The following is a 144,179-nucleotide window of genomic DNA, read 5'->3' on the forward strand; positions in this document are numbered from 1 at the left end:
CTACATAACCTGTGTGGTGCCTGAGTTCCCCTATTGTCTTACCACCTATTTGGTTAGTGCACTTTATATGGCACTCGCTATTAGAGGCTTCATTTTGATTGGTAGCAAGGTTGGTATTCTTGTCCACACACACATCTGTGCTACATGCACTGATAGCCCTATAGTTTTTAAATTGCCGGGGACAGGGTTGTTCCGTATCAATTAACTCCCTGTCCCCGCTGTTTAGTTTAAATTTCCCTCCAGAAAATCTGTGAATTTATAGCCGAGTAACTCAGTCCCTTTTTTTGATGGATGCAAACCATCTCTTTTGTACATCTTTTGATTGGACCAGCTACTGACATCGTGACTAATATATCCAAAGCCTTCCCCTTTACACCATTCCTTTAGCCACATATTGAATTGTGCTATGCGCTGGCCTTTTCCGTTTTGCTCCTTATACACTGGTAAAACCTCTGAGAAAGTAAGCCTACAGCCTATTCTGCTAAGTTCCTTCCCCAAGCTCTGGAAATCATTCTGCACAGAGAGTACATCTTTTTGGGACAGATCATTAGTGCCAAGGTGTACAATAGCCTCCACATCACAGTCCTTGCTGCCATTCTTGATTATTTTAGAAATACGCTTCTTGTCCCTACTGGCAGTAGCACCTGGAAGACACCTGACCTCTTTCAAAGCCTCTGTGTCCTTTCCTAAATTTACATCCCTTATAATTGAATCACCTACCAGAAGGTAGCTTCTCTTTTTGGGAGCCTTTCTATTCTTGCATGACTGATGTGCAATACCTGATTCACACTTCTCCCTATCAAAATCTAGTTCTTCATCTCGGACCACAATCCCCTGCTTATTTGAGTTATCTTCACAAATACCTTTACCAGTCTCCTTAATGTCCCTATTAAGGTCAGCAAGAGCACTGTAGCTGTTGTGCAGGGACACAGCGAAAGCTTTGTGTTTATGGTTCACAGCTCTCACCCTGCCAGATCGTTTGTCTGAAATAGTATAGGGTTTCCTGCCTCAGCAGGGGGTTGGAGTAGAAGACCTCCAAGGTCCCTTCCAACTCTGTTATTCTATTCTATTCTATTCTATTCTATTCTATTCTATTCTATTCTACACCACGAAAATCAGGGGGTCCAGATGGTTCAAATGGATGTAAAGATTTATTATACACTTAAGCTCTCTACAAGAATCTGAACTAGTAGCAGCCAAGGGAATTTAGCAGGAGATAAGAGTAGAAGGAATTCAAGGGGAGCTGAATTTAATCTCCTGTGGATGCAAAGGGATCATGACCCCTTTGACATTTGACCCCTCCCTCTGATTCAGCCTGGTCACCTCCTACAGATGGCTGCCTTCAATTAGTCTGTGTAGAAAGTGTGCCACATATCAGAATTAGATGTGTGTAATCTTGATAATAGGTATCAGTTGAGGAGAGGACCAAAAGGCTGAGCAGAAAAAACAGTTTCTCTGACCTACAGTCTGGCTTGGGAGTTGTATTTGCCATCATGCCCATCACCTTCAATCCTTTCCATGCAAAGGGCAATCACAATAGTCTCAAAATCTGCCTACTAACCCAAAAAAGTTCTTATCCACTTTGGTAAACAGACTATATCATTCTATGAAAAGAAATGGGAATTTCTTTGGAATTTGCTACATACCATACAAGATGTGGTGCTGGCTACCAGCTTGGCTGGCTTAAAAAAAAAGGGTAGGACAAATTCATGGAAATCGGTGGGAGGGGGGTCAATGCTATGAACCTTGATAGCAGAGTGATTGCCCCTGAAGGCCATCTCCTGGGCTTCCTTGGGCAGCTGGTTGGCCACTGAGAGATGGGCCATGGGTCCTATCTACCAGCGTCCTGCTTATGTTCTTATAATGTAGGTTGTTCTTTTCATCAAGAAAATTCATTTTCAATACTCATTGCTTTTCTCTAAAATATCATACAGAGAACAAGCATAACTGGTGACTTTTAAAAAAAAGGATGCTTACTGTTTAAAAAAACACCACTTGACAAAATAAGTTATATAAAAGAAAGAGGAACAAATATATCCAAATAACCTTCTTAACTTCCCCCACCCCACTCCCCCCCCCCAAAAAAAAGAAAATTCTCCACAGGAAGTTAGGTACAAAGTAGACTATATCAGAGCTGTTTAACTACAGGGTGACCACAAAAAAATCTTTTCTCTATTCAAGAGAGACTAACCACAGAGTCCAGTGACTCATTCTAGAAAGAGGTTTTTAATGTTCCAAGGACGGAAGGACACAAAGGGTTTTTCTGAAAAACTTCCTGCCAATTCTGATACCAAGCAGATGTAAATACATCTTGGATATAATTCTTCCGGAAAGAGGAATTTGCCCAACTGTATTTTCTTTCTTAAAAAACAAACCTGTTTGTTTGAGATTCTTTTTTTTTTATTCTAATTTCTGGATTACCTCCCATATTTTGATAGATGGCGGTGAAACTCCACTACTATTTAGTTAAGCTTTCTGTTGACATAATTGTGTAGGAGCAAAATAGATTGTGAATACGGGAATGATTAACTGACTGAGTAACAACAATCCCCCTACACACAAAGCTTATGTTCTGTATTCCAAAAAAGGACAGGTACGTGTACGAAAGAATCGGGTTCTCCACAGTTTACAGCGATGTTTTCACGAAATCAGTTCTTTTGCCAAAATGTCATTATGGAATGCTTTGCCAATTTAGGAAGTAATACAGAGAATAAAAGGGAGGGATCTAGTTTACCCAGTTTACCATTTCTTTTTAATCATGCAGGTTATGGGTTGCTATCTGTACAGAAAAAAATGGAGTTTTTTTTACCATGAGGAAATCATTACAGTTCTCTAACAATAACTGCCAAATTAAGAAAGAGACCACCTCTCTTTCTTATCCAAGCTACATGTACTTAATTGTTGATGTCAAAGAAAAATGGAAAAAGGAGTGCTATACCTCCTTGAATAACTACTACTGCTACTACTACTACTACTACTACTACTACTACTACTACTACTACTACTACGGTTTGATCTATCAGTTTCACAGTATAAATGGTTTTTAAGAGAGTTCATCTACAATATCTATCTTGCAGGGATTCTGAACAAAACATTTTCAACTTAGAACACGTTTTAAAGTTTTGAGGTTAGAAAAACTTCAGCCAGACAATCTCAACTATATCCTAGCAGAGATAACAATGAGTTCACATCCCCAAAAAATTAAAAGCTGAAAATAATGGGTGTTGCCTGGAGATTTATAGTTCAGAATCAATAAAAGGGTTATGTTTTTATCTTGTACACTGCATTATTATATTTACAGTCTGGATCAATTCCAAAATGATTCATGGCTTTTCCACCCCATTAGAGCAATAAACTTAAACAAGAGTCCGGATGTCCTGTAAAGCCCATGTGCTTTTTTCAAAACACTCAGCAAAAGACTGAGTACTTATTCTTTACAAAAGATTCTTATAACAATTATCTACAGTGACAACTATCCAAACACAAAAGCAAAATACTTTTTGCTGCTGCCACCACACCTGTTAATCCCTGTGTTTTCCAAAGTGAATTACAAAACCAAGACAGAAAAGATTTTGAAAGCATGGGTATTAGACGCCTAAGAGGATATGGGATTACTAGATAAGCTCAGTTCTCCCTCCATCATAATACAGGTAGTCCTTGACATACAACAGTTCATTTAGTGACCGTTCGAAGTTACAACGGCACTGAAAAAAGTGACTTATGACCATATTTCACACTTGTGACCATTGCAGCATCCCCATGGTCACATGATTTATCTTCAGATGCTTATCAACTGGTTCATATTTTGATGGTTTTTCAGGGTCCCGGGGTCATGTGATTATTTTCTGTGATCTTCTGATAAGCAATAGGGAAGCCAGATTCACTTAAACAATCCTGTCACTAATTTAACAACGCAGCGATTCACTTCACAAATGAGGCAAGAAAAGTCGTAAATGGGGCAAAACTCACTTGTGGACTCAATTGTGATCATAGTTTGAGGACTACCTATACCTGCAAAAATCAGGAGAGAAAGAGACCACGCAATGAAAAAACATTTTTTGCCACTTTATAAATTTGTCCAGAATGGTATAGGGCAGGGTTAGGCAACCTTGGCTCTTTATGACTCATAGACTTCAACTCCCAGAATTCCTCAGCCAGCTATGCTGGCTGAGGAATTCTGGGAGTTGAAGTCCATGAGTCATAGAAGAGCCAAGATTGCCTACCCCTGGTATAGGGTCTCCCGCTTGAGTGGGGGAGGGTTGGACTAGAAGACCTCCAAAGTCTCTTTCAACTCTGTTATGCTATATCCCTTCCTTATGTCTTGCCACTCCTTGGGCTGCTCAAGGAGGTAATCCTGCCTCCTCCACCATCACGCATAACATGGGTCAGACTAAGAGAAAGTGGCTAATCCAAAGTCACCCAGTGAGTTTCCATGCTCCCCTGCCCTAAGTCCCACACCTTAACCTCTCCACCACCTTTGAGACCCTGCTATTTTCCAGGTTCTGACTCAGAAATACAGAAGCCCCCCCCCTTCACATATGGGAGGGTGACCCTGCATCGTCATTGTTTAAGAGGTGAATCCCTGTTTTCTGCCATGTTCCTATGCCTTCATCCCCTTCCCAGACCATGAGGTAAGGAACCTTAAACCGTCAGTGTCAACACAGAGTTTTCTTCCCTAACTTTGACAGCACCACCGAGTGCCACAAAGTCTGTAAAATCCATTATGCCAGAGAAAAGATTAGAGTCCAGTAGAGAGTGGGATCAGAGCAGCGGATATACAGGTAAGCCTTCGATTTAAGCCTTCATTTAGTGACTATTCAAAGTGACAATTTAGCAATAGGGAAATTCTCTAAAGAGGTCTTAGTTGGCATTGGGCAGCAATGTATAAGCTTTGTTTGGTTTTGCTGTGTGTCAGATAGAGTCCAAAGTCCACTGTTGGACAGTATTTTTTTTTATTAAAAATAATTAATGGGAGGGGGTAGACTATAAAAATGAAGGCAGTTATTTTGGCCAGAATCTTTACTAGCCTGAATTTTAAGATGGAGGCTGTGGAGTGGATAAATTAGTTACTGCAAATATAAGATGAAACTTAAGACTTTCCTATCTGGAATAAAGGCCCAGTCTGTCTCTAGGCCTAGAGGAACTCACAACACAAATATAGTCTTCCTTCCTTCCTTCCTTCCTTCCTTCCTTCCTTCCTTCCTTCCTTCCTTCCTTCCTTCCTTCCTGTCAAGCCTAATTAAAAATCATTCCAGAGAATGTGAAAACAGTCCACACTCTGTGGAGACCTTTGAGAGAGTTTCTGCAAAATGAATCATATCATAAATATTTTGATTCCCTTTTTTCGTCATGGTTGGATGTAGTTTACTTTTTATTACTGTAACTGCTGTGCAATTTTTAATGTATTAACAGTTATAGTTGCATAAATGTGATGTTTGCTTACTTGGTCTTCCTTTAGTGATTCATTTGGAGTCATGTGACATTCCTTTCTTCGATAAAAAAGCTGATACTACAATTACATTACAATCTGAATTGTTTTGTTTAACTAGTTTCGGGGGCTTTCCCTGCTTCCACCTCAACAGGATAAGCATGCCAAGGTCACTTTTTTTTTCTGCTACGCCCTCATGACGTGGCCTTTATCTCATACCCATTCCCATGACTATGAGACACTGAGCTATAAATATAAAAAAGGTAAAGGTAAAAGTTTCCCCTGTGCAGTCATGTCTGACTCTAGGAGCCAGTGGTCATCTCTGTGTCTTGGCCAAGGGAGTCAGCATTACCTGAAGACATTTCCGTGGTCATATGGCCAGCATGACTATACACTGAGGCACATGGAAAGCAATTACTTTCCCACCAAAGTGGTACCTATTTATTTACTTACTTTTGCATACTTTCAAACTGCTAGATTGGCAGGAACTGGAGCAGGTAATGGGCGCTCACCTTGTTACATGGCGCTCGGATCTTGGACCCAGGCGATCAGCTTTCCAGCTGACAAACTTGGCATCTTTTAACCACTGAGCCATTGCATGCACACACATCCATGCCAATATAGAGCAATGTTTCCCCAGCCCAGCCCAATGAAAGCCTGAAGGGTTATGATGTCTTTAGGGGTTGTTACCCATCACCAACAGCTTGAAACAGACCATAGAAGAGGACAGATCAACCAGAGGGACAGCAAATACACTGTATGTGGATATATTTTTCTGCCAGTTCAAGGATAAGAGGCTAGCACTTCACTTCAGTAATGGGGAAAGGCCATTAGATGAGATGGGATAAATGAGCGTCAATGTGTGTGTACTGCGTGTATGTATATGTTTATTAACAACCGACAGCCCATTTGGTGCAGTGGTGAAGATGCTGGACTAGAAACTGTGAGACTGGATTGTAGCCATTTTAGGCCTCCCTTAGGCATAAAAACTATCTGAGTGACCTTGAGTCAGTCACTTTCTCTTAGCCCAGTTCACCTCACTGGGTTGTTGTTGTGAGGAAATTAGGAGGCAAAACCATTATATGCACCATCTTAGAACTAAAATTGGGATATAAATCTAAATCTACTGTAGGATTTTCAAATCTGTACATTTTTCCCCTGTTTATTTTTAGTAAAGTATATATATTTTCAAACAGTATTTATTGGCACTCTGGGTTTATTTTTCACCTATTCGGTTAAAAAGAGTTTTAGAGAAACAAAATAAGCCCGCATTTTAGGAATAACTAGGAAATCACAAGTTCAGCTGCCTGGGAAATGAGGAAACAGTACTTTCTTATAGCAAACTCCTTTAAACAATTTTAAATTCACCCCCACTACTGTTCTTAAACTTGACCTAAGTCTATTCAGTCTACATCCCTCTCTCTCTTTTGGATCTTCCGAAGCCTGAAATAGTTAAGACTGCTAAATGTCAGCTTTCATTAAAATATATATATATATTTTAGTTTTTTTAAAAACGGTAACTTTATCAAATAATGAGTAACATTTGTCTTTATGTCATGAGGTCTAATGGGTTTCCTTAGTTAGAGGAAGAGGATTAGACAATGAAAGTGCAATTTTTTTACCCAACTGATTATTGCACTTTATTTTATTTAATTAAAGCCACCCAGCTCCCAAATGATTCTGAAAGGCTTACAAAGAGAAAATGAAAAGAAAAGAGTATGCGTGCCCAGACCAAACACACACTGCATCACAAAAACATCCTTTAGGGCAGTGGTTCTCAACCTATGGGTCGCGACCCCATTTGGGGTCGATCGACCATTTCACGGGGGTCACCAAGCAAGGCTGTCTGCCATTTTTTTCTCCCTTTTCCAGCGGGTGCCTTACCTCCCTTGGGCTGGGCCACCTGGTGGCCCAGCCGGTGGTCGACCTGCTCCGTCTCTGCCGCTTGCCAGCTACGCCTCGGCCAGCGCAAGGGGCGGTACCATGCATGCATGGCGCTCCCAGGCAGGGAAAGTCCTTGACTTATGACCGGTTTAGTCCTTGACTTATGACCGGTTTAGTCCTCGACTTACGACTGGTTGGGGGTCGCGGCATTAAAAAGGTTGAGAACCACTGCTTTAGGGGCTCAACAACCTGACCCAACTCCATGCCTAGGAGCACAATCATGTTTTCCACAACTGGTAGAACTCTTGTAGGATGGGAGCTGGGCAAATATCCAGAGGACAGATGTCACAGCAGAAAATGTATGCTTCTGTGATGCACTAGAGAGGACCTTGCTTGATAGAAGGGACCTAGAGCCCCCCCCCCCAACTCTGCTTGGTTTTGTAGATGGGCAGAAACCACTGAAAACAGGCAGTCCCTCAACTATCCAGGTTTTGTGCCATGAATGGCTTTTTAGATGGCAACCAGCACTTTGAACTGAACCTGGAAGCAAAAGGGCAACCAAAGCAGCTCATGAAGCATTGATGACACATAGACATATTGAGATGCACCAAACCCTTCCCACAATACTACACTTTGGAGAAGCTGTAGCTCCTGGATGACCTTCAAGTGTGCCCCATGTAAAGGCCTACCCATGTTGCAGTAAGCAAGCCATGAGGTGATTAAGGCATGGGGGACTGTCAGGAATGATCATAATTGGTGCACAAGGTAGTCTTGTGCAAAATCTTTGTGGCCATAGCTGCCACCTGCTTTTTGAGTAGATGTTATGAGTTCAGGAATGCCCTCAAGTTGTACACTAATCTCAAATAGGAAACTGTTACCCCATCCAAGATCAAAGGTGGGGAAAAATCTACAAGAATAGCTGCTTAGTTCTGGCAGGATTGAATCTAAATCTGTTACTTCCCATCTAGAAATGACAGCATACAGAGACTTGGGTAGGATATTGATAGCAGCCTGGGTCTTAGAGTCAAGATATACAATTCAATAGCATCTCCACATTGAGGGTATCAGGCTAGGATCTATGGATGACCTCATCTAGCAATTTAAATGTTGAACAGGACAAGTGGTGATATTATACCCCAAGGCATCCACAAATAAAGGCAGGGGATGTGACTTCTCCCCCCTCTCCCCTAATCTAACTGGAACCAACTATAGAGGAAGGAGGGAAACAACTCCAACCACCTCCCACTCCCAGTCCCCACAGTTGACCAGAAGAATACCATGGCTGACAGTATGAAAAGCTGTCAAAATTCATTGACAAGTGCAACCAATGCTGTCTCCTGTGTCTTAATTTAAAACCTGATTTAAATATGGCCAGATCATTGGTTTCTGCTAAGAACCCCTGGTTTGACTACCTTCTCAACAACCTTGAAATTGTTAGAGATGATAGCTGGAAAAAAGTTGGATCCAGCTATGGCTCCTTGAGAAGACTTTTAAGCCTGGAGGGACCAGTCCTTCCCTTGATGGGACTGTTACCATCACATGGACCCAAGTACAGATAATCTCCCAAGCCATCTTCACAACCCAGTGGAGACCTGGAACTAATAAATAGGGTTCACAGTTTAGAAGACCTTTTCCTCTTTCTCAGGAATCAGAAATTCAGTTCAGATAATTGCACAAGAGTATCCTCCAAGCATCTCATTTGGAGCTGCCTAGTTGGAGTCTACATCCCAGCAGATCTGAGAAACTTTGTTAAGATATTTAAAATTTAATAGCTGGAGCAGTGAAGGGTTGGACAATGATAAGAACACACAGTTATAGCTAATTGGTTGAAGAGAGCTGACCACTGCATAAGGCAATCTAAGTTGTGATTGGTTGCTCTGAGTGAAAAAGGGAGAGTTTCCTTGTTTCCCGCCTTTTCCCTCTCTGTGTGTGTTTTACCTCATGATGTTCCTGCTGTGTTGATTTACCTGACCATGCTCCTGTTTGCCCATCTTATTTACTGTAAATATATTTATTTCTATAAAACTGCAAGTTCGTGTCAACATCTGTGAGCTGATAAGGAGAAGGTGGGAGGAGGAAAGAAGCTATGGCCCTGCTGATTGGATATTCCATTGCATTTAAACTGCATTTAAACTGCCCAGAGCTTGCTGGGAATTGCTACAAACTGTGAGTTGAAAAGGAGAAGGTGGGAGGAGGAAAGTATCTAAAGTCCTGCTGATTGGATACTCGAATCATACAACTAAAAATCAAAAACAGCAGTGGTACATTCAGGGCAAGTGCATCTGAGATTCCTTGTACCTAAGAATGTCTGGCTTAGTTCAGTGCAACACTTGTTTTGCAGCTGTCTTTCACAGTATCCTCTTCAAACTTGGAAACTGTCCTATCTGTAAACAAATCACTAGTCTACAAGGACAGATTATCTATCTAGGGTCTGTAATCTGTGCTTTTCAGACAGAAATTAGGTGTCTAGTTCAGCCCTTCTACTCTATTGAGCCTCCGTGCTATCAGCCCCCACTACCACAAAGATCCTGCAGGAGAAGGGCAGTGTGGACAACCGTGGGATCTGGCAGGGTGAGAGCTGTGAACCATAAACACAAAGCATTCGCTGTGTCCCTGCACAACAGATACAGTGGCCTTGCTGACCTCAATAGGGACATTAAGGAGATAGGTAAAGGTATTTGTGATGATAACTCAAATAAGCAGGGGATCATGGACCGAGATGAAGAACTTGTTTTCGACAGGGAGAAGTGCGAATCAGGTATTACACATCAGTCATGCAAGAATAGAAAGGCATCCAAAAAGAGAAGCCACCTTCTGGCTGGTGATTCAATTATAAGGGATATAAATTTAGGACAGGACACAGAGGTTTCAAAAGAGATCAGGTGTCTCCCAGGTGCTACTGCCAGTAGGGACAAGAAGTGTATTTCTAAAATAATCAAGAATGCCAGCAAGGACTATGATGTGGAGACTATTGTACATCTTGGCATTAACGATCTGTCCCAAAAAGATGTACTCTCTGTGCAGAATGATTTCCAGAGCTTGAGGCAGGAACTTAGTAGAATAGGCTGTAGGCTTACTTTTTCAGAGGTTTTACCAGTGTATAAGGAGCAAAATGGAAAAGGCCAGCATATAGCACAATTCAATATGTGGCTAAAGGAGTGGTGTAAAGGGGAAGGCTTTGGATATATTAGTCATGATGTCAGTAGGTGGTCCAATGAAAAAGTGTACAAAAGAGATGGTTTGCATCCATCAAAGAAAGGGACTGAGTTACTTGGCTATAAATTCTCAGATTTTCTGGAAGAATATTTAAACTAAACAGCGGGGACAGTGAGTTAACTGATACAGAACATTCCTGTCCCTGGCAATCTAAAAACTATAGAACTATCAGTGCATGTAACATAGATGTGTGTGTGGACAAGAATATCAACCTTGCTGTCAAGTAAAATCAAGCTTTTAATAGCAAGTGCCACACAAAGTGCATTAACCAAATAGGTGGTAAGACAATAGGGGAACTCAGGCACCACACAGGTTATGTAGAAAGTAAACACAGGGTCAGTCATAAAGGTCTCAAATGTCTATACACCAATGCACAGAGTATGAACAGAAAACAGGGTGAACTAGAAATTCAGGTCAATGAGGGCAGATGTGATATTGTTGCCATTATGGAAACATGGTTGGATGAAACCCACAAATGGAACACACAGCTAGAGGGATTTAAATTATTTAAAAGAAACAGACCAAATAAAAGAGGACGTGGAGTTGCTCTCTATACAGAAATAGAGCAGAACAATGATGAAAACTGTCTTGAATGCATTTGGGTCAATATAAAAGGGAGAAAAAATGACATTGCCATAGGTGTATACTATAGGCCATCCAACCAAAGAGAGGAAATAAATGAACTTTTTGCTAGTCAGCTAACTAAGGTATGTAGGGAGCACATCACAATAGTAATGGGGGACTTCAACTCCCTGACATCAACTGGGAGACAAACTGCACCAAGTGGAAGATCAAACAGATTCCTGACAAACCTAGCAGACAACTTTGTCTCCCAAAAAGTAGAGAAGGGAACTAGGGGATTAGCCATTCTGGATCTAATTCTCACTAACAGAGATGAAATGATAGAATGTGTTGAAGCCACAGGAACCTTGGGAGTGATCATGCAATATTGGAATTCAACATTATGGAAGCACAAGCAATAGAACACAGTCAAACTAGAGTTTTGGACTTCAAGAGAGCTAATTTCAATAAACTTAGAGAGGGCTTGGAAAGGATTCCATGATTGAGAATCCTCAAGGAGAAAACAACTCAAGAAGCTTGGGAAATTTTGAAAAGTGAGATAATAAAAGCCCAGTCTAGCACAATACCAACAAAGAGGAAAAATAACAGCTCTCAAAAGAAACCAGCATGGCTGCATAAAGAACTCTCTGACAAATTGAAAGATAAAAAGGACAAGTATAGAAATTGGAAAGAGGGGCACATAACTAAGTCAGAATATCAGCAAATAACCCGAGCCTGCAAAGATGAAGTGAGGTAAGCTAAGGCCCATAATGAACTAAGGCTTGTGACCAAAGTCAAAAATAAGAAAAATAGCTTCTTTCAATATGTAAAAAAACAAGAAAAAAGTGAAGGAAATGATGACAAGCAATAGGGAGAAAGCAGAACTATTTAACTCGTTTTTTGCATCTGTTTTTACACAAAGGGAAAAAACAGACCAACCTATCAGAAATAGTGCCATAAAAAACAGAATAGAAACACAAATTAAGATAGGCAAGAAAATGGTAAGTGAGCACCTGTCCAGCCTAGACGAGTTCAAATCACCAGGACCAGATGGATTACACCCCAAGATTCTCAAGGAACAGGCATATGTGATCTCAGAACCACTGAACTATATTTTTCAAAGATCCTGGAGCACTGAGGAACTACCAGAGGACTGGAAAAGAGCTGATGTAGTTCCCATCTTCAAAAAAGGAAAAAAAATGGATCCAGGAAATTACAGACCTATCAGCTTAACCTCAATACCTGGAAAGATTCTGGAAAAGATAATCAAACAACGAATCAGCGAACACCTAGAGGCAAACAAAGTCATTACTAAAAGCCAACATGCGTTTGTCAAAAGCAGATCATGCCAGACAAATCTTATTGCATTCTTTGACCAAGTGACAAAATTAGTGGATCAGAGGAATAATATGGATATAATCTACTTGGACTTCAATAAGGCATTTGATAAAGTAGATCACAACCTACTACTCGATAAGATAGTAAAATGTGGGTTAGACAGCATCACCACCAGATGGATTCGTACCTGGCTGACCAGCCGTACTCAGTGTGTGGTCCTCAATGGAACTTCATCTACATGGAGGGAAGTGTGTAGTGGGGTGCCTCAGGGCTCTGTTCTGGACCCAGTGCTCTTCAACATCTTCATCAATGATTTGGATAGAGGGATAGATGGGGAACTCATCAAATTTGCAGATGACACCAAGCTGGCAGGAATAGCCAACACTCCAGAAGACAGGCTTAAGATACAGGAGGATCTGGACAGACTTGAACACTGGCCGCTATCTAACAAAATGAAATTCAACAGTGAAAAAAGTAAAGTTCTACATTTAGGCAAGAAAAAAATATGTACAGATATAGTATAGGTGGTACCTTACTCAATAATAGTAACTGTGAGAGGGATCTTGGAGTCCTAGTGGACAATCACTTAAACATGAGCCAGCAATGTGCTGCAGCTGCCAAAAAGGCCAACACAGTGCTAGGCTGCATTAACAGAGGGATAGAATCAAGATCACACGAAGTGAAGTGTTAATATCACTTTACAATGCCTTGGTAAGGCCACACTTGGAATACTGCATCCAGTTTTGGTCACCACGACGTAAAAAAGATGTTGAGACTCTAAAAAGAGTACAGAGAAGAGCAACAAAGATGATCTGGGGACTGGAGGCTAAAACATATAAGGAACGGTTGCTGGAATTGGGTATGTTTAGTTTAACGAAGAGAAGGACGAGGGGGGACATGATAGCAGTGTTCCAATATCTCAGGGGCTGCCACAAAGAAGAGAGAGTCAAGCTATTCTCCAAAGCACCTGAAGGCAGGACGAGAAGCAACGAATGGAAACTAATCAAGGAGAGAAGCAACCTAGAACTAAGGAGAAACTTCCTGACAGTTAGAACAATTAACCAGTGGAACAACCTGCCTCCAGAAGTGGTGAATGCTCCAACACTGGAAGTTTTTAAGAAGAGACTGGACAGCCATTTATCTGAAATGGTATAGGGTTTCCTGCCTGAGCAGGGGGTTGGACTAGATGACCACCAAGGTCCATTTCAACATTATTATTATTATCGATCATCGCACAGTCAGCCAGATGTTCAGACGGGATTTGGCATTTTGTCTACCTATTATTATTATTATTATTATTATTATTATTATTATTATTATTATTATTATCATCATCATCATCATCATCATTGACTCCATTTGGACATTGGCTGCACAATACCCTGACAAACTTTATCAACAGCCCTGAAGATGTTGCTGGGACCTTCTCTCCTCATCAGGGAATGGTTACCCCGATCAGGGTTGCTAGCCAGCGCATGTGCAGGGAATCCACTATTGTTTACAGTCTGACATTAAAGCACAGCTGCACAATCTCATTCAGTAGCATCTCTAGGACTAAGAAATTATCCAGAAATCTTGTTTGCATCAGAGATAGGTTCCTCACAGCACAAGGTTGTGGAATTACGTACTTTTAATTGGCCTTGGGCTGCTTCTCATGGCTCTCCCAATTCAAGCTAATTCTGTCTTCGTCAGAAGAGAAGTCAGTTGGAAAGATATAACAACCTCTGGAGGGCCATGTATTGCTTACTCAGAATCTACAACATAACTGAAATCCATTTATGTCAAGCTATAACTGAGAACTATATGAGGCAATTAATTCCTTGGAACCTTATCAAAGATTTTTCAGTAAAGTCATGGGTCAAGATGGATGAGCATTCCCCAAAGGATACTTTTCACTTTTACTTCCATTCTTTATGATGTGAGAATGGAAATAAATATGAAACGGGAACATTTTTTTTTAACATTCTTAAGACACATATCAAATTTCTTTTGGGTTAACACACTGAACTCAGCCAATTTTAATTTATTCAACACTGGATTCTCAATATAGTGCTCAGGGCACATATGTATCCAATACTAGTCTCCCTTTCACAGCTGGCAGATGGAGAGAGAAAGGATGGATGGATGGATGGATGGATGGATGGATGGATGGATGGATGGATGGATGGATGGAATTAGCATATTGCAAAGCAAAGTTCCAGTCCCAGGCATAATTGTTATTCCAAACAGTGCCCACATAATTCCAGAGGTATTCTTAAGAAACAAAATAGTAGGTACTATACCTGCTGTCTTCCTGAAAGTGTGCTCATTTGCCCAGAAAGAGGACAAAGGTGATATGACCAGATGTAATTCATCCTGGGAGGCATGAAAAGATTAAGACAAACAATTTCAATGGATTTTTTTAACTGTCTACCCCTACATGACAGCCCATGACATTCTCAAAATTCCAAACACGACCACCAGCTCCCAAAAGTGGTGACCACAGGTATAAACCCTGGTTAAACAAGCCATGGCTTAGCATGACATGTGAACCCATGTGCATGATTGTGGAAAGTCTTGAATAAACTGTAATTCACCATCCTAAAACAAGGCTAAATACAGGTATATTTACAACAGTTCATTTAGTGACCGTTTGAAGTTACAATGGCACTAGAAAAAGGGACTTATCACTTTCACACTTACAACCTTTGCAGCATCCCCATGATCATGTGATCAAAATTTGGACAACTTGGCAATATTTAGGACAGTTGCAATGTCCCACGGTCTTGTGATCCTCTATTTGCGACCTTCCAGCAAGCAAAGTCAATGGGGAAGCCAGATTCACTTAACAACCATGTTACTAACTGAACAACTGCAGTGATTCACTTAACAGCCATGGCAAGAAAGGTCGTAAAATGAGACAACATCACTTAACAACTATCTAGAAACAAAAATTTTGAGCTCAGTTGTGGTCATAAGTTGAGGACTACCTGTAAACTTAATATGGCTTAACAAAATGCGTTAGCCCAGTATATGTGATGAAAAAACACACAGAAGAAAATGAAAACCAGAAAACTGGAGTGAAGAGATATATTTTAAATATGTTTGTTTTTTAAAAAATTATCTTAGCAATAAGGATTATGTGCACATTAAATCAACCCATTGCCACAGTCACCGAAAATCCCACTGCAACAGTCTTGTTGACTAAGATGAAGATTTAGAGGAGAATTCAGGATGCAAGATTCAGTGCAAATATAGTAATTCTAACCACAAGTAACTGTACATGGGTGATGCTTCCGCTTTATTTCATGAGGTTATGACTTTTAACTCCGGAAGGTTTCATTAAAAAAAAAAAAAACTAGGAAGAAAGAAATAGTTCAGCATTTCTTTAAAAAGAGAGGAAACAATTAATGAAGCACAAATGAGCCAAATAATGTAAATTAGAAGCAGGAGAACTATTGAAAAATAAAATATAAACAGGGGACATCTCATTTTTAAGAGAATGTAGACAATCAGTATGGTATTTTTCAGCATAACTGCTTGCTTGGGGATAAATATCTACAATAGGAAATACGTGCATTTGCCTTTGTTGTTTTTGAAAATCCTGCTTGTTAACTTGCACATTTCTACTGTGCATAGCAATTTCAGAAAATATTCATTTTCTCCAGACATCATTAACCTAGTTTTCTGGGGGGAAATGCTTTGCCAACTGATAATATGTCACTGTCTGCAAATATCCAATTGATCCTATCCAGTAGGGAAAATTTATCTCTTATTTACTCCAATTTCCAATAACATGTGAAAGTATAATAAAATGCTCCCCGCATATGACAGTAGGATACCAGCTTGCCAAGTGATCCTGCCCTTCATAATGAGCTATTAAATAAACGCCATTAGGACTCATACAACTGCCTGCCCTGAAGCACAGGGTAGTTTATCTAAGTAATATTCTTAATAACATAATCATTTGTGTGCCTAATCAGACAATAACCCTATACTTCACTGCAGAATTGTGCACAATTGGAGACCCTAAAGATGGTATCTATAAGGCCATCTTCCCCTCACAGTTTCTCCCATACGCCAGTGAATAAGTGACTTTGTCTGTTTTTTGGCAATTGATGGAAAACTCCACTCCTGTCAAAAAATGGCTAGAAGGATGTTTGGAGGAGGACAGTTCTACCATTTTCAAAATGTAACAAACAGTGGAATATATTAGAAATAAATTGGAACAATGTTTACCATTTCAATATATTTTTATGACTGGCTTAATTCTCCCCCCCAAAAAAACATCTGGAACAAGACAAAAATTCAAGGACATCCATTCTCACGGGAAGCTAAACCAACCAGATTCATTGGTTATATAGGACTTAGAATGCCAGGATACAGAAAAAGCCAAAACCTCCATTAGAATCGTATCTCCCTAATTCTCCAGGCAAAGCCCCATATTTCATAAAATGGAATGTCTGCTTCCATGAGCCAAATTAATCAGATTTACCAGTCACTTTTTTTTAATGTCTTCAAGTCAGCTTTTGACTCTTGGTGACTGGACTAGTCCCTTCAGTTTTTCAAGGTTTTTCAGAAGTGGTTTGCCCTTACCTCCTTCCTAGAGCTGAGGGAAAGAGAGAGAGAGAGACTGTAATCCTAATCATGTTTATAAATTTAGGGTTAAGACTATGTTTATTTATTTAAGATATTTAAATATTTAGCTATTCTTATCATATGTTGATTAACTACTGGCACAATTGTTTTAGTTGTTGGTCAATTACCAAAATGATGATGATGATGATGATGATGATTCCATCCCTAGGCTGCATTAACAGAGGGACAGAATCAAGATCACATAAAGAGTTAGTACTACTTTATAATGCCTTGGTAAAACCACACTTGGAATACTGCATCCAGTTTGGGTCACCATGATATAAAAAAGATGTTGAGACTCTACAAAGAGTGCAGAGAAGAGCAATAAAGATGATTAGGGCTAAAGGCTAAAACATATGAAGAATGGTTGCAGAAATTGAGTATGTCTGGTTTAATGAAAAGAAGGACTGGAGGAACATGATAGCAGTGTTCCAATGTCTCAGGGGCTGCCACAGGGGGTTAATCTGTTCTACAAAGCACTTGAAGGCAGGACAAGAAGCAACGGATGGAAACTAATCAAGGAGAATTCCGAAACCTTAGAAATAAGGAGAAATTTCCTGATAGTGAGAACAATTAATCAGGGGAATGGTTTGCCTCCAGGAGTTATGGGTGCTCCAACACTGGAGGTTTTAAAGAAGAGATTGGACAACAATTTGTCTGAAATGGTATAGGGTTTTCTACTTGAGCAAAGAGTTGAATTAGTGAACCTTCAAGGTCCCTTCCAACTGTTAGAAGTAAAGTCTTCATCCTGGTTCATCCAAGCCGGGAATAAATAAGCAAACATGGTGACTGCTTTGGGAAGAAGGTTACAGTTTATTGCAGAAAGATGGTTCTTCAGGAAAGTGCAGAGGAGAGAGAAGGAGAAGGCGAAGGAGAAGGAGAAGGGCTGAGCACATGGAGCAGTAGGCTTTTTATACCCCCTCTAGCCTTGTTTGGAATAGTTTCCTGTTCCTGTGGCATGAACCTTGAGGCTGTTTCTGAGTGTTTGTCTAGGCCTTGATATCTGTGGTTTAATTCTATTATCATATCCTGCTTCCCAGGTGATGGGGCTGACTCCTAGAGTTTGGGTGGGGTATGCAGATCTTCTCTTTTGTCTTCTTGATTGCTCTGGCTTCAACTTCCTGATGGTTTTACATCTGCATTTGTATAGGGTTAAAGTCTTGCTTGGGGCAGAGAGATAGATTTGGGGCCAGGTTTGGTTTTAAAAAGTCCTTTTGAGGAAAAATATATTTTTCTGCCCTTTTTAATATTTCTTCTCTGGGCTAACTTCCATCACAACTCTGTTATTCTGTCATTCTGTGATGATAATGATGATGGTGGTGGTGGTGGTGGTGGTGGTGGTGTGGTGGTGGTGGTGGTGATGGTGATGATGATGATTTCATATCTGTTTCCAGGAGAGGGGAGGCAATATAATGTGCAGGTCAAAGCACAGTCCTGACACTTAAGATCTAACCATCCCATAAGATTCAACTTTCCCATATGCCTAGAACACAAGATACAATTACTTGAATTATTCATTTCCTTATGTCTTCGTGGATTACTCCTCCAAACAATGTATTTATTCAGACACCCCACTTCCAAAACACATATACTGTACATGGTCCCCTTTTTTTCTGGTTCATTCATTGGTCACCCTATGAATCATCTCACCTCCCTCATTGCTTTCTAGGGGGTTTCCACCTACAGTTTCATACAGTTTCCTTCCTTCTTCCTCTCCAGCCCTGCCTAACAGTTTCATTCTCCCACTGTACAAATCATTGCAGTTTAGTCTCCCATTATAATCATCCAGCTGCGTCTCTAACATCCAAAATTTAGCATGTAAAACAATATTCCAAACATCATTTTTAAAAAAGCAAAGTAGGTTCTAAAAGTAACAGCAAAGATTTTGGGGTGACCTAGAGAAGTTTCTTTTGAACTGGAATCAGTTATCATGAAAAAATGTCTAATCATAACTTCAGGTTAAAGCAGCCGTGGTTTAGAATCTCAACCATAGCTTGCAATAATTGCTTCTAAACACTTCATTCCAAGGAGAGGCAAGTAACGTTATATAATGCCAATTTGGCTTCTAGAATAATTTGCTGTGACCTCTTTGGTTTTTATTTAAAAATGTTCCAAGCATTTAAAATATATTAAAAATTCATTCTTGAAAGGTACATCTCTCACTTCCATGCAGTATGTAAATTGTGAATGCATGTACATATACCCTAGCTTTCAAGCAAGAACTCAAAGCAGTATATAATAATAATAATAATAATAATAATAATAATAGTAGTAGTAGTAGTAGTAGTAGTAATAGTAGTAGTAGTAATAATAATAATAATAATAATATAAAAAAATAATTACTGACTACTGGAGAGACCAAACTGGCCTACAAGAAAGACCAAATGAAGAACAGAATAGAGGCATGGGAAGACAAAGCACTATATGGCCAGTACATTAAAAAAATAGCTGGGAAAGCAGATAATAACAAGACCTGGCAATGGCTAAGAGCAGGAAAATTGAAGAAAAAGACCGAGGGACTAATTCTGGCTACACAAGACCAAGCCTTAAGGACAAACGCATATAAAGTCAAAATTGAGAAGACAGCAACAGACAGTACCGTATATTCCGGCGTATAAGACGACTTTTGAGACGATGAAACAGCCTCCGAACTCGGGGGTCGTCTTATACGCCGAGTCATAACGTTTATTTATTTATTTATTATTTCCGGCGTATAAGATGACGTTCTAGGCATGCGACTCGGTGTCGATCATCTTATACGCCGGAAATGACGTCATTTCCGGCATATAAGATGATCGACACCAAGTCGCATGCCTAGAAAGTCATCTTATACGCCGGAAATAACGTTATAAACTACGTTTATTTCCGGCGTATAAGATGACTTTCTAGGCATGCGACTCGGTGTCGATCATCTTATACGCCGGAAATGACGTTATTTCCGGCGTATAAGATGATCGACACCGAGTCGCATGCCTAGAAAGTCATCTTATACGCCGGAAATGACATCATTTCCGGCGTATAAGATGATCGACGCCGAGTCGCATGCCTAGAAAGTCGTCTTATATGCGACTCGGCGTTGATCGTCTTGCGACCCGGCGTCGAACTCGGGGGTCGTCTTATACGCCGGGTCGCCTAATACGCCGGCATATATGGTAAGTGCCGCCTATGCAAAGAAGCTGAAGAAACAGTGGACCACCTGGTAAGCTGTTGCAAGAAGATTGCACAGACTGACTACAAGCAGCGGCATGACAAAGTAGCAACAATGGTGCATTGGAAGATCTGCAAAAAATATCATTTGCCTGTAAGCAAAAACTAGTGGGATCATAAAATAGAGAAAGTCATAGAAAATGATAAAATTAAACTGCTCTGGGACTTCAGAATTCAAACAGACAAGCACCTGCAACATAACACCCCAGACTTAACAATTGTCGATAAGAAAGACAAAAAAGTCTGGATAGTGGACGTGGCAGTGCCTGGAGACAGCAGAATAGAAGAGAAAGAACTGGAGAAGATAACAAAATACAAAGACCTACAAATAGAAATAGAAAGACTGTGGCAAAAGCAAGCAAGGGTAGTACCAATAGTCATAGGCTCCTTGGGTGCAATCCCAAAACAACTGGAGCACCACTTGAACACCATTGGCATTGACAAATTCGCTATTAGTCAATTGCAAAAGGCGGCCTTACTAGGAACTGCTTCCAACCTGCGACGATATCTGTAATACCATCAAACATCCACATCTGCCTATCCCAGGTCCTGGGTAAGGACTCGATAGGTAGACAAAATGCCAAATCCAGTCTGAACATCTGGCTGACTGTGCGATGATCCATAATAATAATAATAATAATAATAGTAGAGTTGGAAGGGACTTTGGAGGTCTTCTAGTCCAACCCCCTGCTCAGACAAATGGTTGTCCAGTCTCTTCTTAAAAACTTCCAGTATTGGAGCATTCACAACTTATAGAGGCAGGTTGTTCTACTGATTAATTTTCTAATTGTATATGTTACCCAGTTTCATCTTCTCAACATCTCTGAAAGGTAGATTGAACTGGGACTACTCCTAAACTCATTTTAGCATGCCTGCGTTGATTATGTTGCAGGACTCATGAGATACATTTTGAAGAACATTTTATCTTCAGAGTTTGACAAAAACATGGGCAGCCAGTAAAAAATGAGTAACTCTTGCACATTTGACTCATAACCACAACTCAAAGAAGCTCTTAATTCAAACAAACATAGCTGTCATTTTCCAAACACAAGATCTGAAATTTAACAAAGACCAATCCAGTTCAGCATTTTGTTATCACATTAATTAACCAGATGTCTCTGAAAAATTCACAAGAAAGATAAGAATACAATAGCACAATTATTTCCCAATCAGCCCTAAAATAAACTGGAAGTCTTATTTCTACCTACTATATTTCAGAATCCATTTAACCTTTCTGCACCAGGAAGGAGGGGAAAAGCTGAAAAGGAATTAAGGCAAAAGGTATCCCTTCAAACTGAATAAACTGAATAAATTAAAAGTGCTCTGCATATGCAAAATTAGCATCTCAGAAAGAAAAAATCAGCTTCTTTTTTAATGCTGTGTTCATTTTTGGACAGAAGTGTCAATATCCACAACCCTTCCAACATGCCCTAACTGCAGTCAAAAGTATAGTCCAAGATCAGGACAGACTTCGATGCAGTTGTAGAGCTAAAACCTGGTGACATCCTCAATTTATGACCACAACTAAAAACATCAGAATATACATTATCCTGGCATTTTGCTTTATTGCTCTGATGACCCAACTCTGAATACAGAATGCTTAATATACAAAATAAATATAAAAGGCAGGGTGATACCAGAGAAAGAATATATTAAGCTACAATCTCATATCTTAAGCTACATATTAAAGGTAGTCCTGGACTTATGACGATTTATTTAACTATCATTCAAAGTTAAGATAACACTGAAAAAAGTATCATAAAGCCAGTCTTCGCATTCCTGCAGTCACATGGTTGCCTTTTGCAACTGTCCCAGGCAGCTTCCAACAAGTAAATCAGAGAAACTGGCTTCAGTTAACAACCATACGATTGGCTTAACAAATATGGCAAAAAAAGATTATAAAATCAGGAATGATCACTCAATGACTCACTTAACAATTGCATCATTAGCAATGGAAGTTCCAGTCCCAACTGTGGTCATAAATTGAGGACTACCTATATTTTGGGAGACTAATGGAACACCATCCCCCTAACCACTATACCCTATTGAGATGGCAGGAATTACAGTTTCACTTTATCTGTTGGGCTAAAGGGACTATCTTTATTTAGATATAGATATTACAACAGTTCATTTAGTAACCATTCAAAGATACAACAGTACTGAGAAAAGTGACTCATGACTGTTTTCCACATTTATGACCATTGCAGCATCCCCATGGTCACGTGATCAAAATTCAGATGCTTGACAATTGGTTCACATTTATGACGGTTGCAGCATCCCGGGGTCATTTGATCCCCTTTTGCAGCCTTCCAACATACAAAATCAGTGGGGAAGCTGGATTCACTTACAACTGTGTTATTAACTGAACAACTGCAATGATTCACTGAACAACTGTGGCAAGAAAGATCGTAAAATTGGGACAAACCTCACTTAACGAATTCCTCACTTAGCAACATAAATTCTAAGCTCAACTGTGGTCATAACTTGAGGATAGATAGATAGATAGATAGATAGATAGATAGATAGATAGATAGATAGATAGATAGACAGACAGACAGACAGACAGACAGACAAGCAGACAGACAGACAGACAAGCAGACAGACAGACAGACAGACAAGCAGACAGACAGACAGACAGATATTCTCTTCATTCTGATCTGCCTTCATTTTAGGCATTATAAAAACTGTACAATTTTTTTAAAATAATAGGACTGGTGTTTGTTTTCATCCCTTTTTCCCACCCTGTCACTTTCACATTTGCATCCTGTCTTTTACAACAATTGTTCCATTTGTTATTGATTTTATATTAAGCATCTTTAGGAGCCCACGCTAATTTAATAGTTTAATAAGATAAACATGCTGCAACAAATATTATATCCCTTTAATTTATTGATGAGATCAATTCATTTCTGGGCTGGGCTAGATTAAATATTTTAATCTAAGCACAGTATGCTTAAACAGTGGCATAAAGAAATAAAGTAATTCTTCTGTGGATCATGTTTAAACTGGGGGTGCAAATCCATTTGGAACTGGACCAGTTCTAGAAGGTTTTCTCTATATTTGGCTTTCATACAGTGGATTAAATTCTCTGCAGGAAGTTAAACCACAAAAATGCAGTTCAGCTTGAGTACTACACCCTTAGCCCATTCACTGCACTGATAGATAAATGGCACCCCTTATTGTGTTTTGACATTAAGAAAACCAGGATCATGACATCTGGCCCTCTCAAATCCTGGCAAACAGATGGGGAAGAAATGGAGGTAGTAACAGAGTTTATCTTTCTGGGCTCCAAGATCAAAGCAGATGGGGACTTCAGCCAAGAAATTAGAAGACGCTTGCTCTTGGGGAGGAAAGCTATGGCAAATTTAGATAGCATACTAAAAAGCAGAGACATCACCCTGCCAACAAAAGTACGTATAGTCCAGGCCATGGTTTTCCCAGTTGCAATGTATGGCTGTGAAAGTTGGACCATAAGAAAAGCTGAGCACCAAAGAATTGAGGCCTTTGAACTATGGTACTGGAGAAGATTCCTGCGAGTCCCCTGGACTGCAAGACAATCAAACCATCAGTCCTAGAGGAGATCAACCCTGACTGCTCTTTAGAAGGCCAGATCCTGAAGTTGAAACTCAAATACTTTGGCCACCTAATGAGAAGGAAAGACTCACTAGAGAAGAGCCTAATACTTGGAAAGATTGAGGGCAATAGAAGAAGGGGACGACAGAGAATGAGGTGGCTGGATGGAGTCACTGAAGCAGTAGGCGTGAGCTTAAATGGACTCCAGAAGATGGTAGAGGACAGGAAGGCCTGGAAGAACGTTTTCCATGGAGTCGCAATGGGTCGGACACGACTTCGCAACTAACAACAAATGGGTAAATCCCCCTCTTCTCCCTACCTTTTAATTGAGGACAAAGTAGGTGGGCAATGACTTCTGTAACCACGGAAGATCAACTTTCAATATCAATTTCTTACCCCAGGCTGATATCACTATAAAATCATTTATATGAAACATCGATTGAAACATTTAGGATGGAATTAGGAATTTTTTAATGTCAGTTTAGAAATTGAATTTCTTTGCATTTGTGCATTGATATTTCTGATTCTAAGCATGTGGCTTTGTAACCATAAATGTTTATCTACCCTGACATACATGTCAGATCTTTCCATTTTTTTTTATGCCCTCGAATCAGTGTTGACTCCTGGCAACTGCCTGGACTACTCTCTACAATTTTCTTTGCCATTGCTTTTTTCCTAGGGCTGAGAGAGAGTGACTGGCTCAAGTCCACCCAGATGACTTTGTGCACTTACCTCAAGACAGAGAATGGCATATACTGCAGCTTTTAACATACTTGAATGTAGTCCATACAGCCTGCCCCTAAGTTGCACCTAATTTTTTCTAATGTATAACAGAAGAAGAAAATTATTAATGACATGGAAAACAACTATATTTAGTGGTTATTTTTGTCCAGGCCCAGGCACTATTTAAAGTGTATCTTTTGAATGCCACTAAATAGCCAGCTGCACCTCTTTGTTCCAAAATAGTGCTTAACAGTCTGAATTTATTTGAATCCCAATATGAACACCACATACTTACTTCAATTAGATCAGCTTTGGAGCAGGTAAGGAGCAATATCTAAGTTTTTGAGAGGCTCTAGGATACAGCCTGTATGTAACTCTATATGTAACTCTGTACAGTATTGTATGTAACTCTGTTTTTACTGAATAGTAACTCTGTATGTATTTTTGTATCCCCTGCAAGATACTGTGTGTACAGTAACTCTGTCTTAAAATAAGGTACCATCAATATAATAGTGGTTCCTTATTGAGGAGCAATTCATCACATGTCGGGGAATCAGCTTATTTGACAAGCCACCTTGGCAATTATATAAACTGTAGCTTCAAATTTAGCCTAGTTTTATTTTTACTTCCATAGGTCAAGAGGGATGTTATTTTTCTCTTCCTGGGGAAAGAAGAAAACACACAACAAAGACTAAACAATAATCTCTGTAATTCAGAATGTAATATACGATTGATGTACAAGGGCTAGTACATTCCATTCCGAAGAAATACATCTTTTTAAAAAAATCTGTAAACAGGGTGGATAGTTGTGCTGCATTCATCAGATTATTTCCAAGTGATAAGTGACATTCCATGGTCAGATATGCGTCAGAGGTGAAAACTAATTTTAAAAGTCTTCCAGATTTCAAGCAGGGAATTACAAAAGGATTGATGTAAAATATGTACAATAAAATAAAAATCCCTAGCTGGTTGAAACTCATATATAACAGAATATAACAAATATAACAGAATAATTTAGATTAATTATCCAAATTAAGTGTGTTTGGAAAAACAATTGTATTTAAATATGTTTCAATATATTACTGACTTCGAGGATTTACTTTGAGTCCTTGAAATTACAAAAATCTAAAATGTGCAAAGTAATTTGTAGACCCAATCAACGAAACTAGGTCTATATTTTTGGTTGCTGTTAGCCATTGTGTTATTCTTCAAATGAGGAAAATTATTATTAAAATATTGAATAATGAGGTAAATCCATAGTATGAATATAACTAAAATAACCCACAGTAGAGAAAACTGGTATCTCATTGCCATAGTTCAGATGAAGCTCTATTTTTAAAGACTTCAAAGAGTTTATTTTTTATTATATATTTTGGAAAATATAAACTATGAAAAATGAAAAGCATGTGAAAAGATTAGAAGAGTACAATTGGTTAGAAAAAGACAAGTAAATAAACATGGAATCTAAAATGTTTCCCAATATATCTTTATGACATCCCTTTTTAAAGGAGATTCTAAAATTTGCCATTTAACTTCAAACTAAAAATACCTGGTAAACTGAGTATACATTATCTAGTGGGATTCCATGTTTCAGAACCTCAATTTTGGTAGTAAATTGTCAACTTTCAGTGGTGTGTTGTCTTGCTATTTTTTTTTTTTCAAAAAGAGCAAAAGCAGATTTCTTAAGCATTCAATGCTTAATTTCCCTGTTTCACTCATTTTTCAGTCTTCTCAAAAAGGTATCCATCTTCAAGTGTGAAAAAAGAAACAACCAAGCACATTTCTTAGCATGCACCTTCCAGCTCTTCATTCTCATATTCAACATACATAAGATAGGGTACCGGATAACATAAAATGATTGTAGTTTAAACACTACAATTTTATTGCCATCAGTCAAAGTAAAGAACACTGAGGTGAAGAGACAAGGACAAATGTATCTTATGATACATTTACTCATATTTGACTAGATGTATTCAATTAACTCATTATCTGGGCTCATATGACATGTTGAATTAAACTCACCACTTGGGCAGAATTTGCACAAGACATTAAGCATAAATAAGATTGTCTCTTTCTGTTATTCTTCAGAGATTAGGATTAGGATTCACACCTCACACAGCAGGGGATTCCCTGTATAAACGGGACATAGTATCCTCCCCTCCGTGTGACTGGGGGGTCCCACATCAAGCTGTAGATCACATTGTGACCAGCTGTAAGCTGAAGGCCCATACCGATCCAGCATCGGATTTTTTTTAATATAAACGATGCTGCACTTCAATGATTAGATGGCCTAGACATTAATATTTCAACACAGATCTTTTTAACATTTATATTTTGTTGTGTTTCATTAAGCTAGATTAAATGTTAATATATATTGTTAGTCCGTGTATGATATGCCATAAGCTAAATAAATCTTCAGCATATCATGGGAATATTATCAAAACATTTTCTTACATAGACAGTGACTTCCATGGTCCTATGAGAAGCTATTCCGTGGACAATGGGTGAGTTATTTGTCAATATACCAGTACCTTGAGACAGCTACCTCAAGGAGATTTTGAGGATAGGAATGTGCATTGCTGTGATCAAAAGTTCTAGTCTAGAAACTTTATTTATTCCACAATATGAATTATTGATGCAACTTATTTTGGATCATTTTCATTTTCCCACTATGATGTTATTTTTGTAGACTGTGACAATTAAGCTACAATGGTCTTCGGGAAGGTGTCTCAGGAAGCACAGAGCTATTTGACTTTCCCCTTCTGAGGCTAGGATAAAAGCATCAACCTGTTCTGCCAATCTGTTAATCTCTTTCCTTCTAACTTTGGAAAATCGAACACTAGAAAGAAAGAAAAGACAGCACAGCAGAAGTTGGGAAAGGAGCATGTTTGATTAAAACCCTTCCCATCTTCCTTCTAAACTAGTCAGTATCAGTCCTGGAGCTATTAAAAAAAATATCTCCAACTTGCTTTCAATGGAAATACATTCCTTTTAATTAAAATGTGCACACACAATCAAGAAGAAACGGAAGAGAAGCATGCATTCAAAAGTCTGAAAGGGAGCAGGCGTGCTTAAAAGTTCTCAAAAATTGGAGCTTTCTAAGATTGAAAGTAGATTTTCTCTGATTGAGTGTCACTGGCATCTAGTTCAAAGACAAGTGACATGAGTCCTTGTCAGATATTAATAGAGTGCAGAGGTGGTGAATAACAGCACTTCAGATATTGCTGAAGCATAATTAACCGTAGGTCTCACTTCGGTCTTCTAAGACACTGAGTAATATGAAGAAGGCAAAGAGATTTTCCACGTTGCATAAGCTAAAAGTGAAGATTGAAAGACTTTGTTTCCAAATCATTGTTTGAAACCTGTCTTCTAAGTAAGCAGTCACTATGTGGCATCTCTGTGAACCTTATCTTCTGTCCATGTTTGTCTTCAAAATATTCTTGAATTCCAGTTCCTCCCTCATTTTAACATTGTGTTCCCTCGTGCATAGTCTTCCAATTATTGCAGCATACAGTTAAAATTGAAGCATAATTAATTAAGTTCTACTATTTTTCCAGTCTTCCAAAAGTCAGGTCATTTGAAAAGAAAAGAAAAGAAAAGAAACTGTTCCTCTCCTTTCTCCAAAACAAATATCCTTTTTTAAAAAAAATCATTGCTCAATTTCAATGAATAGAAACCAGTTTGATATATAGGTATTTGTTGCTCTTTATGACCTGGATTTTAAATTGAAATGAAACTGCATTCCTAGTCCCTCTTCCCTGGAAATAAGTCCTACTTTCTGGAAATGAATTCTGAAGACATACTACATGTAGGATTGTCTTTTAAGCAGTTTTTTAGATGGAGGAAGTTCAAATCCTCCCTAGAAGTGTAGAAACAGCACCGTAGAAAGCTCTTAGTATATTGCTATGGTTTTGACAATTGCACAAACCGACTTCCAGAATGCATGAAACAAACAAAACAGTTTGAGAGATGCAAAGCTATTTTTAGACATGCTTTTTAAGTGCAGGTGTGAACAATGTAGGCATGTAGATGTTATGTATTAGACTGCATGCTCTTTCAACACTGAGCATACCAACGAGGTCTGATCAGGAGGAAAGGTTTTATCACATTTGGAAGAACATACTTCAGGAACCAGTCTACACAACATGGAAGAAGGTTTGACTTGGATGCTACCATGTACCTGAGACCATCTGTATGCAAAATAAGTGATTTAACACTTAACACTACAGGTAGTCCTCGACTTAGAACAGTTCATTTAGTGGCCGTTCAAAGTTACAACAGCACTGAAAAAAGTGACACTTACAACCGCCGCAGCATCCCCATGGTCACACGATCAAAATTCAGATGCTTGGCAAGTGCTTCATATTTATGACGGTTACAGTGTCCCAGGGTCATGTGATCAGCTTTTGAGGCTTTCCGACAAGCAAAGTCAATGGGGAACCCAGATTCACTTAACAACCCTGTTATTAACTTAACAAATGCAATGATTCACTTAACAACTGTGGCAAGAAAAGTCGTAAAATGGGGCAAACCTACTTAACAAATGTTTCACTTAGCAACATAAATGTTGGGCTCAATTGTGGTCATAACTCAAGGACTATCTGTATTTCCACCTTACCGGATTTAGCTCTACCTTATTTGGTATTTCCACCTCTAACATATTCCTTATTTATTTATTATTTATATACCATCTTTATTCGCGAACTCAAGGGACTGAATACTTCTTTTTCCTCCTATTTTCCCCACAATAACAACCCTGTAAGATAAATTAGGTTGAGAGATTGTAACTGGCCCAAGGTCACCCAGCTGGTTTTCATGGTTAAGGCAGGACTAGAACTCACAATCTTCCAGATTCTAGCCAGGTGCTTTAGCCACTAATCAAACTGGCTCTATACAGGAAGTCCTTGACTTATGACCACAACTGAGTCCAAAATTTATGTTGCTAAGAGAGACATTTGTTAAGTGAGCTTTGCCCCTTTTTATGATCTTTCTTGACACAGCTGTTAAGTGAATTGTTGCAGTTGTAAAGTTTGTCACACGGCTGTTAAGTGAATCTGGTCTACCCATTGACTTTGCTCATCAGAAAGTTGCAAAAGGTGATCACATGGTCCCAGGACACTGCAATCATCATAAATGAAGTCAGTTGCCAACTGTTTGAATCTGTACCAGGTGACAATAAGGATGCTGCAACAGTGTGAAAAATGGTCCTAAGTCACTTGTTTCAGCCACTAGATGAACTGCCATAATTAGAGGACTACCTGTATACATGCTTAAACTCGCTTTTGCCTGATTATGTAGACAGTGAAAGATTGGTGCCACTCAACTATATTCGATCTAGTTGATCTGACAACTGATCTACTATCTACACACAATCCTTTTACTCAGATGAACATCCAATAGTAGACTTTTATATTATAGCAGATCAGTCAAACCTAAGAAAGTTTCAACTTCCGTTTCTAAATCCTTTAAGTATTTTTTTTTCAACTTCATGCAACTCGCTCTATTGTTTATTTGTTTTGGCTCAGCTCCTTCATACCTCTCTGTGGCCCTCAGCCCTTCCCTATTATTTAATGCCACCCAGAGTACATTGGAGCTACCAGAGTCCACTGAGGTTTAATAAAATATTAAATATTAACAGCAACATGGATTGAGACTGGAAGAGTGGGCAAATTTTGACAGATGGCTATATTCATGGGCTTAACCATCTGTCAAACCACGATCTTGCAAAGTCCTTACTCACTGGTAAAATGAAAAAGGCTGCCCGGCAAAGTAGGAGCCTGCTTAGTCAGCCCATATACATATATCAGATAAAGGAGGTATGCCTGGATGCTTCTACAATCCCACAGATCTGCAGTGTCTCTCTCATGGGCATAGGGCAGGGGAAGGCAACCTTGGCTCTTTTATGACTCGTGGACTTCAACGCCCAGAATTCCTGAGCCAGCACAGCTGGCTCAGGAATTCTGGGAGTTGAAGTCCACGAGTCATAAAAGAGCCAAGGTTGCCTACCCCTGGCATAGGAAGATGGAGGCAGACACCTGGTGGCTGAACTCTCCCTGCTGCCCCAGACATGGAGAAAATTCACAAACTTGAAGAGAAGGAGGAGCAAAAAGGCATCAATGCTTGAATAGCTGAAATCTAGAAAACTCTTATCATGGTCATCAAACGCCCAAAATTATGCATGCAGTCAAACTTGTGTTGGGAAAGATGGAAAAAAATGTTTTATCATTTAAAGACAAAGTTAGGCACCATAGCAATGAGATTGGGATAAGAAGAAAGCTGGGCTATTTCTTCTTTCATGTCTAGATCAAACTTTAAACTGCCAAAACAAAGCCACTTTCTTGGCTTTGTCTTTGGCCAAAAATAAGTCATTACTAGTATATGTTTCTGGTAGTAGCTGACATACAGCAGATAGGCCCAGACTCAACATCTCTCCATATTCACACAGCATGTTGTTATGCTCTAAGACGGGTGTCACGTGATGTGTCGCAATGTATCATGACAGAGGTGTCACATGATGTGTCGCAATGTATTGTGACTTTTTTTCCATGGCCAGCAATGGGGTGGGCGTGATTTTGCCATGACGCATCCGGCCCATGGGCCAGCAGTTTGACATCCCTACTTTAAGAGCTTCCACTTGAGCATATTGGTTTTACACTCAGGCAATCCAACTTTCAACCTGTTCAGGATCCTCCAAGTGGTATAAGGGAGGTCAGATCCTTCAGCCATATTCTCCATATCTTTTCACAGTTGTGCCATGAAAATAAAGTACATCCTTAAAGAATGTATAGTGAAGCATCTTTGAGCCACAATTAGTAGAATGAACCCTAATGTGCATTCAGTTGTGGGTCTCTGAAATTATCTGAATTGTCATAGTAAGCAAACATACAAGTCTTAAGTGGGTTCACGTTCTTTCTATCAGGATGAAACTTCAAGAGACGGACAGAGATTTTGTTCAAGGACCAACCTAAGTAATAAACCTGATTTGGGAGAGATGGCTAAGGCAATCGCAATAAAGGCAAATATTTCAGATCTTAAGACCATAGAACACAAGAGCTTATTCTAAACCATAATGTAAATGTCAATAATGTCTGGACTATGATTTAACCAAGAATTCTTGGAGCTATAATAGATATGCTGATGTCCACATGCCACAGATTCCCACTTCAAAAAAAAATCAGTAGCAACCATCTACTGTTACGTACATAATTGTAATTCATATGCTAACAATATCTGAACAGCTGCATTAGAAAAGGAAGCACTAGAGACAGACACAAGAATAACAGTAGATCATTTGGTTTAATCTGTGTCCTTCTGTTCTGTTTCTTTTCTTTTTTCTTTTTGCTTATCCTGGAATGTTCAGGAAGTAAAACATGCACTTCATTTTAGCTCATTTATTTGGTAGAGATTAAAGGAGAAATAATTTCTTCTTCCAGATAATATCTGTTTAGGCTTAAACCTGACTTTTTCTGAATGTCTGTGTCAGATACACTAGTTTCATATTTACCATAAAAGGTAAAAATGTTTGTTGGGTGTTAAGTCTTGCTTGGAATACTTTGTATTTTTAGAACAAAAACTAGACCATGCATAAATGCATTCACAGAGCAGCCTACATTTATTTTTTTGTAAATTGTTTTCCAATTCTGACTATACTCATTGAAAAATATTTGACACTGATATAATAGTGTAGCTGGTGTGTAACTGTGACTAAGTAAAGATGAGAGAAATAGAGATTTTAATGGCAATCTCATATTTTGTTTAATCACAAAAATGAATTTAGAAACATTTCTTTGTCTTTAAGATTTACCAAACTAAACTGAGATTTTAAAATCATCCACTAACCTGAGGTCTAATATTCTTTCTCTCTTAATGCAGATTGAAATGCCATACATACTTCCTGAAACACAGATGACACAGAATGTTCCCCAGCATTCCATTATCCAATTTAACTGTTACATCCAAATGCTAATAAACAGGATGGCATTTACAAGAAAGGACAGTATAACTTTCAATGGGAAAAAAAACCTGTTCAAGGAACTAGAAATGTGAGGATTGTTTTATATCAAGATCATATCAGTATTACAGATTTTCACTTATTTTTTTCATATATTTTTTTAAATAAAATCACTGGAAAATTCAGGTGTTTCTCTTGTTCGTAACTTTCCATCCTTTATGCAACATTAGGGTTTGAAAAAATATAGAAAGAGCAGTGATGCTTTTGAACTTTGATATTAGAGAAAATCATGAATTATCAAGCACGTGAATACAGAGTCAAAGGCAGAGTTCTCACTCAAAGTATAAAAGAACAGATTCAGATTACTTTGGACATATTATGTAAAGACCTGGCTCTCTAGAGAAGGCCTTATTGAAGGGATGGGTGGAAGGAAGGAGAACAGGATGGAGTCTAAGGTGGATGGAGTCAATTATAGCAATGCATGTAAAACCAGGTTGGAAATAGATCCTCCTCTATGTGGTTGTTCAGAGATGATGCCAACTTGATGACCCATAATCAATCAATCCTAGTCCTAATGTGTTTCCTTTCTTCAATTTAATACACCTTTTTTTTTTTTCCTTTTCAGTTTGTTTTCCTTTCTGAGCCTTGAACTATTTCCTCTCTTGGATTCAATAATGACAAAAAAAAAAATCAAATTATTTTCACACTGATGTAAGCTTCATAGAATAGTCTGTTTTGAACTTATCTTCTCCTCCAACTATTAGCCAGTATTATTTCTTTCTTTTCCTTTGTTTACATAGGGTTTATCTTTTTCTTATTAAAGTTTCCATTATTCTGTTTTCCTTCTCTTTCTCCCCCCCCCCCCCCCCCGTCTCTCATCATGCTTTTTGGTTACACATAATCACAGCATTACTATGAAAACATGGTTTTAGTTGACTCACTTTACTAAGCATTGCTCTGCTTAAGAAATTTTGGGGATACCTCTATCATAACCACAGCTCTATAATCACTATCTCTTACACTTCTGTCTCAGACAGCAATTAACTAGTGCCATTCCTCATGAATGCATCTTCCCTTTGCACAAATTTAGCATAAGTGTTCCTCATTATAACTACTACTGTCACTGAAAAAATTGTTTTCTAAAAAAATACATAAAAATAACAGCTTAGATCTCTCTTTTATGAGCTGCTATGAAATTCTCAACCTCACATAAAACTTAATTCCCTGCGAATTGTATTTAATTCTGCTAAAAAAACGAATAACAAAACGTATCAGCTGTACGACTCTCATATTAAACAATGGAACAAAGTAAGTTTTTTTACAATAAATCTCAGTCCAATTCAAGACAACTATGAAAGTTTCAGTCCACATTTTGGATCATTCTCAAAGTTCAGGATTCATATCTCATCCAATTCTTCTGGCCCATGCAACAAGCCCCTAATATCCATTTTAATTCATGCATTGTTCCCAATATGTATGTACGTTCTTCGGTGTATCTTTCCCAATTATATTCTTATTTCTATTAATTGCTAAGTGCTGAATAAGAGATAATAACAGACTTTGTGCCATGAAGAAATCTGTTTGAGTATATTGTATCAGGCAACTCCCACCAAAATCTGGGCGGATTTCTTATATCTGGAGAAGACAACAAATAGTCCAGTCCAGCAAATGATCATGAGAATATTTATTTAATACTCTTTGCATTGTCTGATGTCTATTTGGCTCCAGTAATTTAGGCAATGTTCACCACAAATTTATAATTATGATCACTCAGCAACTATATGCATGGGTAACACCCGGCAGAACAAACACACTACTCAAATAGTGATCTTATTCCAACATGGTATCCTGTCTGCTTCATAATGTCATTGTTCTCTGGAAGGGCGCCAACTCTGAGAATTTTAATAAAAGAGTTCTTTAATTCTATATAATACAATGTACTAGCTCCTGAAACATGAACATAATGAGCAAGCAGAAAGAAAAGGACTTCAACAGGAAGCCAAAAGTCATGCAAATATTTGCCTATGTGTTAAACAAATGTCTTCCATTAACTGTGTGCACTTTTTAGAAAGAAATGATCTTTTGGAAGGCGCATAAATTGAAAGGGAGGGATTTTGCAGGAACTGACATCTATGGGAGACAAGAACCAAATATACCTCATGACATACACTATAATTTACTGCTTGCATCAGATGTTGGGATGGAAATATATAAAGATGAGATCTCCACTGTGATGTCTCAAGAGGTGACACTTTGACATAATTTCAGTTTGCTAATGAAGCCAATGGGGAGTGAAAAAGGAAGTGATAGTAGATGGATGATGAAGAAGTCGTTGTGGGTGTCGGTGGAAGGGAATGATCTGATTAGTCTTTTCTTGCGATCACAGTCCAAATGTTAGCATGAAAAAAAATAGAAAAAAGGGTTTACCTGATTCATGATTATATCCACTATTTATGCATTTTAAATACAGGTAGTCCTTGACTTACAATAGTTCATTTAGTGACTATTTAAAAATACAACATCACTGAAATAAAATGACTTATGGCCACGTTTCACACTTACAACCATTGCAGGATCCCCATGGTCACGTGATCAAAATTTGGATGCTTGGTAACTGACTCATATTTATGACATTGCAGTACCTCAGGGTCATGTGATCATCTTTTGTGACCTTTGACAAGCAAAGTCAAGGAGGGAGCCATATTCATTTAACAACTATGTTACTAACTTAGCAACTATAGTGATTCACCTATAATAATAATAATAATAATAATAATAATAATAATAATAATATATCAGGAAGGCTTACTGACTACTGGAGAGACCAAACTGGCCTACAAGAAAGACCAAATGAAGAACAGAATAGAGGCATGGGAAGACAAAGCACTACATGGCCAATACATTAAAAAAATAGCTGGCAAAGCAGATAATAACAAGACCTGGCAATGGCTAAGAGCAGGAAAATTGAAGAAAGAGACCGAGGGACTAATTCTGGCTGCACAAGACCAGGCCTTAAGGACAAATGCATATTGAGAAGACAGCAACAGACAGTAAGTGCCGCCTATTCAAAGAAGCTGAAGAAACAGTGGACCACCTGGTAAGCTATTGCAAACCGCGTCTCCTTCCCACTGGGAAGGGCGTCCATTGGGGGGGCTCTTCTTGGGGACCCCCCAAGCGCTTCCCCCCTTCCCCTGCTCTCCCTCAGCTGGGCGGGCCGGCTCCTGTAGCCCGTTTTGAGGGAGGCAGAAATGCCACCGAATCCAGGCTGACATTTGGCAGCCTTGCGGCCTGCTCCACCGCCGCGGCTGCCCGGGAGTAAGGCCGCCTATTCGGCCACACTGGCTTGAATCCCGGGGGTTTGATTGAAAAGTGATTAACGAACATTAAGTAACCACATGAAGATGATAAGTCCACGATGCACAGAGGAAAAAAAGGATACGAAAAGTGCAAACATGCTTAATACTCCTTTCTCTTATTTTCCTCAAAACAATCCTCTGAGGTGGGTTGGGCTGTGAGAGAGCGAGCGACTGGCCAAAGTCACCCAGCTGGTTTTTCACACCTAGAACTCGCCATTTCCTGCTTTTTAGCCTGATGCCTTCACTACCAAACCAAAGTGGCTATTTTTCAATTCAATAATTGATTTTAATTCAATATGTTTTCAACATCAAGTGTAATTTGAAGGCTCCACTTTTAAATTGTTTCTGCCTTCTTTTCCTGTGTGGTTCTGGGCACTGCAGCACAGTTTACCAGAAATGCTTTATATTATGAACTATCACATAATACCTTCTTTATATAATTAGGATTGCATAACAATCACTCAGTGGTAGTGACTGGGGATTTTTTTTCCCCCTTTCCATAAATCATGGGCTGCCCATATGTGGTCAATTTAAGAGTGAGAAGTGAATGGTTCAGCTCCATTTCAGCGGCTTAAAACCATTGACAATGGATCGTGTAATTAGAAATAAATATTTCACAATATATAATTACATATTGTTTTTGTGATTAACCACTATGCTTTAATTATGGTCAATTTGTAACAATGAAAATATATCCTGCATATCAGATGTTTATATTACGATTCATAACAGTAGCAAAATTACAGTTATGAAGTAGCAACAAAAATAATTTTATGGTTGGGGGTCACCACAACATGAGGAACTGTATTAAAGGGTCATGGCATTAGGAAGGTTGAAAACCACTGCTCTATTTCCTTTTTTCAAATGTATGCCCTGGATGAAGCACTGTTCCATTCCCCATTTCTTTTTTAAGTTTCAAAAAGTTTAGAGCATGCCAAGCAGCAGTGATGAGTTCTTGCAAGCAATAAATAAATAAATAAATAAAGGCCTCCATTCCTCAGCAGATGCTTGCAATAATCATATGATGTGAATCACGTTTTCCAAAGCTAGTGGAAAAACAAACAAAAACTTCTCTACCTCAGCTGCTGCTGAGACAGTCGGGTTGGGATATTAGTGGCAAACGAAAGCTGCAAATGATTCTTCAGCCCCCACGAATGTAAGAAAGAAGTGTCCAGTCTGATCTGAGAATTTTTTTTTTCACCTTGCAAAAAACCCCACATTCCTGTTATCCACATAATTAAGCTTAAAAAACTGTGAACAGTAAAGCACCCAGACTTTACTGTCTTTATCCCTAATTAGGATTTGTCAGAGCAAAATTATTTCTACTGGTAGAAAATATTGGTCCACTATGCAGGTAGTCCTCGACTTACAACAGTTCATTTAATGACTGTTCAAAATTACACCACCACTGAAAAAAAGTGACTTATGATCATTTCTCACACTTGCAGCATCCCCATGGTCACATGATTTACCTTCAGATGCTTGACAACTGGTTCATATTTATGACAGTTGCAGTGTCCTGGGGTCTTGTGACCATCTTTTGTGAACTTCTGACAGGCAAACTCAGTGGGGAAGCCAGATTTATTTAATAACCATGTTACTAATTTAACAACTGCAGTGATTCACTTAACAAATGTGGCAAGAAAAGTCATAAAATGGGACAAAACTCAGTTAACAAATTTCTCACTTAGCAATATAAGCTCAATTGTGGTCACAAGTCGAGGACTACCTGTATTCAGCTTCATAATGATATACAATCAGCTTTATTTGAATGTGTTCACATATTTGATTAACTCATCCAACACTAAACATTGTATAAACATTATCTCCCCTTTTCTGTTTTGTGATAGTATATGCTTCTGCTCCTGACTAAGATCCTGCTTTTCAGTTCAAAAAGACATTTGCCTGTGACTTGAAACTGACTAAGGTTTTTTTCTTTCTCTTTTTCCTGATTACCTACCAGATAGAACATAGAAAACATAATCAGCATTTTGTGTGTTTATTTATAATGTTGTGGACACTCTCTCAAAATGTCTGCCATGGGTCTGTTGGTCAATTCACAAAATGGCTGCCATGGATGTGACTAAACATAAAACACTCATTTGCCATTGGTGATAGCTTTCCTTCAGCCCAACGTATTGTCTTAATGATCTTATGTTAGGTCCAAATATTGTAAGAATAAAGATGCTGGAAACTAGAAACTACCTTTCCAATATATCAAAACATTTAACAAATGAAATTGGGCAGCCCATGAGCTGTTAGGAAGTAAGAAAGCTGTCCTTGTGGAGATAATTGTCTAGGCAAAAGGGAATAAAGAATTGTGTACATCCACAATGTTGTGTCCTGAGCCTGCATGGAGGCATACTTTTGAACAGAGGGATCAACGAGCTGGTGAATCAGCTAAAGAATACATTGCAGCTTTGAGAAGAGCAGCTAAGCCTTGTGAGTTTAAAGACTTAGAAGAAAGGTTGAGAGACAGATTTGTATGTGGGCTTAGAAACAGAGACTTGCAGCAGAGACTTTTTGCTAAGGAAGACATATCGTTCCAAGATGCCTTGAGAGAGGTTACTGCAGAAGAGGCAGCAGGTGGGGCAATCAAGAATATGAGGCCTATCAGAAGCACTCCAGAAGCTGTTTCCGTGCACCATGCGGGAGTCCAGGAGAGCTTGGAAGAGGATCCTGAAGAAGAGGTGGATCATCTCTACCCAGCCAAAGAAAGGAAGCAGAAGGAAGGCAAAAAAAAGTCTACAGCTGTACCCAAGTGCTTCGGGTGTGGAGGTCGCTACAAGAGGACCGACTGCAGGTTCCGTTCTGCAACCTGTAGAGCATGTGGAAAGCAAGGCCACATAGCAGCTGTGTGTCTGGGCCGGCAGAAGGTACAACCCCGAGAAGAATTGCGCCTGAAAGGTACCAGGGTAAAACAGGGTGGGTTTCTGTGCTTCACGAAGAAGCATTTATAGGACAGGCACACACAAGCCACTCAAAAAGAAACTGTCACTTAAAATGAAGTTGCAAGGAGTTCCATTGGTTATGGAACTAGACACTGGGTCTGCACTTTCAATTATTTCCATTCACACATTCAGAAAGATTTGCTCTAGCAGTGGGTTCCAGGCCAAGCTTAGGCCATCCAATATAGTTCTAACAGACTTTCAAAACTCCAAATTGTGTGTTAAGGGGGAGGCCACCCTTAACATACAATATAAGGATTTTGAAGGTCCATTAGATGTATTGATAGTTGGGGGTGAGTGCACGAGTCTCATAGGACTCGATTGGTTTGAGGCCTTGGGAATACAAGTTACAGGGCTTAATAGCTTGCAAACAGTAGGTCTGCAAGAAGTCTGCAAAGAATTTGCAGATGTCTTCAGCCCACAGCTGGGTACATACAAAGGGCCCCCAGTTTCCTTAAAATTGGACCCCACTGTCACTCCTATCAGAGTAAAAACAAGGAGAGTACCTTTTGCTTTAAAAGGGAAAATTGATGCTGAATTGGACAAATTGATTCAGCAAGGAGTCTTAGAACCTGTTGACTCCAGTCCTTGGGAAACTCCCATAGTCACGCCTCTCAAGGCTAATGGGGACATTCGCATCTGTGCAGATTACAAATGCACTCTAAATAAGGCATTGCAACAACATGCCTATCCTGTACTTGTAGTCAGCCATATTCTGGCTTCCCTCAAGGGGGGGCGTGTTTTTGCAAAGCTAGATTTAGCACAGGCTTATCAACAGTTACCTGTTGATGAAGCTGCTGTTGTAGCACAAACCATTGTAACACACAGGGGGGCATTCAAAGTCAAAAGGCTACAATTTGGAGTAAATGTGGCTCCTGGAATTTTCCAAAGCGTAATGGAAAATACTTTGAGGGGTATACCAGGGGTTTGCCCCTATTTTGATGATGTCTTAATAGCTGGAGACTCCACTCAAAATTTAGCTGAGAGATTGAGGGCTGTCCTGCTGCGGTTCCGGAAAACAGGACTCAAGCTAAAAAAAGGCAAGTATAAAATTGGGGTGCCTTCTACAGATTTCCTGGGATTCAAAATAGATGCCAATGGGATTCATCCTGCTGAGTCCAAATTAAAAGCTATCCTGCAAGCTCCTAGGCCTAAGTCCAAAGCTGAACTACAAGCTTTCCTGGGCCTCTTGAATTTCTATAATGCATTCATTCCTAACAAAGCTAATGTAGCTGAACCACTTCATAGGCTTCTGGACAAACAGGCAGTGTGGCAGTGGTCACAAACACATGAAGCAAGCTTCAATGAGGTTAAGGCCTTACTCACATCCAATAATGTGCTTGCACATTTTAATGAAACTCTCCCTGTGTGCATCGCTTGTGATGCTTCCCCTTATGGGGTGGGAGTAGTACCTAGCCATCTACAACCTGATGGAACTCAGGTTCCTGTTGCATATTACTCCAGAACCTTGTCTTCTGCTGAACGAAACTACGCTCAGATAGACAGGGAAGCCTTGGCTGTTGTTGCGGGCATTAAAAAATTCCATGATTTTTTATATGGCAGACATTTCACGATCTACACTGACCACAAGCCTTTGTTGGGGTTGTTTACTACAAACAAACAAACCCCCCATATCATCTCCCCCAGGATGGTGAGAAGGTCCATCTTTCTGTCAGCCTATGATTTTTCTTTAGTTCACAAACCTGGCAAAGAAATGGGCCATGCTGATGGCCTCAGTAGATTACTCTTACAAGTAGTGGAGGCTGATCCTGCCCCTGCCATCAACATCTTTTCCATTCAGGCGCTGCCTGAGTCACCTTTAAATGCCAGGGATGTGGCTGCTGACTCAGCCACAGATCTCACACTCTCTCGTGTCTTATCCTGGGTTATGTCTGGATAGCCAGAGAGTTGTCCAGGTACTGAGTTTCAGAGTTTCTGGCTTAAGAAACATGAGTTATCCACTTTTCAGGGTTGCTTGCTGTGGGGCAGCAGAGTTGTTATTCCTACCTCGATGAGGTCTAGGGTCTTAGGTTCCCTTCATGAGGGCCATCCTGGCATTGTAAGAATGAAGGTGCTTGCACACAGCCAAGGAAATTGAGGCTAAGGTGCACGCATGCCACCTTTGTCAGCGCTCATGCCCAGAAATGCCCCAGGCTCTTGTGCATAGATGGGAGGAAACACAGTCACCTTGGTCTAGGGTGCACATCGATTACGCTGGGCCCTTTCAGGGTCAATTCTTCTTGGTCCTGGTTGATAGCTATTCAAAGTGGCTTGAGGTTGTACCTGTCTCTTCAACCACCACTGCCAAGACCATTCAAGTATTGAGGGGGATTTTTGCTGCACATGGGCTTCCGGACGTGTTGGTGTCTGACAATGGCTCTCAATTCACCTCTTCCGAATTCCAAGCTTTCTTACAGGCCAACATGATTCATCATGCCACCTCTGCACCATTCCACCCTTCCACCAACGGTATGGCTGAACGGATGGTCCGCATCACCAAGGATGCTTTAAAGAAACTGACCTATGGGGACTGGCACCACAGGTTGGCAGACTTTCTTCTTGCGTACCATACCACACCTTCAACTTCTACTGGGAAAAGCCCAGCTGAACTTCGCTAGGGGAGCAAGCTGATTACTAAACTTGACCGGTTGCACCCGGACAGACTGCCTCCTAAGGTTACACAACCCAGGGCACCGAGGTATTTGCAAGTGGGTGCCCCGGTATGGACCCATAACTACGGGCCAGGTCACTTTTGGGTTCCTGCTGTAGTATGCAAGGTTACAGGTCCCTTGTCGTACGAGGTCTCGTTGGATGACGGCCGTGTCCTTCGGCGGCATATCGACCAGCTGTGTACAAGACTGGACTTACCCTCAGAAACTCCTGGGCCTTTTCCAGGGGGGGAGGGGGACCCCCATGGGCAAAGGGATGGGTGTTGGCAGCAGCTGGGCCCCAACAGAGAGGCCACAGATGGCCTATTCCAAGATTCCGCAAGTGTTCCAAGCAGGAATCCATGGGAACTGGGAAGCACACATGCACCAGTGCCTACTCCAGCCAGGGAGTCACCCAGGGGGCATACTCATCATTCACTAATACCATTCAGCACTCCAGTCAGGGAGAATAACCGGGAGCATCCTAATAACTCAAACATTGCAAGAGAGCTGGCACACAACCAGTCTAGTTGGCCCAGTACTGCTACTGTTTCCAGAAGGAGGTATTCACACAGGGAGGTGGCCGGAGAGGCACATCCCAATTCTGACACCTCCGGCACAGATGGGGGGGCAACTGAGCTTTGGGGAAATACTGAAACCCCAGACAGTCCCATTACGGGACTGGGGAGCGAAGGAATGCAGCCCCTTGATAGGTCCAGTGTGGGCCTGGGAGGCACTACAGAGTTGCCTAACAGTGGCAGTTTTATAGAGGGGCCAGAGAGCCTGCAACTAGGTAGGTCAACCAGGTTATTGGGAGAACAAAGTCCTGGTCTGACGAGCCCGGTGGGCAAGCAAGCAGACCAGGCAATGGGGCACGGTGCATGGGGACCACCAGGGTCTGAAAGAGGGGGCAACTTCATGTCATCCTCTGGGCAAAATGGAATTGGGGAGTCTTGGGGTCTAAGGAGGTCACAGAGAATCAAGAGATCTCCTAAGCACCTTCAGGACTTTGTAACTCTGCTGGCAAAGCAGAAACAGTGAGAGGGTGTCTGCTGTTGGGAACAATGGAAATACGGGCATTGGGTATTAATGCCCAGAACAATAGCCCGGTACCATTTGGAGCATGGGTTGGCACACCACGCTCGTGTTGAGGTCGCGTGTAACTATTCATATAGTTTATTAGTCTTAGCCGGGGGGGAAGGGGTGTTGTGTCCTGAGCCTGCAAAGACAGGCTCGGGACGTTGCAACGGTCTCGGGCAGTTGCAACCTGCCTGGAACCAGACTGGCTGGCGCCAGCTTCGCACACATGAGCGAGGCGTGGAGCGCGCCAAATGTTGCCATTCAGCCCGGGGAAGCGTTCTTAAGAGAAGCAGAGAGGACTGCATGCTTCAGAGCTGTAACGGAGCAGAAGAGACAACAATAAAGGCTTCTTGACACTACGAGATGCTCTGTGCTTATTCACCATTAAGCCGAGGACTCAACACATAACATCCAGATAATGTTGCAAAATGACTCAGGCAGATTCTTTAAGTCACTGAACTACAAGAAAGAGGATGCACCCTGAAACCATGCTTGCAAGATACTATTATACCTAAGTCAATAAAAATAGTTTTAATCTTCCTGTGGAGTTGATATTTTGGTCTGGCCTATCTAATTGAGCTAACAGACCCCCTGTTACCCCCAGGGATATTTATTAGTTGTTCTCAATTTTAGCAGTGATTTAATTTCATCCTGATACAATTAGCATAAAAGTATAGATTATCTAAGGCAACTTCCTACTATCTCTTGCATCCTCACACCTTACAGAGGTAAAATAAAGGCTAATTGAATCAATGTTTGTATTATTATACTGTATTGTCTTACCTTCCAGGGTCATCACAATAACAGCTGTACTAGATAGTGTTAGAAACCCTTGGAAAGGGTTAGACAAATGTTAAATATTTTTATGCATGGCCAGGATTTGTTCTGATTATTTGAGTTGATGATGCTCAGGTGACTATTTAAAGTAGCTCAACTGAAAAGCACAATATTCCATATTTGCTGCCAATCAATTAATCTGAGCAGGTTTTATGCAGGATAGTATTTAGTTTTTTTGGGTTCCCATTGGCAATGGGCAATACAATATTAAGAATGGTGGCAATTTCACTGAACCCTGATGATGCATTTGTACACATGTGAACCACTGAGAGGTACTGTAATTAGCAAGTGATGAGTAATAGAGACTAAAGTGGCTTTCAGTCAGATAGTCTGATTGTATGGGTGTCAGCTTTTTTAATCATTCTAGATGACAACTGAAAATGATTTTATTTTGATTTGAGAAACCTAATCTCCCTATTTCTTTCACACAAAGAGATTACATGAAATGATCAAAGAAAACTATGGATTGGTGCATTGAAAATAAAAGGCACTATTATATTCATGAATAGCAACGATTGCAGAATCTTTCTTGAGCCTGCTATAGTCTTTGGTCCCACCTGACTTTTAACACCAACAAGCACCACCCCCATAACAGTATGATAGCCTCTGGAGTTCTCAATATACAAGAAAGCTTCTGAGTCCTGGAGGCATTCTTATAACTTGTTCAATTCATATATTCTATGGGTTAAAAGAGTGTGGTGTTTCTCAACCTTGGGAACTTTTAAGATGTGGATTTCAACTCTCAGAATTCTCAGTATTTGTGCTGGCTGTGGAATTCTGGGAGTTGAAGACCATACTTTCTAAGGTTCCCAAGGTTGAGAAACACTGATTTAGTGGATTCTTACTGAGCAGTGGGTTGGACAAAGTTATAGATAGATAGATAGATAGATAGATAGATAGATAGATAGATAGATAGATAGATAGATAGATAGATAGATAGATAGATAGATAGATAGATAGATAGATAGATAGATAGATAATGTTTGCCTTCCAGTCAGCACTGACTCCTGGAACTACCTGGACTAGTCCCTGCAGTTTTCTTGGAAAGATTTTCAGAAGTGGTTTTCCACTGAAAGAGAGTGACCCAACTGACCTTGAGCCTAAAATAGGATTAGGACTTATAGTTTCTAGTATGTTGCCTTAATTATGATGCCAAATTATTTTTCTTTGTAATTCATATGGTAGATCCATATGGCTTCCACCCTGATGATATTCAAAGAGTTATTGAAAACCAAATCTCTCTCCCACTCCTGGGGTAAAGTGGTATTTGAATCTCTGTGGATGTTTTACTTGTTATGCATGGTTTGTATTCTGGACGTATGATCTATATATTTGTTTTGTTTCCTGCTTTTTAAAATGTAACCTGCCCAGAGATGTTTAGAGGGGAGCAGCCTCTAAATCATGTAATAGATGTTATATATATTTACATACATAAATTCAACTGATTTTATGAAATGTAAAATGGTGGTTGGGTTTGGCCAAGTGTTTCCATTTGCCTGGATGTGGGCAAGGACCCAAAAATAAATGTTAATCAGATTGATAAAAATTTACCACACCTTCTTTTCTCTCTGTTTTGTGCCCAAGCAGGTTAACCATTTTTGAAACGCCCACCAGAATTGCTGGTTAGTAATTCTCAGAGAAGGAGTGTAACACAGGGCAATAGGCTAAGGAAAGTTGAATTGCAGGTGAGAGATTAAACGTAAGTACTTTGACATTTGCACCAGGAATGTTATAAACACAAACATTCAAAATTCTAGTAAGCAATAAAAGATAAGCACTTTAGTAAGCAATTAAAGATGTTTTTGCATGTTATGTAACATCATGTAATATCACGGAACTTTTTTTTAATTCCAGTATGTTTCCTGGTTTGGTTAAAAATATCTGTCAGGTGAGGGACACCTTGCTCAAGGTGGTGAGATCAAAAGTCCAAGTTCTTGTTGCTTTTCTAATTTTTTTCTCATAGGTACTTTCTGGCATGAAAAAGGAATATGGTACGATGTATGATTTTGTTATCTATCTTGGCATACAAACTTGGTGTAGCAGTTTGCATTATACCCAGTCCTATTTTTCCACAATTTGTTTTTTTTTTTTAAAGGGACATTTTCAGAGAAATTATGCTCTTTTGGCTGCTGTTTATACTGCCAATATCCTGCAATAGAGACTGAGAATATTGCACTCTGAGGATGCTATATCTGCCCTGAGACCAATTTATAATAGTAGCATTGCTTGGCCCAGTGACACAGGTGCTATGATATACAGCCAAATTCCACCAGCCACTTATTAAATGTAGGAATACTACAAGTCTAAACTGAAGGAAACACTGTTCTGCAAATCCTTCACATCTTATCTTCTATGTTCTGGGGTAATTTGTTTTCTTCCTGTGGAGGAAAAATGATTAAATTGCTGGGGAATGGATACCAACTCATGATTGAACTTGAATCAGTGCCCAGGGTGATCACTGAGTGGATGAGAACCAATAAGGTGCCCCAAAATCCAGTCCACAAAAAATGGGAATTCTATTAGTGGATACTGCATTTGCATGAAGACAGTACTGAAGAGAATAGCCTTCCCCTGAATGAGTAAGTTCAAATATTGGAGGTGGAGGGTGATTTCAGATCTGATATCATTGGAAAAATACACATTTCTGTATTCCATGTTCTAATGCTGTATTAAATTTGAGGGTACAGGCTGCCAGTAACATTCTAAATAGATTTCCCTTTCTTTCTCCTTAAATCCTTCTTTGGGGAAAAATAAAACAATTGAGAGCCATTTTGGTGTAGTGGTGAAAGTGCTGATGAATTCTAGTCCCAGCTTAGGTATGAAAGCCAGCTGAGTAACTCTGCATCAGTCACTCTTTCTCAGCCCAATCCACTTCATAGGGTAGCTGTTACGGGGCAGGTAGAAGGAGAAAGAAGTTTTTTCTTTTTTTTTTCAGTAGATAGAAAGCATAGCTGAGTCTCTCACAGCTGGTTTTTCAAGGTTGCATAAATCTTATCTTATTAAAAATAACCTGTAAAAGCTTCTAATTCAATTCATCATTATGGAAGAAAATCAAGAAGGAGAAAGAAGTACTGGTATGCTTCTTGCCGAGAGAGGGGAGGGGAAGAGAAATTAAAAAAAAAAACTTCAAACAAAATATCTACTTCCTTTCCATTCTTACCATTCTGCCTCTTAGTTTTGTATCTACATATAACTGGAATGCTGCTTAGAGCCAGTCTTTTTAAGGTTTATCTAGTAGGAGAGTAAAAACCATGGCCAATCATCCACATATATCTCTCGAACCAGGCCAGAATTGTGGCTCCACGTACTCCCAGTGTAGTCAGGACATTAGTAGCTCACATCCTCTGTAGCCTTTGGAACAGAGGTCTCCAACCTTTTTGATTTGGCGGCCTGGAAAGGGAGGCAGGCACTGCTACATGTATGGGTACAAATGGGCTGCGTGCATGCACATGCAAAAATAAGCCCCATGTGCCCAGACACACAAATGGCCATGCGTGAGCACATGAGCACATGCAAATGGCCACACGTGAGCAATTGAGCACATGCAAATGGGACTGCACAGGCACAAGTGCTGCAAATGGGGTGGCGCTGGTGGGACGCTATAGGCAGCACTAATGTCAGTGGGATACTCTGGGGCGGGGCGACGCTAGCACCGGCGGGATGCTTGGTGTGGCGCTAGTGCCGGTGGGACGCTTGGGGCGGGGTGGTGCTAGCGCAGGTGGGATGCTCAGAGCGGTGCTAGCGTGAGTGTGGGGAGTGAGTACATGCCCGTGTGCACGTGCACTGGCCATCCCTTTACATGGCCCAGGACCAAGTGGCCACGGCCACAGGTTGGGGTCCCCTGCTTTAGAAGACCAAAAACAAAAAACAAAAAGTAAGCTCCTGACACAAGAAAGTTGCTGATCGCAATCTCAAATGAATATTCATCGCAGGTGGGTATGCAACTTCCCTATTTTCTTTCTGCAAATTAGCACATTAATTTCCTCAAAGAGATCCATTTGATTGATTAGTGGATAGCACTGTTAGGATTTGTGGGGGGTCAGTACAGTTGTTCCACCCTGAAAATCAATTCGCAAAATACTAAATATATTGGAAAATATTACTATCAGGATTCTTATTAGCTGGTATCTTGCATAAATAAAATGGAAATATCAAGGCTGAGGTGGCGCAGCAGTTAGAGTGCAGTACTGCAGGCCACTTTAGCTGACTGTGTTCAGCAGGTCAGCGGTTCAAATCTCACTGGCTCAAGGTTGACTCAGCCTTCCATCCTTCCGGAGTAGGTAAAATGAGGACCCAGATTGTTGGGGGCAATGTAAATATATATATACATTGCTGACTGGTGTACACCGCTTAGAGAGTGCTTGCACTTAAAGCAGTATATAAGTCTCATAAATAAATAAATAAATAAATAAATAAGGCCACAGACCTCTTTACATAAATGTTATTCATGTTGGTTCTAGTGTTCTAATTTTTAAATATAATGTTGAGCCTAGAGAAGCCTAAATATTTTTTTTTCATACGACTCTCATATTCAACTGAGTGTGAATGAGCTATAAATATATAGTGCTTTGTAGTGAGCTGTAGTATATGTATGTAGAATGTGCCTCATGGTCTAACCTAGTATTTCAAAATATGCAACCTCTTTAGTGAAATTCCAGAATTAGCTAATATAGGTTTAAATTATGGGTTGACTTATAAAGCTATTTATCTTGTGTTATTAGACCTTCAGGAACTGAAAATGTCCTGAAAGGGCTTCCTTTGATTAAAAACAGGAGACTATTTTTTAATGGAAAAAATTAGGTTCTTAAGCAAATTAGCATTAATAATTGTGGGTGGATTGACTGGCAATCAGCAGTTATGGTGGGCTTGTTTTATAGGCAACAGTAACATAAGGGAGATTTTCAGAGTACAGAGAAATGAATGCCCCTTGTTCTGTGGGTTCCAGTAAAACAGGGTGTGGTCGTTTTGACATTCTTCCTGCAAGCTTACAGTTTCTTCACATTAAAATCCACTCACCATTAACCACCTTAAAATAGATAGCAAGCATTAGTTCCCTTGTGTTTTTTTATTTTTTTATTTTTTTTTTCTGTTCAGCAAGCAGATCGCAGCAGGAGACATGGTAAATTGACAAAGCAATGAAAAGGAGGGAATGGGAATCAAGAAAAGAAAAATAAAGAAAAATGAAAATGGTTAATGTTCTATACCTGAGGCAGTGGTGGGATTCAAATATGTGAACAACCGGTTCTCTGTGTGGGATGCTGCTTCCAGAAGTCCGTTCTGGGCCTGGGCAACAAAAAATTAGCTACTGGTTCTGTTGAATCCCACCACTGAATCCCACCACTGACCTGAGGTCTCCAAATATGGCAACTTTAAGGCTTCAGAATTCCTCAGCCAGCCAGCCATGCTGGCTGGGGAATTCTGGGAGTTGAAGTCCATAAGTTTTAAAGTTGCCAATTTGGAGACCCCTGTTCTATACACATGTATATTAATTCAACATTGTTTTTCAACTTTGCCTTTTTTTATTGCTCCTTTCTGGCTTTATTGTCACAATCTATTGTTAATTAGGGATTATATGAAAGTCCCCAAGATTAAATTTTCTACCAATTTTAAAGAGCGAACACTTTGAGAGAACCGTGAACCGTATTACTCGTTGTTCTTTCACACAAAGAAAACTTCAGCAAGTGAACTTCAGCAAGTTACAAAAAAAAAAAACTTTATTTATCACATTTCTGTTTTTAACACGCCTATCTACCTCAGAGAACAAATGGATCTGGAATGGTAACTACTGTAGCTGGGCTGACTGCTAAGATCATGCCTGATTGGAGGAAAAGGCTGGTCTGATCAGGCCTTGTCCAGTCGTATTTTCTGTGACTCAGCAGAGGGCAGTAGTTTTCTAGAAATCATGTCAAGCTGGAAAAATGCAAAGTGCCCATCTTTTACCCATTTGTTTTCTCCTTGGCTTTTCAAAAATTCTGGCTAAATCATTATCTTAAGAATTGTACGAGACTCAAACAACAGACAACACACACAACACATAATTGTTCCACCAAGTAAAGCTATAAAAGCATGAAAGTTACAAGTGTTTAAAGCACAATCCTGCTCATGACTATCTGACGAGATCAGCCCGGAAAAGAAAACAGGTTCATGTGGTTCATTCACCGTGACAGGTTTCTGAGTGCAAAGTTTTGGGTTTAAACCACGGGTCCCAATCCCTGGTCTGTGATGTGGCCCCAGTCTGCGGCATGCCAGAAACCGGACTGTGCAAACAATTAACCAGTGGAACAACCTGCCCCCAGAAACGGTGAATGCTCCAACGCTGGAAGTTTTTAAGAAGAGACTGGACAGCCATTTGTCTGAAATGGTATAGGGCAGGGGTAAGCAACGTTGGCTCTTTTATGACTCGTGGACTTCAACTCCCAGAATTCCTGAGCCAGCCAAGCTGGCTCAGGAATTCTGGGAGTTGAAGTCCACGAGTCATAAAAGAGCCAACATTGCCTACCCCTGGTATAGGGTTTCCTGCCTGAGCAGGAGGTTGGACTAGATGACCTCCAAGGTCCCTTCCAACATTATTATTAGTTTTAGTATTAGTATTGTTATTAAGTAAAGCCCCACCCATGGGAAACAGGCAGGCAGCATGTGAAACTATGCTCCCTCTGACTACGGAAAAACCCCTCTCCACAAAACTGGTCCCTGGTGCCCAAAAGATTGGGGGGGCCACTGGTTTAGACCACAGCCAGAATGTCTTTCTGAGGAACTTTGGGAGCTCAGCTGCCATTCCAGCAAACCCATTCTGTTACTTACCTTCCGTTTTTGCTGCCTGCCACCCACACAAGTACAGACCGCATGGTCTGGAAGTCTATTTTTGTGGTGGAAATCAAGCATACTTTCAGATTCCTCCGTGCAAAAGAGTGGAGGGTTAGACTCTGCTTCTGTTAGGATACTTTTTTTTTTTTTTTGTCTCAACCTGAGTTTCTTATTTTTCCAAGAAAGTTCTGGTTTACTATTTAGCCCTCCCTCCCCTAATGAACCCAGGGGTTAGGGTTTAGCTTTGTTGCTAGAACTGGGTCACTTATAGAAGGATGCAAAGATTTGAAGGAATACATGCATACTTTCCAAAAAATACATGTAAAGCAGCAAAACATAAAAATCTATGTGGGAACCAGATATTATGCTGTTGCAGTGCTAAATGGAAAAGTTGGGGAGGAAAATTGACAGAAAAATACAATGCTTAAAAGAAAAAAAATCCACATGATAGATTTTGTTAGTAATACTGGTCCAGTTCTTGGCTCCATTATTATATTTTTGCACCTTTTTATGCAAGGAGTAAATTAATTTCTATAAAAGATCTTGACAATGAGGGAGAATAAACTGCATTACCTCATATAAGGTATCAAGGGAGGGTCCTCTTCTTCTCTCAGCCAGGTTGTTGGAAGTGGATTAAGAAGTTGAGGCAGAGTGGAAATTAAAATCCAACCTCTCCAGATGTCCAGTAATTTAGTGCCGGTCCCCTCTTCTGACTCCTCACCATATTCCTGAATCTCGCAGGCAAGATTGCTGGTGACCTTGACCTAAGGTTAATGTCATACACACTTGCATTCATCTGTGACTTGGCCATGGGTGAGTCAAGCACATATCTCTGAAACCTGGTGAAGAAAGAATATGGCTATATGAGATTTGCACTCCTGGGTTTTGAGTTCTTCAGCAGCCAGGACTCCAAAATAGAATAGGAAAAGTGGCAATGATCTTCTAACACCTTAGATGTGACCAGGGATGCATTCTGGACTCAAACAAGACTGGTACCATTGCCTTTGCATCCTCTTGTTTTGTTTTCCTTAGAAATATTTCACACTTTTTCCCCAGTCAATGAGATTGACACCTACATTGGGGTAGGTGATGTTTGAATAAAAATCTATCTTACTATGCTTCATAAACTAAAGCAGAGACTTTGTCTGACCAAAAAAATTCAAGATAATCCAAGATAACCTCCAAGATAATTCAGCTACACCAAACAACTGAGCTAAATGTACAAGGGCAATTCGGAAATAAACCTCCGTTTGGTTATCAATGACAGACACTCACAGATACAGAATGTTTATTATACACATTAGAAAACTACAACATTACATTACTTTTCAATATAATTGCCATTCAAATTGAGGCAGTTGTCATAACGTCTTATAGAGTTTGAAATTCCTTAGTAGTAGTCACTTGGCACCAAATCTGGACTATGGGGGGGGGGTGATTAAAAATATCCCAACGGAACTGCTTCAAAAGTTCTTGGGTGCATCTAGCGGTGTGCAGTCGAGCATTCTCGTGAACCAACACCACACTGGAAGTCACCATGCCCAACGCTTGTTATGGCCTGAGTTTTCGTAACCTTTCACAGTAGACTTCTGAATTGATGGTCGAACCACGCTCCAGGAACTTCACTAGCAGTACTCCTTTGGCATCTTCACATTTGACAGGATTTTCTATGGCACCATCTCTGGTGTGGTGTCAGTTCACAATAATGTTCACCCGCACATCACTAGATGCACTCAAGAACTTTTAAAGCAGTTCCATTGAGATGTTTTTGATCACACACACACCCCATAGCCCAGATTTGGCGCCAAGCGACTACTACTAAGGAATTTCAAACCTTGTAAGACATTATGACGAATGCCTCAATTTGAATGATGATTATGTCAAAAAGTAATGTAATGTAGTAGTTTTCTAATGTGTATAATAAAGGTTCTGTATCTACAAGTGTCTGTTATTGATAACCAAATGGAGGTTTATTTCCGAATTGCCCTCGTATCTTGGCAAATTGTTTTCCATGCATTGTTTTGTAGCCAGTCTTATTCAAAAGAAAATATTTTTATGGCATTATTTCTTTAGGAATGCTTGACTGTGCCCATGGATATTACAACGTGAGATGAATTCTGTACAAAGGGTGTGTGAATGAGAAACAGGATTATATTTTGCAGTCTGAAGATTGTTAAGGCTTCCAAGAGCAGAATAATTTTGTCTGAACACTCTAGTGCATGGAATCTGCTTTTATAGAATGTGAGGAATTGCACTCTACACAATGAGAACAAACACGCAAACATGTTTGTATATCTATGAAAAAAAATATTCATGAGGAGGCCATAGGAATTTTGTAAATACTGGAGAAGTACTCATGTCCAAATTTAAACTACTGCAGTAGGAGATGTGTCTCATCACTGCCAATTCTTAAGAGAAAAGGTTACATTCCACTTTAGCCTGGTCAGCAGCTGCACCCCTGCCAGTCAAAGCAAGAGAACATATTATGCATGTTTGGCTATAGTTGTGTGTCAAAGGGAACATTAAAAAAACCCTTCAGTATTCCATTTGAGTATGCCAGGGATCCTAGCAAAGTACATTTGTTTGCTGGACATAGCAAACATGGCCTTTTTCGTGCCATGGGGCTGTCCAATGGTCATGCCAATGTTGTCATTCCCTTGCTAGCATTGTTGTTGTTCTGGCTGATATCCTCAGGATCTCTCCCCAAGCCTCACCCCCCCACACACACCCTTTGTGACCAGCTTTTCTAGTCACATCTGAGCAAAATTAATTTTGCATGTGAGAATTTATCTTTAGCATGGCCTCTGGGGGACCACCAAAAATACAGCATTTCTGAACCATTTTGAAATGCTGCCACGTGCTACTGAAGTTCATTATAAAAAGATGTTGAGATTCTGGAAAGAGTGCAGAGAAGAGTAAGAAAGATGATTAGGGGGCTGGAGGTTAAAACCTATGAAGAAAGGTTGCAGGAATTGGCTACGTCTAGTTTAAAGAAAAGAAGGACTCGGAGTGACATGATAGCAGTGTTCTAATATCTCAGGGGCTGCCACAACCTATTCTCCAAAAAACCTGAAGGCAGGACGAGAAGCAATGGTTGGAAACTAATCAAGGAGAGAAGCAACCTAGAACTAAGGAGAAATTTCCTGACAGTTAGAACAATTAATCAGTAGAACATCCTGCCTCCAGAAGTGGTGAGTGCTCCAACATTGGAAGTTTTTAAGAAGAGACTGGACAGCCATTTGTCTGAAATGGTATAGGGCAACCTTGACAACTTTAAGACTTGTGGACTTCAGCTTCCAGAATTCCTCAGCCAGCATAGAATTCTGGGAGCTGAAGTCCACAAGTCTTAAAGTTGTCAAGGTTGCAGGTCCCTGGTATAGGTGGGGTTGGACTAGAAGACCTCCAAGGTCCCTTCCAGCTCTGTTATTCTGTTCTGTTCTGACAATGGATCAAATTATAATTTCTTAAATGGTCTATTCTGTTCCAATTTTAGCCACTCTCTTTACTGTGGTCATAAATTGAAGTCTATCTCAACTTGCGATCAAAATTGGGGCCAGAATTTCCATTGCTAAGTAAGGCTATTAAATGTTATGCCTGATTTTATGATATATGTATATTTTGCCCTGGTTGTTAAGTGAATCATTGCAGTTAAGTGAATCATGCAGTCATTAAGCTGGTCCAGCTTCCCCCATTGACTTTGCTTGTTGGAAGCCAGCTGGGAAGTCACAAATGGTGATCACATGATCCTGGGACTAGGCAACTGTCATAAATACATGTTGGTTGCAAGCATCCAAATGTTGATCATCTGAATGTGGGAGTGCTGTCACAGTCATAAGTGCAAGGACTGGTTGTAAATCACTTTTTTTCAATCCCATTGTAACTCCAACAGTCACTAAACAAATGGTGGCGAGTCGAAGACCGTCTGTATCTATATTTTGCCAATAGCCCTAGGAAGTCCTGCTTACTCCTCAATGAACTGCACTGAGATACAGCTCCATCTTTGGTAGGGAGTGAAATATCCTGATTTTTTTAAAAAGAAAAAGAAAAAGCCAACCTCTGAAAATGTTTTTCTAATTGTTTTTCCCCAAAATAGCTAATACTTTCTTTGTGAGAGTGATGCCCATCCATCTATGTCAGGGATAGGCAACCTTGGCTCTTTTACGACTCGTGGACTTCAACTCCCAGAATTCCTGAGCCAGCCATGCTGAGGGGAAAGGGAGAGGTTTCCATGCTGAGCCACGCTGGCTCGGGAATTCTGGGAGTTGAAGTCCACGAGTCATAAAAGAGCCAAGGTTGCCTACCCCTGGTCCATGTAATTTAGATACAATACAGAAAATCCAACATTCCGAAATTGTTTTCTATCTACACATATATAAAACTTGTTAATGCTTTTCTACAGCTTCAGAGAAGGGGCAAGCCATTAAACATATCTACAGGTCCCTCCCCCAAAAGAAGTTACCACACAACTTCCATACTAATGTCACAGATTTTCCCACTTTGGTATAATTTTTAATAAACAAAAGACTCAGAACCTAGAAAAGTTGTAAATCAGTACTTTGATTCACCTGTTCTTTCTTTTGCCTTTCAGGCCCATTATTTTCTTCTATAGATCAAGCTCTTTACCAGCTATTTGGAGAATAGATAAAAACCCATATATGAACTTCTCTGCTTTAGATGATGTGATTTTATGTATGTCAGGATAACTGATTAACCCAACAGAGACGTCTGTATTATATCACATAGTTTGTATTTTGTCTGTAGGATTGACCTCTATTTCAACATCAGACAATTTTTTAAAAGGTAACTCAATTTATTTCAGTATATTTATTTTGTTTTATCGTAAAAGCTAAAATACAAAACAGAAAAGCAAACAACCATTAACAAGGACATATTATCGAGAGACTTGAAGAAGTGATTGCACAGTCCAGAAATACAAGGAAGTGAGAGAAAGAAGCTCAAAGTAACCCTGACTCAGTGAGGTTCAGTATCAGAAAGGAGAGGTTTATTTATTTATTTATAAATATGGTAAGAAAGGGAAGAGGGAAACTTGGACAGACCTTTATGATTTTGTTATTATATTTTACATATAATAAACAATAAAGTAGCATTCCTAGAATTTCTGCAGAGTCTGTTTTCGGGGCCTGCCGTAAAGGCTGAAAGAATGCTTCCTACTTCTTTCCTTATTCTAGCCCTTACTCCCACATTTTAATATATCTATATAAATAAAAATGTAAATGTTCGTTTGTTCAAAATCTTAAATCTCCGAAAGTTCTTCACCGATTGGTTTGAAATTTTGATACAACGTTGCATTCAGATACGCACGTGTTTGTATATACCTATATTATATAGATGTCACACCTGTGACAGGTAAAAACATGCTTTTTTGAAAAACAGTGCCATCTGTTGGACGTAAAAGCAACACACGCTATGATTTCAGACAATCTCTATATCTGTACAGACAATGGAACAACAAAAAATATTGTATACCCACAAGCATTGTGAAATTAAACATATTACAAACGTGCGGTTTCTCTTTTCTTTCTTTTCCATTTAACCAGACTGAGCTACAGCAACGCGTGGCTGGGTACAGCTAGTATTTAATATAACTAAAAGCATATTGCCATTTTCTTTGCCACAATTCTAAGTATGTTTTCTTCTTTGACTTGCACTGGGTTTTAAGTGTATCATTTTGAGAGGTTTCGGTACAAGAATGCCGTACAGAGTAGAGATAATTAGATAATAATTAAACTGAACTTACTAAAGGTACAAAAGGCAGGTACAGTAGCAAGATTCTCTAGTATTAAATGCATCACTACAATTATTTTGCTTTACCAAGAAACAACAGTATTAAAATGGCCAGCTTCCTTATGAAATTGTTTCAACAGCATTTGAAACATTATATTTTTTTTTAACTGATCTAGATTTCAAGGCACTCTTTTGCACAGCTTTGAATTTTCAGAAGTCATTGCCCTGCACAAAATCTTAAATATGAAATATATAAATGATGAGGCTAATCCCTAACTATCTTGAATATTTGCTGTTGTAAGCTTATCCCAACCCAAGGACACAATCCAAAACATAATTTATTATTATAATGAACTTTGTGATTAAACGAGCAAGTCTATAACATGAAGATCATATTTTTTTTTCAGCTTCTTTTTCCTTTGTATAAACAAAGTTCGTCAGAATTGTTCAACAAACTTGTTGTGGTTCCGGCTAATGAAACATTCCAAAGAACTTCCAGGCATTTATTTTCCTAAAAGTCTTTTATTGTTACAAAATGTTGGCACAGGCACGACGGAGGGATGCTAGGATCTAAGTTCTCTTCCTTTGAGCAGTTAAATTATCAGCATGTTCCCTCCCTAAATTAGCGGTCATATCTCACATTATCCAATTAGTATGAAGGTCAAATGTTTTCTTCCTCTTTTTTTCCTGGGCTTTACCCCCAACCCCCCTTCTGCTCTGTATTAACCCCATAATTACCAGACAATTCTACATATTGTCAAAAGCAAGAATATACAATATTTGCAGCGTTGACAAAACTTTGCGTTCTTTCCTGAAAGAATGTCTTTTTGTACTTGAGTCACCTTTGCACACAGTCTTCAAATATCTGGCCCTGAATTTTAACTCAAGGATAGTGTTTCTCAATCTTGGCAACTTTGAGGTGTGTGTACTTCAATTCCCAGAATTCCTCAGCTGGCCATACTGGATGGAGAATTCTGGAAGTTGAAGTCCACATGTTGTAAAGCTGCTAAGATTGGGAAACACTGCTCTATCCTACACTAAAATATATGAATTAGGTTAAAACAGCAGACTACTTTATGAATCAGTCCACATATTTATGAATAGTCATGGGGTTCAAGGGCTCAAAAAAGCTACATATAGACAAAAAACAGAAGCACATATTCTTGTTTCCAGCCATACCTGCTTTCCCTACAACTTCCTTGTATTAACATCAAGTCTGCAAACAAATCTGAACAGACGCCATATTTGTTTACTTTCAGACATTCACATCAATGCTGAGAAAATTATAGGAATCCCTCCCTCTATTTTTTTTCTTGAAAACCTGAGAACTTTTATCTCCTGCAAAACAAAAAATGAAATGTAATTCGCACATACAAATGAGAATTCATTGATTAAATGCCACCATAAGTACTTCTGTATCCATTTCATGCCTGCTTAAGCTTAATGTTTTGGAAACTGAATCAATTATTCAGAACGGTGTTTGTCATCAAGGGTTTGGCCTTCCTTTCCGATGAAAAGAAAACCACAGCTGAAGAACCCATCTGTGCATCAAAACTAAGTCCTATAGTTGTACATCACTGGTAATTCAGCAATTTTTCCAGCTGCTAGGTTTATCTTGGGTAAGGATGGAATATTCAAACATTTCCAGTTTATGAAATATGGCTATCCTTGAGTTTACAAATCAAATTGCTAAGCCAAAAGTTCATTTTTTTTAAAAAAAGTGCAGTCCCCTATTACTCTGTGCTCCAATTCCACCAGTTAATATAGGTCATAAGTGTCCAAATCTATGTCAAAGGGATATTGCTTTATTATGCTACTGTTACAGCAACCCACAGTAGCATCACATTGTTTCCCCCCAGAGCTGTGGATCCAGGACAAAAAGCAAGCTGATGAAGAAATATCAACTTTGTAAACTGTAATGTCAACTCTGCAATCCAGTAAGAGCTGAAACTTACACTGTTCAACCCAATCCTAACAAACCTCATGTCCCTATATTTGAAAAGTTTCAAAGATTTGGGTTTTACCGAATTACTCCTTTTAGCTGTTTCACAAAACAATTCAAGAAAACCTACATTCCAGCTGATTTGACTCTTCCACTATATTCAACTGTCACCTCCAATATTTTTCCCCTTATGTGGTATTTATATGATGCACAAGCCAGAAAAAGCACTGACCTCGTATGCAACAACCAACTTTTGGACATACATAACTGCAGAAATATCAATGTGTATTAAAGATCCTAAGTGAGTGAGAACAATCTGATCATTTCCTTCCACTTCCATGCTTCCACGAATGACAAAAGTCCATCTGCAGATCTACATCTCTTTTGAAATCTGGTGTGCAAGTACAGCTTTCCCTTTCTGTAGCACAGGGGTTCTCAACCTTGGCAACTTTAAGACTTGTGGACTTCAACTCCCAGAATTCCTCAGCTTTACTGGCTGAGGAATTCTGGGAGTTGAAGTCCACAAGTCTTAAAGTTGCCAAGGTTGAGAACCCCTGCTGTAGCACATCAAAGGATGAGGCTGATACAGAGTGGAAACTTCATCGGTAGTTCAGTAACTGGAAACTGATCTGCTGGCCAATTATTTCTTAGCTGTGGCTATAAGAGTCCACCCATTTGAGAAAATACTCTGTGTGCTCTTGCCCATCTAACAGTTCGAAAGCATGCAAATGGAGTAGATTAATAGGTATCACTTTGGTGGGAAGGTAATAATGTTCTGTGCACTTTTGACGTATAGCTATGCTGGCCACAAGACTATCAACAAGTCTTCAGACATAACTGGACAGGGAAACCTTTACCTTTACCTAATGCTATTTCCATAAGGGCATCTTTAAAATGACTTCTCTCCCTAGCACTGAAAAACACAACGGTGACACCAGCCAGTCAAGCTCAAATTGCTATCTTAGACTACCTTGTGAATCTGGACTTTTCAGCAGCAGCCATGGGGAGAGAGTCAGAAAAGAAAAGAAAGCAGTTATCGTGGTGTGATGGAAACCTCACTCCTTTCGTACATGTGGCAATGTTGCATGCAGATACAAAAGGATGAGGCTTTGAACACAATGCTGTGACCACTTTCTTGAGTTTTGGGAACCCCAGCCCAGCACTCTGTTTCTTCAATCTTGGGCCATTTGTTCAACCCAGCCTCCACTGGCAATGCTGAAAATTAAACAACCAAAATCTCACAACATGTAATGGGCTGTGAAAATAACATTGGAAGACAGCTAAAGCCTAAATAAAAGAAGTCTTGGCTCACAAAGGAAAAGGGGCATATGAAGCATGGCAGAAAGGATCCTCCTCAGTTTCCTGGAAAGTAAAAGTAAAGGAAGGGAGAATTGCTCCACTTGCAAGATTCTGTTACTGTAAATTTACAATAAGCTAGTGTTAGTACTCATAGTTTTGGCTTCTTGTCTGACTACCTCAAAGGACTGATACAACTCTATATGTCAAATTCATTCGTATTACACAGATCTACTTGCAGCATATATCTTGTTAGTGAACACATTACCTCTTCTTAGATTCTGTGACATCTACGCCAATCAACCTTCCTAACATAATTTCTCTTCAATGATTGTGGGAGGTTTTTTTGTCCCGATTGCTAATATAAGGCTTCCTTCAAGCAATTGTGGCCTCTGAACACTGCCAGATACAATGTGCAACTTTCTCGTGACATGTATGGATGCTGCATAGGAAAGGTGCACAATTCTTGTTCTATCTATGAGGGAGGTGAAACCCCTTGCTTCGTTCCATCAGATCTATCATGCTTACCTTTTGTTCATATTTTATGTGTTTTGTATTTTAATATAATTTCATTGATTGCTGTCAGCCAGTTGTGCAGAGCCGGAGGAGGAGGAGGAGGAGGAGGAGGAGGAGGAGGAGGAGGAGGAGGAGGAGGAGGAGGAGGAAGAGGAGAAATTTTGAACTAATAAAGCTTGCAAATCAGTCTTCCTCAGGCTAAAGAGGTTCAGATTGCAGTGGGTGGGCAAGCACTCATTCACTCAGACAGATCCTTCCCTGCTAGACAAACACATATTCCAGATGTTTGAGAAAACAGGTAGCAGAATTTAATACAGCTTCAAATACAAGCAGGTCTTCAGGTAGAAGAATTCACTGAGAACTTTAAAACCTGCAGAAGAAGGAAACCAAAAAAAAAAAAGGAAGAAAACAGGATTCTGGGTCAATTTAAAAGCCCAGATGGTGGAGGGAGAAGAAGAAGAAAGAAACAGCTTCTTCTGGTCCCACCCTTCAGAGAATTACAACCTTTGTGCTAAAGCAAAGAGAACAGAACAGCTGGGAAATTACCTGGAAAAGATCCAAGGAGAAACAACAGTTGGAAGGAGGAGAAAGCCAGACGACTGGAAAAAGCAAGATGGAGGCTGGCAACAAGAGAAGCAGAGTGCTAAACAAAGATCAAGTGAACAACCTGGCCCCCTGTGCCTTGTGGCAGCCCCTCAGATGCTGGAATGCTGCTATCATTGCCTTTTTTTTAGTTTTAATAAAATTCTTATTTAAATTGTAATTGTAATTATCCTTTGATTTTCAACTCCTCAAGAGGAAATGGGACTGCTGATCTCTATCCACATACTCCAAAGCTATAGTAGTCCTTGACTGACAACCACAATTCAGCCCAAAATTTCTGTTGCTAAGCAAGACAGTTGTTAAACAAGTTTTGCCCCATTTTGCTACCTTTCTTACCACAACTCTTAAGTGAATGGCTATTTAAATTAGTAGCATGGCTGTTAAGTGAATCTGATTCCCCATTGATTTTGCTTGACCAAAGGTCACAAAAAGTGATCACATGACCTCAGGACATTACAACGTGATTAATATGAGTCAGTTACCAAGCATCTGAATTTTGATCATGTGACTATGGAGATGCTGCAATGGTGGTAAGTGTGTAAAATGGTCATAATGGTCACTTTTTCAGTGGTTTTGTGTCTTTGAACAGTCACTAAAAAAACTGTTGTTAGGTTGAGGGCAACCTCTATGGGTTGGGTTTATGGCTCTTCTACTGCATGGGAAATTCTGGCATTTGTAGTTCAAATATGTCTTAAATGAGCAAGGTTGGGGAAAGAGTGGCCTAGATACTCAAACTTATGAAATTAAATGATTTCTTTTGTATTTAAGTAGCTAGCACATAAACAAAAGGAACAGTCAATTTCTAAGAATGAAAATGATTCATTCATTCTAAGAACTGTATTTCTCAGTATCGCAGTTATTTATTTTCTTCCTAGAAACCCACGTGATACCTACTTTAATGTAGCTTAATTAGGTTTTCTGGGAAATGTCATTTGCATTCACTTATATTTATAGTCACGATACTTAATTCACTGAAGTATAAAACACATCTGGTGTAAGGAAAAGAGCCTAGTTTTAAATACTAGAAAAAAACAAAGAGATCATTGTCGATTTTAGAAAAGGCAAGCACAACCACACTCTTCTGTGCATTAATGACTCACCTGTGGAGATGGTTACCAGCATCAAACTCCTGGGTGTGCAGTTAACAAGTAGGCTGGCTTGGTCGCTCAACAGGGAGACACTAGTGAAGTGGGCACAGCAGCATTTTCTGCATCGCATGAGAAAAGCACATCTTCTTTCCCCTGTCCTGACCACTTTCTACAGAGGGATGATTGAGAGCATCCTGTCATACAGCATCACAGTATGATTTGGAAGCATCATTGCTTCAGACAGGAAGGCGGTGCAGAGAGTGGTGAGGATGGCTGAAAAGATCACTGGCAGTTCCTTCCCTTCCATCCAGGACATAGCACAGAAGCGTTGCTTGAACAAGGTCCGTAAGATTGTTTGGGACACTACACATCCTCTTCACGATCTGTCTTCCTTATCACCTTCTGGAAGGAGGTTCCGTGATATCTGAAGCAGAACATCCAGATTCAGTCACAGTTTTGTTCCATACAGTATTAACCTTGTGAACTCTAAAACTTCCTCCTTCCGTTATGTATTCAAGATGGACAGTGATTAATATTTATATGTTACTTATATGTAAGGATGTAAGTCTATACATATGCTGTATTATGTATGTGTACACTTTGAGAGCAACTAAATTTCATTTTTAATGTGTGCCATTGTGCCGACAGTAAAAAATGACAATAAAGGTTATCTAATCTCTCTCTCTCTCTTTCTGTCTCTCTGTCTCTGTTCTCCCTCCCTCTCTCTCTCTCTCTCTCTCTCTCTCTCTCACACACACACACACAAACTGAATTCTGCTCTGCTACCTCATGCTGTGACACAAATTCAATAAAAATCATCACTCAGGATGTGTACCTGTGGGGGGAAGTCTTGACTTCAGTGTTTCTCAACTTTGGTAACTTTAAGATGCATGAACTTCAACTCCCAGAATTCCCCAACCAGGAAACATATGGCTCCAACTATTGCAAATGCTAGTCAAGCATTAATATTTTTGCCTTAGACAATAAGAGGCAGATTCAAAAATCAAAATAGTCAATTCTATACAAAGTGTTCTTTTGCCAACCCACCTTTCCTAAGATTGCAGGTATGAATATAGTCACAAGAACAGAGGGGTTATATAAGCAGGCAGTGGAACAAACATCTTGGTCTGTAGATATTTCTGGTGCACAATTCTTAGTTATGTTGGCTGGACTGCAAGAAATTATAGTTTCATCATTGGTCAATAGACGACAGCATTCAGCAAGCTCTTTTTCTCCCACATTGCTCACAAATACACACACTCACCCATCTGTGTCAATGTTCAGGGACTTCATCTTGCAGCTGCTACCTACTATTTGTTTTTCTGAATTATAGCTTTGAATCAGACCACAGATAAACAAAAGGGTGATATACAAGTTTGATTCTATCTCTCTGTTGATCTGATAGTCTGCAGGATTTTTCTCTTGCAGAATCCAAGTTGAGTCCTGTTTATACAAATCAGAAGGGAGAGACCTTCAGATGGGAATGCAGACCAGAATGCATCTGTCTGCCAGGTATACTCAGCACCTTTGCGTACCTCATGCCAGATAGTTAAACAAATGGTCATGGTTTTTTTGTAATAGTTCTGTTGCCAGAAAACATAATACCTACTTCCCAGATGACAAGAAGCCACCGCCTAAAAGATAAAGGGAACTGGTTGACAAATCTACCCAGGCAGGAGGTTGTTTTTTTTTTTCAATTTTTTTCTCAGGCCAGTTGCCATTCGAGAATTGTACTCCACAATGGGCTCAGTTTGCACATTTAACACAGTTAAATAAATCATTTCTTATATAAAAGCAAGCCAATATTCTAAATTTGAACCACAGAGTTCATAAACTAAGCATTAGAGCATGTTTTGCACCACACACCAGCAAGTTTTTGGAAAAGTGTGGCATGTAAGCATGAGTACTGGTGCCTTCAATCAGCATCTCCTATTCCATCCTAATAGGCTTAGCTGGTGACATGAAGGGAATTTGAAAAGGAACACAAGGAAACAGATCCTATAGGATGAATCCTAGAAGGGCAATCCTGTCAGGCACAGACAGGAAAGTCTTCTGGGTTGCCAAGTGAGGAAGTGGATTCAAAAGGCTTGCCGAACCATGGGAGAGGCAGGATTATTGGCCCATGAAGCATTTTACTACATTAGTACAGTAGTGGCCAAAATTGTGGAAACCTTTTGGGAATAGTGTATGGTAGAAATGCCACCTTTGGTTAAGTTTCCACCAATTTTTCTTCTAATTTTGTTTATAACTGTAGCCTTGTTCACTTAATAATACTATTTTACATCGCTTTCTGGGCGACCAGTCAACTCTTTGCACCATTACTTCAATTTTATTATGTTTTACAAGCTCACTAAATGAAAGAACACAAAAAAAACCCCAACCAACTTGATAGAGATCACATAACACATTGACAAATGTCCTCCTCTCAGCTTCAATACATGACATCAATAACTGAATCCTACTGTGATCTGATTGGCTCATTGCCAAAACAAGATGACACCTGATTGGCTCTCTAAACACTCATGCTCATTGGCTACAATCAGATGAAGGAAAACTACCTGATATCAACCTAAACAAGTTGTGCTTCCTTTTTCTGGTTATTTGGCTGTAACTTTTCATAGAATACACTACAGATAATTGAACAAACTTTGTTGCATTACATTCTTGATTAAATTATCTTTCCATTGATATATAATTTTATGGTACTCCTCCCAAAAAAAGTGGTGTTATTAGCCATCACACCTCAGAAATACACTTTTCCTAAAAGGTTTCCACAATTTTGGCCACTACTGTACATAATGTATAATCTCAGTTTTTCCCTATCCAGTCTGAACAGCAGAAATAGGCTCAGTGATCCTTGGGCTATTGGATAGAAGGAATGGCAGATTCCCTATCGTGCATATTATTATCCTCTGCTGCAGAGGCTGCGTGATTAAAAATCAATTATGCGATGACTTCGGGAAGAGTTATAACCCTAACTGCTCCATTTCTTCTGCATTTCACATTATTATAGATATCTGTGTTTGCAACTGCAGAGATGCAAAGATAAATAGGGCAACAGTTTCTAATTTTATAATTAGATTGTCTAATTGCAGCCTTTCAAATCTCTGATTCACAGAATGTACCAATTACTCCTTAAAAAAAACAGTGGGGTCACTATGTTTTACATGAGTATGGTATGGTGCAAAAGGTGGGGGGAGGGGTACCACTAATCATCACAGTGTTGTTAGCTGCAGGGCCATCTCTTCATCATGTAGGTCTTACTGCAGGCACCTTGTCTAATATGTGGTTTGTTGCCCAGAAGTAATTTACACCAAAGGCAGAACTGCAATCTTTATGGTGTTTCCATGGTTGCATTCTTTTCTTAATAGGACATAACAAGAATCAGTTTGGCGTAGTGATTAAGGCATCAGACTAGAAACTGGGAGATTGTGAGTTCTAGTCTTGTCTTAGGCATAAAGCGGGGGGGGGGGGTTGACTTTGGGCCAGTCACTTTCTCTCAGCCCTAGGAAGGAGACAATCGCAAACCTCTTCTGAAAAACCTTGCCAAGAAAACTGCAGGGACTTGTCCAAGCAGTCTCTGAGAATCAGACACGATTGAACAGAAGGAAAAGAAAGGGGATATGACAATGTTCTGACAACATGGCAGTGGTGTTTAAGAAGATTCAGAAAGTGGTGGAATATTCAAAGAATTTTTAGAAGAAGGATAAAATTTATTCCACAATTGTTTTTGTTAGGTATTGTTTCTGATTGTGATAGTAAAGAGACTATATTGATGTTAAATTTAATTACAGCGGCCAGGTTGTTAGTAGGGCAATGTTGGAAGAAGGAATCTTTGCCTACTTTGCAAGAGTGGTTTTTAAAAGTTTCTTATTTGGCGGAAATGGCAAAGATTTCGGCTTTCTTGAAAGATCAATCGCAAGAGAAATACCTCCTGGTATGGAAAAAATGGATAGATTTCATACAATATAAGTTGGATATAAAAAAATATTATTTAGTTTTTGAATAATTTATATTTAAACTTTAAGATATTTCATAGATATTTTTTTTAACTTTTTTTTATTTTTCTTTTTTTTATTTGAATTTTTCTGTTTCTTTTTTTCTTTCTTCTTGTATCCTTTTTATATATTGCTGTTAACTATTTTATAAGTTGTTTAATTAATGTACTTAGATTTGCTTATGGTTTACATGTGTTTTAAGATTTTTTTAAAAAAAATTTTTAATTAAGCCTGTATTCAGCTCTGGGAAGGTCGGGGGAGGGTAGGGGAGGGTTGGGAGGGTTTGGGGAAGGGAATTTCTTTTTGTAAAACTTAAAAATTTTCAATAAAAAAAAAAAGAAGATTCAGAAACAAGTGTCCAGCACATTTGGCCTGATTGCTGGCAGTAGCTGAAAAGCAGAAAAAATGGCTCCTAGCCTTGTTCCTGTTTTGAATACATTTAATTTCTTATGGCCTGAACTCATTCTATTACATTATGCTCTATCACTTCTTTCTCTCTCCCACTTCCCAGAAAGGGAAAATAGAAAAATATATGAATGTTTCTCATACATTTTGCTCCCTTGTTTGCCATGCCAGATTTTTCTCTTAGAAGAAACTTAGGCCTTGCCAGACAGAGAAAAGAAGGGGAAAAAAACAGTATTCTCAGTTTTTTCCCCATTAATTTTCCACTTCAGACTACCATAGTGCTGTGCCCTTGGGGCGGGGAGGGGGGGAGGTTTTCAAGCACATCAAAATGCTCTCCTCTCTATATTATTTAGAATTGTTAAAAACCCTCCCCTTACTTTTCTAATCACCTTTGATCTGAGGTACAATGATTTTTTTTCACCCTTGGCAGCTTGATGACCTGGTGATCTTTCATTATAGTAGCAGCCATATCTGACCTACTTAGCTTTTTTTTTTAGATCAACCCAATTTACTAAAGCACGTTCACTTAGAATTGTTGCACTGTCCTAGTTCCCATTTAGGCCTGCCTTAGATTGCAGCTGTAGAATAATGTAATGCTACATTTAACATTCACAACTTCTCTGTTTCAGATAAAACAGCAATCAGCTGAAATGTACAATTCTATAGAACACCTCCTCTCCCAAAAAAACCCTTCAACTTAATTTGTAAATTAAATTTCATCTTGTTTCACACTTCATTATATATTTATTATTCCGTTATTCCTCTGTCAAAGAAATGTATTTTATCTGCATAACCATCCTTAAAGGAAATACACCAAGAGACACTGCTTGGTTCAAGATTCCCAAGCAAGCTTTATAGCAGTGCAATTATTTGAAACTGAATCTCCAAAATCTTCATCCTGTAATCATTACATCAGAATGAGTAGTAGCTCTGAGGAGGAACATCTGATTCATATGCAGTTAGCTCCATTATTTCCAGAAAGGATCTGCCTAAAGCCATGAAAATAATTGATAGTCAGCATAGATAATATTGGGCTACACAGACAAGTAACCTGAACTCAACCAAATGTAGCATCTAATTGTCCAGGTATCACATTGGAATCTGCTCTGTTCTTTCAAATTGCCTGGGATCAGATATAATGCTATCTAACTGGCGCAGCAGTTAGAGTGCAGTACTGGAGGCCACTTTAGCTGACTGTGTTCAGCAGGTCAGCGGTTCAAATCTCACCGGCTCAAGGTTGACTCAGCCTTCCATCCTTCCGGGGTAGATAAAATGAGGACCCAGATTGTTGGGGGCAATGTAAATATATATATACATTGCTTACTGGTGTACACTGCTTAGAGAGTGCTTGCACTTAAAGCGGTATATAAGTCTCATAAATAAATAAATAAATATATTTAACTTAACAACGGTTTGTTAAATAATCTCCCATTGGCTAGGTGTTTTCAAAACATAATGCCATTCTTCCCTAATCTTGGCATCCTTCAGATGTATGGACCAACTCCAGAATCCTCAGCAATATCAAGGCTGGACTAGAAATTGTGGGAGTTGACATCCAGATCTCTGGAGAGCACCCAGGATTAAGAAAGCTGCACTGTCATAAACAAGGCTTACAAACTACAAGCACATTTTGGTTTAACGTGTGAATCAAGCTGCTGATGAATATTCTTCTCCTTCAAATGTATTTTTACAGCCTGTCCATAAAATATTACCTCATCCATTCCATAAACTATAGAGGAACAAGAGGCATTGCAACCATTCATTTGGTTGATTCCAGCTGAAAAATTCCTCTGATGCACTAAATTTTAAGACTGGAGCTGTCCTTGGTACTGCAAGTATTTTAAAAAAAACAACCACACGTACACTTTTCCTGCAATATGCAGACTTTTCTCAAAAGGAATATTGAGGTATGAAAGTTCTGCTAATCTGCAAAGAAGTCTGAATCAATTGCATTTAAAAGCCTCCTGTGAAGTCAGAGCAACTTGCTACTGCTTTCTACTGTGCCCCTGAGTCATCACCCATCACTGTTTCCTTCTATTCAGTTCTCACTGGCTGTGTAAAGAGCGGCCACATCTGGTTTTGATTAATTGCTGTTTTTTCTCCCCAAATACAAAGATTCTAAAAGATTCATCCACCACACCTGATGCCACTCTCTGCCTTCCTTCCAGTTAGGGAGGGAATGGAAATGTAAAAACAAAGGAACCAGCTCAAGCAAGTTCTTATCTCTAAACTTACAAAGAAAAAGAAAAGTTGGTGTCTCAAGGATCAGTCTGGAAGTTAAGTCATGCCAACTTGACTTATTTTCTTGTTGGTTCGTGATGTTTCGCTGCTCGTCCAAAAAGTCTCATCAGTCCAAGAAAATTAGTTAGGCAGAAAGTTCCTGGAATGTATCAACTCCTTCTGCACTGACCTCAGGAGTTTCCTTCCCAAAGCATGTGGCAATATGTCAATGAAGATTCTGATGACTCTTTGCCTAACTAACTTGCTCCAACTGATGAAGCTGCTTCAATGAACAGTGAAGTTTCAAGCCAATAAGAAAATAAGTCCAGTTGCTATAAGTCAAGTTTCAGATAACTTTATCTGGATGACTGGGAATGTCCATCGACTCAGTGATCAATGTTTTCCAGAGCATTCCCCAGTTCCCAACTTTACATTCCAACAGAATACGAATCTTCTTCAAATTTGCCACGAACTATGGTTAACCGGCAATCTATTCTCTCCTTGCACCAACATTTTTCTGACCTGCTATCAACACTAAGTTAAACAGATAGCATTTGGGGGGGGGGGAGTGGATGGCTCAAGGAGAAAGTGTGGAAATGTTGAGTCAAAGTTTCCAGAAAAGGATGTGTGGTGAAATCAGCTGCTGAGTTTACTCAGTGTTGATACAAAGCTATTCTGCATACTGTCAGACAGGGGTCTTCAAACTTGGCCCTTTTATGATTGTGGACTTCAACTCATGCTGGCTGAGGAATTCTGGTGGTTGAAATCCACAAGTCATAAAAGTTTGAAGACCCCTGCTCTCAGGGATGTTCTATTCTACTAAAAAGATTCAATAAAAAGCCTAAAGAAGCTTCATTTTTTGAAACAAATATCTGAATTTAGCACCAGAAAAGCTAGCGTTGCCATTGCATTTCTGATCTTTATTCAGCTTCTTCTTCTCTTATTTCCAGGATTACGTTTCCAATGTATTTTTTTTAACACTTCTTAGTCATAGTTGGCAAAATACATACAATTGTTTATAAAATTGCCTTAAAACCCATTACAACAGATGATATTAGATGCCTTAAAACCCATTCTACATATGATATTAGATCTTCATGTTTTCAACAAACCAGAAGTCTAAAATCTAACCCTGGGAAAACTACGCCACATCTCTGGTATGAGACAATGATTTATACTTTACATTTTATTTAACTGTTCCATAATGGTGTCCTCCCTTATTATATTCCTTTGCCCAGACATACTTTACATTGTTCTTATCTGCACAACTGATCCTGTGCCAAGAATCTTGTATGCCATTATTAAGAACCAGAAAAACAAGTTCTTTTATGTATCTTCCAGCCTACCTTATGCAAGAAAACAAATCTTTACAAAGTAAAACAAAAAAAACCCCATAAAATACTATAAGCTCCAATTCTGGAAGTTCTGAGTGGCTTATAATAAACCAATGCAGAGTAAAATAAAAATCTCCACTTGGAGATATGTGATAATCAGCTGGTCCCAAATAGGCACTTTTTCACAGCTTTTTGAAATCTTGTAAATACAAGGGGGTCCAAATATCCGGGAGTAAACTGTTCAAGCAACAGTTGTATGTCCAAGTGGACCCTGCAGGTTACAAGCCTTCAGGCAAATGCATCCTGGTGTCAGGCCAAGTCACGGGACAGAAAAGGCCTTAGTTACACCTAAGCATGATCTCTGGTGAGAGCAAGATGGGGGTATGTATCCATCCTTGCTCTCCATGACCTCTTGGCAGCTTTCAATCCCATTGACCATGATATTCTGTTGGGCCAGCTATGGAGTTTGGGGCTGGATAGCAAGTATTTCAGTGGTTTAGCTCCTTTCTCCAAGGCTGATCCCAACTGGTATTAATAGGGAGCAATAGGTCCAGCTCACAGCCACTCCTTGGTGGGATGCCACAGGGCTCAGTACTTCCTCCTCTCCTTTTTATCATCTACATGAAATCGCTGGGTGAGATCATCCATCACCAGAGGCCGAGATAACATCAGTATACTAATGATACACAGCTTGGTGTGTCCAAGCATTGCTGTGGCTGCCCTTTTTTCAGTGCCTGGAGGCTATATAGATCTGGATGGGTAACAGCAAACTTCAGATGAATTCAGACAAGATGGAATAGCTGTGAGTGTAAGAGGCCTTAGGATCCAGTTGTTTATCATCGTTAACTCGGGATGGGGTCGCATTATCCCAGACAGATCCAGTGTGCATCTTGGGGGTCCTCCTTGACTCACAATTCCTGCTCAAAGAGCAGGTGACAGTCATGGCTCTGAGGGCCTTTGCTCAGCTTTGTGTTATGCACCAGTTGTGTCTCTTGCCTGGATTGTGAGGCCCTGTTCATGGTCACTTATGCCCTAGAAAATTCTCAGTAGATAACTGCACTGCACTCTACATGGGGCTATTCTTTCTGCAAGTCCACCAGATATGAAAATAAGTAGCATCCAAATTACCACATCTCCAACATTTGGGCTATAAATTAGGATATACAAGACAACTTTTTAGGATCCAGATGCCATCTATAAAACATTTTATAAAAATTTTCTCTTAAATTTTGGGCCTGGGTAAATTTTACATTTCTAACCCAAATTACCTCCCACATATCCAATGGAATCGGTTCTTGAATATTTTGGGCCCATTTTACCATACAATCTTTAACTAAATCCATTTCTGAATCCAATTCTATTAAAGCATTATAAATTCTCTTTATATGTGCTTGGTTTTGATCTTTAATCTGTTTTACCAAATTCTCATCCATTGAAGTAATACCAACCTTTTGATCTAACTTCCACTAGCCAACAATTGATTATACTGAAACCAAGATTGTACAATATTTTCTTGCTTTAACTCAACTAACGGTTTTAATTGCCAATCATTCCCTACCAATCTAAGTAGTTCCTTATAAGAAATCCTATCCAAATTCACACCCATAGATACCCCCTCTATCGCGTGTCCAGGAATCCCCCAGATTGGTATTTTATAATTTAACTTATAATAATACTTTTTCCAGACACGCAATAAAGCACTTCTTAAAATATGAGATTTAAAAGCTTGGTCAACTTTTTTGTTATAAATTAAGTATGCATATAATAAATCCCATCCCTCAAGATAAAGTATACTTTTATTTGTTAAATTAAGCCAATCACTAACCAGTGTTAAAACCACCGCATCATAGTATAATTTCAAATTAGGCGCCTTAAGTCCTCCTCTTTCCCGTACGTCTTGTAAGATCTTAAGTTTAATTCTTGGTTTTTTCCCCGCCCAAATAAATTTATTAATACCCTTCTGCCATTCATCCAAATTGGCATCTTTTTTAAAATTGGCAGCTGATGCAGAATGTAGCAGTATGCACAGTCCCTAGAGCTGCATATATAACACCTCTATTGTGCAAGCTGCATTGGTTACCATTTGTTTCCAGATCCAATTCAAGGTGTTGGCTGTCATTTTTAAAGCCCTATATAGCATGGGTCCAGGGTTATCTGAGGAGCCATCTCTCTCCAATGGGACTATCCCATCCCACTCATGCTATCAAAGAGGCCTGCTATGGATCCCATTTACTAAGGAATTCCAGCAGATGGTTTCAAGGAGAAGAGGCTTTTCTGCTGTGGCTCCATCCTTGTGGAACACTGTATCACTGGAGGTGAGCACTGATCCCAGCTTTTTGGCCTTCCAGAAGGGAATCAAAATCTGGTTTTTCCAGTTGGCCTGGAGCCCCCGGGGGGGAGGGGGGGCTCACCAAAAGAGGTGGCTGACAAGATAAGGACACCTCATCCCCATTCCACGTCACTTAGTTTTGGTTTCATTATAGTTTTTAAAATCATAATCAATGTAGTTTTAATATTTTAATATTTTACTTAGTTTCCTACTTATTTTATAACCTGTAAACTGCCCACAGTCACCTTACAGGAGAGATGGGCAGCGTAAAAATGTAATAAATAAAATAAAAATAAACAAACCCCATCCAGAGCTAAAGATGGGATATATTCAAAATCAATTAGCTTTCAACTCCAAAACACATTCCATCTTACTGGGATTAAGCTTAAACCCAACAGCCTCCAAACATTAAGTTAGGACCTGCCCACCTCCTGCCCAGGTCAAGGACATAGAGAAGCAGGTATCCTTTGCATGCTGATGATACCTCAACCAGTGTCAGAGATTTCATAAAATGTGCATGTGTGTGTGTATGCGTGCGAGAGAGAGAGAGAGAGAGAGAGAGAGAGAGAGAGAGAGAGAGAGAGAGAGACCCCAACAGAAGGACTTGATCTTTCTTTCCCACTAACTGGCCATTTAGGATGAATCATTGCAAAGTAATATCTCACACCCACCCAATCCTCAGCCAGCCCACAATGATACGATGGGTGATGATGGTAGTAATCACAGTATCCTTATTTCAATCATCCACCAGCGTTAAATCATATTCAGTGATGAAATTAAAGCTCTCTCATTGTGATACTTAGTCTAGTCACCACACTGTGAGAAATGACTCAAGACTTAAGTTTCTAGTCAAGCTATAAAACTGTTAGACCAGTGGTTCTCAACCTTTCTAATGCCGCGACCCTTTAATACAGTTCCTCATGTTATGGTGACCCCCAACCATAACATTATTTTCGTTGCTACTTCATAACTGTAATGTTGCTACTCTTATGAATCATAATGTAAATATCTGATATGCAGGATGTATTTTTATTGTTACAAATTGAACATAATTAAAGCATAGTGATTAATCACAAAAATCACACACACACACACACAAACACAAACACACCGCTAAAACCCTTGGAACGTTATTCCCAGAAGAATGCAGTCAGTCTGGTGAGATTCTTGTAAATAGGCTAGTAACAAGAAAGAACACTGTGCTGTTCTGGTTCTTTGTGCCTGACATTGTATTTCCGTCCTAATAAGGAAATAATTCACGTCAAGAAGAATGCTATGGGGTGGGCTGAGTTGCTTCATTACATGTGAAAGCTGGACTTTAACCTACGTTTACGCCAAAAGTGTTTTACACTCCAATTGTGCACAGGCAAGCAAAACAGCACATAGAGGGAAACCAGATGAACAGAGCCCTCATGGCAGAGGCAGTATCACTTTCTGACACTGTCTAAAGAGGGGTCCATTTTGACGACAGATCTCCCAGACCAGTAGAGAAGCAGTAATAAAATATGAACTGAGTTCCCACTTTGTACTAAACCAGAATTTTGCTAACCCCATTTTTAAATAAATCCCAATTATGTGGACTTGCTCATCACTTTACAATGCAAACAAGCAAACTAAAGTAAGGCCCAGGGTGGAGCATGAAGAAAAATATGTAATGCAGTCATAAGATGCCCATTATCTTTCAGTTTCAGCTTGACTAGGTGCTTCCAGCTGTGCCTCGTATCTCTTCTTCCTTTACTTCCTTGAAAGATAAGAGCCAGGTGACATTCAGTGCAGCAACCAGAAAATTCACATGGAGAGGTCAGGACACTATCCACTCATGTACTATAAGAACCTTCAGATGCTATATATACAATCTTCACACATACACATAAACTGGACCTTTAAACAAATATCATGGCTGCTAGATCAGCTGCAGGGCTTTTTATGGCACAGAATTAAACACTGTTTCCTGCTAATTGCTCAGCATAATGTCAATCTGATTGTTCTAAAGTTCTAAAGTTCAAAGACTGAAACTTTCAGAGATTGAAACCACTATCAGGTGAATTTCCACATATAAAGGCATCAGATGACAGGAAAACAAGGATTTACGTAACTGAAAACACCAACCTGACAGCACTCGTTCCCCCCTCACCATAGAAGCTATCAAGCAGTTTTCCACACTATACACTGAATCAGATGTGACTGGTACATTTTCCCTGTCCCCACTCCAACAACCCAGGTAGAGGGAAGGCCCCACTACCTGCATATTTTCACTAGTCCTTCACCAAGGTGAGTCAGCTGCTCCTTGATAGAATTCTCATAGAACAGGGGTGTCAAACTTGCAACGTCACGTGACGTGTCGCGACGTATCAAGACTTTTCCCCCATTGCCAGCAATGGGGTAGATGCGGTTTCGGCATGACACATCTAGCCCGCGGGCTGGCAGTTTGACACCCCTGTCATAAAAGGTGTTGTCACAGTTCCTTTGATTCAGTATCTGTCTTATGCTGAATCAAAGGAAAGGGACTTGCAGACTGCCAATTATTCACCATCAGGAGGAGAACACTGAGTCAAAGGTACTGGGGTCAGTTTTTCAAGGGCAGGCAAAGCATTCACATAGAATATGATGTTAATTTGTACACTCAGCATATGCTGCTACATTGTTCCTGCTAGCTTTATATATATATATAATTGTTTGGTGTCACGTACATCACAAGAGCAGAGTATCTGAATAATGGCATTCTTCCAAATAAACCCACCTGGTCTTTAAGGTCTTTGGGAGATAATCTTAGCTCAATGTCACTATCAGAAGCACATTTAAAGGACAGTGGTGCTCGTTTCCACTTTTTTAACCAAGGGAGCCAGCGTTGTCCAAAGACATTTCTATGGTCATGTGGCCAGGATGACTATATGCCAAGGCACACAGAATGCTGTTACCTTCCCACCGAAATGGTACCTATTTATCTATTTGCAATTGCATGCTTTCGAACTGTTGGGTGGGCAGGACCTGGGCAAGTAATGGTAGCTTGCTCCATCATGAGCGTCCGGGTCTCAAACCTGGGCTGTCAGCTTTTCAGATGCCAAACTCGGCATCTTTAGCCACCGAGCCATCATGCCCCCTTAGAAGCACATTTAGTAGGAGCATAAACAAAGGCCTTCTTAGTATCTGCATCCCCATGACTTATATATTTACTAACTCATTTTTCTTAGTTCACAGCCAAAGTTCACACAACACACTAGGTTAAAATGTGGATTCAACATGTCATAAATACAGACAATGGTACTAGCATCTGCAACAGAATTCAGGCTAGATCCTCCTACTTAGCCTCTTATAAGCAAGCAACGACAATTGCTTTATTTATGCTCAATTGTGATTCTGTTTTTTAACCTTCACTCAAAACATAAACATGTTTTGTTTCACATCTGAAATCAAACAAGGTCTTAGGCGTTTAGCCAAACCATTCTGGACAGGTCATGCTTGGCCAAACCAAAACTGAGAACATTGTTCATGAAGACACATCTGGAGGAATCTCACCAAATAGGACTGGTGTCCCTTCTCCTTTCATGGCCTCTAGATCAGCTGGCTTGTTAATTTTCACAGGACCTCCTTTTCCCTAAGCTATCACAGCACCTTTGAATTCAAGTGTAACATACTAAGCCACCTCTTCTGTCATTCCCCAAAAAAGAAAAGATTGGGTGGGCTAGTTGGATACACTGTGACTGAATTCAAGAATGGCTATGGTTATGTAGAGGTAGGCAAAGGCAGCGCTGGAAAGACTGGAGGAGCTGGCCAGGTTAAATTTAAGGACAGTGGCCTACCTGCTCTAATGTGAGAAATTCCGGGGAAAGTAATAGGCAATTAATCATAGATAATCAAGAGATAGAAGGAATTCTACTGCAATTTCAGTAGCAAAATACCAAGAAATAAACATTAACATCACTCAAAATGTTTCTACTTTAATGAACTCACTATGAATGAGAGGTGAATATTACTCTGGCAGATTCCAGTTTTGCATTAACAGCAAGACTTATGGATACCTTACTGAAGTTTGTGTAAGCTTTGCTTCTTTGATCTTGATCTTGCTCAGCTGTGTGGCACCTTCTCCTCTATCTTCACAGCACCTTCTTTTCCTTAGTTCTCCTTTTCTGTTTTTGTTTTTCCTTTCTTCCTATTCTCCCCACCGAGAAACATTTTTGCTCAAACGTGTTTCAGTTTGGGCATGGACACCTGAAAGTGGCTATTCCGAGCACATAATAGTTCAGGTATGAAACCTTTTGCATATCCCCATTTATTTATTATTGCTAGCTAGCTTAATTGCCATGTTGGAGGAAAACACAGGGCATAAGTCTAATGAATGCTATTGTCATAGTATTTGCATGCCACCCTTGCTCAGCTCTTTCTAGATATTAGATAAGATACATTCACAACCTATCTTCTCAGTTGCAATTCTCAAGGAAATTATTGTGCCACTATCTTAGCTTCAAGAACTAGGCTATAAAAGAGTGAGCAATTTACCTGAGAGAAAAAGAGAAAGCAAAACTTGCAGACTTGCTTAGCAAATCCTACCACTCCTTTAAAAAGGACTAGAGGTGACATGATAGTAGTGTTCCAATATCTACGGGGCTGCCACAAAGAAGAGGGAGGTCAACCTATTCTCCAAAGGCAGAACAAGAAGCAACAGATGGAAACTAATCAAGTAGAGAAGCAACCTAGGACTAAGGAGAAATTTCCTAACAGTCAGAACAATTAAACGGTGGAACGGCTTGCCTCCAGACGTTGTGGATGCTCCAACATACAAAAAGTAACTTCCAATTTTCTTTATATCAGTTATTAGTACAATTATCAATTTAGCTCTTACTCTGCAGTTTCACAACTCTCTTCTTTCTATAATCTCTCCTGTCTAATCATCAAAACCTTCAGTGATAAGTTCATTTTTTTTCTATTTCACATAAAAAGTCTACAAAGAGTTTTCAGTCAGCAATAAATGCAATGGATGCCCTCTAGGTCCAGCCAGAGAATTCTCACCTCTGTGTTCATGACCAATCAACCGATGACCTCTGGAACCATTTCCAGATTGTTATATCCAACTGATCATCCTTAGAGATCCCTAAACCACACAGGATCAACTTCATCTATGACCAAAAGAAGAAGCTGAAACAGGAAGTTTGCAACTGAAAAGAAGAAGAGCAGGAAAGAGAGAAGAAACAAAGGAGAGAGGAAAGGAAGGAAGGCTTATGCGCAGCCCTGCAGGAGTCCTGGAAAAATTGACCCTTCAAATCCCAAGTCTAGTCATCTGCTATCTGGACATTTCAAGAAAGACTGCACAGAAAACCTCCACAACTAGTCTCAGCCCCAGCACCGCCAACCATAGTCTCCAGTCCACCCCAGATGTCACCCACCACATGTGATGAACTATCCTCCTTTCCAAGACCCAACTCAGTCCTCACAGACCCAATATGATGAAATATTCTACATTACGGAACCACAGTGACTAGCCACTAAAGGCACAAAGACCAGTCCACTGTTCACCAGACTTGCAATCGCTCTGAAGCAAGGTCCTGAAGGTGAACCCCTAATAACACTCACAAGAGGGGGAAATCTTATGACTATCTACAGTAGTGGCCAAAATTGTGGAAACCTTTTGGGAAAAGTGTATTTTTGCGGTTTGATGGCTAATCACACCACTTTTGTTTTGGAGGAGTACCATAAAATTATATATCAATGGAAAGATAATTTAATCAAGAATGTAATGCAACAAAGTTTGTTCAATTATTTGTACTGTGTTCTATGAAAAGTTATAGCCAAATAACCAGAAAAAGGAAGCACAACTTGCTTAAGTTGATATCAGGTAGCTTTCCTTCCTCTGATTGTAGCCAATGAGCATGAGTGTTTAGAGAGCCAGTCAGGTGTCATCTTGTCTTGGCAATGAGCCAATCAGATCACACTAGGATTCAGTTATTGATGTCATGTATTGAAGCTGAGAGGAGGACATTTGTCAGTGTATTATGTGATCGCTATCAAGTTGGTTGGGGGTTTTTTGTGTTCTTTCATTTAGTGAGCTTGTAAAACAGCGGTTCTCAACCTATGGGTCGCGACCCCATTTGGGGTCAATCGACCATTTCATGGGGGTCGCCAAGCAAGGCTGTCCACCATTTTTCCCCCTTTTCCGGAGGGTGCCTTACCTCCCTTGGGCTGGGCCAGCTGGTGGCCCAGCCGGTGGTCATCCTGCTCTGTCTCTGCCGCTTGCCAGCTACGCCTCGGCCGGCGCAGGGGGCGGCACCACACATGTGCGGCGCTCCCGGGAAAGTCCTCAACTTATGACCAGTTGGGTAGTCCTTGACTTACGACTGGTTTAGTCCTCGACTTACGACCGGTTGGGGGGTCGCGGCATTAAAAAGGTTGACAACCACTGTTGTAAAACATAATAAAATTAAAGTAATGGTGCAAAGAGTTGACTGGTTGCCCAGAAAGCGATGTAAAATAGTATTATTAAGTGAACAAGGCTACAGTTATAAAGAAATTAGAAGAAAAATTGGTGGAAACTTAACCAAAGGTGGCATTTCTACTGTACACTTTTCCCAAAAGGTTTCCACAATTTTGGCCACTACTGTAGTTGACATTAGCACTACTGTGTCCCTCATCACCTGTCGTCCGTTCAAGGGCTCTGTTGTGCCAGGCACAAGTGACATCATCGGGGTTGGGGAGGGGTGTAAACTAATACCAGTGGAATTTACAAATGAGATGAAGGGAGAACTAGGGACCCTTTCAACAGGCCATCCTTCACCATTTGCCTCCAGTCCCCCTTGACCCTTATGGGTAGGAATTTGCAAATTTGATGCCACGATAACTGTACTCCTATTAGCTTCATTTTAGATGGCCCCATCACCCCATGCACTGCTTAATCACACATTTTTCAGATGAATCTTGCTTAATCCCTCCTGACCTCCAAAGACCTTCCTGCCATTCTATGAAGTTGGAATTTCATGGAAGATGGGTTCCTAAAAAGTGCAATCCCTGTTGTAATACAAGTCAAATCCAGATTGCTGAGGCAGTGGAACCAATCCAAGGACTGACAAAAGCCTATCTGGTACAGGAAGTCCTGCACAGGTATACCTCCCTTTGCAACACCTGAATCTTCACTGTGAGAAAACCTAAGAAAGATGCTGTGAGGTAGCCAACTTATTACTTCATTCATGATCCTACATCATCCCACATGGTGCCAAACTCAGCCAGAATCATGCCTATGATTCCTGCTTCCACCACTTAATTCACTGTCATTGACTTCTGTGCCACTTTTTTCAGCATCCCCATAGGCCCAGCTTCATAATATCTTTTCACATTCACTCACAGGGGAAGGTCAGCAATATGCATGGACATATTGATTTGATTGGGGGTATATCAAATCACCCGCTCTCTTTTCACAAATCCTAAAAGCAGGCCTTGCCTCTTCTCTCCCTGCCTTGTGGCTCCATCCTTGTCTAGTACACAGATGACCTGTTGCTGGCTTCACCCTATCAAGATGACTGTCACACCGATGCCCACCATTTGCTGTCTAGTCTAGCTGACAGAGGGCAAAAAGTGACACTTACCAAGTTACAATATCTTACACAGGAGGTGACTTACTTGGGATACATACCAATAATTGGCCTGACTATGGAGATAAGAATGCTCAGACCAAACCCTGTCGTGGCTAGGGGAAGTTTTACATGCATCCAAAGCAGGGGTCTTTAAACTTGGCCTTTTTATGACTTGTGGACTTCAACTCCCAGAATTCCTCAGCCAGCGTGCCCAGCTGAGGAATTCTGGGAATTGAAGTCCACAAGTCATAAAAGAGCCAAGTTTGAAGATCCCTGATCCAAAGCATGGGACTGAGTGTGGGTCCAGTCAGAACTTCACCAGGAGTTCCCCATTGCAGCCCAGGTGAAGAGGACCCTACCAGGTCTTTCTGACAATCCAGACTACCATTAAAGTAACAAGGCAAGACACCTGAATTCACTGGTTACACGTGAAGCCTAAAGTAATGGACAACAGCAATGAGACCTATACAACTTGCTGAATATCTCCTAGCCAGCTCATCAGAGACTCAGAAACTGACCAGAGGATACTAGAAACTCTCTTCCAACCTTCGAACTGAACAAAGCCACCAGAAATAAAAGACTTGTGGGGATAATGGGACCCCCATTTAAAAGACACTTTCTGTGTCTTTTATTAGCATCAAGAGCAGGAAGATTAATAGGATTATTGGTCTTGCTGTCAAATAAATTCTATCTCCAGTTCAAGCAGACATCCTATGCTCATTTATCAGGTCCAGAACAGATCTTTTTTTTTTCCCCTAACACACATGTATCTTGATTATCTATAGAAAAGGTGAAAAAAAGTGAGCATGTGCTAATCAGGCTTAATTGAATGCCAAAAAGATAATGATGTGTAGTGGTGAAGGAAAAGTCTTCATCATGGTTCAGTCCAAGTCAGAAACAAACAACATGGCGACTGCTTTAGAAAGAAGGTTGCAGTTTATTGAAAAGGAGAGCCAAACAGAAAGATGGCTCTGGAAGAAAAGAAGAGTGAGCACATGTAGGGAGTGGGTTTTTACACCCTCTGGTGCCTTTTGTTTGGAGCTGTTCCTGTGGCATGAACTTTGACCTGAGACTGAGTGTGCCTTTCTGGTATTCTGATGGTGGTGGGTTAGTCCTATTATGTCCTAAAGTCATATCCTGCTTCCCTGGGACTGTGGCTGATGAGTGTTGGATTTTTTGGTCTGAGGGATTGTTGATTCTAGGGATCTTTCTTCCTAATCCCAGTTTCCTGACTCCAGTCTTTCTGACAAGATTATCACATCTGCAATTCTGCAGACTTGGTTTCTGTTTGGGACAAGGAGACTTGGGGGCGGGGTTGGTTTCTGCTTTTAAAATCCTTTAGGGAAATATATTCTGCCTTTTAAATATTTCCAAAAATATTTCTTTCTCTGGGGGGGGGTGACTTCCCACAGTAGGATATATCTAAAAGAGAGAGAGAGTGAAGGGGCCCTTAACTTTTATTTTAAAGGCTATTATTGTGTGGGGAGGTATTGATGACAGTTTTAATGAAACTGAGCAAAGCATTAATCTGAATGAGTCTTTCCCTCTGCACTCTGCTAAACAGAGGAAGAGAGGGAAAAATACCCCAGTTATTCCATTCCACTCCATTTGGGCTCTGGTTATACCCCTGCACAGTTTTGTCACATACACCTGTCCCAAAACATTATCTCTAAAAGAAGCATAGTCTTTGGCCAAAATGAAAATAAATAAAAATGTTCCCTAAAAAAACAGCTTAAACAGTCCCAATGAAAGGTTATGCTGTATATTTATAGTCATCTGACAGCTCCAGACAGATGGCTGACTATGAAGTTCATCAGCACAGCAAGCCTGGACTTGTCCTGAGATCCTTCTTATAGATATAACAGGAAGTCCAAATTTGGTCCCTTGAAAACAAACGTTCAGACTGGAGCCTGCAGAGATGATGAGGTCATTAGAAAAGCGAGTTTGTTTATATCCTTGTTTCCACAGTGGACCATCAAACTCTAAGGAATCCAAGAATGTCTCTCTAGAACTGGCTAGCTGTTGCAATGGTAATGTTAATGTTTTTCTTATTTGGATGGGCTTATAAATGACTGTTTGTGCAAACTATCTCTGTGCTCCAGAGGGTGGATTGAAGAGTGGGGAAGGGTGGGAACTGTGTGGGACTGCTCTATTTGATCTCTGAATCACATGCTTTGGGGTACTTCAGGTGTTCCTACTGGAATGCACCCGAAGACGGACCCGTTAAATTGGGATGTATTTCTGAGGGAGCTACCTATGTTCACAACAGACTCTTTCCCATACAAAACATAAATATGTCATGCTATTCCCAGGCACACAAAACAGAATTAACTTAAGTCAGGAGGGGTCTTCAAACTTGGCTCTTTTATGACTTGTGGACTTCAACTCCCAGAATTTCTCAGTCAGCATGCCTGGCTGAGGAATTCTGGGAGTTGAAGCCCACAAGTCATAAAAGAGCCAAGTTTGAAGACCCCTGACTTAAGTGCTCTGCCTGAAACCCCCCCCCCCAAATCCTTCCCCTCCCCATTTTGAACAGATTCACCCAATATATCAAGCCAAAGGTTGGGTTCTCCTATCACACGCGACACAGCCTATTCTAGCAGCCTGCGTGAACTCGGTCACAGCCCGCTACAAAAAAAAAAAAAAAAAAAAAAATGACGAACTCGCTATTGAACCTATGCGAAATAGCATCAAATCGTCTGTCTGCTGCTAGCTCGCCTGTCTCCCCCCCCCCCATGAAATGGGTCTTTGCCATTCCTTTTCAGCTTAAAGTCGGACTGAATGAATTTAACCCTCGACAGCCCGGCATCAAATTGCACTTAGCGTTTGGGAGACAAAGGAAGCAGGGCGTGCACATATATCCGCGGGCACACTCGTAAACATACGCAGGTAGCCAAAGCCTCCAAGACGGGTTGCTCATAGGCTTCAGGGTGGTGTTGTGGACTGTACCATTTCTAACCATAAGGGAGCGCACTGCTCTAACCCATTTTCTGCCCAATTAACTGGGCAACAACCGCACACAAGTCGGAAAAAGCATAGGCCGATTTAACTTCTGAGCAAAGGTGCCAAAGTGTCTTTATTTTGTTATTTAATAACAGAGACGGGTCTTCTACGTCTTACGTCACGCAAGGGGCCTTTTCCCAGCCGCGCTCAAAACCATCGCCCAATAGGAAGAAGCAGAATCCCCGAATCCAGAATTCTGCCCCACATTCCGCGCGCAACACAGAGCAGCTCTAAAGACGCACCGAAGGGCGGAGGTTCCATTCAGGACAGGGATTCCAGCATTCTCCGCGAAGTTCGACAGCAGCCGCCGGCATTTACCGAGCGCATGCGCCCCCGCAGCTCAGTCGCCGCCTGTTTCCCTAGCTACCGAGCGAGGGCGCTAGTGGAAGTCTTCAGACGGTCGTGCCCCGGAGAATTAAATTTCAGCCGATGAAATCCGGCAGCCTTTCTCGCTGTTGCGTTTAAGAAAGGAAAGGAAGATCGGTGGAAAAAAACAGGCGAAGACGACGGCGACCTCCTAGGGGAGGAAATTGTCCGAAGGGGACGACGAAGAGGAAGCCAAAGTCTGGCTCGTGAATCCTTGCAGGACTGGGAAAAAGACGGACCCGCCGGCTGGCAGATGCACCGACTTGGCGCTCGCCCTAGAGACACCGCTGAATCAAACATGGAAGCGCCAAATAGAGACAACTGTCAGGCGAATCAGCTGGCCAACGCTGCTGCCCGCGGAGATTTGGAGACAGTCGCGGGGCTGCTGGAGAGCGGGGCGGACCCCAATGCCATCAACGGCTTCGGCCGGACTCCGATTCAGGTGGGACCTTCTTGGACCTATAAAAGGAGGAGGGGGCTGCAGTTTCCACTGACTAGTCGCTCAGCATGCTGGGCTTCAAACATTTCTTGGCTTTGAGGGTCTACCGTGAAGTCATGGCGGGGGGGAGGACTTGCCTTCTGGTGTCTGTTTCCACCGCGGTTGCTCAAAAACTGCAGCCCTGTCACACTGATCGGGGTATATAGACGCCTCGAGCTTAACTCGAAAGCTGTTTTACTCAGGTTCCGGGCTCAGCGTAAAGAGCTTGCAGCCCAAGAGGGACCTTTAGGAACCCTGAGAAGTCTGTCGACCTCTCCATTCCTTTCCCCGTGTCTCCCTGCTACCCACTCTTCCACACGCGCAGTCCCTCGGTAGCGTTTGGCTGCCACTTAAAAGTCATCTGGATTGTATAATTAATTCAGGAACCACAGGAATGGCTACTGTGCCGAGTCAGCAGCCCTGAAAGCACACTATACGCTGCTCCTAAATAGATGAAGCAGAAGTTCTGTTTAGGACTGTATATAGGATATTTATTGTTTTTCTCTTTTTTTTTTTTTACCCCCTTCGGGGAAGACAGTAGGATACTGCTTCAAATTTGAGGAGAAACATTTGTCCAAGCCCTGACCAGGGAGGAGACTATATCCACAAACTTAAATCAACATTGTTCAGCATTATGTATATATTTCCTCTCTTGTGGATTCAAGTAAGAAAATAAAGGGCAGGAATAAAAAAAAGAGGAAATATTAAATATTTTTCTCCCCCCATCCGTTTTACCAAATAATTATTAAAACTATTTCACAAGAAGGATATACCAGTCACGAGCTAGTATAGTCTAATTCATTTTTGCCAGTTGATCAAATTAGATATTTTATATGAGGAACATAAGATATCTTGTAAAAGGGAAATAAAGTAGAAGGGCAATATGTACATTTCAAAAGCAAAAAGCATATACATATACATGTTTCTAGATATATAATAGATGTAATATATAGATTTATAGATATATAAAATATATCACCTTTTTAACTAATTTTAACGAGGTTTAATCATCCTTGCCTCTTTCTACATTTTTAATTTTTACAGGGTGTTTTTATATTTTGACATTTTATTGTATACCGCCCAGAGTTCCTCCCTGAGTGAAATGGGCAGTTCAAAAATGTGAAAAATAAAAATCGTCATAGGCCAGGGAAAAAAACATAATACATTTTTTTTTCAGAGGTTCACATCAGAGGATATATTCCCTTCTCAAGGCTGGGTGGTCTGATTTATTTGTTTGTTTTTTTAAAAAAGTGGTTGCGTTCGAGCCGAACAACGCAAGGCTATTTCTCGCTTTATTCTTTAACTGATTCGAATCCCTCCTCGATAATCAAGCATTATTATAAAACAATCCACATTACTAAAACCTGGAACTAGTTACAAATCCCATATTCATCTACTCCTGTACCGAACTGCAGCAAACAGATTTAACGTGGGGGGGGGGGCATGACGAGGTAAAGGGTGTCTCGGAGGGTGATTTTCCTTTATTTTTCCTTTACGATCCTGTTCGCACGGAGAACTTTGTGGATTTATAAACTCGGGTTTTAGGGCACTATTTCACTGCCTTGGAGATCCACGGCGGCCTTCTCCCCCCCTCCCCCCCCCCCATTAAATACTGAGATTTCTATTCCCAAGAATTGCGGAGATCGCGGGTCGTTAAATGTCCCTTTGAAGGCGAAGAAATAAAGAAATATAGTCATCCAGGTGCGGTACTGACTGGGTGGCACAAGCCAATTTTTCGTCTCTCGAGAAGTTTCCCTCCAAGCTGTGGCGCGATCCTGAGTCTACCTGCTAAGGCGATCCAGAAAAAAAAATAAGGACCCTTAAATGGGGTGATTATGTCTCTTTATTGATGCCTACTGGAAACCGAAAGTGCAGGAATGTTGTCTCATTTACGCGGTATGCCTGAACGTTAAATAAGCAAGGTAGGAACTCCTCAGGTGGAAATTACCTATGAAGCCTAGACGGAAATTATTTTCGAGAAATCGTGTGTCTGACAGGTCTCTGTGCTTCCAAAAGTTCACCACGTTTCTTGCCTCGACGATTCTACTCGGCGTCCGTTTCCCCGGTTGCGCCGCCCGCCTTAAGTTGGAAAGACCGAGACGCAAATATAGACAAGGACTTTGATATCGCTCTGCAACGGATACGGTCTACTCTACACCGTTACCCCTCCCGGGGGGGAAAAAAAGGAAAAAGTTTGCTTTTTTAAAGAATTTGAGCTAATTAGAGAAACGTTTCCCAAAACAAACGGGGGGGGGGAAATCCTATTAAGAGTTTTAGATAAAGTTATCCCCCCCCCCCGAGCAGCTTTCGCCAACTCAAAGCTTGAAATGTCTTCGAGAATTTGCAGACAAAGGCAAACTAGAGACGGCGATCTTGGTAGTAACTGCAAAGAGTTTGAGTCTGGAAGCGCTGCTGGTTCAGAGGGGTTTTTCCCCCTGATCTTCCGATCAGCGCTGTTGCTTCAAGAAACGTACAGTATTCCCGTTTTCCTGTTTCATGGCAATGGGAGTTAATGCTTCCCTTCCATTAGATTGTGTCTCGTTGTTTTATCTACTCGGCGATGTGAGTAGACCGTTACCAAACAAACAGCAGATACCGATACGATTATGGGGTTAGGGTTAGGGTACTGAGAGCAAAACAAAACATGGTTTTGGGAGGCCGTGTTTAAACCGACGGATATTATACGTGGGATGATACGGTATTGTGCTTGCGATAAGGCAGGGTGTCCATGAACTCGCTGCACGTGGGTATCTGCCTTTAAATATCGCCTTCTGATCTCATTGGACCGTAATGCCCATCGTCCTCAACCAATATGGGGGTCACCATCCCTGCTTAGTACTACTATTAAAGTTTACATTAGGACGAGCGAGGTACCGAAAGGGACTTCCTGAATCTTGTTACTTGCGCGTAAAGGAGCTTGCTTTCTCTCACTTAAACTTTGGATAAAACCGTTCTTGCAAACTGCAGCCGTATCTTTCACGTGGGGCTAAGTTCTCCCGACCTGCTTTCCTTTCAAGTCCCTGGAGCGGATTAAGCGCCATTTTAGCCTGTAGTCTCTTAAGTCCAATTATACACGCTAGGCTACGGCACCGGTCGCTGGAGCAAACGTTGTCTTCCCTTCGCGGTTTTCGCGCGTGGCTTTTGCTCCTTCAGAAGATGTAGCGCTCCCTTTTTCGGATACTCTACGGCAGGGGTAGGCAACCTTGGCTCTTTTATGACTCGCTGGACTTCAACTCCCAGAATTCCTGAGCCAGCCATGGCTAAGCATGGAAACCTCTCCCTTTCTCCTCAGCATGGCTGGCTCAGGAATTCTGGGAGTTGAAGTCCAACGAGTCATAAAAGAGCCAAGGTTGCCTACCCCTGCTCTACGGCTTTGCGATTGGTCCTGTCCGATTGCTTCCTTGGCGCGGTTTTGCTGAAATGCAAGACGACTCAGCACGCACGACGGGCCGGGCAAGCCATCGATCGGAGTACCAGCGCGGTCACACTTCAATAAAAACAACCGCCTGGTTCGAGTTAAGTGGTTACTTGGATGGGCTCCGTTTCCCAGCGGTCTTCGCAAATCGCTTTGACAAAAAAATGTATTGGCCCATCCGGCTTCCCTTTTGCATTTAGATTTTAGAGAGACGCGCGGCATCTTATTATTGAGACTTTCTGTAGACGCATCAGTCTTTTATAACATTAAATGTCAATATTTGATCTTGATAAAAGGATGGCTCTGTGCCCGGTCCCATTTCACTCTCGGCCTGTGGGCCAATTAGTCTGTTTTTTGTTGACTCATAATTCTCCTGCTGCCTTTTCATCTCTACTCTCTCCACACCTTTTCCCAAACCTCAAACTGCCGACTGCTTTTTCAACTATCTCCTGTCTGGTTCTCTTGAAAGGGCCTTCTCTGTGATGCCAATTCTGGAGGCCGCTTATTTTTTTTCCTATTTTCTTAGAGCAGGGACAATTGTTCCCTGAAATGAAGCAACACAGTTAGAGCATATCGGGCACCCACACAGAAGAATTCATAAGTCACCTTATTCCTGGCCTTAGATAAGCAATAAAAATGAACCCGCAGCAAGTGAAATAATTATAGCCACCTTTCCATATTTGCAACAATCCTAGAACAGTCCAGGACTTGGCAAGATGATGTTTTTTTGTGAATGTACGCCCTACATTTTTAATGCATAGGCATCGCTGAGGGTGGCCAGCCGCTATTTAAAGCAGGACAAGGTTCAGTTCGATCTTGAAATTAAATTCTGGATTAATGAGAAATAAAAAATGAGATTAACAATAGGCTTACCTAGTAAATATTGTAAAATAAGAGCAGGCCCCGTACAGGATAACGTCTTCAAGTAACATTTTGCATAAGCTGTGCTGTGGTCTGTGCTCTTCCCAAAGAGAAAACTTTTATCCAATCATTAAAATAGCAACCAGATTGGCCTTTTGTGGCAGGGAATTCCATAGGTGAGACAGGGACTCAGAAAAGCAATTTCTCTTGTCACACCAAGAATTCCTCTGCCACAGTTGTGATCTATTCTAGAGAAAGGGTTAGGGAAATGAATAACCTTGGAAGGAGGTAGCCTCTTATTTCATCTGGCATTATCTGTTTTCTATAGGACTCTGATGTGCGTCACTAACACTGAATTGTGCCTGGAGGCTGACTGATAGTTCGTCCAATCCTTTTAGGATCAGTAATTATTTGGGCCATGTGCCCATTAATAATTTCTGCATTCTGCATTTTGTACCAGTTGTGGCTTCTGAATACTATGATGAAGTAACCCCAGATATTGTGATACACATTGCAACAATCTGATAAGATTGAACTAAGGGCATTTCTCACTTGCAGCTGAGTACAAGCACAAACTTAGTACAACACCTTTCCCCCCCCCCATCTGTTGCCATGACATTGACTACATCCACACCCACCTGAAAAGGAGACATATTTAAGCATTCCTTGCTACATTGGTATTTTCCCCCTTAAGCCCACAAGTTTAAGGCTAGATATGAAATGTGTAAAATCTTTCACACATGCTTCTTTCCACCGACTACCAGGGAGACTGCAATGATAGGAAACAGAGAGGACAGTGTCTTCACACAGTAGTGGAGATAGACTCTAAGGCAAGCATTGGTGTATTTACTTTGGAGCCACTTTAACTCCAGGTGACAGATTTGACAAGACCCTACAGTCTTCTTGGCCACATTTTCAGGAGTTGTTTGCCACTACTCTTTTCCTAAGGCTGAAAGACAGTGAGTGGCCCCCAATTACCTAAAGCAGAACTAAAATTCCACAGTCTGCCTATTGCCTATTTTCTAATCTGGTGCCTTTAACCACAGCACAAACCTGGCTGTCTTTAAGGCATGCATTACCCAGAGCAAATCTGATCTCTCCAGGAATAGGAGAGATGCAGTTGGCACATCAGCTTAGATTGGATAAAGGAGCTCCTGGCTACAGCTGTCATTTAAGCCTCCAAATGCTAACTTGAATCTCCTAGAGACTGCAAGCCAGATTCTTTAGGAACAGGAGAGCAGGATCCATCCAAACAGGCGGGATCTGCTTTCTTAACGGGAATATCCTTCAAAGTGTCTTGATTGTCTTTATTAATTTCTGTGAAGCCATTATCAACATCAACCACTCCCCCAAGTTAAAGAAAAAGAAATATTGAAGAAAATTGATGACAATGTATCCTAATTGTGATACATTGTGACTGTGAACTTCTAGCCTAATGCCTTGCATTCTCAGCATCCTGTATGTGTGTGTGTGTGTGTGTGTGCTTATTCAATTTATATTGAAATTACAGTATAACATATGAACTCTGGATAGTACAGAAAACAACCCTTGTAAAGTATGCCCTGTAGGCAACATGAGGCCAAAATCATAAGGATGATAGGGACCTTGATAACCCCCCCTTTCCCTCCCTCCCTCTCTCTCTCCATCTCTCTCTCTCTCCTGTGTCTGTGTGTCTGTGTGTGTCTGTGTGTTCCTCCATTTTTAGAGCTTTTCCTGAAGGAGTGGTAGGATGGGTGTACAGAATCTGTTTAGGTTGAACATCAGAAAGAAATATGTAACTGCCAGATGTTCTCAGTGCTAACCAAAAATAAATTGTATTTATTTGAATTGTTTGGATCAGGCTAAGGGTGTACTTGACCCTGAGATTGCCCAGTGTCAGTATAATACTTTATTACTAACCCAGATTGGTTCTTTTCAAAGACGTTTTCCAACAAATAAGGCTGTCATGAACCAATCACATCCATCAGAAAAAGGAGTTATACACTTTATTTCAGATTCCTAGGTATTATATTTTAGTTTTGGTGAATAAAATATAACTGACAGCTCATCTTTTGATAATTTATCAATTGCTATTTGATACATTCAAGTCTGATTGAAAGAGGAAGCTCTTTGTTTCCAAAATACATAGGTTTTTTTTATAATAACATATGGTATGTCATTTATGCTATGCTGTGCTATTTGTGTTATAACTAAACTAAACTCTACTAGGAAGAGATCTAGAATTACAGATGAATTGAAATAATTTTAAATTATTTTAAATATATTTGAAACATAAATATATTTATCCCAAAAAAAGATGATCCTGAATTTAAAGTAATACCCACCATCGCTACCACAAAAGAAAGCCTAGACAGAAAATATCTCAGCTGTCCCAGTATCACACTTTCAATAAATGAAAAATAACTCTCTCATTTTACAGATAAATTACTTTGGAGGAAAAGAAAGAAAAAAGATGGATCCCCACTAAACGTAGTGACAAGGGAAGGGAAAGGGGGCCAGAGAAAAATGGGGCAAATCTATTTATTTCTGGGAGTTTTAACCATTGACAAAGGGGAGAAAAAAACACTGACCCTTGTGTAATGCAAGAAATAAATGGTTGCACATTCAGACAAGCCAGGATGGAACTGGAGAGACATCCCTTTCTCTTACAGGATATGATGTTAGTATCAAAACTAGACACCCTGGTTTTCTTCAGCAATAAGGAAAGAAGAAACATGGTTCCAAGTTCCTTATTGGCAGTTTCTCATATCAGTTTTCCACTAATGATATAAGGCATTAACGAATCCTTCTTGTGCCAACATCACTAATCTGTCTTACCTCTGATGTAATACCCATTGCCAGATTTGCAGGTCCTTAGAGGTGATAGGCATGCTGACTGGTTTTCTCTTCTGACTTAGTTGTTGTCCCATTAGCACATCATTAGCCAGTGGGGAAATGCATTCCATTCAGGATGCTGGAACACCTGTGATGTGGATATGAAGTCAAGGCTTCCTTCTGCAATTTGAAGACCTCCCATGAACTTAATCTAGGCAGAGGGTCAATTTCTGTTCTGACATTCCATTTGGACAAATTGCAGTGTGACTTTCTGAAATTCAGAAATAGGGAAAGATAAATCTATCACGAATGTGCAATTATGAATAAAACAGGCACCATTAAACATGCCCTAGGGGAATTATCAGGGCCTTAAAAAGCCCAACAAATCACTCTATGACTGTGCAGATGGCTAAGTTCTGTCAAAAAGGCATAACTGAAATTGGTTAACCACTAGGCAATCGTGTTTTCTATTTCATTGGAAAAGAGTTCTGGGGTGCAAAATGACCTAGGCTGGAAACGAGATCAAAAGGAAAGATGGAGGTTAACATAGCGTTATGCTATTGCTGTTAATAGACGCAGGACCTCAGCTTCCTGGAATTAATTTAATTTCAGTGGCTGCCTGCAAGTGTTCAGAATAGTCTTCCACCCCACCCTTGCCATTTGAGGTGCTTCTTTCAACCAAAAAGGACCACCACTTTCTCTCTTTCCAATCTTTTATCCCATTGCAGGTTTTAAGACCAAAGATATGACTCATGGTTCATTCTGTTTCAAAGACTAGGGTTGTGCTCTGGGGACTATATGCATGTGTGAAGGTGGAGGGAGACTAAAAAAAAGTCAAACCTTGAAATGAGAGTCATTCCAGTTAAGACTAGAGTGTTACGGTCTAGGTAAGGTGGCTGTTGCCAAAAGGGGAGCTGAAATGTATAGAGGACGAGCATGCCCAGTCAAAACTCAGCTTTTTACTTTTTCTCTCCTCCAGGTTATGATGATGGGAAGCGCCAGAATGGCAGAGCTGCTGCTGCAGAGAGGAGCAGATCCCAACCGGCCAGACCCCTCCACAGGTGCAACGCCAGCCCATGACCTGGCCCAGGAGGGATTCCTGGACACCTTAATGATCCTGCACCACTGGGGGGCTCGATTTGATCAGCTGGACAGATGGGGCCACAGCCCGCTAGACCTGGCAAGACAGAATGGGCAAAACCACGTGGTTGACTACTTACAAGAATTATCTGGTTGAAATGTTTCAGTGTGAGACATGAAGAAGCAGTAGAAAGACTAGAGCAGGAAATGTTCCTGAAAAGTAATGAAAATAACAGCAATAAAGACCATGGTGGCTTGGACAGGCCTGGGGTGTTCACACTAGATGCCGTTTTTTCCCTCAAGACTTATGGAAAGACTAGAAGGAACATGTTCTTTCCGACTGAAACTGGAAACTGAAAAACTGGAAAAAAAACTACTTTTTTTCAAGCTATTCTCATAAAAAAAAAAAAAACATTGCCTGCATCTAGGAAATGTATCAATTGGGACAATTGTGAGTTCTCTCTTCTAGCCTGCTAATCTGACTGTACGTGTGCTCTGATTTCCTCCCCATTTTCCTCCCCCCCCCGCAAACAGAATTGCGGCTCACCATAGAATTCTCCTCCATCCCCTGCATTGTAGAGCATGGTTCTGATGGTCTTATGTTAATTTGTCTTGCTTGTGCAAAATAATTTATTCCTATTTGGAGAAGAGAGGGGTTGAGGGACAGAAAGAGCTTCAGATGAAGCACCCTTTCTGATCTGCTTGGGAACACAATGCTCCCACCTACACACACATACACATCTGGCTGTGCTGCGTCATTTGGCTTCTCCTTGCAGACTTCTTCCAACAGACTCAACAGCTTGGCAGAGATTTCAGCCCCACGACGGTGAATGGCCAGAAAAACTCTTGTGTTCAGAGCAGTTCAGCTTCCCAAGCCAAGACCGGCCATCTTGTCACCAACAGAAGAGAGTGCTGTCAACCCCGTGGTACAAAACATTTTGTGGAGATGAATCCAAGTCATTTCTGACAGCTCTCCTTTCAGGAATGCTTGCAGAGGAGGTTCAAAAAAGACAAGATGGCAGGTGCAGCCATATGATCAAATGCCTTTTCTACATGTGTCGTTCATGTGCGCCCCCCCACACACACATACACACAAAAGAAGCAGGGCTTTGGCATGCAGTTATGGTTTCCCTCTTGCCTTTTTTGAATCTGCTCCTGAAATGTCCTCACTCCCTCCTTAATGATAATGACTTTAGATGGCCCACTACCAGGTCTGTGGCTTTGGGCAGCAGACGGATAAAAGCATCAAATTTAGGGCCCTTCCCATTCTCCGGCCAGAACAGTAGGAATGCCTCTGCTAGAGAGTACCACATGTAAGTGGTAAATGAGTAACAAGTAACAAGTCCCAACAAGTAACAAGTCTCATTTGGGATCATCAAAGTAAAAGAACCTACATTGGGAAAAAACAAAACAAAACTTTCCACTTTTACTACTATTGCTACATCATCAACATCACTGCTACATTCCTTAAACCAAGATACACACACACACACACACACATATATATATTTTCTTGGCAGGAAGATGCAAGGGAACATAGTGTGTTCATCTTCTCTTGGTATATTATATGACAGTATAAGATTCAGTATTCAAAAGCAACAGAAGTGCTTTTGAGCACATAAGAGTGCTGTTAATTCCTGAAAATGCTGGGTTTCTGGCAGCTGCTGCTTATGCTGGGTTTCTGGCAGCTGTTCTTGGCAGGGGTTCTGTGCAATCCCAAAATAAAACTGGTTTGAATTAAGGAGCTGTAGACATTGGCTACACTGATACCCCTGTACGCTCTAGAATATCTTTTTGCCTTCTAATCTGACATGCCACACAGCCTTTGTAAATCAGAGACTATAATGTGATGCATAAATACCTGGGAATTGTAGTCTTAAAAGATATGGGGGAGGCTAGATTATAACTTGTCAGTGGAAAATAATGATGCTATTTTCTGTAACATTTTAAATGACAATTAACAGGCTATAGTATCTTTTTGGAAATCTCAATGCTTTCTGGATGAATTATTCTATTTTTAACCTCTAGAGAGAATTGAGGCAAAAGCTGGTCAGTAGAATAATAATAATAATAATAATAATAATAATAATAATAATAATAATAATAATAATAATAATAATAAGAAGAAGAAGAAGAAGAAGAAGAAGAAGAAGAAGAAGAAGAAGAAGAAGAAGAAGAAGAAGAAGAAGAAGAAGTAGTAGTAGTTGGAAGGGACCTTGGAGGTCATCTAGTCCAACCCCCCCCCTGCTCAGGCAGGAAACCCTATACCATTTCAGACAAATGGCTGTCCAGTCTCTTCTTAAAAACTTCCAGTGTTGGAGCATTCACTCCTTCTGGAGGCAGGTTGTTCCACTGGTTAATTGTTCTGTCAGGAAGTTTCTCCTTAGTTCTAGGTTGCTTCTTTCCTTGATTAGTTTCCATCCATTGCTTCTTGTCATACCTTCACGTGCTTTGAAGAATAGCTTGACTCCCTCTTCTTTGTGGCAGCCCCTGAGATATTGGAACTCATTGCTTCAAAATGAAAATAACAGTAGGGTTGGAAAGCCAAATAGGATTAAGTCTATCTATGCCATATGCTGTGATTTCTTCACCTGAACTGAGGACCCATCAGAAGATGAGGAGAAGGATTGAGATAAAGCCATCCAGGGGGAGACACAGAGAATCATAGCCCTAACAACAGCATTAAGAGTGCCTCGGGTCTGGTTTGTGACTCAGACCTTGGACTCTTGAGTCTCTTCCACCTTCGGAAATGCCTCTGCTTCTGAGTATGACATGTAAGGAAGCAGAAGAAGGCTCAGCTGGGCAGAAGAACATTTAGCACAGAAGAGCTGCTAAAAGTAGGTGTGTACAGGAAATCAGAAATGACCATTGTGCTCAAGCAGGATCTGAGAGTTGCTCAATTTTAACTCCCACATAATGCCCGCACATTGGTCTGCCTCTCATGACAGCCCAGCCTTCCAAGCATGCCCTGAGCTACCTCCTGGTGTCTTGTTGCCAAGAAACCTACAGGGACAATATGAAAATGTTTTCCACTGCTTTCTTTGGGGATGTTCAGTTTTCCAAACTAGTCTATATAACCTTCGGATTTCTCTGGTGGTCTTCCATTCATCTATTAACTAGGTCTGACCCTGCTTAGCTTTTTGAGCGCTGCTCAGAAAGCCCAGGTGTGGCTCCAGCCCTGTACTTTGCTTTAAATCAATTAAGCTACAGTGCTAACCTTTTGATATTCAGCCCCGAGGGGAGTATGGTAGATCACCAGGCTCATGTCTCAGCCAAGTTTCCAGGCCAAATAATAGTTTGTTCTGTGCAGTGCTGGCATTTTAATCAGCGCCTGTGGATGTGGAGGCGGGGCAGGAACTGGTCCTTTCCAAAAAATGTTTGCTGACCCTTATATTAGATCACGGGTGTCCAACCTTGGCATCACTGGCTGGGGAATTCTGGGAGTTGACGTTCACAAGTCTTAAAGTTGCCAGTGTTGGACACTCCTGATTTAGATAATCACCAGATGGGAAGCAGTTTGGGGTGTTTTTAAAAGATGACTCTATAGCCATTGGATGTTCCTCAGTGTGCGGCTATCAGCTCTCTTTCTAGCAGAGCCACAAATATGGATTAAAGCCAAGGAAAAAGGGTCAACTGGATCAGCTGAGATTTTGGCAAAGAGAAGAGGAAGGGGGAATGAAGAGCAGTGGAACTGCAGTACATAGTACAAGCTGAGAATTCCACGACAAAGGAAGCAAAATCTGAGTCAAACCAAGAATTAAAACAGATTGCAGATTACTTTCAGAAAGGAAAGAAGTGACTGAGAAATAGCTCAGACAGCATTCAACAGTGCAACAAAAAACAAGAAATAAGAAAACAAGGTAGGGAAACGACAACAAAAAAAATGTCACAGAGCTGTGAGGTACTCCTTTACTTAAGAACAAGCTTGCTAGCTTGAAAAAAGAAGACTCTACTTCCTCTCCAAATGAGGTTTAAGAAAGATCACAAGATCATAACCCTTTAGAGGCCATCCCAAAGATTTTGGGAGAGCTTCATCTACTTACAGGTTCCACCATTGTGGCCATTTTTATTTCCCTAATTAACATCCAATCTCAACTTGATAAGGAAACTCTGTGTCAGGGAAATGGCAGTCTGCAGCAATTGTCTGATAGGAATGCGAAAGTATTCAGACTTTGTCCAGTTAAAACTTCTCATGTGCAGTACCTACCTAAGCAACGGCAAGGGGGCATCTCATGGTTTAAAGCCATATATATGTCTGCAGCTTGCTTACCTGGATACCAGTTTTACAGTGAGTGTGCATTTGTGTGTGTGCATGTTAACATGCAAAATACTGATACTGTAGGTTTGGTTTTAGAAAGGCTGTTAGAGCTATTTCAATCATGGCTGCTCCCTACAGAACAAGGTTGAAGAGAAGGGCATAAGTCTGCTTTGAGCAAATCTAAGTTGTCTTAGACTCAGACGCTGCCGGGCGCTACTAATTGCCATGTCACAATACCTAACAGTGCTAGATCCTTTACTAAAAATCAGTCTTATGGCATTGGAGCACTTCAGAAGAACTGGGCTCTGCTGTCTATTCTCTAAATCAGTGGTTCTCAATCTGTGGGTCGGGACCCCATTTGGCGTCGAACAACCATTTCACGGGGGTCGCCAAACAACGCAGTCCGCCATTTTTCCCCCTTTTCCTTAGCTGTGCTACTCCCTTTTATTCTATTGGCTTTTGAAAGCCAATAGAATAGACTCTCTTGAATAGAGTCTAATTCTATTGGCTTTCAAAAGCCAATAGGAATTGTCCAGGCTGTCTCTGCCCTGCTGAGCCTACCAAAAGTCCCATTCTGCAAATGGTGCTGCACCAGTTGAGTAGTCCTCGACTTACGACCGGTTGAGTAGTTTTTGACTTACGACCAGTTGGGGGTCGCGGCATTAAAAAGGTTGAGAACCACTGCTCTAAATAGCCTGTTTTGCTAGGAATCTTACACACCAGAAAGCAGTAATAACTGTACTAAGCAAGCTCCTAAACCAGGGGTCTTCAAACTTGGCCCTTTTATGACTTGTGGACTTCAACTCCCAGAATTCATCAGCCAGGCACGCTAGCTGAGGAATTCTGGGCGTTGAAGTCCACAAGTCATAAAAGGGCCAAGTTTGAAGACCCCTGTCCTAAACTGTCACTCCAAGCATATAGATTTGGATACATATCACTTCCTGTCTACTTTACCAAGGTTTAAAAGAATCTGTCTTCTTTTTAATAAGCCATATAATGTTCAGACAATGTTTAGGATAGCAGAGACTCTTTCCCAAAAATGCAGGGTTTTCCCTGTTAGAATTTTTAAAGACACCTCATCCCGATTCAGCCACAGTCTCTTGCTTAAGGCTACAGCCTTCTGCTAAGAATGGAAGATAATTATTATTATTATTTTTAAAAAAAGCAGTGTGGAGAGAATGCAATCATCCTTCTCTTTCATTCAATGACTCATTTTATGCTTAGTTAAGATATCTTCAGAGTAGAGTCAAGATTTTAAAACAACAAATCTCCCCACTGACATATTTATTTTTTCAATTTCTGTAACCACCATCTCAGCCTGTGGTATCTTATCCTTCACCTGGATCTTACTGACAGTTACTTAGAGGAGATTGTAACTTCCCAGTTTACTTGTTCAATGCAGTTCCAAGAGGCGGAATTATCCTGGTAAGCTGACCTAGAGCAAAATCCAAGAATTGAAGCAGTATACTTCCAAAAGGCAAGATTTTCTAATATTGATTCTAATTTGGATTCTGGTCTACAAACTAACTTGTTGGATATTCAGCCTTTGCCCTAAATCTTACACGGAAACCATGATTTGGTCTTGACTAACAGGACAACATACTACCTTGGTCTGTCAAATTTGGCTAAAATCTGATCAGACAATAATTATGACTATTGGATGCATTTACTTCCTGAACTGAAGATTGCAAAATTGCTAATTAACAATCTCTAAATGAGGAGGGAAGTACCTATCTGAATGCCTGCCCATATAACTGTTACCAGCTTTTCTATTTACAAGAATATGTTTACCTATCTCAAGGCAAACATAAGAATGAGGAGACCTTTTCCAGGAGGGTTTTTTTTAATTTGTCATCTATTTTTAACATTTATACCCATTCTTTCTACTTATACAATTACTCAAGGCAACTTAGATTGCTCAAAGTAGGCTTATGCACTTCTCTTCAAACATATAGGGAACAGCCATCAATGAAATAGCTCTAACAGCCTTTCTAAAACCAAAACTACAGCATCGGTAGTTTTGCATTTTAACATATGTACACGCAAATGCACACTCACTGTAAAACTGGTATCCAGGTAAGCAAATTACAGTCATATATTGCTTTAAATCACATGAGATGCCCTGTTGCCATTGTTTAGGTAGCTACTGCACAAGAGAATTTTTAACTGGACAATTGCTGCAGATTGCCATTTCCCTGTTTTCATTAACAATAAGAAACCACTAATTTGCAACAGGATTGTTGGGACAGAAAAAGGCATCCCCTTGTAACAACTCTCGACTTGGCTAAATAGTCTTTATATTATATATATCAAAAGTTAAAAAGTAGGATGTCTTTAATATGATATATACTGTATGCATATCAAAATTCCCAATTCGGAAACTAACCTGATCATTAGATGAAAAAAAGAGTCCACATCTGCCAGAGCACATGGTCTGGTATATTGTCTTTAAAAGTCAACACTGAAATAAAAAAAGGAATAAAAGATGTCAGTAAGAAGTAGAAGGAGGATTGAAAACACCCAGGCAGGAATTTTCCTATAAGAAATACTGCATGCTAGTAAAAAGACAAAAAGTAGCTTATGAGTGCAAAGTTGATAAATTTAGAAAGAAAAGGAAAAGAAATTCAACATAACCAGTTATAATTACAATTATAATTGTTCCAGAATAAGAAAGAAGGATTTTACTTTTTGAATAACTAATAATAAATAATTGGAAATAACAAATAACTGAAAAAAAAAACACTAAAGTTACAAAGTACCTTTTGCTTTCCAGCTTTTTATTATAAATTCCAGACAGGGATCTTCTGAGTTTTCTATTGTCTTGGGAGGGTCAACTTTTTAAATAAATTGTATTTCTTGTGATATTAAAGAGAGAAGATATCAAAAGGGTTAAACCTAAAATAAAAATAGAAACTGAAAGGAAGCCAAATAAAATAAAGAGTTTCCTTAATACCTGGCAATACTAAAGAAAAAACTTAGAAACATTGATATGAACATGCATACATACCCACCACACTATTCAGGCTAGAAGTAGTTTTACACAGAAAAGAAAAAGTAGTGCAGAAAAAGTAGAAAGTGATAGGCCTAAGAAATGAAAGATACGATTCATTTAAAGCCTGTTCACTTTATTATATACCAGTATTTTTTTTGAATCGGTTAATATACAATAAATATTCTTTTTCACATTTGTACATTCCTCAATAACTTGCCAAAGAGAACGTTGGTCTGCCCAACATAAACTACCCTTCACAAATTTTGCTTACTATCTTTTGCACCTTTTCAATCAGAATTCTGCCAAACACTTTCTTAGATAAATCTACATCTCCTTACAGTTTTTGCTTTTACCCTTGCACCCCTTCCCTTAGTATAGTACAATGTGAGTCATAACCACGAAGTGGTGTGTGTCACAAGCCAATGGGTGGAGAGTTGCCCAAAAGTGTCTCTCTCACACTGTTTTTCAAGTAGCTTAACCAGTTCAGTGCAAAGTATGTTTTGTGGAAAGGAATGCTCGGAAAGTTCCAGATCCCTCATAAAGTTTGAGTAGTCTTTGTGGGAAAATTAGCACTCTGGAATTTACTTTTCAGAAAGGATACTTATCTGGATCCTTTCAAAGCTCTGACCATTTGATCTGATGCTTCCTCTGTAAATAAATTGCTTACAAAGAGTGTAGTGAATGTGTGGTGCTGGAAGAAAGGGTGCCACGACTAATTTACAACCTGCCATTTTTTTGCAAACTGCAACTAATTTAAGAGTAGTTGAAGAACATTTAATCTGTATCAAAGAAACACCTTTTTATTTTCTTTTTTTTCCCATTGCTTTTATAAAATGATAGGGTGTGTCTTGAAAATGATGGCTAGATTTCAGGAAATTGCAAAAGTAACTTCCCCCTTACCATTAAAATATTTATTTAAATTTTTTCAAGGATTTTTCGATTGCTTATTTCCAATGAGGTTTATGAAGTTGTAAGGCTGAAGTTGTAAGATTCTTTTACATGATATATAAATTTACATTTAATTATTAACGTAAATAGTGCGTTTATTTATGGCCTAAACACTCTACTCAGTGAAATCATTAATTTTATTCACAGATAGGTTGTAAAAATTCATTTTATTATTGCAGAGAATTGATTGTATTGTAAAAATTGAGAACTGGTAACATGGAAAAAAGGCATTTTTCATCAGGTGCAGAAACAACTTTCACTTCTGTTAAATGAGTTGCACAGCCAGTTGCACAAGCCACATATATTTTAGTATTTCTGCAATTTTTATCATTCCTATACAAATTTTTGAAATACGGTACTCCTTCCATCACTTCAATTTCATCCCAAAACATCTGATTGCTCTTATTTTTAATTCCATTAACTCTCTTTGGGCTCCTTCTGTAGTCCTTTTTACTCATTTCCAAAATATGTTTGTGCTAATCAACTACATTATTTGCAACTCATTCTTCATAGATATTTTGCAAAATCTTTATTTCCCTTCATTAGCACCCATGTCTTGTATGCGGTTTTTCATCATCAAAAGCCTCTTCTGATGCATCATTTCAATAAGCAGCTTTTTTTTTTTACAAAACTCCACATACACACTTGTATCACACAAATCTTTTCACTGTTCTAATTCCCATATCCTCTTTCCCTGAGTCCATTTTCATTAATTCTGTCATGAGATGGAGGACCCTCAACAGAACAAGAGTTGTGCTTTCTTGTCCTGCTTTCATTCTACTTTTATTCTCATTACATTTCCTTCATCCTTCTCTTCCAATACATTTTTGTCACCTACCCAATAGTGGTCCATCCAGAACTGACAATCTCTCATCCCTTTGTATCTCTCCTTAATATTCTCTCTCTTGTCTCCCTCCCCCTCTCTCTCTCCCTCTCCCCCCTCTCATTAACAATCAATTTAGGGGTCCTTGGTATTCTCTGGGTTTGATTGTTTTCTTACAGACATTTCACTACCCCAACTAGGTAATATCATTAGTGCTAGTAAAGAGTGGGGTTTGTTTCAGCTTATATTACTCCTTACTAGCACTATAGTAATGATGTTACCTAGTTTGGTAATAAAATGTCTGCAGGAAAATGATCAAGCTCAGAGAACACCAAAGATCCCTCATTTCAACCCTGAGCTACAAATATTCTCCTTTATTGGTACAATCAGTTTCATAAATCTTTGAGATTTATGTTCCTGCTTTCTGATATTTATGTATAAATACTCTCAGGCCTAAGCCACATATGCAAAGCAAACATACATTTTCTGTGAAATCATTTAATTTGCTACAATGGCCTGTTTGCTATGACCATACCTCATGTTGTTCTGCTATACAATGTTTGAGATATAAACAACATGTTATATTTCCAAGTATTCCTAAAGACGGATAAGAGCTAGCAGCAGATCACAACAAATGAGTTTCATAAAGTATCAAAGGTCTGGGATATTCTAAACACTCAAAAGGAACCATCTCTTCGTGACCCGTTTCTCACTGGATACGTACAGTAGCCTGTAACCACCCCTCTGTGTAATTTATGCTAGCCATTATATTAACTTTAATCTAATTCTATTACATATCATAATTGCCTGGAAATGGGAAGGACTGAAATCCCCCTAGGAGTGTCAAGCAGACCTGTATTTACAGCGCACAAAACATAGCAGAGGATATTGATGTAATATCTACACTTGCCTGTCGTGGCCCTCTCCAAATTAGAAAAGTTGAAAATCTAGCACCCAAGGGGAAAAAAACGTTACAGCCCAAACTTTGCAATATCCAAAATGTGCCCATGTCTTTGGGGAAAGACAGTGTCAGCAAAAACTGAGGGAAATTTCAGTTAAGGTCATGATTAATAATTCTGGTTTGCTTCAGCCAAGACATTGCTTTCTTGATTATCCGATATTTGGGGGCAAAAAACGACAAATATTATTTCAGTATCTCCAAAGCTTGCCTCCCCTTGACATCATATGGGAATTTCACCAGTCAGCAACAGCCTGAGTTTAAGCATCATAACATCATTCTAACAAGTTTACTCAGAAGGAAATCCCAGCAAACAGGCATAAATATGAAGGATGATGAATGGAGAGTGGTGAAGAACTTTAGTCCTCCACATAGTGTTGGATTCCAGCTCAAATCAGCAGAACCTATATGGGTTAGGGATATTGAGAAGGGCACAGGTTATCCAAAAGCATTTGTCTACCTTCACATGCTTCTAACCATTCTTCCTTCCAATTCTGTTGTTTTCGTCTGTTGTCTCCAGAGAACCTCAGACAAAGCCCATGAAGGGTAATATTCTAAACAATACATTTATTGCAGAATTGCAGAAAAACCTGGGGGGGGGGAACATTTCAAGTTTTAGTTCAGCCAACAAAATCAGGATGTTCCGCTGACTCATAGCTGAACTATAAAAAAAAAAAAACACAGCAACATTTCTCTTCCCCCCAGCCAAGGACAAGATTTTGTAAGGAATTGGTAATAGCTCTGAATTGCTCACCCTTAGCAACTTTAAGATGTGGACTTCAACTCCCAGAATTCCCTAGCCCAGTGGTTTTCAACCTTTTTAATGCCACGACCCCCAACCGGTCATAAGTCGAGGACTACTCAACCGGTCGTAAGTCGAGGACTACTCAACTGGTGCAGCACCGTTTGCAGAATGGGACTTTTGGTGGGCTCAGCAGGGCAGAGACAGCCTGGACAATTCCTATTGGCTTTTGAAAGCCAATAGAATTAGACTCTATTCAAGAGAGTCTATTCTATTGGCTTTCAAAAGCCAATAGAATAAAAGGGAGTAGCACAGCTAAGGAAAAGGGGGAAAAAATGGCGGACTGCGTTGTTTGGCGACCCCCATGAAATGGTCGTTCGACCCCAAATGGGATCCCGACCCACAGGTTGAGAACCACTGCCCTAGCCAGCCACAACTTAAGATTGTGGAGGCTGAAAAACACTGCTTTAGAGCAAGGGTCTCCAAAATTGGCAATTTTAAGACTTGTGGACTTCAACTTCCGGAATTCCCTGACCGTGCCATGCTGGCCAGGGAATTCTGGGAGTTGGAGTTCACAAGTGTTAAGGTTGCCAAGTTTGGAGACTCCTGTTCTAGAGCAAAGAGCCATGGCAGAGACCCTTGTAAATAGAGAGGTGGAGAGCTGACTAGAGAGTAACAGAAAGCAAACACTGGATTCTCTAAATCCAGTGCAGAGAACTTGAAGTTTATTCTCTTTATCCCTTGAACATTCAGGGACAGGATTTGAAAACAAAAGCACAAAAAAAGACCCTTTGGAGCCTCAGCAGTCCAAATCAAGAACTGTCATGTTCAAAATGAAATGCCTAAGCAAGGAGACTGCTCTCCTAGTCTCTTTCCAGCCTCCATTGTGTCCATACAAGCTGTCAGCCCTGCAAGGTAGGTCTCATAGTCCTAAAATCACTTTTATTAAAATGTAACAAAATCTTCCAAGTCGGAATGTGCTTCCCCCTCCCCTGTTTTATTTTCACATGAACTTTCCTTTTCTTTAGAATAAAATAGAACACGGGTGTCAAACTCACCGTGTCACATGACGTGTCGTAACATATCACAACTTTTTTTTGCATTGCCGGAGCTGGGGGTGCAGCCTCCGTATGATGCAACCAGCCCACGGGCCAGCAGTTCGACACCCCTGAAATAGAATAACAGAGTTGGAAGGACTTTGAAGGTCTAGTCCAGGGATGGCGAACCTTTTAGAGACCGAGTGTCCAAACTGCAACCCAAAACCAACTTATTTATTGCCGGGTACCAGGTGGTCATGGCCCACAGGGTGGGCGTGGCTGTGGTGGTCATGGCAGATTGGTTGGATGTGGCCAAGGTGGGCGTGATCACCTTGATGTTGCTCGTGGGGAGGGACACCTGTGGGGGCTGGGCAGGGTTGGGGGAGATCCAGGGGGTCTCTGACAGGTGGGGCAGTGGGCAGGAGGCTCATTCTGCAGGGTAAGGTGAGGCAAGGCGAGGCGGGGGGGGGTGCCATTGTCACAGGGCAAGGTGAGGCAGGGGCCAGGGTGGCTGCTGCCTGATACCATCAGCCCCTGCACACAGAGGCCAGCAAGCACATGGGTTCTGGGATGCATCTGGCCATGTGGGACCTCGGCGAGTTAGCAGGCGGCTGGTTGAAGAGGGACGGTTGCCATCTCAGGGGCATGGCGTGCGTGCCCACAGAGAGGGCTCTGAGTGCCGCCTCTGGCATGCGTGCCATAGGTTCGCCACCACTGGTATAGTCCAACCAGGCAAGAAACCCTATACCATTTCAGACATTTCATACCACTCCTTTCTTTTTCTTTTTTCTTTTCTTTTCCTTTTTTTTCTTTTTTCTTTTCTTTCTTCCTTCCTTCCTTCCTTCATCTGTCTGTCTGCCTGCCTGCCTGCCTGCCTGCCTACCTACCTACCTATCTATTTATCTATCTATCTATCTACCTACCTACCTATCACAAATTTATATAGCCACTCAACTCACACATAGGTGACTCCGGGCACCTTACAGTACAGGTAGACCTCGACTTACAACAGTTCATTTAATGACTGTTCAAAGTTACAATAGCACTGGAAAAAAATGAATTATGACAATTTTTCACATTTACGACCTTTGTGGCATTCCCATGGTCACGTGATCAAAATTCAGATGCTTCATACTTGTGACTGTTGCTGTGTCCCCAGGTAATGTGATCGCCTTTTGCAACCTTTTGAAAAGCAAAATCAATGGGGAAGTTTGGTTCACTTAACAACTGCATTACTACCTGCAGTGATTCACTTGACATGAGAGTGATTCACTGTGGCAAGAAAGGTCGTAAAATGGGGCAAAATTGATTTAATTGTCTTCCTTAACAGAAATTTTGGGTTCAGTTGTGGTCATAAGTCGAGGACTACCTGTACTTAAAAATTTTAAAGCTCCGCCCCCCCCCCCCCATGGCTGCAACAATACAATTAGATGAGCCTCTTGATCAGCTCTATTTTCATTTGCAGTGCCCAGGCCTACTGACAAAGCCACATTTTTAGGGCCTTTTGGAAAAGGAACAGGAGGGGGAGAGTGTTGATGTTCCATAACAAAAGGGGACAGCACCAAGAAGGCCCTTTTTCGTAGTTCCCATCAGATGACAATATATAATTGATGGGATCTGAAGCATGTCCTGCCTTCCAGCTCTAGTGGGCCAGGTGAACATAATAGGGAAGAGGGGGTCATTCAAATCACCTGCGCTGTCTGAGAGATTTTGACATGGGTTTAAGCCAGTGGTGGTGAACCTATGGCACATGTGCCAGAGGCAGCTCTCAGAGCCCTCTCTATGGGCATGCACGCTGTTGCCCCAGCAGAGTTCGCCAGAGTAGCGAGCATGTTGCGTTTGGAAGCAACAGGGCAGGAAGTGAACGAGCAAGCGGCATTGGCCCCCTGGGGATGCCCCGGAGATGGCGAGGGACTGGCCCTGGCCATGCTCACCCAGTCTGCCATGATCACTGCAGTCACACCCACCCAGTGGACCACGCCCCCCCTGAGGTCACCACAATGCTGATGCAGCCCTGGCACTTTGCGATAAATAAGTGGGATTTGGGTTGCAGTTTGGGCACTCGGTCTCTAAAAGGTTCGCCATCACTGGCTTAAGCCATGCTTATATATTTGTTGCATCGGTAATCGATCTTCCTTCATTCAGGCTATCTTCTCTGCTCACTAAATAAGCAGCTTCTTTCTTGTGTAGTCTCTGGTTCCCTTTCTTCCCACTGAGGACAAATTTCCAAATTCAGGAACCAGTTGCCTTTTCTGCCTTGGCAGTGAGCTGTGTCAAGGGCAGGGCAACAGAGAGAGTGTTCCAACAAAAGATTTTTCTGTAAGTTTCTCTTAATTGTCTTCTGGAAACTGCATTTCTCTATTAACCTTCTTCTCCAACCTCTTACACATTTTCCTTCATCGGAGCAGCTTTTCTATTTCAACAAGCACTGAGTTTGTAAACAGTCATACTCTGCTACTCAAAACAAGGCTAGTAATTTTCCTTCACAAGAGAAAAACCAAAAATCTATTTTTATTTTTATTTTTTGCTTTCAGCAGCAGTAGCAGCACCTAAAAATTAAGCACTGTATTACGTTAGTACCTTTGCTGTGGAATTGGCTTTAGTCAAATCTTGAGTGCTGGGGCTGTAGTGCTCAGATGACTCCTGCGTCATAATTTAGGCCTTGAGTTTAAAATCTGGGTCAGTCGTGCTGTAGATTTGAAGAACTGCTATTTCTATCTAGGTTGAAAGTGGAAGTATTCTTTTGGTGCACATGAATGATTCTGAGAATAGGAGTCTGACCTGAACAAGAATTAAAGAAAGGACTTTTTAAATATAATGGAAAGATGTACAGTATTTACAGGAAATACATCATAAAGATAATCAAAGATTAGCACTTAGCTAGCTGCATCTTATCAAGTGGACAATCAAAGAATGTGTGCTCCATGTATGTGTGTAAAAAGAAGCAGTCAGACAGAAAGAGCAGGCAGAAGAGTAGACAAAGAATGGACACAGAGTAAATCTTTAGCACTCTACCAACACCTCAATGTCCTCTTATAGTCAGTAGGTCACGAGGTGCTGAACAGTCACTTCCATGAATTACACTTTCAACAATAAAATGACAAATAAATAAGACATGGGCAGTATATACCAAGGTGGCGCAGCAGTTAGAGTGCAGTACTGCAGGCCACTTTAGCTGACTGTGTTCAGCAGGTCAGCGGTTCAAATCTCACCGGCTCAAGGTTGACTCAGCCTTCCATCCTTCCGAGGTAGGTAAAATGAGGACCCAGATTGTTGGGGGCAATGTAAATATATATATACATTGCTTACTGGTGTACACCGCTTACAGAGTGCTTGCACTTAAAGCGGTATATAAGTCTCATAAATAAATAAATAAAATATACACCTTCAATACTGCCCATCTGACCATATTTTTGTTTTGTTTTGTTTTGTTTTGTTTTGTTTTGTTTTAAAAAGACTCACCCTGAAAAGGAATCCTGGCATGCAGCACAGCACCATCTTTTGTTCTTTATTTTCTCTTCATATGTCCCAGACAGGGCAACCTAGATATTTGGGGATGGGCCACCTATCCTTAAAATAAAAAAACATTTAAGTATGGTAAGAAAGAGAATGATGAACAAGCTTATCAATTTGCCTCCTGGTTAATTGGGTGTCTTGGATTAGTTACACCTACCACATGATTGGCAAACTCCGCCATGTCAATTCCTACCAATTTACCCATGATGTTTATTGAAACAATATAGATATATTGCATTTTCTTTATCCAGGATGTTAATGTTTTTTGACATCCCAATCTAATCTGTGGCTCTGGGATTTCCTAACAGGTCTCCCATCCAATTCCTAACCATTTCTAATCCTACCTAACTTTTTGATATTAACAAAAGTCAGTTATAGATTACTAGTAATTGCAGATATATTAAAAGTACTTGTGTTTCTAAAAAGTGCACATTAGGGAAAATTGCAAATTTATTAGAGCATATTGCAATTCATGCTTTGTAACTTCCATTAACATGGAGCCATCACTGACAAAGTACTCATTACTATTGAAGATGACCTGGCCTCTAATAGAAGTAGCAGTCACAATAGAACAGTGGTTCTCAACCTGTGGGTTGGGACCCCATTTGGGGTCGAACAACCATTTAACGCAGTCCGCCATTTTTCCCCCTTTTCCTTAGCTGTGCTACTCCCTTTTATTCTATTGGCTTTTGAAAGCCAATAGAATAGACTCTCTTGAATAGAGTCTAATTCTATTGGCTTTCAAAAGCCAATAGGAATTGTCCAGGCTGTCTCTGCCCTGCTGAGCCCGCCAAAAGTCCCAGTCTGCAAATGTGCTGCACGCAGTTGAGTAGTCCTCGACTTACAACCGGTTGAGTATTCCTCGACTTACTACCAGTTGGGGGTCGCAGCTTGAAAAGGTATGATAACCACTGCAATAGAATTACACCGATTCAACCTCAGAATCCAGTGTTAAATTATGGAAAGATTTGATTTGTCTGTATCTTTTCAACTTCATTGCAGGACTCATTAGTACTGACATTTCCTTTTATTGTAAGAGAATAGTTTTTTGTAATCTTCATTTACCCTTTAAAACCGGATGCATAATTTTTGTCAGCATGGTGATGCAGCTTGTTGAAGTGAGAGCAGAATGTCCACAATGTACAGGACCAAGATTTTCTTGTTTGCCTGACTGTGAGGGTTGGACATCTTTCTTTTTAACCGTTCAAATGAATTATAGTAATTAACCTTGGACCATGACCTTGTGATAATGTATAGTTAAGTGTGGAAGAGAAGAAAGTAATTATTGTCAAATCCCTTGATAATGCCCACTAAAATCCCAAATTTGTCAGCTCAAATTAATGTTGTTTATTTTAGCACCTATTAGATATCACGAGCCAGTTTAAAACAACAACAAGCAAATGTTATGGCTAGTTGGTAAACAACGCAATTGTGTGTCCTTTTTGAGAATAACATGTGCTTATCAGTTAAAATACTCCACAAGCCTGAAATAATTCATAATCCTGCATATCTTGAAGCTGAACCAGTTTCTGCCAGGCCTATCTAATCTCCAGGTTTGAAAGATAAAATTAAGGAAAGGGAACATATATCAATAATTTTCATAATGTCAAAATATGTTCATGTTTTGTTTGCTTTCTTTGTTTGGGATATTGTCTTGAGCAAGCAACAAAATTTCATTTTTAATGTGTGCCAAATGTGCCCCAGTAAAAAAATAATAATAATAAAGGTATCTATTGTATTCTATTTATACCGCTTTTTTCTCTTTAAAAAGACCCTGGTGGTTTAACAAATAACTGAGTTGCATCATGCTGTAGCAAAGGTTAATAAAACCAGGTAGAAAAAAATTAGTAGAAAATAAGAGAACCGGAGAATGTACAAAATATTTAGATTTGTATTAAATCTGAACCCCCGTACTTCAAAGGGAAACAACTGTTTTCGATCACCTTTTTCTGTTAAGTTTAAACAAAACTGCTTTAAGCACAACTTCCAAAACAATTAAAAAAAAATCTTCCCAAGGAAACATGGATTTCCAGTTTTTAAATGGTTCAAATTCAAAGTATTTTTGCTATCTTTACAATCCTCTGGCTACAAAATTATATAAAATTTTAGTATTAAGGGAGATTAAAACAAAATAATGTTAATTTGATAATATTAAAGTTTCAACACACGAGATCCGGTAGGCAACCTTGGCTCTTTATGATCGTGGACTTCAACTCCCAGAATTTCCTGAGCCAGCATGGTTGCCTCAGGAATTCTGGGGTTGATTCCACGAGTCTAAAAGATCGCAAGGTTGCCTACCCTGCACTAGATAATCTTTATAACTAAAATATTTTTTTTATAATTTGTTGATTCCCTCCATGTGATGGAAACACATTTTCCAAATTCCTATTTATCATGCCCACGGATCTTCCTGGAGAAATTACCTCCATTACCAAACACATCTATAAGACAATGACTTAGCAAGACTGAATCAACAAAGAGAAATATTTCAAATGCCATTAGGGAAAATCATTATAAAAAATTAATATTATCCTTCATGATAATATTAAATTAACTGGGTATCCTCTACAGAATCTACACAAGCTAGAAGCATGTTACATTTTACTATCATGATGCGATTTTAGTGCTTATTGTGCACTCTAAGCATAGAAAGTGATATATTAAACAAGATTGAAACATGGCAGTCATCATCTTACAGTCGCCCACCTACTAGCCTTGCTAGCGTCAACAAAACATTAAGTACTAGCCTCTCAACTTTTCAAATCTAACGAAACATACAGTATATTACATTTTCTCAGACAATTCTCTTAACATTACATTTTCTACTTCCATTTTATTACCATAAAAACTTAATTATCAGTAAATTCTTGTGGATTGAGAAGTAATGAATACCTTTTTCTGATCTTATCTCAGGAAAAAGTTTAATAGTAGTTGAATAAAATGCCCTTGCATTAAAAATAAGGGCAACGTCTTTACTAATTAGGTAAAATGCAAACCTTTCAGCCTTCCTGGTCTGTCAGAAGTTCTGAGCCGTATAAAAGTAACATTTCTAGGAGACAAGCACCATAAAATCAGTCATCAAGCTACTTAAAGAGTTTAAATGTTATTCTCTCTCTTCAGAATTTTAATGCACAGACTGAAAATGAATTATATTTTACATGCAAATGTCTATGTTTAGAAGTTTTAGTAATAGCTAAAATGTTTGTTTTAGCACAGCCATTTATTTAACAAATATCATTTTACAATTACTATATTAATTACAATTATATAGTATTACAGTTATTATATATTATTACCATATATATTATATATCCCTTAGAGATGTTCTTGTTCTCGAGAAAAAAAAATCATCCATGTAAATAAATACAAGAAATGCCACATAGTCTTGCTTTCTGATAGCAAGCACCAACATTTCAGAACAAGTAATACAAATATTAAAATATACCCAAGATCCATTTGAATGAACTTACTCTCACATTTTTTTCTGTGAATTAATGGTAACTGCAATACCCTAGACATAACTGAAAATAATTCAGAAGTCATACAATAAATTACACATGTTGAATTTTACATATTTTTAAAGAAGTCCTAATTTTTTCCCATTTTTCTGCATAACCACTCTATTTTTTTTCCTTCAGGCTTAGCTAGAAACTAAAAAAGAAGTTTCTTTTTAAATGTGGCTCTCACATAATTGTTATGTCAAGCACCTGCTTTGAATAATATTTCAAACATGCCCACCAATACATTACTATATTTGGTTTACGTATAGGGCAGTTCCCAAAGAGATATTTTTAACATGCTGGAGTGGAGAGGCAAGTAATATTATTTCAACTTTGTGTAATCCTTCCTAGATTATCTAATGAATGTAGAGATGATAGTTTCTGTAATCTGAGTAACCTGATTTTGCTGCTATAACAGATTATGATTAGAAAATTAAAAGAGATTTTTGCAGCCTCCGCACCACCCCCCTAACGAAAGCGGGCCCTCCCCCCCCCCCCCCCCCCCCATTTCCTTAATCACAAAACGAATGCACATACAACTGTGTATATGACCTATCCATCTATTGTATCTTTTTTGATGAAAAAGCAAAGTGAATTAGATAGGAACAAATGAAAATCAGTAGGACCAAGCTAAATGAACAGACACAGTGCTGTAGACAATGGATCCAGGCTGAGCCTACACTCCCATTAGCAATAAAATGGCTGAATGAAAGACTGTAATTTCTTTATGCACATGTCATCACTTCCTTGTATGAACTCAAACCCCATGCAAGCCTCATGTTTTGTTTTTCTCTTCCTCCAGAATACCCTGCTTCCGCCCCTCACATTGTAAGAAAGAAGTTTAGATCTATTTAAGGTAACAATTATTAATCAAGCAGAATCTTCAAACTGTCCTGAAGGGAAAAAAAAAAAATTCACATTTTGAGCCTATACAAGGCTTTTTCTTGCACCCACACACTTTTAAAATATTTTGAGAGCCAGACTAGCTTCGTTATTGATTCTGTTCAGGTTTTAGTATCATCCTGGCAGAGTGCACAGCAAAAACACAAGCTCCCCCCCCAAAATAATTTAACATAAGTCAAACACACAGTCATAGCAAACATACTATGGGACTGAAGGCTGCTAGATAAAACAATATTTCTAATGCAGGAGATTTGAGGCCACCATTGTTCTGGAAGTTAAGTATTCCAGAGAGAGTAATATTTAACTCTTCACGAGAGTAATTTTTAAGATATAACTACCAAACAGGACAGGATCTCAGATAGCCTTTTCCAGACGACCAGATTTAAAGAGAATTAAGCTTATAACACACTCCCCCTCATGGAGCTAATGGCCTGGCATATAAGCTTTTATCGGGACAAAAACCGCAATGTGACAGTACCCAAAAAACCAACTGACAACATTCATAATTTAAAACATATATATATCTTCTTCAGTAGCCATTGCCCTGCTAACAGCCTGGCTACCATGGTTACATCAAATGTGGCTACTGCTGCAGTTTCCGAATTGGTCTCAAAGGCAAACATTCACCTAAAAATAATTTTGTCAAGCTTTTGCGATACAACGATTTTTCTATTATTTTCAGTGACTTGCTCTATATAATCACAATTAATAAATCACTTTTTTCTGAAAGAAATTTCTAAACTTTTTTGCAATGTAGTATAATAATTAAAATGTGGTACAGGTTCCGCCCGCCCACAAAGGTATTTTTATTTCTGACAAAGACAAAGGAATGTGGTGGGAAATAAACCAATAATGAATAAAACAAAAAAATGGAGCCAGAAGGGCTTTAAAACTACTTAAAATGAACTTTATATGCAGACAAGATAAAAGCAAATTAATAGGGTCAAAGAATTTTGAAAATTCATGAGAATTTCTGAAAATAAAATGAGGGAATAAGGGTTTTTGGAAATCTTGGAATATAGAGAAAAAATATTTTGATATACGTTCTAACCTACATTTCCTCTAGAAGTATATTGATTTACAAACTACTTATTTTAAAAGGACAGATGAAGTGGTTCTGTACTCATGATCACTGAGAAATTCATATTCTCAGTCAGAAAAAAAAAAAAAAAAAAAATTACGCTAGAAATAATGTATTTTCGTTGAAACCAGTCACGGATGTGTGGTTTGTTTACTGGTAATTATTAGTGGTACACAGGTTTTGTTATTGTTAGTTCTGGGCACAGATACACAAAGGACTCCGCCGCTCTCAGTAAAAAGATATTTTAGATATTTTTGGTGAGTATCATCCTATAGTTTATTTCCCTGCCTAAGTAGGGAACTCTGAAGGTGGGTAAAATAAATCCGTAGAGACCAGAAGCGCTCCGGCTTCTAATCTGAAAGCAAAACGTTCAGAAGAGATTCGGACACGCCTCGCGCGCGCTCGAGATTCACGCTCTTCTAATCTGTAAATGCCTGGAAAGGGACGCGGATACGGAAACTCAGTACCCTAGCAATATACTGTCTTTGGTCTTCATTCTCTCAGTTGCAATGTTCAGTTTGGCAAAAAATTCACCGCAGTTAACAGAGTAAGATTTAAGATCGAGCGGAACGAAAGCACGATCCGCTCGCTTAGTTCCTTCCAGACTTAAGAACTCAGCTCTTCTTCCCCCATCAGTATAACGACCGAAGCCAGTGGAGATCCCTTTTGCGCGATGATTAATGGAGACTTACCTCGTCGCAGTCGTGGGCGCGCTAAAGCAGAACGTCCTAGCTCTGGGGAATAATAAATAAACACCCATCAGCTGGCTTGGCCTATCTCCAGGCCAAAGAGCTCCGAGACAAACACTCCCGCCACTGTCAAACCGACACGCAGCCGTCTCTTCATCCATTTTCCCACCCTTCGGTGAAGAAAGGTAACTTTTGCTTTTCCTCTTTTTCCTCCTGGTAAGTGGGTGCGGGGGTTTGAAGAGAGATCATAAGTGGATGTCGTTATCCAGTTCGGAGCCCTTAAGGACTCCGTTTGCTGCTTTTCAGACATCTCGGCTCGGCTCGCCAAGGGGCCGCTCGGGAAGAGTCCCGAAATACGAACGACAGCTTGCGAATTAAAAAAAAAAAAAAAAAGCGACGCCGTCCAACATCATTGCCGACACTTTGTTGGCGCGCGCGGGACCGCTATGCTATAGCTAGCTCCGCCTCTTCCCTGCGATTGGACCATTGAAGGATGAGCGAGGGCGGCGAATCGCAGCGGGCGCAGAAATGGGTCTGCCCATTCAAACATCGTTTTCTGACCTGTTCTTTTTTGGGTTTTTTTTTTTTCCTACCTCTCCCTTAGCTAAAATGGCAGTGCGCGAGGGTGGGGGAATGGGGAAAGAACAAAATGAGGAGGAGGAGGAGGTCCGAAGGAGGCCCGAAGACGGACTTTGAAAAAAAAAACGTGCACAGCCAGCGCGTCGTTTGATCGATCTGTCTCCTCCTTCAGCTCGATCTCCGGGCAGAGAGATTCGTCCCTCCTCCTCCTGCCTCCTCGTCCTCCAGTTGGAGAAGGCGAGTATGAGCGGCGTCGGAGGCGGTCTCTGCCTCCGCATCCCGCGGACCTCCGCAGGCGCGCATTCGAATCCTCTGTTTTGTTTGTTTTGTTTTATATCTTTTAATAAGGAGGAGGAGCAGGAGGAGGAGGAGAGGACAAAAGCAAGCCGACTCTGCTCTTCCACTCTGCAGGGTTCGACTTTTTGCTGCGGTGCCCGAGGCGCTAAACCTGGCACTGCGAGATTCTTGAGGAGCTCCGATAAGCGGGTCCCTCCTCCCCTCCCCTTGCTCGGATTCCGTGACGGGCATCTCAGCATAAAAAAGCAGTATTTCTCCGCCAGCCGTTCCCAAGCCAGCCGCCCCCCTCCACCCAAGACCTCGCGGACGCCAGGATGGGCGGACGGATCAATTGTCGGGTCCGGGGCCTCGGGGAGCAAGAGATTCCTTCAATACCTGAATAGTTGCCTGATGAAAGTGTCAGAAGGTGGTGAGGACTAGACTCTGCCCACACATCTGAGGCTGGTGGTGAAGAACCGGCGGAGCACGGCCCCCCGCCCTCGACAGGTAAAGAAACACGGCTAGCTTTCTCTTCTCTGCTCCTGCAGTCGGGAAGGCACGCCGCGCTTTGCTGCCTTCCCGAGTGCGAATTTCCCTTCCTATTCTGTTGCTTTCCCCTTTCAAAGGGAATTCGTTCTAACTTTTCCGCTTTAAGTAGATTTCACTTTCGGGGGCCTAATCCCCCCTCCTCCTTTTATGTTTTGCCATACATAAAGGCATTATATCACACAACACACACACACACACAATACATACACATACACAGGTAGCATACAGTCCACTCACTCCAAAGAGTGCTTTGTTACGACTGGTTTTTTTCACCCCAGAAGAATATATATATAATAATTAGATATATACTATAGTATTATATAATATATAATATATATAGTATATATATATATATTATATATATATATATATTCTTATCCTAATGGTTGGGCTTTTTTTCCCAAGTGGTTCATTGAAATACTGAAATATACACAAACATATTGTACACAGATCTGGTAAAAAAAACTGTAAATTTAAGCAAATCCTGCAAACTGGGTTTTGCAAATTATTGCACAAAAACCACAACCCTATTATAAACATGAATTTACTAATTTAGAGATAGTGTGTGTGTGGGGGGGTGTGTAATAAACACTTTCGGTGCAATATTTCCCCATGTGGCTTTCAGAGGCCTCCCCTACTGGTTGCTGTTCCTAAGATGAGTAGGCCTTTCCATATTAAAGTAAGCTGACTTCACTCTCTTTGTTGCTGGTTATCACCCGATAATCGTTCTAGGATCTTCTCCCTATCTTAAAGCAACTGTGTATATTTTTGCAAAGATGCAAAATAAAGGGGGCCAATTATGCAAATGTGAAAGAAGCTCCAAACTTTCACTAAAAGGTCCATGCTTGTAATAAAAAAGATACCCTCTGAAATTTCCTCCCCCATGCTCCATTTTCAATGGGCCAGGAAAAAAAAAACTTGCAACATTAGTCTCATGCTTTTTCCTTTCTCTATGCCAACTTTATATTTTTATCTTTTTCTACATTAAATCCACATCTGCTTATATTGTATTTTTAACTTTCGTTTTGCATCTAGTATTTCTCACTTTTTTTTAAAAAAAAAAGGAAAAATCCTGATTCTGTGTATTACTCTAAATTTCCAAAGATTATTTATTTATTTATTTTAAAAAACTATAGATTAATTATGTTTGAACAATGGTTATTTTAAATAATTTGCTAAAATTGCACCTGGCCTTTGCTGTCTCCTATTTAATCTGCCGTTTCGGGAATCCAGTGAGCTGGCAGGTAGATTTTTCTGCAAAGACAATTTAGGAAATTTACAAGATAGAATAAATAGAATAAAATAAAGTAGATTGGAAAATGTAAATAGGAGGATTAATGGAAGCCTGGAAGAGAAATGTTATCTAGCTTAAATAACAAGACACCATTAGAGAAGAGTTTAAGCAAAAGGTTTTTCTATGTAGTATTTCTTGGTGCATATCTATGTTAATCTTAAAGTCATGTCTCTTCCCACTTTATTATTCTTGAGACAATTTTCAAGAATCCCACAATCTTGGCACAATAATCCACATTCTACAATAGATATTAACTCCAATTTTTTTACCCTTAACATAATAGTTGCAGTTCTTAATATTCACTGAAAATTTCTCTGGCACCTTTTGGGTGCCAGACAAGCTTTAAAACATAATCTAAACATTAAAAAATATTTTCTGTTTTGCATTGGGACATTCTGATACCTGCTTAAGTCTCCCTTTGAAATAAAAAAAAATAAATCTGTCTCAAGATCTCTTTTCTATTTTTCCTTCTTTTTTCTAAGAAAATGATCTTTAAACTGAAACAACAGGAAGTAGGACCTTCCCAATGAAGGAACGAAGATACGTTAATCAAGAGACATGTTTAAACATTTCCAGTACTTTCAGTCTAGTGCAGCTATTTGTATGAAATGCATGGTTTGAAAACGTTGATTATGTAACAGCACAACTCTGTATAGGTTTACTCAGAACTGAGTTTGGTAGGATTTAGTGGACCTTTTTTAACCATTAAAGGTGCCAAAGATTGCAGGCCCAAGAATATTGCACCAGTCCTTCAGCCAAAAATCCCACCATGAATTAAGTTTTTGTCAACATAAATTAAAAATGTATTATGGCTCCTCCTTGGACAGCCTCACTTAAAAGTAGATTCCAGAATTTAATAAGGCTTGTTTTCAACTAGTTCTCACCTATATCTGTAATTTTTACACTCTTACTTGTGAGTAAAGGCCACTTAATATCATTGGTTTCTTTTTAAGTAAACAAGAAAAGTAGCCATGTTAAGCTTGGAATGGAAGTTTTTTCTTGCTTTTGCAACAGAACATTGTATTCCTATATGTTTCTTCAAATGCAAATTTCCTTAATCTGAATGGAGCATACTCTGAAATGAGTGGGTAGAGAATGAGAACTCATCTCCGCTTTCTTGAAATACAATTCTTGTATTGCTTTTGGGAATAATATTTCCAAATATATATATAATGGCATAATATTTAATTTTAATTGAAAACATTTTGTTTCTACTAAGCTTGGGCAAAACATAATTAATTGTCTTACAGATGATCCCAGACTTTTGTTATTTTGTCCTATACTTAGACCATTTTTTTCTTTCTTTAAATAAAACAAACTTCTTTTGTAAGCAAAAAAAAAATCTATTCTTCATATAAGTATTTATTCAAAAGTCAGATACCCCACCCCCACCCCCATGGCCTCATGAAGTTCTGAGTTGTATATGGTCCCCATTCTGAAGGCATGGTCCAGAAAGAAAATGTGCCCAAGTGCTTCTGAGAATATGAACATGTCTTTGAGATTCTAATCCAGCATTTCAATATACTAAAGTCTCATTGGCTTGATTCACACAGCATTCTTAACCAGGTAAGAGCCTGGCAGAAGTATTTGCAAAATATACTAAGTTTAATGATAACTTTTATTTGGGAGTTACGTGTGTGTGTGTGTGTGTGTGTGTGTGTGTGTGTGTGTGTGTATGGACATGTGGTGACATGTTTGTGTGTCTGTCTGCTGATAATACACAAACACACACACACTGTTATGCAAACCATCTGATTGTTCAAGGCACTGTGTATGCTGGTGGCCCCAGTCTAGAAACCAGGAGACTCAAGTTTTAGATATGAAAACCAGCTGGGTCACACTTCAACCATACTCAGAGGGTTATTATTGTGGGGAAAATAGGAGGGGGAAGAAGTATTATATGTGTTTTCTGCACCTTGAGTTATTTATTAAAACAATAAAGGTGGGATATAAATAAGTAATTCAGTAACCAAGTTGAGGGCATTAATTGAAACAGACCATCGGGGCACAAAAAGTGTTTCAGTTCCTCCTCTCCCAATGCAGATCATTAAGGTGAGGGAAGGAAGGGGGGGAGGGAAGACCCTAGCAAAAGTGCACGTTCATCTTCAGCTCAGATATAAACATCCAATATGGTCCTAAGGGGGGCAGGGTCTTAAGGGGGAGGCACTGTAGCCTCTCTTTGGATAGTTTTGGGGGTATACTTCCCATTTTGTTGTTAAGAATAATTTCCTGTCAAAGAATAACAAAATTAGCACCCTCAATTTATCAATCAATCACATTTAGGAACTAATCTCTCACCATAGACTCTATGCTCAATTGCACACCCATCTCGCTAAATTCCCTCAATTGCGGCATGAGAAAAAGCTTCATTAATCCAACTGGGTTATGTCTGCCTTGTTCCTCTCCCGCTCCTGGAAGATCATTTCAGATGCTTTTGGCAACGGGAGATGTCAGCCCCATGGCCCAACCTTAATGTAGAGAGGGACCATAGACTGGTGTGAATGTGTTTTTTAAAGGAGAAAGCTGTAGTTCCACACTGAAATAAACCTGGGCTCAATTCTTTACTTTTCCAATTTAGGGCTGAAAAGATCAACAGCCCCAGAGAAAGCCCTCTGCCACTCAATGGTAAAATCCCAGCAGACATGCAGTGCAATCCAGCCAATTGATTCACTGTGTGTCATAACAATTCAGTTAATTCTGGTTTCTTGTGTATAAACAGAACCAGTATTTACTGGACTGCACAAACCAATATCTAAGTCTGTGGCCAAGTTAGCCAACTCAAGTCAAGACTGGGGGGGGGAGAAGGGGGTGCTTTCAAGTCAGTCTTGACTCTTGGTGGCTGTGTTGTAGTTTACTTGATAGGATTTCAGAAGGGCTGAGAGAAATTGACTGGCCCAAAGTCACCCAGCTAACTTGTACCTGATTAGAACCCACAGACTCCTAGTTTCTAGCCTGGTGCCTAAGCTACTACACCAAAGTGGCTGTCAGTGTATTAAAGAATATGAATCAGTGGCCGAGTTAGCCAACCCAGGTCAAAACATAGCAGGTGCATTTTCAACAAGGAGTCCCATTCAGAACTTTGCGTGAACTGCAAAACAGTTCATTCAGCCCCACAAGTTAAGCGTGTTATGAAAATGCAGCCTAATGAAGCAATCTCCCAACTGTCATCCTTTGTCACCCTGTGGGTGGTTATTTCCTGAATTTTGGCTCGTGCGCTTCCACGCACCGGCGGACGTTCCGTTACTTCTAAGCTCGTCCCATCGCCCCGGAATGGGCACATCGCTGTCTTCGTGAGTTCGAACTCCCTCCGGGTGAGCAAGACAGCGGTGCCCTTGGCTTTTCTTTTTTTCTTTTTAATATGGCTGCTACTCATTTTTCCCCTGACGAGGAACTTTGCGCACGTTTGTTTATTTGTTTGCAAAAGCTGATGAGCCAGCTACTCGCCCAGCTGTCGGCTACTTCGGAAAAGGAAGTGGCGATCATCACTCCCTTTTCAGAAAAAATGAAGCTTAGAGGTCTTTGAACAAAAGACGAGGCACGCACGCCGTATGAAAGAAAAGGGAAGTTCGGCAAGTCGGTCCGTTAAAAGCCAAGGCGTCCTCGCTTCTACTTTCAAATAAGGACGCCGTTTTCGCCTTTACAAGCAACAACAATACACTTATTTAAAAAAAATAAAATAGAATAAAATAAAACGAAGAAAGGGACGGCGAAGAAAGCCATGGAATAAATTTAGGAGAATAAATGGGGCCAAGTGGGAAAGGGGATTTTCCTGAAAATACTCATTTGGGGTTTATTCCCGCAGGGTATAATCCGATTCAAGCAGTGGCTTGACTTTGTTTCTCTGTAGGTAAACATGAGCAGTGGCTTTGCATTAGCCTGCCTGCGGCCTTTGCAGTACGAAACCACCCGCGCCTTTCCCTCCGCTTTCGGGATCGCCCCTGCTGTCTCCTTGCACGGATCGATGACTGCCTTGTCGCCTTGATTCTTCGGTCATCGTGCAAGCCGAGGACAGTCCACCCTACCTTCACTTACACACGTAGCTTCCCCTAACCTGGAGCCCTCCGGAAGCGTTGGGACTCCAATACCCATTCCCGTTCCAAACACCTTGCGTGGGGATTTACGGTAATCGCTCAGTCGGCCTTCCCCTGCTTTCCAGAGGCATCGGGAATCCAAGATTGGCGGGCCTGGCTAGAGACATTCGAAACTCCGTAATCCCGGCCTCCTTGGGCGTCTGAACGCCCTTTGCCATAAGGAAGAGCCACAAGCGGTTATCGCTTCTCTGGGGCTGCCTTTCCAGTCACGAAGCTGGCCAGAGGGCTCAATTCGGATCGAAAGAAGTCCTCGGCCTTGTTCGTCGTAGAGTTCGAGCACGTGGGCTGGAGAGGCCGCCGAGCCGATCTGCCGAATCCGCCCGTCGGCCTCGCTCCGGGTGAAGAGGCCTAGGATGAGGCCGGTTCGGCCTTGCAAGTACCGTGAGAGTCTCCTTGCTCCCCCCACGCAATCCTCAAGCAACCTCGAGGGGAAGAAAGAGGGCACAAAACCTCGAGTGCATCCTTTCGAAGCCGTGGAGCTCGAACCTGAAGGCAACCAACTGCTGCCGACTCGCCTTTTGCTGGTAGGCCGCGAAGGCCTTTCCCACGTTGTTCTGACCTTAGAGATTCCCTCTATCTTCTCTCCTGCCCTGTAGGCTAAAGCGAACTTTGCTTCCAGTTAATGGAGTAGACGGAGGGACTGTCAAAGGCCTTTCCTTTCCGAAATTGCCCTGTGCTTCGTATCTATACATATACCCAGATTTATTTGCTGGTAATAAGTTAGAATGAATTATTAGGGTTGGTCGTCATTATCAGCCAGATGTGTATATTTGGATTGATTGATTTGGTATTTTTATCCACCTACTGAGCCCTTTCCAAGGACCTGGGATAGGCATGTGTTACTTGATGCTGTTAAAGATATTATCACAGGATGTGTGGCCTGTTCCAAGTACCACCATCCTATTAGAAACCTATCCTTTCATCCCTCCACTGTCCAGTACCAACTGTCAGTACTTATCCTTCCATCCCCCAACATCAGAACTGATGAAGCTTCTTGGATGCTTCTTTTTTCTCCTCAAGGGGAAAAAAAAAACCTCTCCAGTTGCCTTTTGAAAAAGCACTTTACTACCTGGGCAGCAAATGGAGAGAGAAAGAAAAACCAAGCAAAACAACAACAAGACATGGCAATGAGGAAGAGCTGGAAAATTTAAGAAATAGACAGAGGAGCTAATTCTAGCTGCACAAGGCCAAACCTTAATAACAAATGCTCATAAATCCAGAACTGAGAAGACAGCAACAGACAGCGAATGCAGCAGCAGAAGAAACAGTGGACCATCATAGAGGAGCATCCAGCTGTGGGGCTGATTATCTGGTTAGCACCTTGAAGGTTCCCCCCTCCATCTTTTGAGTTTTAAATTTTAATTACTCTTTTAATTGCCTCTTAATGTGATATTTATACACAGCTCTTACTTTTTTATCTTTTACTTAAACACCATCTAGAGCTGCTCTGTGAGGGAGATGGGCAGTTTGTAAATTTGATAAATAAGTAGTTAGTCATGTGAAAAAGTGTAAGAAAAACTAAGAACTCTTTGAGTTCTATGATTTTATACATCAGGACATAATGAAAATCCCCTGGTCCTTAGCAGTTCTTAAAAGTAGGTAAAGAAAACTTCGGATGAACAACAGCACATGACACATTACACCATGTCACTGTGTATTTTACAATAGGAAATTCAAAATGGAGAAGCCGTGTGTGAAAAACTAAGTACACCCTTACTGCTTTCATAGGTGTGAAGAGGTGCTGCTAATCAAGTGCCCTTTGTTAGCTGATGATCAGCAAGTGTGACTTCCTCTATAAATGCCAATTTTTAGGAGTTTGCTGGTCTCCAGCCTTGAGGTTGAGTTTTCTGTCTGGGCAGGATAGGTTTTCCTGCCTGGGCAGGGGGTTGGACATCAGCAATGATCTTAGAGAAGCAATTGTTGCTGCCCATCAATCTGGGAGACGCTATAAGGCCATTCCCAAACAATTTAAGTCCATTATTCTACAGTGAGGAAGATTATTCACAAGTGGAAAACATTCAGAGATAGTTGCCAATCTTCCCAGGAGTGGGCATCCTAGGACAGTGATGATGAACCTTTTAGAGACCAAGTGCCCAAAGTGCAACCAAAAACCTGCCGGTTGAGCGTGGCCCATTGTGTGGGTGTGGCCCATTCGGTGGGCATGGCTGTGGTGGTAATGGCAGACTGGGTGGGACTAAAAAGTTCAATCAATCAATTCCAACTTTGCAAGATCTTTTTTTCCCCGGAGAAGTTAAAATTGATTGATTGAACTTTTTTTTTGCACATGGCGGCAGAGGCCTAAAGCAAAAAGGTTTTATAAAACCCAGCTGAAGGCCTAGGACTGGGGCGACGGCGTGCGTGCCCACAGAGAAGGCTCTGCGTGTCGCCTGTGGCATGCGTGCCATAGGTTTGCCACCATGGTACTAGGAGATTCACCCCGAAATCAGACAGTGCAATGCTCAGAGAAATTGCAAACAAAATCCAACAGTTACATCTCAGACTATACAGTTAGCATAGTTAGCGAGTTAAATGTTCAAATTCATGACATTACAATTAGAAAAGGTTGGACCAGTATGGCTTGTTTGGAAGGATTGCCAGGAGAAAGCCTCTTTTCTCTAAAAAGAACGAGGCAGCACGGCTAAGGTTGCCAAAGTTGTCTCTAAACAAATCACAAGACTTCTGGAATACTTTCCTTTTTGATAGACGATACCAAAGTGGAGATGTTTGGCCATAATGCACAGCGCCACCTTTGGTGAAAACCAAATGCAGCATATCAGCACAAACACCTCATACCAATTCTCAAGCACAGTGATGGAGGGCTGATGATTTGGGCTTTTTTTGGGGGGGGGCAGCCACAAGATCTGGCCACCTTGCAATACATTGAGTTGACCATGAACTCCTCTGTATATTAAAGTGTTTGAGTCAAATGTGAGGCTATCTATCCAACAGCTAAAGCTTGGCCAACGTTCGGTCATGCAACAGGACAATGAACCCAAGCACACCATCAATTCTACAACAGAATGACTGAATAAAAAAAGAATAAAGTGTTGCAATTGCCCAGTCAAAGTCCAGAGCTCAGCCCAATTGAAACGCTGTGGCGGGTCCTCAAGAGAGATGTCCATAAATAAACCTCACTGAACTCAAGCAATGTTGTGAAGAAGAGTGGGCAAAGATTCCTCCACAGTGACTTGAGAGATTGATAAAAGACATACAGATAATCAAGCAATAAATCAGAGAACACCTCAAGGCAAACAAAGTCATAACCAAAAGCCAACATGGGTTTTTCAAAAACAGATCATGCCAGACAAATCTTACTGCATTCTTTGACCAAGTGACAAAATTAGTGGATCAAAGGAATGCTGTGGATATAATTTACTTGGACTTCAGTAAGGCATTTGATAAAGTAGATAACAGCCTACTACATGATAAGATAGAAAAATGTGGGTTAGACAGAATCACCACCAGATGGATTTGTAGCTGGCTGACTGGCCATACTCAGCGTGTGGTGCTCAATGGAACTGTATCTACATAGAAGGAAGTGTGTAGTGGAGTGCCCCAGGGCTCTGTTCTAGGCCCAGTGCTCTTCAACATCTTCATCAATGATTTGGACCAGGGGATAGATGGGGAACTCATCAAATTTGCAGACGACACCAAGCTGGCAGGAATAGCCAACACTCCAGAAGACAGGCTTAAGATACAAGAGGATCTGGACAGACTTGAACACTGGGCACTATCTAACAAAATGAAATTAATTAGAACCTTACATTTAGCCAAGAAAAACCAAATGTACAGGTATAGTATAGGTGGTACCTTGCTCAATAGTAACTGTGAGAGGGATCTCGGAGTCCTAGTGGACAATCACTTAAATATGAGCCAGCAGTGTGCTGCAGCTGCCAAAAAAAGCCAACACAGTGCTAGGCTGCATTAACAGAGGGATAGAATCAAGATCACATGAAGTATTAATACCACTTTACAATGCCTTGGTAAGGCCACACTTGGAATACTGCATCCAGTTTTGGTCACCACGATGTAAAAAAGATGCTGAGACTCTAGAAAGAGTACAGAGAAGAGCAACAAAGATGATTAGAGGACTGGAGGCTAAAACATAAGGAACGGTTGCTGGAATTAGGTATGCTAGTTTAACGAAGAGAAGGACAAGGGGGGACATGATAGCAGTGTTCCAATATCTCAGGGGCTGCCACAAAGAAGAGGGAGTCAAGCTATTCTCCAAAACACCTGAAGGCAGGGCAAGAAGCAACAGATGGAAACTAATCAAGGAGAGAAGCAACCTAGAACTAAGGAGAAACTTCCTGACAGAACAATTAACCAGTGGAACAACCTGCCTCCAGAAGCAATGAATGCTTCAACACTGGAAGTTTTTAAGAAGAGACTGGACAGCCATTTGTCAGAAATGGTATAGGGTTTCCTGCCTGAGCAGGGGATTGGACTAGATGACCTCCAAGGTCCCTTCCAACTTTATTATTATTATTATTATCATCATCATCATCATCATCATTATTATTATTATTATTATTATTATTATTATTATTATTATTATTATGTTATTCCTGCTAAAGGTGGTTCTACAAGCTATTGAATCATAAGGTGTACAGGTAATCCACAACTTAAACAGTTCATTTAGTGGCTGTTCAAAGTTACAAGGGCACTGAAAAAAAACTGACTTATGATCATTTTTCACACTTATATTGTTGCAGCATCCCCATAGTCATGTGATCAAAATTCAGACACTGGGCAACTGACTCGTGTGTGTGTGTGTGTGTGTGTGTGTGTGTGTGTGTGTGTGTGTGTGTGTATGTATGTGACAGTTGCAGTGTCCCAGGGTCATGTGATCACCTTTTGTGACCTTCTCACAGAGTCAATGGGGAAGCCAGATTCACTTAACAACTGCAGTGATTCACTTAACAAAGGTTGTAAAATGGGGAAAAACTCACTAAATAACAGAACTTTTGGGCTGAATTGTGGTCATAACTCGAGGATTACCTGTACATAATTTGTCACACCTGGGTTCTCCATTTTGGCTTTCTTTTTGTAAAATAAATGATGACATGGTATAATATGTCAGTTCTGTTGTTCATCCAAACTGCTGAGGACTAGAGGATTTTTTTTACTATGTTCTGACATGTAAAACCATAGAACTCAAAAAGGGTATATTTACTTTTTCACATGACTGCAGATGTATCCAGCAACCACACGTGTCTGTTTGCACAACACACTTCACTGAATGAACACATGTCTGCATTCACACGAAATAGGGAATTAAAGTAATCCCTTTGGCTGGGGCACTATAAACTTGTGAGCCATCCCTCTGTTAGCCTGGTGCTTGATACAAATGGGGCTGATCTGTCCCTTTTCCGAGAGCTGGAGGTTCGCTTTCATCAGGCAAAGTTTCTTACAAGAGCAACGTGTCTAACTGAGGCTCAGAAGAAAAAAAAGTCAAGTTCAAGGGTGCTTCTTCCCACAGAAATCAGTAAAGGAAAACAATGCTGAATTGGTTTTGGTGACTAACTTCTGGGCCCAAGAGCTGGGTTTGGGTAAGTGACTTATTTATCTCCACTTCTGGGGGCAGGGAGCTGCTTTGAGGTGGAGATGCCTGGAGATGCAAATTCCTAACTGCAGAGCAAATCTACTTCTTTCACCTCCAAAGCAGGTCTGGTCACCACAGTGAGAGACTTCCCAAGACGGTGTGCTGATCCACTGATTTCACTCATGAGATCCCAAAACCAGCTTCCACTTTTCCCATGCCCTGTCCTGAGAAGCTTTTCTCTTCTGCTTCCAGTTAGGGAATCTAAGACATGCTGGGGTGGATCAGACCCAAGGCCAATCCACCAGTGTGGGTGAGCGAAGAATCAAGTGATCCTCTAGAACAGTGGTTTTCAACCTGTGGGTCGGGACCCCATTTGGGGTCGAACGACCATTTCACGGGGGTCACCAAACAACGCAGTCCGCCATTTTTCCCCCTTTTCCTTAGCTGTGCTATTCCCTTTTATTCTATTGGCTTTTGAAAGCCAATAGAATTAGACTCTCTTGAATAGAGTCTAATTCTATTGGCTTTCAAAAGCGAATAGGAATTGTATAGGCCTGCTGAGCCCGCCAAAAGCCCCAGTCTGCAAACGGTGCTGCAAGTTGTCTGCAGCGAAGGCGAGCTGTTTGGAGGTTTCCACCCCTCCCTACTGAGCAAGTACTAAAAATGTAAGTAAAAGAGGGCCAGGGGTGGGAGGTGGGAGGCCGGCGGGCGCAGGGAGGGTTGCTGGCGTGCGTGAGGCCCAGCGGGTGCCTTACCTCCCTGGGGCTGGGCCAGCTGGTGGCCCAGCCGGTGGTTGGCCTGCGCCATCTCTGCCGCTTTCCAGCTACGCCTCAGCCGGCGCAGGGGGCGACACCATGCATGCATGGCGCTCCCAGGCAGGGCAAGTCCTCAACTTATGACCGGTTGGGTAGTCCTCAACTTACGGCCAGTTGGGTAGTCCTCGACTTACGACTGGTTGGGGTCGCGGCATTAAAAAGGTTGAGTACCACTGCTCTAGAAGGAGGAGCAAATGAGCTCAGTAGCCACTCTTACGCTGATATAATTGGCTCGGCAAAGAACATATGTTCCTGTGAAGCAATGGCATAAGGAGGACGACAATCAGTCCTGATTGTGATCACTGATTTTTTTTTAAAACCTTTTGGGCTCCCGTGTTCGCATTGTAGAAAAAGAGCTATATTAGTCTATGATGGCTAAAAGGAGTCTGGTGTCACCTTTTCTGACTGTTAGCAGTCAGAAAATCAACTGATGGACATTTTTAAGTGAAATTTTTATGGGAAGAAGAAGGCTTATCCTGGTATTTCCACCATGCTCAATAGTAAGGTACTGTTCCAATAGAAGAGAAATAAGATACTCTATCTGGTGGTGGAAAAAAGTAACAAGATGGCTTCTGTCTTTTCTAAATATTCAACCATTTTGAAATATTAAGAGGAAGTCCATTAAAAGCTGCAAGAGTCTATAATCCAACTTTAGAAAAATCCCACTACTTTAGGCTATAATCCAACTTTAAAAAGAGCCAACTGTTTTAGGCTATAATCCAAACTTAAAAAGGAGCTAACTTCTTTAGACTATAATCCAAGTTTAAAAGGGATCCAACTGTTTTAGGCTATAATCCAAATTTAAAAAGTAGCCAACTTATTTAGGCTATAATCCAAGCTTAAAAGGGAGCCAACTGTTTTAGAGTATAATCCAAGTTTAAAAAGAGCCTACTCTTTTTATAGCCTAAAGCAGTTGGCTTGGTTTTTTTTTTTCTCTTTTTGTCTTTTTTTTCTTTTCTCCCTGTGGATTTACAAAACTTGCTTGATTGAACGATGAGTGCACCAAACCTCACTAAAATTACAAAAAAACCCTCTTCTGAAATATCTAGTCCAGCAAGTCAAGGATCTATTGAAGCAATGTTACAATGAGAGAAGGCAAACAATCTCCAAAAAGAGATGCACACAACTTTACAACTAATGCAAGAAATGATGCAGAAGAATCATCAAGAAACAAAAAGCAATCTTGATAAGCTAAATGAACAAATGCTTGATATAAAGACACAATTTGAGGCTCATTAACAAATGATTCTTAAATATGAACAAAGAATTCAGAAGGTGGAAGATCAATCAGAAGATACTGGGGGAAAAATTGAAGCACTATGACAGAATGAAAGATTAGAACAAACAAATCAAAACTTAGAAGAGGCGGTCGCTGCCTTGGAAATGGAGAAAGCTGTACACTATTTGAGATTTCAGAACATACCCGAAGATAAAGAGGAAGATATAGCAGAAGTGATTATTAATCTGTTAGCAGAGGCCCTAAAAATTGAAAGATTGGAGATGCAGCAAGAAGTGGATGAAATGTTTAGAATGAATTCAAGTTACGCGAGGAAACACAAATTGCCCAGAGAAGTCCATGTAAGATTTATGAAGAAAACAACAAGAGATGAGATATTAAGAAGAGTCAGAGATGACCCATTACAATATAAAGATAAAGAAATAGTAGTGCTGAAACAGATTCCCAACAGAATAAGGGATACTCAAAGATAGTATCATTTCTTGACTACAAAGCTGATTGCAAAAGGAGTAAGTTTTAGATGGCTGATGCCAGAAGGGATTCTAATCAATTGGAATAATACAAGATATCGATTGGATTCAGCGTGGAAGGCACAGGATTTTGATGAAAGATATAGAGCATTTCTGGGAGAAAGAACACAGTATCAACAAGAGGATGGAAAAAGCCAGAAACGGAAAGAACACACAATAGAGGAAACTACAGAAGTGGAAGAAGAAAAAGAGAAGATGAATCAAGAAGATGAGGGAACAGTAAGAGAGCAGAGGATTACGAGATCAACGACCTAAATATACGTAAATCAAAATGGAGAAGGAAAATGGATTTTTTTAGTGAATATAAATGGATTGAATTCCCCATCAAAAAGAAAAAGATTTTTCAAACAAGGTGTAGCGATAACAAACACGGCAGGGGTAAAAGGAAAAAGAGACAACTATGTCAGTTGTTAAGAGAAGAATTTAAAAAATCAGAATTTGAACTACAAATAAACCCACAAAAGAAAACATTGAAAAGACAAATGGAAATAATAAAACATAAAGTTAAATTTAATAGAATGAGAAAAACTGGCACAGCAAATTAAAAGGGCAAAGCAAAACTTTTTTGAAAAATGCAAATAAACCAGGAAGATGGTTAGCTTATAAACTTAAAAAACAGAAGGAGAAAAAATTGATAAACAATTTAGGAGATGAAAAAGGCTGTTTGCAATTTAAAAATGAAGCAATAAAAAGATAATTAAAGAATACTATGAGAAACTGTATGTTAAGGAAGAAACTCCATGGGAGAAAGTGACTCAATATACGGAAGAAAATAATTTACCAAAAGTTCCAGAAAATTTCAAGACTATGTTAAATGAAAAAATAACAATGATGGATCTGACAGAGGCAATAAAAAGACAAAAAAATGAAAAAACATCAGGACCAAATGGACTTCCGGCAGAGTTTTACAAATGCTTACAAGATACATTAAGTTTACCATTGAAAGATGTAACGAACTTTTATTAGAGGCAAAACTCCCAAATACATGGACAGAAGCAAATGTTGCTTTGATACCAAAACAGGACTCAGATTTGACCCAGATAAAAAACTGTAGACCAAAATCACTATTAAATGTGGACTACAAAATCTTCACTTCAATAATAGCTGAGAGGCTGAAAACATTTTTGACTGAATTTATACATCCAGACTGAAACTGATTTTTGCCAAAGAGACAAATAAAAAACAATTTGAGAGTAATACTAGACATATTGGAATATTATGAACTGCATCCAGGGAAACAACTGGCATTAGTATTTTTAGATGCCCCAAAGGCATTTGATAATGCTTCTTGGCAATTTATGATTCAACAACTGAAAACAATGGACTTTGGTCAAAACTTTATAAATACGATTCAGACAATATATCAAAAACAAATAACAAAAGTGATTGTAAATGGGGATTATATAGAAAATTTTGATATACGAAAAGGCACAAGACAAGGATGTCCATTATCCCCTCAGCTATTTATCTTAACTTTGGAAGTTCTAAATAGAAACATTAGGCAAGATCCAGAAATTAAAGGATTGAAAATAAAAGGTGAAACCTATAATTTGCAAGCATTTGCAGATGATTTGGTATTCATTCTAGACCAGACATGTCAAACACAAGACCCGGGAGCCAGATGCGGCCCACGAAGTGGTTTCATGTGGCCCACTTGGAAACAGTGAGGGAATGGCCCCCTCTGCTTGGCTCTGGCACAATTTTGTGATGGCCATCTATGCTGAAACGCATTCAATCTTAGCTCCACAAGGCTGTCTGGAAACAGCAAGGAACCAGAAGAACCTTGAGCAGCAGCCTTGAGGAAGTGGAGCTGGGCTTGGTGCCGCAGGTGCTCAAGGGCCAGGCTGGGCAATTGACCTCTGCTGCCCAGGGCTCCGGGCAGCCTGCACCACCATCCAGCCCCTCCCCCCCGCATGGCCTGAGAGGAAAGTGAGGCTCCTCCAGTGGACCATGCCTTGGCACTTGCCCTGGTCCTACCCCCTTCTGCCAGAGACCCTCAGATCTGTCCTACTCCTGCCCAGGCACCCACAGGCACCCTTGACGTGAATGATGTAGAGCTGGCCGCGCCCATCCAGTAGGCCACACCCATTCCATCCACGCCCACCAAGCAGGCCACACCCACCTTGGCTACACCCACTCGGCCCCCTGAGGGCAACCGCAATACTGATGCGGCCCTCAATGAAATTGAGTTTGACACCCCTGTTCTAGACTTACACTTGCCACCAACAAGATTAGCAAAAATGTTTTAAAATATGTCAGAGAAATGTTGGAAATGTTAACACAAACCTGTTACTTATTATCATATGTGGTGGACATGTGTTAAAGCAAGGAGATATTGGACAAAAATTCACACTTGGCTAGAAAAAATGTTAGAGAAACACATAGACTAGAAACCTGAATTTTTTTTACTAGGTATAATGTCAGAAAAACTTGATAAGCAAAGTACAGACCTAATTTTACATGTGATAATAGCAGCAAGAATTATATTTGCACAATATTGAAAGAACAAAGAAACACCACCAGAAGAAATGATTAAAAAAATACTAGACTGTGCGGAAATTATTTTAAGGTTGACTCAGCCTTCCATCCTTCCGGAGTAGGTAAAATGAGGACCCAGATTGTTGGGGGCAATGTAAATATATATATACATTGCTTACTGGTGTACACCGCTTAGAGAGTGCTTGCACTTAAAGCGGTATATAAGTCTCATAAATAAATAAATAAAAAAAAAGATGAAACAGAATATTTGAAAACTTGGGACCTATTTTATCAATGGTTAGAGAAAAGATTTAGGGATTAGGAATTTAATTTGTATTAGTGAATAAGATAAACAACAGGTTTTTGTTGAATGATTACTATTGAATTCTGTTAAAAAATAATGAATAAAATTTTATAAAAAAAATAAAGTGAAAGCTGCAAGAGTGATAATCCAAATCAATTGGGGTATGTTGCGTTGAATTCAATGGCCCTGTTCATATAATACATCCAAGTGTACATTGCTTAACCATGATTTATATGCTTTTCACATATTTCTATGTCATATTTCTGTGTCAAAATTGGCTGGATAGATACAATATGTGAAACTCTCGGCCATGGCTCAAAAACCATAATAACAATGTTCAACTTACCTGCAAAGTCACAGATTTAGCATGTGGAATGAACCCAACGGTGAGAGACTTTCAAGTCAATCTTTGTGATTATACCATGACTTTGTCAAAACTCCAGCTCTTAAAATTTTCTTCAGAGCTCGGTCTTAATGGTGAAGTACCAAGGTTGACCAGAATTTTTCTCAGAACACATATATGGTATGATAAAATAGGCTGCAATCCATGGAATTGTATAGTCACAGTCATGAACGGGTCAGTCTCTAAGATTCTACAGGACTCTTTCTTGTTTTGAATGAACTAGTGCAGCTTCCAAGTACATTTTAGTAAGTACTAACAAATTTACTAGTAATTAGTACTCATTTTACTAATACTGAAATACTTTACTAAATACTTTTTAATTTTTATTTTTTTTTTCATTATGCAAACTCGCATAAATACAGATGCAAAACAATATCGGCTTTTGTATGCCTCTGAATTGACCTTTTGGCCTAGCTAGTTTGCACATGCTAAGCCAGAAGGTGATGATTCTTCTGCTTGAGTCTAAAGTGTTGTGCTTATTCCATTAGTTGTGTTTATTCAAGAAAGCAGAATCCTCTGTACCTTGTGACCCTGGTCAGCAAGTTTCAGCTTGATGGGATCAAAGCATCCTCACTTCCCAAACAGGCTCCTAGTAACTGATTAAAACAGAATGGAATCAGTCTGAAACAATTAACTGCAGGACATTTGAACATTATGGACCATAGTCTACTTCATTGGTTGAGGAGAGGTTGGTGAATAAATGCTTTCTGACTTCCCAGACTGAGGCTGAGTTCTCCAGCCGGCCAGCCAGCTTCAGTGCTAAAGGACAACTGGAAATTGGGTTTCCCCTGTTCTTAGCCCAGCACCTTAACATTCGTTTTCATTAATTAAAAGAGTGACAGAAATGCCAGAGATCCTGAAACTCTGGCTCTCTTACGAGGAAACTGTAACAAGTGAGATGGGCAGTGTATACATTTAATAAATAAATAAAAATAAAGGCTAATTTTTAAATTACGTTATTACACTGATGTATCATACTGAACTCTGACCATCTCTTGTGGGAATGATAGGTTTTGCAGTTCAACATCACTAGAGTTACATGGGGGATGCCCTTAGGAACTTGGAAAGAAGAAAATGAGTGTGTGCTATATATACCGATCCAGTGCATGCCTACTTGAAAGAAAGGCCCATTGAATACAGCAGTGTTTCCCAAACTTGACAATTTTAAGGCATGAGGACTTCAACTCCCAGAATTCCACAGCCAGCTGGCTGTGGAATTCTGGGAGTTGAAGTCCTCATGCCTTAAAATTGTCAAGTTTGGGAAACACTGGAATACAGTATGATTTATTCCCAGGCAAGAGTGGAAGGTTGTCAGCCTAGGAATCTTCTGTTCTTCCTATGTGTTCCCAGATTCCCTTAATCCCTTCAAGTTGAATTCATTTGCATTACGGGTAGTCCTCTAATTACGACTACAACTGAGCCCAAAGTTTCTGTGGCTAAGTGAGACAGTTAAGTGAATTTTGCCAATTTTCACCTTTCTTGCCACTGCGGTTAAGTGAATCCCTGCAGTTGTTAAGTGAGTAACCTGGCTGTTAAGTGAATCTGGCTTCCCCCGTTGACTTTGCCTTGTCCAGAAGGTGGCAAAAGGCGATCACATGACCCCCAGGACATTGCAACCCTTATAAATATGAATCGGTTGCCAAGTGTCCAAATTTCGATCCCATGGCCATGGGGACGCTGCAACAGTCATAAGTGTGAAATACGGTCATACATTACTTTTTTTCGGTGCCATTGTTACTTCGAATGGTCACTAAATGAATGGTTGTTCTTTGAGGACCACCTGCATACAGTTGGCTAACCTTCTGCTATCTCTCCACTTCAATAAAGACCGATCCAGACTCGACTGAGTTCACACATTTCATCAAACCAAAAAGCGCCGGGTTGGGGTTGGGCAAAGCCTATTGTTTTAAACCACCATGGTGGTTTGCAAAGCAACCCTTTGCATGGGTGAAACCAGATGTTCTCTTCCATCCTGATACTCCCCAAGAAGTCCATGAGTAAAAATATGGCCAGGTTTACAACTTTATCAAATTATGGACTGGCCAACCTACTGAAAGCTAGGAGGCTCTTCTGTGGAGCTGCAAAGAGAATGGTCTGCAGCTTCAGTCTGCAGTTGAAATGCACTTCTGATTGTGGGTTCCAGTGGGTGTTTGTCAACTGGAGACATTTGCACGACTTCTTAAGCATCTTAGAAGAAGTGGAATTATGCTGATGAACAGTGGTTATAAAAATAATGATGACAACAACAGGAACAAGAATTTCATCCTTTGGCTCCTTTGATGAAGACTTGTCCAATTGCAATCTCACAGTATGGAAGCCCCACAAGATGAGATGTAATTTACAGAAACCCATATTGGATCAGCCATTGCCCAGGTCAACAAGAATCACATCAGATGTTGAAGTTCCTAAATATCTGGTGACAAGTAGGCTTCAGAACTCAGGACTGTTGGCCTGGCAGTTGAGGTCAGCAATTGCAGAACTACTGGAAGAAAAGTTGCTTATCCATCAAAATATACAAAGATTGGGGGGGGGGACAACAAATAATGATTTGCTATTACAACAGAGGAACTAAAGAGCCTCTTGATGTGGGTGAAGGAGAGTGCAAAAGTTGGCTTGAAACTCAACATTAAGAAAACCAAGATCATGGCATCCAGCCCTCTCAATTCCTGGCAAATAGATGGGGAAGAAATGGAGGTAGTAACAGATTTTATCTTCCTGGGCTCCAAGATCACTGTAGATGGGTACTGCAGCCAAGAAATTAAAAGATGCTTGCTCCTGGGGAGGAAAGCTATGGCAAATCTAGACAGCATACTAAAAAGCAGAGACATCACCCTGCCAACAAAAGTACGTATAGTCAGGGCCATGGTTTTCCCAGTTGCAATGTATGGCTGTGAAAGTTGGACCATAATAAAGGCTGAGCGCCAAAGAATTGAGGCCTTTGAACTATGGTGCTGGAGAAGACTGCTGCAAGTCCCCTGGACTGCAAGGCGATCAAACCGGTCACCTCTGGAGGAGATCAACGCTGACTGCTCTTTAGAAGGCCAGATCCTGTAGTTGAAACTCAAGTACTTTGGCCACCTAATGAGAAGGAAAGACTCACTGGAGAATTGCCTAATGCTGGGAAAGATTGAGGGCAATAGAAGAAGGGGACAACAGAGAATGAGGTGGCTGGATAGAGTCACTGAAGTAGTCAACTTTGTCGACTTCGCAACTAACAACAACAAATTACAAATCAAGTCCAGTGATAAGAGGATACCTGAAAAAATGTGCCAGTTCTAGAAAGAACAACATTCTGAATAAAAAAGATAATAGAGGATAGCATATCTATATCAATGTATTGTATAATATGAAACAAAGTATTCACAGAAGCAGAATTGGAAGAACTGCAAAGAACTACCCAGGGCAAATAAATCAGCAGTAGAGGAAGCCAGCATAGCTATTGAATCATTTTTAATCTCAAATCAGGCCCTCTATTCTACCTACTTCTCAGAAAAAACAAAGCCCTCTAATAACAAACAAGAGGAATTGAAACAAAGAATAATTGAGTGTCTAGAACAGCACAAAGACAACAGAATAAGATTGCCTGCATTGAAGCTTGTTCCAAAAAAGTAGCTAGCACAAATATTAAAAGAAGCCAATACTGTAATATCAAATATAAGTACCAGCTCATTGCAAGAAACAAACCAATTTATGTACAGCATGGCTGCAGTTACAATTAATGGTTCTTGCTTAGTAACCAATGAAGTTACAACACACTCTGCAGAGTTACTTATGATCCATTTGGAAGTTCCAATGGTTGCATCACACACCTCCTGTAGTCACATGATTGCATTCTGAGTGGTCAGCAACTAACTTGTATATACAGCTGTTTGCAGCATCCTACCATCACATGACTTTGATATTCTGAATTTTTTGCCAGTTTCTGACATGTACTTCAAGTTTCCAGCAAAAAAAAAAGTCCATTGGGGGAAAACTGACTCATTTAATGAGTGCTGGAGAAAAGTTCATAAAATTGGGCACGGTCACATAGTGACCTGCTTAATAACAGCCGTGACTAATGATCATAATTCTTGGCTCAATTATAGGTAGTATTTGACTTACAGCCATTCATTTACTGATTGTTTGAAATTACAATGGCACTGAAAAAAAATGACTGATGACCATATTTCACACAATCACTGCAGCCCCCCCTATGGTCACATGATTAAAATCTGTGCGGTTGGCCATTTTCATACATTTATGGCAGTTGCAATATCTAGAGGTCATGTGATGGTCTTTTGCTACCTTCTGACAAGCAAAGTCAACGAGGAAACCAGATTCACTTAACAGCCATGCTACTAACTTTAAACAAGGGCAGTGATTCACTCAACAACTGTGGAAAGAAAAGTTGCAAAATGGGACAAAGCCAATTTAATAATTGCCTCGCTTAGCAACATTTTGCCTTTCTTATCAACGACTGTTAAGTCTGAGGAGTTATTGGCAGGTGGTTGCCTGTTTGAATTCTAACGTCCCAGAGCTCTTGGCTTCTGTATTTTCTATTACTTTGTCTACTTTTTGGGTCCCACCAGTTCTTGCTTACAGGCAAAGGGTATTTCTTGCAGATATTCCAATGCACTGTGGTTGCTGCTTTGTCATCACGCTGTTTGTAGCCACATTTGTGAACATCTTGCAGCAATTAACTAGAATTGGGACCCAAATAAGTTGGCAGAGCCAGGTCTTCAGACATTTCCAGAAGACCAGGAGGAAGGGGGGGGAGGCTGCCTCACCTTTTGGGGTGGGCAGAATGCTCCAAAGGGTGGGGGCAACCTCAGAGAAGGCTCCCTTCCTGGACCCCCCACCACCGCCAGTCGAAATTCCTTAACAATCCAGATTGTTTGTTTGCTGGTTAAACAGGCAAATATTTATGGGATTGGGAAGAAGGGGGATTCATAAGCATCTAAGTCAGAGGTTCTCAACCTTGGCAACTTTAAGACTTGTGGACTTTTAACTCCCAGAATTCCTCAGCAAAGCTGGCTGAGGAATTCTGGGAATTAAAAGTCCACAAGTCTTAAAGTTGCCAAGGTTGAGAACCCTTGATCTAAGTTGACCTGCGGGTGGCTGGGGAGAGCTCAGTTTTTACACCACCCGCAAAGAGGACACATGCTCTTGCAAAGAGCAGCCTTGCTGCAGTCTCCTGAGTTGCAAAAAAAAAGCGAGGGTGGGGGTGGATGGCGGGAAAGAGGGCACTCTTCGACTTTCGCCGTCACAGCCCCTCCCCTCCCCTCCCCTCCAAAAAAAAAAAAAAAAAACCTCCACGGTTACTATCCCTGCTTCCTTTCTAAAGGCGTGGATGTAAGTGTTCAGCCAATCAGATTCGCCGGGGGCAAAAATCCGGGGCGGCGGTTGGGGGAAGGTGCTGAGGGAGAGGGGGCAGCAGATCGGCAACCTGCAGAATGAATCGGTCCGACCGGCTAAGCCGAGCAGCCGCGGAAGGCAACGTGGCCGAACTGCGAAGGCTGCTGGACGAGGGCGCCGACCCCAATGGGCTGAACGCGTACGGCAGGAGCGCGATTCAGGTAGAAGGGCGCGCAGCCTGGACGGGGCGCTCGGTCCTCGCTTCGGCTGTTCTTGGGGTGGGGGAGGGCGGGGGGGGGCGCTTCCCGTTTCCTCCGGAGGGTGTCTTCACCGAAGGGAGGCAAGGCTCGAGTGTGCGCGGACGGGGAAGCTTTTTTTTTTTTTTTTTTGGAAACGTCGATAAAGAGAAAATGGACGAGAGAAAATGGTGAGAGAAAATGGATACCAGCCATAACGGGGCTTGGCAATGAACGTCGGCCAAGGGCAATTGCGCAGCCCTCTCGCTCTAAGAGCGCCCGAGCGCCTCTCGGTCGGAACCTGGACGGGGCTTGAGGAATGTGGGTAGATCTCGCTTCCCGTTGCTTTAAGGAAGAGGGGCCCTACACTTAAAAGCTGGGAAGGAACCGTCGTCTGAACAACGTTAGGCTTTCAGCGGTCTATTTCTCTCTCCCCTTCGCCCCTTCAAGCTTCCTGCCCCTACTTCCAAGGTTGGGAAGCCAGAGGGAAGAAAAACGAGCCCCAAAAGACTTCTCGGTGGATAACACGACGCCGTTATTCCTCTGAAGCAATTCCATTTCTACACACACACACACACACACACCTATTTTTATTTTTTATTTTTTGCAACGCGGGCACGACTCTCCCGTACTTCCACTTTGCGTGGGTTTTCCTCGTGGGATTTAAAACTCTGTCAGATCTTTGCAGGGAAAACCTGCTTCGCTGCGCCTCCAACAAACAAACAAATCGCCTTGCAATAAATAAAGCAAAAAAGCGACTTGGTCGTTTGACACGTGCAGCAACTTTTCGTTCTTCGCTGAAGTTCCAGTAATTTTCTTAAAAGGGGGTGTGGGGACAGGACGCCCCGGAAGACGTGAGCTTGGCTATGTTTGGGGTTTAAAATTAGTGGGAAACCAGAATTCCCCCAAAATTAGAAATATCAGTCCTCAAAAGAAAAAAAAAAAGAAATACAGTGAAAAATAGCTGCTTTTCCTCACGGTGCTGCATGCCTGCATTTTAATTCCCGTTATATATTTGTTACTTTTGTTGTTGTTCAGTTGCTGACACTTCTGCTTTTGCCCAAGCTCTACTTTCCTTTTTGAGCAGCGTTCAAGTGCAAGTATCGTGCAAGTCAGGATGGTGTGGAGAAACTCGAGGAGAGATGAGTTTGGGTAGAAACAATGCCAATTTAATTTCCTGGTATTTTTGGAAAGTGGCCAAAATCCTTCAAATGTAAAGCAGTGGATATCTTATATAGACGTCCGTTTCACGAGATTTAAGGAAAAGTGTGTGTGTGTGTGTGTTCACGCGCGTGCGTGTGTGGGGGGCGTTTCCAACCAACTACTTGTTCTGGCATTCCTTTGGGGTTTTTTTCCACGACAATTGTCCATGTATAAATATACACAGCATTTGAAAATTATGCGTGCACCATAATTCCTCCTATTTAGAGGGAGTGCTTGGATTTGAATAGAGCAGCTGTCAGTCAAGCCCCAAATGGGCACAGACAGGATTATCCTTCCGGCGCATCCTTGCAGGCTTTGTCCTGGGACGGGCCAGGATTACTTTAGCATTGCAAATTGTTGCTTCGAACAACTAACTTATTGCCTATTGGGAGATGGGCCGCAGCTCCCCTAATCCAGGACAATAAAAACATTGACTTGGTAGTCCAAAATATCATCAAGGTATTAGAGCCCAACGCTCTATCTGTTGGCTAAGAAGCAAGGCTTCCTATTTTGGGTCACTAAGGATAATGGTCTTGTGGTTATTGCCTTCCTGAACAAGTCATAGTATACAGTAGGTAATTCAAGTCGTAATGCCTAGTGGCTTCTTCCACACTGTCACATGCAGCCACAGCTTTAGTTTGGCCATAGCCCTAGGTTTTTTGTTTTTTTTTTTTTGGTGGTGGTGGTCTCCCATCCATGTACTATCTAATTTATTCCTACTTAGTCTTTTGAGGTCAGCCAAGGTTGGTTTGATGTTGCCTCTTGCCTACTGACACGGAGCAGAAATTCCCCCGGTTGAGGCGCACACATTAACCCGGCGCTGGAATCTCTTGCGACTCCGTCGTTGTGTTGTGATCCTTGCAGTAAGGGCTATGTGAGTGTGGGTCAGCGCCGAGAATATCTTATGGTCGAGCTCCTGCTCGGTTCTGGATTTTCTTGTTATTCCAAAGATCCTTCGGCCACAATTACGGATCTCTCCCCACCCCACCCCCCTCACCCCCGGTACTGGGAGAAGAGTAGAGACGCCGAAACTTCAAAATGAAGAACCGAGTCTAGGAAGGGGTTCGATTCGCAGTTGTCCCGGTTAAATCCATAATTTTTTGCCTACTTAAGCTTGAAATCGGCTACCCGAGGACAAGCCCAGTCCACGGGTGGAGGGGTCGACTGACAACACCTCTCTCTTCTTTCCCCCCGTCCAGGTGATGAAACTGGGCAACCCCAGAGTGGCCGAGCTGTTGTTGGAGAGAGGAGCGAATCCCAACCTGCCGGACCCTTCCACGGGCTCCCGGCCGGTCCACGACGCGGCCCGCGAAGGGTTTCTGGACACTTTGCAGGTGCTGATCTCCGGCGGAGCTCGCCTCGACCTGCCGAACCACTACGGCCGCCTCCCGCTTCAGGAGGCTGCAGAAAATGGGCAGAGCCACGTGGTCCATTTCCTCACCCAGCGACCGACGGACAACGCTTAGAAGCTGCTGGCCGGGGACTCCCCAGTCCAGCCCGGCGCGCTGATCCGCTGCATTGGCTCCTTTGCGTTTCCCTAAGTAGCTGGGGCAACATTTGAGGAGGGCGGGGGGGGTTGACGGCCTCTCCCTTTAAGCTGAGAGACGGCTTAAAAAAAAAAAACACGCCAGTGAGGTCAGTTCAATTAGTCAAAGGCAAATTAGTTCCGCTCCCCGAAAGGGAGTAATTAAATCAAACTTAACTGCAAGTTAGTTAGTGTCAAGATAGTCCATCGCAAGATAGTCAGGCTGAAGAAGAGGCCCTATCTTGAGTTTGTTGTCTGTTGACTTGAATAAGAAACCCGTCTTTCTTATCCAATAAATCTTTCATTTCCACTGCCGGCTGTCTTCTTCCTTCTTCTGTTTGATCCTATATTCCTCTCTGGGCTGCCCATGATTTCAAAAGAAATTTGGATTAAAAATGAAGGATGTCCAGTGTATAATCTTGGTTTTCTTGGGCAGAATCAAAGCAAAACACAAAGCAAGTGTGTGGATTTGCATCTGAGCACCGGAGACTTTTTTTATATAGATAAAAATTTTTATTATTTTTTTTTCATCAACATATATTAATTTTTCCAATCAACAAGTTGTCTGGAGTTTGCTATGCTAATACATGTTCAATTCCTAATCCTTCGTTCTCTTCTCTAACCAAGAATAAAATAAATTCCAAATTTGATAGTAGTCTGTATCTTCTTTATCTTTCAACCTCATAGTTAATCTGTCCATCTCTGCACATTCCAATATTTTCCTGATTATTTCTTCTTCTGATGGCAGTCCTTCATTCTTCCAGTATTGTGCAAAAATTATTCTCACTGCTGTAGTGATGTGTAAAATTAAATATAGTTTCTGCTTATTAGTCTTTTCAGGCATAATGCCTAGTAAAAAAATTTCAGGTTTAAAATCCACTTGTTCGCCTAATATTTTTTCTAACCACATATGTATATTTTTCCAATAGGCCTTTGCCTTACCACATGTCCACTAAATGTGGTAATACGTAGCACCGGAGATTTGACTGCAAGGTTGTAAACTATAATTATCTGAACCTTTAGATAATTCCCAGACAGATAAACAAGTCCCCATCATATTGTAACACTTTAATTCTGCATAACTCTGAAGGCAACTCCACTAAAATCCACTGTGTGTGTGTGCTTACACTTAACTAGGGTTACAGTTTTGTGCAGTTACATTAAAGACTGCACCTGATCAATACCTCAGTGTTGAACTTCTAAAATCTCGAGAATTCTCTTACAAATATGACATTAAAGGGCAATTCTACATAGGCTTAAGCCTCACTGGAAACAATATTTAAGTTTCCCAGACCTTAACTTAATTGTAGTTTACTGTATTCAACAGTAAACTGTATTCAATTTCTGAGTTTGTACAACGTAAAGCAGCATAAGTTAAATTGGTTGCCTAATTTGTAGTTCAGTAGATCAATATAATAAGAGATAACTATATCCCAGTAAATATTAATAAAACTTTAGTGACAAAATTGTAAATCTTGCAAAGCCATAATATTTGGGGGGGGGGTTTACTAATATCTTACTGTTGTTGTATCCCAATGGTATTGTCTTTATTGTGTTTTCAACTCTATTTTTTCTTATGCTTTGAGACTTTTTGACTGCTTTTCATAGAAGTAGGCTTAACAAACAAATGAGTGAGCCTTAACTTGCGCCACTTATATTGATCTTAATGTTTTCCCTGTATTCCAGAGGAGAGTCACAAGATATATAAAATTCATTAAACTTTGTAATTCATTCCCATGAGGATAAGTCAAGAATCCAGCAGTAGCTCAGGCAGACTATGGAGCTATAAAGGGGACAGTAAATATCATGTTAGGATAGTTTTTTTGCTGAAATCAAGCAAGGCTGGGTAGTGTTACAATTTGATAGTGGGGAAAAGATTTGAAACAACAGAGAGTGTCAGGAGCTAATACACCTATCAAATCTATGTGTGCTGGATTTTACATGTATTAGGTTTCTAATGAAAATCTAGGCATTAATCATAGCAGGTCTGAACTAAAATGACAAAGTAGTGCACACACTATTGAAAGGTTCTTGCTGGCACAGGTACACAATAATTCAACACAGAGGAGATGGTGTAAATAATCAAGAATAACACATTGCAGCACTCTTTAGCTTGGGTGAGAATACTGGTTAAGGCACCAGGCTAGAAACCAGGAGATTGTGAGTTCTAGTCCCACCTTACGCATGCAAGCTAACTGATGACTTTGAGCCAGTCCCTCCCTCTTAGCCCAACTCACCTGTTGTGGGAATAAAAGGAGGAGGAGGAGGGAGTAGTAATTGGTATGTCTGCCAGCTTATTTATATATATAAAAAATAAAGGCATGATTAAAATAAATATATATTTTTAAATATAATCTTATTGAAATGTCTCCTTCACAAAAGGAGCCTTGGCACATCAAACCAGCAACACACAGATGTGGAAATCAGCTGATTACTGTCAATGGGCAAACTCTTCACATGATGAACAATAAGTCAGAAGAGACAGCTGAGTTGATTCCACAGTAACAGCTCTTCAAGCTCTTCACCAATTGCCTAAAAAGCAAAAATAGAATCTGTTCTGTGCGGATGCATATGTGTTGTTTATCTTTGGCCCTCTGCAGCCTTTGGGGGGGGGGGAACCCTGAAAGTAATTTTTTAGAGGTATCCTCAGGGGTTAGGTCATAGTTGCCATCTTGACTTTTTTTGAACCCCCCCCCCTTTCTGCTTTACACTCAAAAGATTATCACACAATGTGTCTTCAGCGTGATTTTCATTTACTTGACTTTCAATCACACCTAACTATAATTTTTTTTTAAAAAAAATGAATACTATGTATGGTTAGAATTATACAGTGACATAAGAAGTGGAAAAAAGTTTGACAAGCAGTTCTTGTTTCCATATCAAGTCATGGAAGATGTTTTGCTGGTCTATTCTTAAAAGTGATGAATCCTCTTAAGCTCTCTTCTCAGCATCCTTGAGCCAGCAAAAAAAGGCGATAAAGCCTCAAAACTGTAAAGACCTTCAGGCTGACTCAGTTAAGGGAATGCCAATTTAATTTAGGGACCTCAAAGGATGTTATTAAGTCTATCTCAGCTTTGGGCTGAGGGTGTAAAAGTCATTAGTGGCATTTCCTATACAGATGTCAGAATTTTGTGTCACCAAAATGCCGTTCTCAGGACCCTGAAGTACAACAGCAGAATGGCTGGTGAAGATGACAGAAATAGCAGAGATGGCAAAATCAATTTAGAGAAAGGACAATAACTACATACAGTGACTGGCAACCCCTTAAATGCTTTTTGCTAAAAAAAAAAATGAACTCATGATTTATGGAGTTGATTAAAAATGATACATTATGGAAAGAAATTATGTATCTTTAGAGAGAGTGGATAAAATATAAATATACTTGGAACTGATGTTAAGAGGATCAGAATCTACTTCTTTATAACCTTTCCCTTTTCTCTTGCTTTCTTTGGATTTTTTATTCATTTGCAACTTTTTTTTACTTTCCTTACTTTTCACTTTCAAAAGTTATATCGCTTTTACTCTTTTAACAATTTCTTTAATAAACATTAAGATTCTAAGTGCCTTTCTCCACTGCTCAATAGCACAGTGCTTAAACCAGTATGACATTTGTTGCCCCTGTTGAAAGAATAAGGAGACAAGGGAGAAAATTAGTTGGCAGGAAATGTCTCTGTCATGGGTAGCTGCCAGTGACAGTGACATATGCATTCATTTAACCACAATTCACTTAATTTGCCTAGCTAGATATTGTCATCACATGGTAAATTCTAAACTAATCATATTGTGTTGATTTGTGAATAAGGTGAACGCTCACCAAGTTAGATGAGTTTTTAATATCTCACTTCCCATAACAAGTTTCTAAATTAATGACTCTCTCCAGGACTACCTTACAAATTCACCAGATCTTAAAAGAGATCTTAAAAACTAATTTGAGATTCATGCAGGCACTAAGGTCATTCAAAGATACTGCTCTAATCGTGCCATAAATCCGCCACGCTTCTGGAAGAAAGATTTATCTCGCTCAGGTTCAATTTGATGCACTCCAGACATGTTTTCTGTCTTCATAAGCACCGCTGAGTCCTTGAAATCGTTCAGCGCAGATTCCTCCCTTCAATTCTTTATCTCACTTTAATATTTAAGTGCATTTTTATTTTGGCTTCCCCGAAACAACGAGATCTATCAAAGGGGGTGGGGGGGGGGTGAGGAAATAGCACTGGTCTCGTTTCCTTAATCACTCGGTAATCGTTGTTGATAAATTTCCTCCCTTCTCTTCCTGATAAATGAGCCTAATGGGGGGAGGGGCTCATTCGTCAACGTGAGAAGGGGCGGGAGGAAGTTGCAACACATTCCCTAAAAATTAGGAGAAAAGAGGCGTCATACATTTATTAGCAACTTCAGGATTTAAGGTTCAGTTTACTTTTAAGTGCATAATTTAAGAGGAGGGGTATTCGTTAGCGTATGTTTGGCAATCCACGGCTTTTCTTCTCCGATTGCAGATGGAGAATTGGACGCGCTCCCTAAGGAAGAGGCGGGGAGGGGGCGTGTCTTCTCCATAAAAGGAGAGAGAGAGAGAGAGAGAGAGAGAGAGAGAGAGATCGGAGGTGGGGGGAGCGAGGCGAGGCAGAAGGGAAGGGGGCGTAAAAAAAACCTTCGGTCAGCAAAAGTTGGGAGGCGTGTGTAGAAGGAAGGAAGTTATTTGAAACCTGTATCACCAAAACCGGTTTATCCCGCGCCTTCTTTCATGGACAGATTTATTTTTTACTGTAGTCAATGACAGGGCATACATGCAAATCTTATATATTAAGTAGGCAAGCGTCTCGAACCAACTTCTGGGCGTCTTATATACAGTGCGTAGTGCCTAAATTGGTTCATGTGCAAAGAAGGAAATAATCGCGGCAAATAACTGGGGGATTTGGGTTAGGTGGCGGTTTGGTTCAGCTGAGGAGGTAGGGGTGGGGATCAGCGCGGAACAATACAGGAAAGCATGTCTGAAGGCTTCTGTTTGATCTATGATCAAAGAGAATATATTTCTATTTCCAAAATCATCTGATAGGAGAACTTTGAACCATGTTCAAGTTATACCTCTTCATGGTTCACGGTCTTGTCGTGG

The 144,179-nt window shown here is 40.5% G+C and overlaps 2 protein-coding genes and 4 long non-coding RNA genes across 12 annotated transcripts; 2 read left to right on the top strand and 4 right to left on the bottom strand.

Moving 5' to 3' along the window:
* Positions 1-14,709: 14,709 nt before the first annotated feature.
* LOC120314197 lies at positions 14,710-82,575 on the bottom strand. 3 transcript variants are annotated; one of them, XR_005558370.1, is made up of 4 exons: positions 82,452-82,575; positions 50,745-51,010; positions 24,557-24,644; positions 14,719-14,782 (listed from the first exon to the last, which is right to left on the bottom strand). It is a non-coding gene; the product is annotated as an uncharacterized LOC120314197 (long non-coding RNA). The 3 variants fall into 3 exon arrangements; XR_005558368.1 differs by lacking the exon at positions 82,452-82,575 and adding an exon at positions 61,374-61,438; XR_005558369.1 differs by lacking the exons at positions 24,557-24,644; positions 82,452-82,575 and adding an exon at positions 61,374-61,438 and having other exon boundaries at positions 14,710-14,782.
* On the bottom strand, positions 61,637-63,595 carry LOC120314198. Its single transcript, XR_005558371.1, has 3 exons — positions 62,626-63,595; positions 62,409-62,532; positions 61,637-61,785 (listed from the first exon to the last, which is right to left on the bottom strand). It is a non-coding gene; the product is annotated as an uncharacterized LOC120314198 (long non-coding RNA).
* On the top strand, positions 81,825-93,208 carry LOC120314194 (cyclin-dependent kinase 4 inhibitor B-like). The gene is made up of 2 exons (XM_039357040.1): positions 81,825-83,017; positions 91,123-93,208. Exons 1-2 carry the CDS (start codon positions 82,829-82,831, stop codon positions 91,378-91,380), a joined length of 447 nt encoding a protein of 148 aa, XP_039212974.1. The 5' UTR covers positions 81,825-82,828; the 3' UTR covers positions 91,381-93,208.
* LOC120314195 lies at positions 86,409-103,060 on the bottom strand. Of its 5 annotated transcripts, none has more exons than XR_005558366.1 (4): positions 97,868-102,029; positions 91,107-91,320; positions 90,147-90,414; positions 86,409-87,297 (listed from the first exon to the last, which is right to left on the bottom strand). It is a non-coding gene; the product is annotated as an uncharacterized LOC120314195 (long non-coding RNA). The 5 variants fall into 5 exon arrangements; XR_005558364.1 differs by lacking the exon at positions 86,409-87,297 and adding an exon at positions 103,003-103,060 and having other exon boundaries at positions 89,293-90,414; positions 97,868-101,606; XR_005558365.1 differs by lacking the exon at positions 86,409-87,297 and having other exon boundaries at positions 89,293-90,414; positions 97,868-97,942; positions 98,241-102,029.
* LOC120314196 lies at positions 103,052-107,125 on the bottom strand. Its single transcript, XR_005558367.1, has 3 exons — positions 106,444-107,125; positions 105,562-105,762; positions 103,052-103,112 (listed from the first exon to the last, which is right to left on the bottom strand). It is a non-coding gene; the product is annotated as an uncharacterized LOC120314196 (long non-coding RNA).
* Positions 107,126-136,164: 29,039 nt separating this feature from the next.
* On the top strand, positions 136,165-139,679 carry LOC120314209 (cyclin-dependent kinase 4 inhibitor B-like). Its single transcript, XM_039357057.1, has 2 exons — positions 136,165-136,326; positions 138,744-139,679. Exons 1-2 carry the CDS (start codon positions 136,204-136,206, stop codon positions 139,008-139,010), a joined length of 390 nt encoding a protein of 129 aa, XP_039212991.1. The 5' UTR covers positions 136,165-136,203; the 3' UTR covers positions 139,011-139,679.
* Positions 139,680-144,179: the final 4,500 nt, after the last annotated feature.

The sequence above is a fragment of the Crotalus tigris genome, unplaced genomic scaffold (genome assembly GCF_016545835.1).
Source record: "Crotalus tigris isolate CLP2741 ecotype Arizona unplaced genomic scaffold, ASM1654583v1 scf7180000018862.1388955, whole genome shotgun sequence".
Lineage (NCBI taxonomy): Eukaryota > Metazoa > Chordata > Lepidosauria > Squamata > Viperidae > Crotalus > Crotalus tigris.

Bases quoted from the DNA above. Each gene is read 5' to 3' on its own strand.
- LOC120314209 (XM_039357057.1), top strand. From the start codon at position 136,204: ATGAATCGGTCCGACCGGCTAAGCCGAGCAGCCGCGGAAGGCAACGTG. The intron at 136,327-138,743 runs GTAGAAGGGCGC...CCCCCCGTCCAG, and splicing joins ACGGCAGGAGCGCGATTCAG to GTGATGAAACTGGGCAACCC.
- LOC120314194 (XM_039357040.1), top strand. From the start codon at position 82,829: ATGCACCGACTTGGCGCTCGCCCTAGAGACACCGCTGAATCAAACATG. The intron at 83,018-91,122 runs GTGGGACCTTCT...TCTCTCCTCCAG, and splicing joins TCGGCCGGACTCCGATTCAG to GTTATGATGATGGGAAGCGC.